The sequence below is a fragment of the Dendrobates tinctorius genome, unplaced genomic scaffold, assembly GCF_039654945.1.
Source record: "Dendrobates tinctorius isolate UK_male_01 unplaced genomic scaffold, ASM3965494v1 ptg000104l, whole genome shotgun sequence".
Classification (NCBI taxonomy): Eukaryota; Metazoa; Chordata; class Amphibia; order Anura; family Dendrobatidae; genus Dendrobates; species Dendrobates tinctorius.
This window is the reverse complement of record NW_027361772.1, coordinates 1,833,211-1,958,581: the sequence shown is the minus strand read 5'-3', so window position 1 is coordinate 1,958,581 and position 125,371 is coordinate 1,833,211. Positions and strand designations below refer to the sequence as shown.

The 125,371-nt window shown below is 43.3% G+C and overlaps 1 protein-coding gene across 4 annotated transcripts; it reads right to left on the bottom strand.

Annotated features, from left to right (window-relative positions):
* Window positions 1-13,402: 13,402 nt before the first annotated feature.
* On the bottom strand, window positions 13,403-101,708 carry LOC141100253 (zinc metalloproteinase-disintegrin-like MTP4). Of its 4 annotated transcripts, none has more exons than XM_073588582.1 (25): window positions 101,589-101,708; window positions 94,854-94,936; window positions 77,627-77,703; window positions 76,937-77,015; window positions 76,288-76,364; window positions 75,240-75,420; window positions 74,151-74,213; window positions 73,978-74,049; window positions 72,764-72,933; window positions 53,732-53,816; window positions 51,534-51,661; window positions 49,560-49,737; window positions 46,751-46,840; window positions 44,385-44,580; window positions 44,102-44,162; window positions 43,873-44,020; window positions 38,730-38,810; window positions 37,984-38,059; window positions 36,846-36,954; window positions 36,125-36,221; window positions 35,717-35,776; window positions 19,106-19,165; window positions 16,946-17,008; window positions 14,627-14,689; window positions 13,403-13,640 (listed from the first exon to the last, which is right to left on the bottom strand). In XM_073588582.1, the coding sequence occupies exons 1-25, from the start codon at window positions 101,638-101,640 to the stop codon at window positions 13,614-13,616; spliced, it is 2,376 nt and encodes a 791-aa protein (XP_073444683.1). In that variant the 5' UTR covers window positions 101,641-101,708; the 3' UTR covers window positions 13,403-13,613. The 4 variants fall into 4 exon arrangements, with proteins under 4 accessions (XP_073444683.1, XP_073444684.1, XP_073444681.1 ...); XM_073588583.1 differs by having other exon boundaries at window positions 36,846-36,951; XM_073588580.1 differs by lacking the exons at window positions 94,854-94,936; window positions 101,589-101,708 and adding an exon at window positions 85,491-85,689.
* Window positions 101,709-125,371: the final 23,663 nt, after the last annotated feature.

The window sequence follows — 125,371 nt, the reverse complement described above, 5'->3', positions numbered from 1 at the left end:
AACATGCTGCGTTTTTAATCGCTAAGCGTTTCCGCAGCGGTAAAAAACGCACCATTGGCACAACATGTGCATTTTTCATTAAAAATCAATTGGATGCTTTTCTTAAGCGTTTCTGAAGCAGAATCGCTTGTCAAAAAGCGCTGCGGAAACGCTTAAAAAACGCTACGTGGGCACACAGCCTTACACTTGTTTATATCATATTATTTGCACCTATTTTTGTCTTTTTCACATTCTATATTTTATATTTCATATATACATCACATATTTTCATATTTACATATTATTATTATTATTATAGCGTCATTTATTCCATGGCGCTTTACATGTTAGGAGGGGTATACATAATACATACAAGTACAGTAATCTTAAACAATACAAGTCACGAGTCACAACTGGTACAGGAGGAGAGAGGACCCTGCCCGCGAGGGCTCACAATCTACAAGGGATGGGTGAGGATACAGTAGGTGAGGGTAGAGCTGGTCGTGCAGCGGTTTGATGGATCGGTGGTTACTGCAGGTTGTAGGCTTGTCGGAAGAGGAAGATCTTTAGGTTCATTTTGAAGGTTTCCATGGTAGGTGAGAGTCTAATATATTGTTTTAGAGAGTTCCAGAGTAGGGGGGATGCGTGGGAGAAGTCTTGTATGCGATTGTGGGAAGAGGAGATAAGATGGGAGTACAGAAGGAGATCTTGTGAGCATCGGAGGTTTCGTGCAGGTAAGTACCGGGACACGAGGTCACAGATGTATGGGGGACTCAGGTTGTGGATGGCTTTGTATGTCATGGTTAGGGTTTTGAACTGGAGTCTTTGGGTAATGGGGAGCCAGTGCAGGGATTGACAGAGGGGAGAGGCCGGGGAATAGCGGGGGGACAGGTGGATTAGTCGGGCAGCAGAGTTCAGAATAGATTGAAGGGGTGCGAGAATGTTACAGGGGAGGCCACAGAACAGGAGATTGCAATAGTCAAGGCGGGAGATGATGAGGGCATGGACTAGGGTTTTTGCAGATTCCTTCACTTACACTTAATCCATATATATATATATATATATATATATATAATTAAAAAAAAAAATCTTTAATAATTTTCCTTTTTTTCTCATTCACATGTCACCCTTTTTTTAGCTTCTTATATACTGTATATATTAACCATATTGCTATACCAGTTCTTTATATGTTGATAATGGTCATTATATATCTTATATATCTTAAATCTGTTGCCCATCTCTCTGCCCTATCTAAATATGGCTGCCAGGATGTTTGTGCGCTTGATGTGTTTCCGCTGTCACCACGCCCTCTAGTGACATTGCCGCGAGGCCCGCCGTGGGAGCGTCATCGCTGTGGCAGCGCATCAAGTGCCATTTTATATCCGGTTATATTTTCAGGTATACTTACGACTCCCATAGCAACCCATCTAGTGTCGGTTAGGACACACCTGGGTACATTTATTTCTATTGGTCCATGGCTAATTACTGCCCTATGTAAATCTCATCTGAGCCCCTCTTTCGATCACTCCCTGACAAAGCAACATGTGAAACGTGCGTTGGAGTGGGGGCCAGCGGTGACTACACGCACAGCATGAATCCTGGTTAGTATATGAATCTATTTATCCACATATATGGAGTTTTTTGCAGCCAATGGTTGTATTAAGAGCACTTTACATTAGAAAAAATCCTTTTATATGCACTGCACTCTATTTTGTATATATTATATTCTTTTTTTCCATTTTTATAGTTTTTGACTGCAAACTTGTGAATATAAATATTTTCTTAATCTACATACTCGTGGATCATGTTAGCAAAAAATGTGTGTGATGACCCGCTTCCCTTGTTTTTTTTAAGAACAATTTTATATTGTTTGTCTCTTTATGTATTGTCTTCTTGGTTTTAGCATGTCATCTTTGGTGTTTCTAATAAAATGATGTTTATTGATGTATACTAATTATACAATTGTCAAGATTTTTTTGTTCATGTGGTTTTTTCATTGGCTCAGTAGTGCTTTTTTGTCCACATGAACCAATTATAGTATGATATTATTATTAGGTTAAAAATTACTCCTATATCTTTGGTTTAAGGAAATTAGATTATTCTGGCATGACTTGTTTGCTACAAACCCATGCTGACTCTGGTTAATCACTTCATTCTTATCCAGGTACTGACATACATGCTGTTTAATAATTTGTTCAAAGATCTTTCCTGGTATAGAAAATAAGGCACACTGGTGTGATAAAACACTCCGGGATCGGCTTTGCTGGGGTCAAAGGTCACGTGCGTTCAGCATGAAACTCAGGCGCAGAGCTGGGATTCGGGTGTAACTGACCCTGGGTCAGGTTTATTAAAGGTGAAAGCAATGCAAAAAGGAAATAAAACATAAAACAAATCCTTGCCTGTCCGGCACTAACTAAACAATGGACAACCTAACTACCAACTGGCGGGCTTCTCCCGTCCTGCCAAACCACAGTTGCAGTGGGCACTGCTTTCACTCACGTGTCTCTCACACAGACAGGCTCTCTGTGTTCCCAGGCTGAGACACTCACACAACCACCTGGCATCCTTTTATATCCACCTCCCATTATTCATTAGCAAGAAGGTGCGATACTAACCAGACTAGGCCACATAGGAAAGGTATCTGGGTGAGCTATACCTGCCCTCATCCACTATTCCCACATGATTCTCACATATCCCCCCCCCCTCTGCTCAGACCACTCCGGTCGAACAATGACACCCGCCAAACAGTGCACTCGGGACAGGGCATCTGCATTCCCCATCTGTACCCCTGGGCGGTGCTCCACCGTAAAAGTGTAGGCCTGCAGTGCAAGGAACCACCGGGTCACCCGGCTATTCCGTTCCTTGTTCAAGTGCATCCACTTGAGAGGGGCATGGTCAGTGATCAGCCTGAACTTTCGGCCCACCAGGTAATATTTGAGGGCCTCTAGAGCCCACTTAATGGCGAGGCACTCTTTTTCTACGACTGCATACCTTTGCTCGTGTTTATTCAGCTTCCTGCTGAGATAGAGGACTGGGTGTTCCACTCCGTCCCTCACTTGTGAGAGTATTGCCCCGATACCAGTATCAGAGGCATCCGTTTGTACCACAAACTCGCTGCGGAAGTCCAGAGTCACCAGTACGGGCTGAGAGCAAAGTGCCCGTTTTAGGCTATGGAAGGCTTCTTCAGCCGCTAAACTCCATTTAATCATGACAGAGTCTTTCCCTTTTGTAAGATCTGTCAGGGGGGTAGCGATGGCTGCAAAATTGAGTATGAACCGGCGATAATAGCCGGCGATCCCCAGGAAGGCTTGCACCTGCTTCTTGTTGACAGGTTGTGGCCAGTCGTGAACCGCCTGAATCTTATCAACCTGGGGTTTAACAACACCCCTCCCAATTACATACCCCAAATACCGGGCTTCTTCTAGCCCGATGTGACATTTCTTGGGGTTCGCGGTTAAACTGCCTCCCACAGGTCGTCAATCACAGCTTGTACTTTCTGGAGAGGAGTCTCCCAGTCCAAACTGTAAATGACAGTGTCGTCCAAATAGGCCGAAGCGTACTGCCTATGTGGCCTCAGGACTCGATCCATCAGTCTCTGGAAGGTCGCCGGTGCTCCGTGCAGTCCAAACGGCATATACACATAATGAAATAGACCTTCTGGGGTAGCAAATGCCGTCTTTTCTCTGGCAGCCTCCGCCAGAGGGATCTGCCAATACCCCTTTGTTAGGTCTAGAGTCGTAATATACCGGGCTTTTCCTAACCGATCTATTAACTCGTCGACCCGGGGCATATGGTATAGGCATCAAATTTTGAGACCGCATTCAGTTTCCTGAAGTCATTGCAGAACCGGATGGTGCCGTCCGGTTTAGGAATTAGCACAATCGGGCTGGACCAAGCACTGTGCGATTCCTCAATGACGCCTAACTCTAACATTGCCTTCACTTCTCGGGAAACGGCTTCACGGCACGCTTCCGGGATTCTGTAGGGCTTTACGTGAACTGTGACACCAGGTTCCGTTACAATGTCATGTTTCATTAGCGTAGTCTGCCCAGGTTTTTCTGAGAAAAACTTTTGGTTGTAAAGTAGAAACTGTCTGACCTCAGTCTTTTGCCGCTCCGAGAGAGTCTCTGCCACCCGTACCTCCGGTACGGTATGCGAGCAGACGGGACGGGCCAGCTCCGCTGACAAGGCAGACCGATCTGTCCAGGGTTTTATCAGATTTACATGATAAATCTGTTCAGGTTTCCGTTTACCTGCCTGGTATACTTTGTAGTTTACTTCACCAACTCTTTCCTTAATCTCAAAGGGGCCCTGCCACTTTGCCAGGAACTTACTGTCCACCGTGGGGACCAGGATCAACACCCTATCTCCGGGTGCAAACGTACGGATCTTGGCGCCCCTATCATAGATTCGTTTTTGGGCTCCTTGAGCCTGTATCATGTGTTCTTTGACGATAGGCATAACAGCCGCAATACGGTCCTGCATTTGTGTGACGTGATCTATCACTGTTTTAAACGGAGTGACCTGACCCTCCCAGGTTTCTTTTGCAACGTCTAACAGTCCGCGAGGACGTCGGACATACAATAACTCGAAAGGCGAGAATCCCGTGGAATATGCATGCCTGGCCAAACAAAACAGTGTAATATCCTTTCGGTGGTTTTCTGGACTCCCAGGTGACCTCCCATCACATGTCCGTGGGCCAGGTCCAGCACCTGCCGCCGGTAGGGTTTTGGCACGACTAATAGTTGCACCGTATCTTCCCCCTTTTTCTCTATCTGATAGAGTAAATCATTCTCCAGAACCATGTAAGGATATGCCAGCCTAGAGCCAGGTTCTACGGGTACCCCATTTATCACTTTCACATTTGTCCTAGCCTGAGAAAGGGTAGGATCCTTTATTTGCTCGCTTTGGAAGTCATCTTTCTGAACTTCTAAATCCGGCATACGGGGAGGTGGACGGCTGTCGGCCTCCTCCTCTTCCCCGGTCTCCTCCGTATCCCCCGCCATGACTGAAAACGGGAACTGCAGGTCATTTCCCGCAGACTCTTCCCCCGAGTCTTTCGGGGAGACCTCTTCCAGGGGTTCGGGACCCACACGCGCCCTGGGAGAAGAATCATGTACACTATTACCCGAGGGCATCAACTGATTCTCCCACAATTGCCAGAAGTGGGGAAAATCCCGGCCCAGGATAACATCATGCAATAACGTCGGGACGAGTCCCACTTTATGTTGCACAGACCCATAGGAAGTGACCCATAGGAAGTAGTAATGCATATGACCGTGGTGAGGTACGAACAGGTGTCTCCATGCACACACGTTACAGAAAATTTGTCTGATGGTCCAGTCGGGGCTGACACCAGACTGGCCTTCACCACGGTCACCACACTTCCCGAGTCTAACAATGCCACCACATTTTTGCCATCAACAGTTAAATCACACAAGTGTTTTTCCACATCCTTTTGACCGGCATTCACACTCACTACCCGTGCAACCATAGACATGCTGTTTTTAGAGTCTGTGAGGTCGCACTGCATGGGTTCAGTAGTGACCGGACAGTTCGCAGCAATATGTCCCATCTCTTGGCAGTGGAAACACCTACCGGGCCCCTTGCTTAGACCATAGTTCGTTACTCTCGGCCTCGCAGTGCGGGCAGTCCCGTTTTCCTCCCCCACTGTCTTAGGGATTTTTCCATCTCCCCTACTCCATGGAACAGTCTTACCGGTTCCATGTGGAGATGATGAAGAACGAGGTGGGGTAGCGTCGTCTCGGAGTCCTTCCGCCACGGAGTAACGTTCAACCAGATCCACCAGTTGATCTGCCGTCGTAGGATTTCCATGGCTTACCCACTTCCTCAGGGCTGGCGGTAGAGCTCTCAGGTACTTGTCCATGACGACTCTCTGGATTATCTCTGGCGCTGTCAACACCTCGGGTTGTAGCCACTTCTTCGTCACGTAGATCAGGTCGAACATCTGTGACCGCGGGGGTTTATCCGGCTGATAAGTCCATTGATGCACTCTCTGTGCACGGACAGCGGTCGTCACTCCCAGCCGGGCCAAGATCTCGGCTTTCAATTTGTCAAAGTCCTGCGCAGCTTCAGGTTCCAAGTCATAATACGCCTTTTGGGCCTCACCGGAAAGAAACGGGGCAATCAGGCCGGCCCATCGTGCCTTTGGCCATTTTTCTTGCACCGCCGTCCGTTCAAACGTGTCACAGGTATGCCTCGACGTCATCTTCAGTCGTCATCTTCTGCCAGTACCGACTCATGTGAATTACTCTCGACTCTGCTTCCAGGTTAACCTCAGGTAAGCTTGCCAGGCGCTGCGCCACTTGCTGGAGAAGCGAGCGATCGGTAGTTGTCATGTCCACCAACTCCTTCAGCTGGGCCATCATCACCCGATTAGCTTCTTGCTGGACGGCGGTGGACTGTACCAGCGCTTTCACCACGTCCTCCATGCTCATGCTTGCAACGTGATGCCCGCATTCTCCACCACAATGTGATAAAACACTCCGGGATCGGCTTTGCTAGGGTCAAAGGTCACGTGCGTTCAGCATGAAACTCAGGCGCAGAGCTGGGATTCGGGTGTAACTGACCCTGGGTCAGGTTTATTAAAGGTGAAAGCAATGCAAAAAGGAAATAAAACATAAAACAAATCCTTGCCTGTCCGGCACTAACTAAACAATGGACAACCTAACTACCAACTGGCGGGCTTCTCCCGTCCTGCCAAACCACAGTTGCAGTGGGCACTGCTTTCACTCACGTGTCTCTCTCACACAGACAGGCTCTCTGTGTTCCCAGGCTGAGACACTCACACAACAACCTGGCATCCTTTTATATCCACCTCCCATTATTCATTAGCAAGCAGGTGCGATACTAACCAGACTAGGCCACATAGGAAAGGTATCTGGGTGAGCTATACCTGCCCTCATCCACTATTCCCACATGATTCTCACACTGGCCTATACAGTCATATGTAAAAGTTTGGGCACCCCTATTAATGTTAACCTTTTTTCTTTATAACAATTTTGGTTTTTGCAACAGCTATTTCAGTTTCATATATCTAATAACTGATGGACTCAGTTATATTTCTGGATTCAAATGAGGTTTATTGTACTAACAGAAAATGTGCAATCTGCATTTAAACAAAATTTGACCAATGCAAAAGTATGGGCACCCTTATTATTTTCTTGATTTGAACACTCCTAACTACTTTTTACTGACTTCTTGAAGCACTAAATTGGTTTTGTAACCTCATTGAGCTTTGAACTTCATAGCCAGGTGTATCAAATCATGAGAAAAGGTATTTAAGGTGGCCACTTGCAAGTAGTTCTCCTATTTGATTCTCCTATGAAGAGTGGCATCATGGGCTCCTCAAAACAACTCTCAAATGATCTGAAAACAAAGATTATTCAACATAGCTTTTCAGGGGAAGGATACAAAAAGTTGTCTCAGAGATTTAACCTGTCAGTTTCCACTGTGAGGAACATAGTAAGGAAATGGAAGAACACAGGTACAGTTCTTGTTAAGCCCAAAAGTGGCAGGCCAAGAAAAATATCAGAAAGGCAGAGAAGAAGAATGGTGAGAACAGTCAAGGACAATCCACAGACCACCTCCAAAGACCTGCAGCATCATCTTGCTGCAGATGGTGTCACTGGGCATCGGTCAACAATACAGCGCACTTTGCACAAGGAGAAGCTGTATGGGAGAGTGATGCGAAAGAAGCCGTTTCTGCAAGCACACCACAAACAGAGTCGCCTGAGGTATGCAAAAGCACATTTGGACAAGCCAGTTACATTTTGGAAGAAGGTCCTGTGGACTGATGAAACAAAGATTGAGTTGTTTGGTCATACAAAAAGGCGTTATGCATGGAGGCTAAAAAACACAGCATTCCAAGAAAAACACTTGCTATCCACAGTAAAATATGGTGGAGGTTCCATCATGCTTTGGGGCTGTGTGGCCAATGCCGGCACCGGGAATCTTGTTAAAGTTGAGGGTCGCATGGATTCAACTCAGTATCAGCAGATTCTTGACAATAATGTGCAAGAATCAGTGACGAAGTTGAAGTTACGCAGGGGATGGATAATTCAGCAAGACAATGATCCAAAACACCGCTCCAAATCTACTCAGGCATTCATGCAGTGGAACAATTACAATGTTCTGGAATGGCCATCCCAGTCCCCAGACCTGAATATCATTGAACATCTGTGGTATGATTTGAAGCGGGCTGTGCATGCTCGGCGACCATCAAACTTAACTGAACTGGAATTGTTTTGTAAACAGGAATGGTCACAAATACCTTCATCCAGGATCCAGGAACTCATTAATAGCTACAGGAAGCGACTAGAGGCTGTTATTTTTGCAAAAGGAGGATCTACGAAATATTAATGTCATTTTTATGTTGAGGTGCCCATACTTTTGCACCGGTCAAATGTTATTAAAATGCAGATTGCCCATTTTCTGTTAGTACAATAAACCTCATTTGAATCCAGAAATATAACTGAGTCCATCAGTTATTAGATATATGAAACTAAAATAGCTGTTGCAAAAACTAAAATTGTTATAAAGAAAAAAGGTTAACATTAATAGGGGTGCCAAACTTTTACATATGACTGTAATTCCATTACTCCATCTTCTTTCCTTTTATGAATAAATCATTATTCTTCTTTATGAATAACTGATCCTGAGTCATGTTTAGCAGCGCAGTAAATCCACAAAAAGCTCCTTTAATCTGAATACTTTTTTGAATATATGGACAACATTTGCCCTTCTCCAATCTAGTGGGACTTCTCCAGGATATTTAAGAATATGACTAGTGGTTCTGCAATTTTCTCTGCTATCTCTTTCAGCACCTTAGGATGTATGCAAATTGTTTGTTCAGAGAGGAAGAGGTCTAGAACTCTAGTGCCATCTATAGGAAGTAGCAATCCTAGAAGTCAATGTTGACCCTTTAATGAGCCTTGTCACATGACTTAGGATAAAAGTCAAAACCAGAATCTCAATTTGCAGACACTGTGTTTCGGGGTACTGCCCCTTGTCAGTGCAAAGTGTGAGATCCAGTTTGGCTGTGTGAGAGGCGTTTGACTGGTAATCAAGGGGTAATGTTTCTCCTTGCGGAGTGTCATGTTGAGCATGCCGAGATGTAATCCATCTCAGCATGCTTACCATGTCACTCTTCGCAAGGAGAAACATTACCCCTTGAGTACCTTAGGGTGTAATTTATCTGTACCAGGAAATTTAAAATATTTTAGATTAGATAAGTGTTCCCTCACCAACTCTCTGTTTATAGATAGTATGAATTCTTTTTTTCCTTCGATAACACAGTGAAGATCAATTGATGTTACAATTGCTTTCTTAGAGAACAAATATGCAAAATAGGAATTTAAAAGTTCCGCCTTCTCAATATCATTTGTGACCACTTCACCCTTTTCATCCTGTAAAAATACTATAACATCTTTGCATTTTCTTTTGCTGTTGACATACCCCCAAAATTCTTTTTTACGCTTTTGGTCTCCCTTGCAAGCCTCACTTCATTACTGGCTTTACCTCTTCTAACACTTGCCCTGCATTCCCTGTAAGCAGCACTATATTCTTCTTTAGAAATGCCCTACTCTTTCCATTTAATATATATTTAATTTTAAACAAGTGTTTTTAAGTTCTGTATTCATCCATCCTGATCTCTTTAAATGCTTCCAATTCTTCCTTCTTTCCGGGATTATTACCGATTGTGCAGTAAGAATTTAATGTAGCAAAATCTCCCATCCTTCTTGAACATTTCTGTTCTTTAGAACATCCAGCCATTTGACCTTTCCTACCCTCTGTCTGAGTCCATTAAAATATGCCTGTCTGAATCCTCGCTGGTCTTCCACCTCTTGTAACCGAAATTCGAGGATACCATGTTATCTGCCTCCTAAATTCCCAGCCACCTTTACTTCCTCAACCTTATACTACCTGTTGGTAAGAATTAGGTCCAAAATTGCAGATCCTCTTGTTCTCTCTTCTACATTTTGAAAGATACAGTTGTCAGCAAGAGAAGTTAATGGACCCATTACATTTGCCTGAGAGATTCCCAACAAATATCTGTATAGTTAAAATCTCCCATGATCACTATGTCATACTTTTTTTGAACAGAGACATCTGATGTAAAAAGAGTTCATCCATATTTTCAGTATGCCCACTTGGCCTGTAGTAAACACCTACAATATTGTTCTTTCTATTCTTCTCTCCTTGTATTCTTACCCAAACAGTTTCTGCAGAGCTACTATTCTCTGAAGCTTGGATCTCTGTGAAGATATACGTTTTCCTAACATACAATGCAACACCTCCTCCTTTCTTGTTAATCCTGTTTCTAATAAATAAGCTGTAACCTTCAAGGTTTGTATTCCAATCATGTGTATCACCCGACCAAGTTTCAGTAATGTCTATGACATCATTTCTCTCTTCCTGTGTTAACAGCTCTAATTCTTCTTGTTTGTTTCCGATACTCTGTGCATTTGTATAGACACATTTTAGTTTGTAGTCGTTTTCTCTTGATCCTCAATTTTCATTCAGAATTTGTTGTTTTTGCTCTTTATTTCCAATGCTAATAGCAGGGTTCTTAAAAGAATTAATTAGCTGTATATATTTTCCTGGCCGCATATTTCCCATCCCATATTGCTCTAGTTTAAAGCTCTCCTGATGAGTGTAGTAAGGCGTCCACCAAATACGGATTTTCCTGTTTTCGTAAGATGCAACCCATCTCTAGCAAGGAGTCCATCACACAGGTAATTCACTCCATGGTCAAGAAACCCAAAACGTTGCTCACGGCACCATCAATGTAGCCAGTTGTTCACCTGTAATATCCTGTTCAATCTCCTTGGTCCATATACATCCACTGGGAGGATGGATGAGAAGACGACCTGTGCTCCCAGTTCCTTCACTTTCCGGCCTAGGTCTTCAAAATCTGTTCACATAGTTTCCAGGTCCTTTTTTGTTGCGTTATTTGTTCCTATGTGTATTAGTAGCCATGGGTGGTTGTCTGTAGCACTGAAGAGTCTTGGTTCTCAGCATCTACTTATGCGGATAACCTATCCTAATGTGATTGCTCTCCTGGGGGGATAGCTTACATTTATATGAGTAGATAGGATCTTGATCTAATTAAAACTGCCACTGACTGATGGATGGAGTGCTCAGAGGGCCTATGCATATAAATAATAAAAGACTGACCGGCACTTCGAAACAGAACACTGGTCTGACCAGGTGCATTCTAAAGGCCCCGTTACACATAACAATGTCCTAGCGATCCCATCAACGATCTGACATGATGGGATCGCTGGGACATCATTAGGCTGATCGCTGGTGAGCTGTCACAAGACAGCTCCTCCAGCTATCAGGACCAGCGACGCTGGTATCTAATGTAAACATCGGGTATCCAGGAGCCGCAGCTCCTGGATACCCACTGTTTACCCTGGAAACCGGCGTACACGGTAAACATCGGGTATCTAAGAGCCGTGCGGCTCCTGGATACCCGACGTTTACATTAGAAACCAGCGTCGCTGATCGCTGGTCTCTCGCTGCCACACGCAGCGACGCGCGCTGGCCAGCGGGAGACCAGCGATCGAAAAATGGCCCAGGCCGATCGAGCCCGATCAGCAATAACCGGCAGGGGGGCCGGTCGCTGATCCCCGTCACACACAGCAATCTCGCTGGCGAGATTGCTGTGGTGTCACAAAATCAGCGATCTCGCTAGTGAGATCGCTGTGTGACGGGGCCTTAAGAGCAGCCATCTCCATACATAACTAACCAATAAAGTTGCACTCTGTATTTTTTTTTTTAAAGTTAAAGCATGTAAACATGAAATATATGAAATTAGAATTGCATTACTGCTCTAGAAAATAGGATTTAGATACAGCTAGATAGGTGCCTCTAATCAAAACCTGCAGAGCTAGATTTTAACCCTATCCTTCCTGGCTTTCCTACAACACGCACACACACCTTAACATTGAAATTACAACACCAAGAAAAAAAAAAGTCACGGATTTCTGGAAATCACGGGATGGATATTATTGATTTGTAATTGATAAAAAAGGGTAACATTTTCAAAACATCTTGATTTATTCAGGATCAAATATGAGCGCCATGTGCAGAAAGACACGCACTTACACACCTTGGCTTGTTGCTGAAAAGCTTGCCTTTGACTGAGTCCTTGGATGGGTGTATGCCAGTCTTTGCTGGGCCAGCTTACCTTCGCTGATATTTCTGATGGGCCCCGTTTTTGCATCAATTAACTATGATGACCGATGGGATCCACACTATTAAATATGTCTATTAAAATCCCTTAAAGGGAATCCATCAACATATTTTTGCTGTGTAATCTGGGAGCACTGAATACAGTGATATGTCACTTACCGGGCTGTGTTCTGCTGTTTCAATACAATCAGTGTTTTATCAGTAGCAGATTATCACTGTAGGACAAACTGCCTCCTAGTCTGATCCTGCCTCACCACTGATTAGCAAACTTCTGTCAATATATATTGTACACAAAATGCTGCCATCAGTGGTGTGAGTGGGTTATACACAGCTCAGCATTCAGAGCTCTGCTAAATCTAGGTGGCCAGATGGCTGGGCAAAAGCCATCCTCACAAAATAATCTTCTGTTAATTAAATAGACATATACCAATTTATTATATGTACAGTATATGTCTATGATACATTAATACTCAATCTTATTCTAATCCATTTGTCACTCCTTTTTGCATAGTTGGACCATTAATAAGATTTTATGAGATTATTTATTGTGAACTTTTTGATTATTTTGGATACCCCTGTCAAACATTTCTGGTTGTTGGCGATTTATGAGGTCATATTTTGATTGCTTTTCAGTATTTTTCTCCCAAATGATCACAGTTTGGTCAGAAGTAGATCCAGTGAAGTAGGGCCTGCAAACCTTCAAACAGCTCGCCGATTAAAATGAGGCTGTCCAGACCCGTCAGGGTGAGGGGCGAAGTATGGATTTGTCACCGGCAACTTGAAGATGATAAGAGATGATGTCCATTAGTATAAGGCCTTGGACAGATTTCTGTCCGGTCTACTCAATGCTATAGAAAGGGCACTATTCCTCCTCATGGGTGAGGGGTCAGAGCTTGGTGTAGGCTCACACCCAGCACCGGTGGCGGTAATGGAAGATCCTTGCCCCTGCCAGTTGGGTGTCACTATATATGAGAACCTAACGGATCTACTAGGACATGCTCATGGCGACTGCCATGACACATTGGCATGAGAAGTGTCCTTTCTTCTAATACTTTGGCAAAACATATGACAAAGTATACATGATTTCCCATATTATGGTAATTAATGGTGTCAGTCCCCCACTTTATCCTCAATGATTTGTCTATCTCATTTATTGCTGCTCCCACCCAGCCGGACATGTCTTGCAGTTTCACCACCAGGCTGCTAGAATATTATTTATTAATAAATATATTACACGTAAGAAATGGTGACAATAGTGATATAATCCCAGAATACAGATCTATAAATAATAACGAGAACAAAGCATATCGTACATGTGCATCAGGATATTAGTAACCCTTCTCTCCAGTAGAGGACTCGGAATTGTATAAAAAATGGTTGTCGCCAATGTCTTCCATCTAGGAGCGGCCGTGTTATCTTCTGTAGTTGGGTTTACCAGCCTGAAACAGAATCAGTAAAGTCACGACACTTGTGGGGATTATGTGACGGTCAAGTAACTGAACATGAAATGATAAAATCTAGCTGTCTACTTGTATATTAATCTAAGCGATATTTATCCATCCAATACCAATAAATTTACATATTTGTCTATCTAATGTGTGTCTAACTAAAGAACACAGCAGCCTCTGTAAGCGCTAAGATTTATGCAAACATTGAATATAGGACATTTGGTCTGTATTACTAATATATATAGAATATACCTAAAAAAATGAAGCCTCTTACAAATTGGCCAATTCATGAGAACCTACAAGGCGTACCTTTGTTTGATGGGAACTTAAACTTAATATTTATCAAACATGACTCTCCCGAGCTAAAAATCTAAAAATGTAAACGAGATCTAGGATCCAGAAGTAATTAAAAACATCCATAGGACGATGGGAAGAGCTCAGCCAAATATGGAGGCTGTCACCACTTCCAATACTACAAAAAAAAAAATCTCCCAACACAATAAAGCAAGTGTGAACAGGTGCAAGCTGCTGTGACTGCATGCTACACAAAGAAAAGCATACAGCAGCACTCTGTGAGCTCTAGCATGTATGCAAATCATCTATCTATACATCTAATATCTATCTAAGGCCGGGATCACACTACTGTGTGTGATGCGAGGAACTCGCGCGAGTCTCTCGCATCAACACCCGGCGCTGCCGCCGGCACTCAGGACCAGAGCTGCGGCTGCATAGAAATACATGCAGCAGCTCCGGTCCTGAGTGCCGATGGTAGCGCCGGGTGTTGATGCGAGAGACTCGTGCGAGTTTCCTGCATCACACATGGTAGTGTGATCCCGGCCTTATATTGATGAAATGTCTGTTTTATTCATGATTATTAGCCATTATTAATTATAACATAAGTCATATTAACAGTCATATCATCTAGATTATATCATTTCAGAAAGTAAAGCATGTCAGCACATAAGAGTACACTGTACCTGTGGTGGTACTGGGGGATACATTGGTCTATAAGGAGGTGTAGATACTGGTTGTGGAAATGCCTAAAATAAAACAAAAACGCAATAAAAATCAGAACAAGGCTAATGTTGGTAGCCTTCCCATGTTGTTTTTCTAACCAAATCAATCTGTGTCTATCTATAGTACCATGACAATTTATTGGGGGTTTTTTTGTTTGATTTTTTTTTCTTTGCATTTATGCCATATCTCCACTCCTCAACAATGAAATTGCAACATCAAGAAGAAAAAGTCATAGAATTACAGAAATCGCAGGATGGATAGACCCATTAAAAAAGTTGTCCACTACTTTTACATTGTAGAGGCCGCCGCAGGTTACTACACATCCGTCTCCTATACAAATCAATAGTGCAGTAAAAAGCCCCGGCATCTACAAGTAGACGACTAGCTCCACAAGTAAGCACTTCCTGCCCGGTTACAGCAGCTGATCGGCAGGATTGCCGGGTGCTGGACCACAGCCGATCACTCATTGATGACCTATCTTAAAGATAGGCCAACAGTAGGCAACCTCTTTAATGATTTCCAAATTATGAAAAAAATGAAAAAATAATATTTCAAATCATGTTGATTTATTCAGTATGGAGTATGAGCGCCAGGCACAGAAATCCCAGCTATTTCGTCCTTGGCTGCTATCAATGAGGTTATTAATGGTTGTTTGAAGAATGTTCTGCCACAACCTGAATGCACTTGGGAAAATCATCAAGATCTGTTGCTGGCAGCTCCCTTTGCAATTGCCGACCAATGTTGTCCCAAATGTGCTCGATGAGAGTCAAGTCCAGAGACACTGCAGGCCATGGTAATATGTTTAGACCATGCAAGCTGCTCACAATAGCACGAGCAACATGTGGCATTGTCGTGTTGAAAAATGACTCCTGTCGCCCTTTGATTTAGATGTGATACATTGTATGTCCATGTAACCCATGTAATGCCAAAGTGTTAGTGTATCTGGACTAAAGGCCAGAGGGATCCGGCTACTGCACATTATGCCAATCCATATTATGTCCTCAAAGAAAAAAGGAAGCACACTGCAGCGCCATAGCATACAAACATGAAATATGAAAAACGAATTGCATTACTGCATAAGAAATATGAAAAATTGAGAAAGCTTAGCGCATAAAATGGCCAATTTGTGTGTACCGGGAAGCCACGTTAAGGTGTTTCTCATTTTCCAGGACCCTAACCTAATGCCAATCCTCACTTAGACTAAAGTCTTCATCTGAATGGGAACCTATGTAAATCCTCTCCTTAGAATGAAATCTATATCTCTGTGGAGGGGTGGTGGCCCTGTGTCAGAACGTTAATGAATACGGTCAGCTTTTTTAAATTCATATTATGTCATCCTTCCCGGTAGTGAGGCCGGTGTGACGTTCCCTCATAAAAGCCTCTCCATGAGTTGCCCATGTGGTGTCCAGAGCAAAACTGGTGATTATTGTGTCTAAGACAAAAGCAGAACTAATCACTGAAGAGGGTAGACCTACATTCCAGCCTCCATTGCCATCTTGCTCTGCACCATAATAGTCTTTGGGAGCAGCGGACAGTAGAACTCCTGTAGCATTAGGTCTGCTCAGCCCAATGTCATGCAAACACCTTCTAGTGGCGTAATACGTCATAACTTATGGTAGCCAGACATCTAGTCTTCCTTCCAGGTACACCAACAGCTCAGTGTTACTTTAATTTGGTCGTGGACCCAGTGGTATGACCACTTCTCTAAAGTGTTCCAGGAGCCATTTTTCGATACGACAACATCATACTACATGTTTTTCGTGCTACTTTGAGCAGTCTGTGTGGCCTAAATGCGCTACCATGGCCCGCTGCGTTTCTGGACTTGTTTGTCATCGAGCACAACTGGATTATTATTAGTCGGCAATAGCAGAGTGAGCTGCCAGCAGCGGATCTTGATGATTTGTTGTACAATTGCATTCGGTGTGGCAGAGCATTCTTCTCACAACCAGTAGTAACCTCATTAACAGCAGCCAAGGCTGTAAATGTGGGGATTTCTGTACGTGGTTCTCATAGGCAACAATGAATAAATTAATAGGTTTTATACTATTTTGCTTCCATTTTTTCATCATTTGTTTCCATTAACATGTATATCCATCCGATAATTTTCATAACTCCACAACTTTGCCTTCCTGGTGTTACAATTTCAATGTAGAGTGTATTTATTCATAATTATTACCCATTAATATTTGCAATGTAATTAATATTACTAATACTATAGTATCTACATTACATCTTTTCAGAAAAGTGAAGCATGTCAGTAAATGAGGGTACACTGTTACCTGTGGTGGTCTTGGGGGATACATTGGTTGTTGAGGCGCGGCAGCCGCTGGCGGTGGATATGCCTAAAATGAAACAAAAACACATCTCTAGCTCATGACGATGTCATAGTTGAGGAGCACACATTTTTTATGGAGCTCCAAGTTTTGCATGTGTATTTTTTTTATTCTCCAACTACTCATACCTCTTTAAAAAGAACATAGCGCCCCCGACTGTAGATTTGTAAATTATAAAACAGTTTTGTTGATAGTTGACAATGATAGGAAAATATAACTATACTATAACTCCCAACTGTAGCAGATTAACTGGGACATTCCTAGATTTTGAAGGTCTTCTGCTGTCTTGGGAGGCCGATGTCACACCCCTGTATATAGTGCATCGATGTCCTCAGAGCACAGATACAGTTAAATACATTGGTGGAACAGGGAGATGTCAGCTGTCTGCTCCCCCATTATTCACTCTCTGCGCCGTCTGAGACTTGGTTCAGCAGATGCGACAACCATGTGTATTGTTCTGCCAATTCTGTGCAGCTAGATATTTTAAGTGCTGTTCCAGCTATCGCCAGTAGTTGTCATAAGTTGCCCTTCGCCTTTTCATTTATGTGTTTGGAATTTTCTGTTCTCCGAATGGTTAACTGTTCAGAACCGCCCCTTCTTCTTGCCTTGATCAACAACATGTAACCATTTTCCAGCCATCTTCTGAGCAGCCCACATGTGTTTAGCTCAGCTCTTTGCAAAACCATTGCTTATAACAAGCAGATTCTGGTAAGATAATGTAATTATTATGTTATGCATCTCTGTTAGCTGGCCATAATGCATTCCTCATGATGTTTGCAATGCATGTTCAGCTCCTGTAATGCTAGTACACTGCATGATAGTTATGCATCCTCCGTTCAGTGAGTGTAAAGCTGGCAGCCATTAGTTGTTAGATATTTCTTTCCCTTTTGCTGCTGTGTATGTTATATTGCTCAGCTCTTATATAATGCATGATAACAGCATCCTGTATCATTGATACTGTTGTGATAATACCTTGTATTGCTGTATATTACCTACCAGTACTGACATGCTGAATTATATCTGTCTTTTATAGTTTTTACCTGAATCATCCACATTGTGTTCAACAGTCTCTGATATCGTCTACAACTTTGTACAACAACTCCTGATCTCATCTACTACTGTGTTCTACTATACCATCTGTTATCATCTCCCATTGTTGTCCATATCATCCCAATAAATAATAGACTTAAGCACCCATACAGTCTTGTTTCTGGGAGTGGATGAAAGGTTAAGCCGTATTTTGGAACCCACATGTATGTAGGGGGAAGATTGTGGGGGCACTATACTAGGTGTCAGTGTGGTCCCTTGGAGCATCATACTGTCAAGACCCCATAATATGCTGAAGGTCACCTTGGAGCATCATATTGTGTATGGGCAGGTACCATGTCTGTGCGAGAGAAATGTGAAGTATCATACTGTTGGGGAATGTACTGTGAGGGCATCTTACTGTGTTTGTGGGGGGTATTATTATATGTGTCGGCGTCGGAATGACTTTTGGGGGCATCATAAGGTGTAGGGGAACTGTGGGGGCAACTGTGTGCGTGAAAGCACTTTGAGGACATCATATCGTTTGCGAGTAGGCAATGTGGGGTATTATGCTGTGCGGGGAATGCACCGTGAGGGCAACATATTGTGTTTGGGGGCATTTATGTTTGCATCATAGTATGTTTGTTGAGGGCGCTGTGGGGCATAAGGTGGGGACATTTTTATGGATTAATGCCCTGTGGGGGAATTTTTGGAGGCATATTATTGTGTGAAGGGGCATTCTGGGGGTCGTTATACTGAATGGAGCACAAAGACTGGGCAAGGTTAGGGGTCTGGTTTAGCATAAAATATATACTGCTTCACTAGTTGCCATAAATGTCCCTTTTACTCTATTCCAAAGTTGTGAGGCGTGGAAAACTTGACATTAAAGTATTGCTGTATGTGTGTAGAGATTTTAACATGTAGAAATGTAGGTGCTCCCACAATATCTGCCCTAAATATCACGTATCAGTCTCTATCAGTGGTAAATGCTAAATAAGTTCAGTTCATGTTCTGAGTCAGCAGTCTCCAATATACTGAAAGCTGTGGGTGTAAGTGTACTATTTCCTGCCTTATACTTACATTCGGGAACTGTGGTTTGTGAGCCTGGGCAGGGGGGTGCGGAGGTGCCGCATGTGACATCTGTGCGGACATAAAATAGTAAAGCAGTAAGTTATCAGTTTGTATAAGAAAAAGTTTGTAGTCATCAATTTTCTGTAGTATCAAAATAATTAGAGTCTTACAACTCCCACAATTTAAGCAAAAGGTTAGAGAATATCACACTGCGACCCTACACAAAGTGAATATAGTGCCCAGATAAATAGTGTCATAAAACATAAAGATAAATAGTATCATATAACATCCAGATAAATAGTGTCATGTACAGTGGGTAAAGTAAGTATTGGACACGCCACCAATTTTGTAAATAAATATATTTGTAAAGATGCTCTTGATATGAAATCATCACTATATGTTTTTAACAACCCATCCAATCCACACAGGCAAATAAATCAAATAATAGATGTCCATAAATTAAGTTATGTGCAATAATGAGAAATGACACCGGGAAAAAGTATTGAACACGACTTCAAGTCGCTTCCTGTTTGGGGAAACTAGTCGCATGCATTGCTCAGGTGTAATTTTAGCCAATTCTTCTACACAAACACTCTTCAAATCCTGAAGGTTTCATGGACTCCCATGGAACCACACCTATTGCAACATTTTTACATATGAAAAATCATGTCCAATTTGTATTTTGTTTTCTTTTTTTTGTATTGTTCCAATACACCCAAAGGAAATAAAAGTGTGTATAACAAAACTTGAGTAATTGCAATAATTTTCTTTGAGAAATACTTCCTTTTCTGGAACAATTTCAAGGGTGCCAATACTTTCTGCCATGATTTGGCAATTGAACATGCATTGCTCAGGTGTGGTTTTGACCCATTTTTCCACACAAACAGTCTTCAAATCCTGGAGGGTACGTGGGCTCCTTCTATGAACTCTGAGATTTAGTTTCTTCCATAAATGTTCTATTGGATTCAGGACAAGTGATTGGCTGGGCCGTTCTAACAGCTTTATTTTTTTTCTCTGAAACCAATTGACAGTTTCCATGGCTGTATGTTTGGGTCAGGATCATTGTCTTGATGAAATGTCCACCCTTGTTTCATCTTCATCATCCTGGTAGATGGCATCAGATTATTTCAAGAATGGTTTTTGTACATTTGTCCGTCCATCTTTCCTTCAATTACAATATGTGAAGTTTGCCTGTGCCATATGCTGAAAAACAGCCCCACACCATGATGTTCCCACCTCCATATTTTACTGTTGGCATATTGTTTTTGGGATGATATGCAGTGCATTTTTGCCTAAAAACATGGTGTGTGTTATGGCATCCAAAAGGATAAATTTTGTTTTATCTGACCAAACTATATTATACCAGTACTTCACAGTCTTGTCTAAATGTTGCAAACCAAACTTTAAACACGCTAGGACAAGCTTTTCATTCAGCAAAGGAGTCTTGCGTGGTTAGCGTGCATATAGGCCATGGAGGTTGAGTGCATTACTTATAGTTTTCCTTGAGTCAATTGTACCTGGTCATTCCAGGTCTTTCTGTAGCTCTTCATAGGTGGTCCTTGGCTTGTGGACAACTGTTATGATACTTCACTGACTGAAATCTTTCGTGGAGCACCTAGTCATGGTTCATGATGAAACTATGTTCGTTCCACTCCTGGATTATGGCCCCAACAGTGCTCACTGGAAGTTTTAGCAGTATAAAAATTCTTCTGAAACCAATGCCATCAGTATGTTTTGCATCAATAAGGTTGCAAAGGTCTTGAGACAGCTGACTGCTTTTACCCATTATGAGATGTTTCTTATGTGGCACTTTGATAATGAGACACCTTTTTATAGGTCATCAGTCGAACCAGCTGATATCATTTTCATTGAGTGGCAGGATTGCTTTCTAATTACTGATAAATTTTAGCTGTTGTCATGACTTTTCATGGCTTTTTGCACCTATTTCTTCATATGTTCAATACTTTTTCCTGTGTCATTTCTCATTATTACACATATCTTAATTTATAGACATCTATGGTTTGATTTCTTTGCCTGTGGTGATTGGATGGGTTGTTATTTGTTACGGACATCTGGTGAGAATTTCATATCAATAGCACCTTTAGAAATACATGTACTTAGAAGATTGGTGACGTCTTCAATACTTATTTCACACGCTGTATCATATAGCATCCAAATATATAGTGTCTAGTGATGAGAGAACAGGCTTGGATAACGTCTTAACATAGCATGCTTGGGTGTTATACTATCATCTGAGAGTGCTCATATATTACATTTGAATCCCCATAGCTGCATGATTTGCAATTGTTAAACAGCCTCAACACATGTCGTGATTGCCTGTTTGTTAGGGAATCCCCACATTTGTTAAGAATGTGTAATAGCCGCAAATCATGCAGCTACAGGGACTCAAGCACAATATACAGTGGGTATGGAAAGTATTCAGACCCCTTTAAATTTTTCACTCTTTGTTTCATTGCAGCCTTTTGGTAAATTCAAAAAAGTTCATTTTTTCTCATTAATGTACACTCTGCACCCCATCTTAACTGAAAAAAACCCAGAAATGGTCATAAGTATTCAGACCCTTTGCTCAGTATTGAGTAGAAGCACCCTTTTGAGCTAGTACAGCCATGAGTCTTCTTGGGAATGATGCAACAAGTTTTTCACACCTGGATTTGGGGATCCTCTGCCATTCGTCCTTGCAGATCATCTCCAGTTCTGTGAGGTTGGATGGTGAACGTTGGTGGACAGCCATTTTTAGGTCTCTCCAGAGATGCTCAATTGGGTTTAGGTCACGGCTCTGGCTGGGCCAGTCAAGAATGATCACAGAGTTGTTCTGAAGCCACTCCTTTGTTATTTTAGCTGTGTGCTTAGGGTCATTGTCTTGTTGGAAGGTGACCCTTTGGCCAAGTCTGAGGTCCAGAGCATTCTGGAAGAGGTTTTCATCCAGCATATCTCTGTACTTGGCCGTATTCATGTTTCCTTCAGTTGCAACCAGTCGTCCTGTCCCTGCAGCTGAAAAACATCCCCATAGCATGATGCTGCCACCACCATGTTTCACTGTTGGGATTGTATTGGGCAGGTAATGAGCAGTGCCTGGTTTTCTCTACACATACCGCTTAGAATTATAAGTAAAGTTGTATCTTCATCTCATCAGACCAGAGAATCTTATTTCTCATAGTCTGGGAGTCCTTCATGTGTTTTTTAGCCAACTCTGTGCAGGATATCATATGTCTTGCACTGAGGAGAGGCTTCCGTCTGGCCACTCTGCCATAAAGGCCCGACTGCTGGAGGGCTGCAGTGATAGTTAATTTGTGGAACTTTCTCCCATCTCCCTACTGCATCTGTGGAGCTCAGCCACAGTGATCTTGGGGTTCTTCTTTACCTCTCTCACCAAGGCTCTTCTCCCACGATTGCTCAGTTTGTCTGGACGGCTAGGTCTAGGAAGACTTCTGGTGGTCCCAAACTTCATCCATTTAAGGATTATGGAGGCCACTGTGCTCTTAGGAACCTTGAGCACTGCAGAAATTCGTTTGTAACCTTGGCCAGATCTGTGCCTTGCCACAATTCTGTCTCTGAGCTCCTTGGCCAGTTCCTTTGACCTCATTATTCTCTTATATAGACAGGTGTGTGCCTTTACAAATCAAGTCCTATCAGTTTAATTAATCACAGCCAGAATCCAATGAAGGAGTAGAACCATCTCAAGGAGTATCACAAGGAAATGGATAGCATGGGACTTACAGTGCCGGCAAAAAATATCTTTACACTTGAGCATCAAAAAAAAACTTTACATATAAAATCCACATCATAATTTCACTTTTTAAAAGTGTACACAATGGGGGAGATAATAAAAAACTGTCTAATATTAAAGCTGGCTTTGTTGCAAATATCAACCAAACAACGCTCAGTTTTCACTTCTCTGGTAAAGCGAAAGCTGCAATCTAATTGGTTGTTATGTGCAGCTCAGCCAGTTTTGCTATTAGGCAGTCTTTTATTATCTCCCTCAGTTTTTTATTATCTCCCACAATGGGTCGAAAGAAGCTTAAAATGGAAGAGAAATCCTGTGCCTTGGCTCTGCTTGAGAAGGGGGATTTGGTGATTGCTGTAGCTAGAGATCTGGGAGTGTCAAGAGAAGCAATTTATCAACTGAAGCGGTCGGCAGCATCATTGCCTCCTGGGATGGTACCGCAGAGGAAGTCAGGCTCTGGCGCACCTAAGAAGACTTCACCAAGGACTGATAAGCTTCTGAGGCGTGAAGTGATGTCACATCCTTCTATAACTGCTGTTGAACTAAAAAACAAGTACCCAAGTACCCTATGCTCCACCAGAACATCACAACTAGGACAATTTGTCAACGCCTGCAGAAGGACCTGGGTCTACCAAGTTGCCGTGCCGCAAAGAAGCCCCTGCTCACAGCAGCAATGAAGAAGAAAAGGCTTGCCTTGTGTAAGAAATATCAAGATTGGACATCTGAAGAGTAGAAGAAAGTGATGTGTAGTGATGAGAGCACTTTCAGGCTGGTCAGGGGAGGCTCAAAGGTTGTGCGTCGTCCGAGTACCGTGTCACGGTATGACCCAAAATATACAGTTAAACACCCTGACAGTGTGATGGTGTGGGGTGCATTCAGTGGAAGCATGGGCAGGGCAGGTTTGTACTTCCTTCCCAAGAATGTAACTATGAAAGCAAGCAATTATATTACTGTTTTGGAAGAACACATGCTTACTTTTTGGGTCATACATCAGTGTGATTACTTTATGCATGATGGAGCCCCTGTCCACAAAGCCAAGGCCGTGAGAAAGTTTCTCAGTGACCATAACATTAACATTTTAGAGTGGCCAGGTAATTCCCCTGACCTTAACCCCATAGAAAATGCCTGGAATTTAATGAAAAACAAGGTTCAAGAGACACAACCCAGCAACATCAACAATCTAAAGGAGGTGCTGAAGACACTGTGGGTAAACATGGACTCCACATACTTAGCCAGCCTTGCTGAATCCATGCCTAAACGACTGTAGATGGTGATAAAATGTAAGGGTGACATGACAAAATACTAATTGTAATAACATATCCACAATAAAACACTTGAATATTAAGATTTTGTGGTTTCATTGAACTTGCAAAGATTTTTTTTGCCGGCACTGTAAATATGAATGTCTAAGCAAAGGGTCTGAATACTTATGACCATGTGATATTTCAGTTTTTTCTTTTTTAATAAATTTGTAAAAATTTCTACATTTCTGTTTTTTTCAGTGATGCTGAGGTGCACAGTGTTCATTAGTGAGAGATAAAAATTAACTTTTTTGAATTTACCAAATGGCTCTACGCTTTGTCCTGCACTATCCTTTTTTGTACTATGCTCTAGGCTGTCCCTAAATAAACTTTGCCTTGTGTTTTCCCTTCCTGCACTGTGCCATGCACAGTCCCTCCTTATATTATGCCCTGGACTTCTCTCCCTATACTATACCCTACTCTATCCCTCTCTGCACAATATGTTGTGCTATGCTGGGATAGGCAATTCATTATCCCGAGGGGCCACATGAGACAGCGTGACTGCTATGGAGGGCTGAACCTATAGGATGAAATTAATATATATCTATTATAACATATTGCATCACTTAATATTGAGCAGAATTAAGTATGCTGACATCCCCCTATATACCGTATGAATCCATACACAGACCCCCGACAAAACGTATGAGTCCACACACATCCCTCTATATACAGTATTAACATATGAGCCCCCACATAGCCTCCTGTATACAATATGAGCTCCCACATAGCCTCCTGTATACAATATGAGCCCCCACATAGCCTCCTGTATACAATATGAGCCCCCACATAGCTTCCTATATACAATATGAGCCACCACATAGTCCCGGTATACAGTATGAGCCACCACATAGCCTTCTATATACAGTATACACTTAGCCTCATATATACAGTATGAACCCTCTATATACAGTATAAGCCCCACATAACCTTTCTATATACAGCATGAGCCCCACATAGCCTCCCATAGCATGAGCCCCACATAGCCTCTTTATGTACATTATGAACCCCTGCATAGCCTCATATATACATACAAAAACCCAAACACATAAAAAAGCAATAACACCACATACTCACCTAGCTCCTGCTCCCCTGGCGCTCTGCTCTCCAATGCACTAACTCTCTGGAATGCACGGCTGATGCGATAAAATGACATCAGCGTGAGTGTTGTCTCACACACTGATTGGTGAAAGATGGAGGTAGTGACAAGGTGTACGGAGCGGAGCTGCGTGTGTACTAGGTGTACGGACCGGAGCCGCGTGTGTTCGAGGTGTACAGAGCGGAGCTGCATGTTTACGAGGTGAATAGAACGGAGCCGCATGTGTACGGAGCGGAGATGTGCGTGCATTTTGGCAAGGGGGAGTCATTTGAAAGTTCGCACCGGGGCCCATAATTTTGTAGTTACGCCACTGGGAAAGAGGGAGGCATATCTAAAGAAGAATATAATGCTGTCTGCATAACCTGCAGGGCACGAATCAGATTATCTAATGCCGACAATTAATTAAGGCTTGCAAGAGACATCAAAAGCAATAAAAAAGGAGTTTGGGGTTATATCAAAAGTAACAAAAATCAATTTAAATGCTCAAGGGTCTCAAGAAAAAATCATATAACATACCCTAAAACTAATACTTTATTGATAAAAGACCCAACAGGGTCACACCACAAGTGAACACAAAAAACAAGACAAAAAAGTGTCCAAAAAAATACAAAAAACATAAAATTGTGGGGAATATCCTAGGAGTCCCTGTTATTTCCTGTTATCACCTTCCTGACCGCGGAGGTTGGCACCCTAGGGGGAACGTTGTGGCGCCCCCGCTCAACGGTGGCTGTCCCTAAGGGCCCTATTGTGCCCTGGCACCACTAATGAAGTCCCTTCCCCGATACTAAGGGAACCCCTGTCAGATAACAGAGACAATCCTACGATGAGGGGGACCCTAAAACCCACAAAAAATTGCACATATAATAGAACACATCAATGAGTAGGCATTTGGGGAAACAGTACTATCCCGACTCATGGCTCAGACATATAGATATAAAATGAACAGACACAATACATCATGACTCATCAGCAGCAAACAATGTGTGTCAATCCACCTAATTGTAGCAGCATGTGTTTAGATTCACAGATGTGTATATATAATCCAAGATACCACATCCTCATGTATAAAAATCACGTTTTGTAAACATAGCCAAGGTACAGAAAGCACATTGAGCCCATATCCACAACATTAGTTCACAGATCCCATCACACTGTCAAGCAGCAGATAAAACATCTCATCGGTGGAAAGCTCAAATAAAGAAAATGGGATACTCATCGTATACGCCAACACCGCCCCATAGCCTAGATACGCCTCAACGCGTTTCACCCCTTTGGGATCATCAGGAGGCTCGATAGCAACCTTACTAGTGTCCACATCAGGACACTAGTAAGGTTGCTATCGAGCCTCCTGATGATCCCAAAGGGGTGAAACGCGTTGAGGCGTATCTAGGCTATGGGGCGGTGTTGGAGTATACGATGAGTATCCCATTTTCTTTATTTGAGCTTTCCACCGATGAGATGTTTTATCTGCTGCTTGACAGTGTGATGGGATCTGTGAACTAATGTTGTGGATATGGGCTCAATGTGCTTTCTGTACCTTGGCTATATTTACAAAACGTGATTTTTATACATGAGGATGTGGTATCTTGGATTATATATACACATCTGTGAATCTAAACACATGCTGCTACAATTAGGTGGATTGACACACATTGTTTGCTGCTGATGAGTCATGATGTATTGTGTCTGTTCATTTTATATCTATATGTCTGAGCCATGAGTCGGGATAGTACTGTTTCCCCAAATGCCTACTCATTGATGTGTTCTATTATATGTGCAATTTTTTGTGGGTTTTAGGGTCCCCCTCATCGTAGGATTGTCTCTGTTATCTGACAGGGGTTCCCTTAGTATCGGGGAAGAGACTTCATTAGTGGTGCCAGGGCACAATAGGGCCCTTAGGGACAGCCACCGTTGAGCGGGGGCGCCACAACGTTCCCCCTAGGGTGCCAACCTCCGCGGTCAGGAAGGTGATAACAGGAAATAACAGGGACTCCTAGGATATTCCCCACAATTTTATGTTTTTTGTATTTTTTTGGACACTTTTTTGTCTTGTTTTTTGTGTTCACTTGTGGTGTGACCCTGTTGGGTCTTTTATCAATAAAGTATTAGTTTTAGGGTATGTTATATGATTTTTATTTATATCAAAAGTAAAAGAAAAGGTCAAAGATGCTAGGATTTTTACAGGATGAAAATTATGAAATGGAGAGAAAGGATGTTGAGAAGGCTGAACTTTTGCATCTGTTTTCTCTCAGAAAGGAAAAGTAACATCAACTGTTCTGTCCTATTAAAGGAAATGAAGAATCCAGGCTATCTATAAACAGAAAGATAGTGAGGGAACACTTAGCTAACATAAATAAATTCAAGTCTCCAGGTCCAGATGAATTACACCCCAGAGTACTGAAGGAGATAGCAGAATACATTTTTGAACCACTCTCCATAATCTTTGAAAATTCATGGAAAACAGGAGAAGTCCCAGAAGAGACTGGAGAGGGGCAAATGTTGTTCCTATCTTCAAAAAGGGGAAGAAGGTGGACCCAGGGAACTATAGGTGGGTGAGTCTGACTTCTATACCAGGAAAGATCTTTGAACAAATTATTAAACAACATGTATGTAAGTACCTGGAAAAAAGGAAGTGATTAACCAGAGTCAGCATGGATTTGTAACTTATAAGTCATGTCAGACAAACTTAATTTCCTTCTATGACAGAATCACTGACTGGGTACATCAGGGAAATGCTGTAGATATAGTATATCTTGACTTCAGCAAAGCATTTGACAAAGTATCCCACACCATCCTTATTGAAAAAATGACTAAGTATGGAACGGACAAGGAAACTGTTAGGTGGATTCATAACTGGCTTAGTGATAGGACCCAAAGATTGGTCGTAAATGGCAGCACATCCAGTTAGAAGAATGTGTCAAGTGGGGTACCTTAGGGCTATGTCACAGGCCCCTTATTGTTCAACATCTTTATCAATGATTTCAACATCTTTATCAATGATTTGTATGAAGAAATTGAGGGTAAACTGATTAAATTTGCTGCTGACACAAAACTAGGAGAGTAGGTATTGGTGTGCACTCAAGGTCACTGCAGAAGCGAGGTGCTGGTAGAACAGACCATGGTGGTCCCTGAAATAAGTAGCAAAAATTCACCGCACAGTCTAATGGAATAATTTGCCACCATCATGATGATGATGGTTGCAAATTATTCCATTAGAGTGTGCGCGGTGAATTTTTGCTACTTACAAAACTAGGAGGGATAGCTAATACTAGAGAAGAGAATGAGAGGATTCAGAAAGATATAAATAAACTGGAGCAGTGGGCAGCAACTAACAGAATGGTTTTTAACAGGGAAAAATGCAAAGTACTACATCTGGGCAAAAAATTAAAAAAAGCATATTCAGAATGGGAGGAATAGGGCTAAGCAACAGCACATGTGAAAAAGACTTGAGTATACTAATAGATCACAGACTGAACATGAGTCAACAGTGTGATGCAGCAGCAAAAAAGGCAAATGCAATTCTAGGATGTATTAACAGAAGCATACAGTCTAGATCACGTGAAGTCATTATTGCCCTCTACTCCTCTTTGGTCAAACCTCATCTGGAATACTGTGTCCAGTTTTGTGCACCACATTTTAAAATAGACAAACAAACTGGAGCAAGTTCAGAGAAGAGCGACCAGAATGGTGACCGGTCTGCAAACCCTGTCTTATGAGGAAAGGTTGCAGGATTTGGGAATGTTTAGCTTGCAAAAAAGAAGACTGAGAGGAGACTTAATAGCTGTCTACAAATATCTCAAACGCTGTCACATCGTAGAAGGATCATCTTTATCCTCATTTGGATATGGAAACACAAAAAGCAATGGGATGAAACTGAATGGGAGGAGACACAGATTAGATATTAGAAAAAAACTTTTTGACAGTTAGGGTGATCAATGAGTGGAACAGGCTGCCACGAGAAGTGGTGAGTTCTCCTCCAATGGAAGTCTTCAGACGGCTGGACAGACATCTGTCAGGTATGATTTAGTGAATCCTGCTTTGAGCAGGAGGTTGGACCAGATGACCCAGGAGGTCCCTTCCAACTCTACCATTCTATGATTCTATGATATGTCTATATGTATGTATGTGCTCTGTGCATGCATGTGTCTGTATGTATGTGCTCTGCATACATGTATATGTAAGTGCGCTGTTTATACTGTACATATATGTGTGTGTATGTGCTTGGTCTATACAGTGGCGTGTAAAAGTTGAAGATGAAAAGAACTCTATAAGGCCTAAAGTTAAAGATGACACATTTCCTTTGTATTTTAGGCAAAAAAAAAAAATATCTTTTACGTTTTAAAAATGACAAGAATGAAAATGGACCAATGCAAAAGTTTGGGCACCCTGCATGGGTAGTACCTAGTAGCACCTGTGGTGCTCCTGAGGGTTCAGTTGCCACAGAGGTACTGCATCTCCTCCTGAGGTGTGGTGCCCCACCATTCAGTTAAGGTGGAGACACCTGACCACACTCCAACACCTGCACCCCACACCACAAAGTAGTGTAGCAAAGCACCTTTGGTGGCTCCCTGCTTGGAACACGAAGAGTGCTGGGAGGTGGGTGGAGCATAGTCTGCACCAAAAGATTGGGAAGAGTTTAGGATTTAGTGAATCTGACGAGGTCAGGAGAGAGAAGATCCCCGGAGAGGGATGGACGAGGGAAGTGCTGCAGCGGACCTCAGTGACCTGGGTCTGCTGGCACAGGAAAGAGACATTGATGGAAAGCCTGACTCTTTATAAGAAAGATAGATTTGAATGGAACGTAAGGAGAAGAGGAGGACTGAGGATTAGGGTTAGAGCAGAACCCTTCCCAAGTTCACAACGCAAGGCCGGGGTACGGTCCCCGAGGTTCTATGGATACTAATGGTCCTGCAGCAGACACCGGAGGAATAGAAGTTGTCACCACTTTATTCCCACACAAGACTTGGGGGCACAGCAGCAACGTGAGTGAGCCGGGACTTAGTAGCAAGGAGTCTCCGAAGCAGGCTACAGCTGTCTGCCGTACAAGTGTAGGGTCGGTGGGCCGAGCTGGGGGGGTGGTCCCTCTTCTTACCGCGCAGAGACGAAACAGAGTCAAGATGGAGGCAGATTCAGGGTGCAACAGGTCCAAGCTTTATTCTCTGGCCGTCCACTTGACAGCCTCCACAGTATACACTTCCAAGCAATACACTTTCCCTTGTCGGCCCTCCGTTTCCAGAGCCGCTTCTCACGCCGTACTTTATACTAGGAACGTGTCTGCACACACCGTCCCCTCCTCACTCGTCGACGCTCCTGACAGGTCCGTCACTGTGGCCGCCTTAGGCCCGTAAACCAACAGCGCTTCCACTGATCAGTCGTCGTGTCAAATACAGTGTCTCACACCCAGTGCCTCGTCCCTTCTGCGGTTCTTCCTATCAGGACCACCCCCTGACGTTCTCTCTCCTCAGTCCCCTGGTTTGGATTCTCCTCACAGCGCACAGACTGTCGCAGTCCTCCTGTCACTGGAGCTCCCCCTGGGGACTGGAACCTTCTGGAACCCTCCTTCAGTATTTATAGCTCTCCCGGTCCCGTCACTGTAACCCCGCCCCCATGACCAACGGTTTCTAAAGCCCTAAGCTGTTGTCAAGTCCTTTGCTCACACTCCTCCCTGCCATCTAATGGTCAACCCAAGGTACTGCACGTCCACTACACTTTCCTAGCTGTTTCCCCACTGTACACCTACCTACACTGTGCAAACCTTTCCTTCTTCACTCTGACTAGTCCGTCTGTCCGGTCACCTTCCCTACACTCCCCCTTCCTTTGTCCATTGTTGTCCTCGACAATCGTCATCCCTGCCTTCGTCGTTCTGAAGCTACACCTACACTCCGTTGTCGGGCCAGCTGTAGGGCCAAACCCACTACCTGCGGGGGGCCAAACCATACTGGGAGCACCATGCTCTGAGCAGCCTACTGCTACTCACCAGCCCGCACGCCACATGACAACGTCTTTCAAATTGGGCTAGGTGCACCCATATTCTCTCTATGGCGTGTACCTTCCCCTACTCTCCCCTACTGTCACCTTCCACTATTCGGTACGCCATGATCGAGGTCTCTTACCTTCTAGATCATTACCAGCGCCCGCCTTCCTCCTTCAGGGGTGTCCGTGGTGTTGGGGACCTGACCTAGGACGGCTGTCTCTCTCACGTCTTCCAACTCATTTTCCATTCTTTCAATTACATGTCATGGTCGGCGTCCCGGTCTCCCAGACCTCCTCAACTCTTAGATCCCTACCGGATCTCACACTTTCCTTTGGTCCCGCAGACCTTCCCTTACCCGGACCTGTTGCATTTTACTTTGGCATATTATACATTAACAAATTTATAATAGCACAAGTTCCCATTTTTATATTTTTTTTTTTTTCGTTTTCTTTTGCTCATTTCAAAAACCCACATATAACAACATAACATTGCATGTCTTCTTTCTCCCCCCTTCCTTGGACCTGAACACTCCTCCACTTCTCCATATCCCCGTTCTGTCAAGTTTCAAATCAGCAAATAACATCCTGTAAGAGGAACATACTAAAAATAAACTCAGCACATCAAACATTTTTTTTTTTTAAAACTAGAACTGTTCTCCAGAACCTGCACTACAGTGCACCGAACTCTCGACAGTCTACTTCACTACGCAGTGGCTAGTAGTGAGGGACCCCACAGCCGTGGAGCCCCCGGGGATACTGAGGGTGTCCATTCAAGTCGTCTTCTTTTCCATGACGGCCTCTCCTTGAGTGTGGAGCAGGTTCCACACTTCCTGCTCCCGGGCCTTCTTCTTCCTGATCACCTCCGCTACCCACACGGAGGGAACAGCACGGGCCCTGGAGTCCGGTGGGCGGGACTCCGCTGAAAAAGACCGCAAGACAGAAACAGCCGAAGATTTCTGTGGCCCAGCAGCCGCTGGGGTCAGGTGGCAAATGGGGACAACCGGGTCCTCGGGGGCTGGAATCACAGGGCCCGCTAAGTCGGTCGCAGCCGACTCCAGCAGCGGCATAACCGCGGCCTCAGGACAGGCCGCATCCACTACTTCCAACGGAGCCGGAGTAACGGCCGATTTCAACGATGCAGCTGCTATTGGCAGGGAAAGCGCAGCAGCGTCTTCTTTGGGTGAGCTCTGCACTGGTGACTCCGGGCGGGGTAGTTCGGGGACATGAGCGGGGGCCTCGCTCAGCTCCGCATACACCACGGGGCCCGTGGTAACTAGGCCTTCCGGTGCGTAGGGGGCCGCGTGCTGCAGCAGAATGGTGGGGGCCGCTTGCGGAGGCACTGGTAGGGCCGGGGGTACTCTCACCTTCCCCGGCGCTGCGGCCTCCGTCCCATCATCACGCGGTTTCCCCCGCAGCCTCCGTTCCTTGCTCCACTGTCCTGCGGGCCTTCCCTCCGGACTCGGGGGCTCCGCTGAGAAGTCCTCTGCTGGTATTGGTGGCGGCGGTTCTCGCTGACTCTGCTCAGGCTCCCCTCCCCGGCTCAGCATCCCGCTGCCTGCCCGTGGTTCTGAAGATGACTTCTGGTGCAGCTCCATCTCTCGCCGCTATTGCCACTCTAGTCGGCTGATGCCCCGACACCCGCAGCGTCTCATACCGTCCGTTGGGCAGCACTCGAATGACGTCAGACAGCCACAGCCAAATTTTTCTTCTGTGCCACTCCTCCTGCTGGGTGGGGCGTTGGCAGACCTTTCCACCCATCTGCCAGGGTCCAGTACATGGGAGCGTCGGCCTCCGGGCACATACTGCTGTCCACGGGGGTACGTTGGAGGGGACCCCAGTCCATTCAACACGACTGCAAACACCCGGACCTCTCCCCTGCGCTGTAGTAATGCCGCCATCTTGCGCAGCACCTGATGCTGCCCCGGATCTTCTGTCAGCACCACGGAGTCACCACAGCGCTCCCAATTTGTAATCCACAGGTAAGCCAATTGTAATCCACAGGTATTTGTTATCCAAGCAGCACAGTCCATGTCCTTCTCCATCCTTTAAGGCAGGCCTGCCGCAGAAGATGATGTATTAGCGGCGGCGATCCTGCCGACTACGCCAAATGTAGGGTCGGTGGGCCGAGCTGGGGGGGTGGTCCCTCTTCTTACCGCGCAGAGACGAAACAGAGACAAGATGGAGGCAGATTCAGGGTGCAACAGGTCCAAGCTTTATTCTCTGGCCGTCCACTTGACAGCCTCCACAGTATACCGCACTTCCAAGCAATACACTTTCCCTTGTCGGCCCTCCGTTTCCAGAGCCGTTTCTCACGCCGTACTTTATACTAGGAACGTGTCTACACACACCGTCCCCTCCTCACTCGTCGACGCTCCTGACAGGTCCGTCACTGTGGCCGCCTTAGGCCCGTAAACCAACAGCGCTTCCACTGATCAGTCGTCGTGTCAAATACAGTGTCTCACACCCAGTGCCTTGTCCCTTCTGCGGTTCTTCCTATCAGGACCACCCCCTGACGTTCTCTCTCCTCAGTCCCCTGGTTTGGATTCTCCTCACAGCGCACAGACTGTCGCAGTCCTCCTGTCACTGGAGCTCCCCCTGGGGACTGGAACCTTCTGGAACCCTCCCTCAGTATTTATAGCTCTCCCAGTCCCGTCACTGTAACCCCGCCCCCCATGACCAACGGTTTCTAAAGCCCTAAGCTGTTGTCAAGTCCTTTGCTCACACTCCTCCCTGCCATCTAATGGTCAACCCAAGGTACTGCACGTCCACTACACTTTCCTAGCTGTTTCCCCACTGTACACCTACCTACACTGTGCAAACCTTTCCTTCTTCACTCTGACTAATCCGTCCGTCCGGTCACCTTCCCTACACAAGTAGAGTTCATAGGAACATCTGACAGGAGGAACTCCAGTGTAACTCAGTACTGAGAGTACTTCACTATAGGTGCAAAAGGGAGACGTTCAGAAAAGGCACATATGTTGGTGGAGTGTTGGAATGGAGTCCTTCATCTTGCCTGGAAGTTGGCTGAGCTCCTGACCCAGAGGACACGGCACGGATGCGGGCACCTGTATGCTCAACAAACTGTGAGTAAAGCTTTGGAGCTACATGCCCTGGTGTCCTCCGCTTATTCCTGCTCCAATACCCTCAGCACTGCTACATCTCTGTGCCTGACACTGCACCATCTACGTCTCTCCCCTATCTCTTCACCTACACTGCCCTGGGACTACAGCCCTACCTGTGGAGGGCTATAACATCATTGCTGCACTACACCATCTGTCCTAGAGGATCTGTCTGCAGCGTCGGCTTATCACCTTTCTTGCCGAACACCACAGGTGGCGTCACGTATCATTCAATGAACATTTCTGCTATTTACAATGGGCGCCCAGGGCCACGGACCGGGTCATAGCTGCCGTGACAACAACCCCACTCATGGAGATCCGCGGGCCCGGTACCGAGTACCCCGCTGCCCTGGGTGTGAGGGCGACCCACACCCCCATTTGCAAGTATCACAGCTTTTAAATGCTTTCTCAGGAGCACATCGGGTGGTATAAACTGTAGAAATGCTGCTGATAACATAATGCTGTTGGGGATAGACTGACTACTAGTGATCGTTCTGTGCCCATCATTCTTCGGCAGTCTGGGTAAATAGGCCAGTATACAAGCCGTAATGACTTCAATATTGTCGTTTGCGCTCATTTAATGGTCTGTACTCAGGTCATGTGAATGCAACAGTCTAAAACTGTCACTGGCTCTGCGCTGTCCCTCCCTGCAGGATGCCCTGTACTGTTCCTTCCTGCACTGTGTCCTGTACTGTTCCTTCCTGCACTGTGTCCAGAGCTGTCCCTCTTTACACTATTTCTTATTCTGTCCCTCCCTGCAGTATGTCCTGGGGTGTCCCTCCCTGCACTGTGTCCTGTGCGGTCTCTGCCTGCACTGTGTCCAGATCTGTTCTTTCTTACACTATTTAATACTCTGTCCTTCCCTGCAGTATGTCCTGCGCTGTCCTTCCCTGCATTGTGTCAACAGTATTCCTTCCTTACACTATGCCATGTTCTGTCCCTATTTGCACTATGTCTTGCGTTGTCCTTCCCTGCTCCGTGTTCTGCGCTGTCCTTCCCTGCATTATGTCAATAGTATTCCTTCCTTATACTATGCCATGCTCTGTCCCTCGCTGCAGTATGTCCTGCGCTGTCCTTCCCTGCATTATGTCGATAGTATTCCTTCCTTACACTATGCCATGCTCTGTCCCTCCTTGCACTGTGTCTTGTGTTGTTCCCCCTTGTTCTGTCTCCTGCGCTTTCCCTCCCTTCACTATGTCCTGCAATGTTCCTTGTGCTATGCCCCAGTGCACATATGGTTGAGATTATCTTTCTTCACTTATGGGATATTTCAGCAGTGGATTTTTCCAGTAGCTAAACTAACGTTTGATGCAATACGTAGATTTTTCTAAAATGAATATTCCATATATCACTGCGGAAAGGTAAGGAGATTAACAATGATACCTGAGGCATCTGAGACTGAGCAGGTGTCTGTGGTGGATACATCGGTCTTCCAGGATATTGCTGCAAATGAAGAAAATGTAACGTCACATTATATAAGAACTTGAAAAGAGCATTCAATCTAATGAAACCTTGGATTACAATACAATGCCAGGATGGATTGAGAGGCATTAAAGCTCATGCGCTGGTTACCACTATAGTGATGGTACACTAGCTCTGGGACCATAAATTGTATTTGAGGAACTTTAGTTTTTAATGGTCCTGTATTTCCTCTTACTAAAACAAGTGGGTACTAACCGGATGTCCAAGTGGCCTCTTAGAGATTGTCTTATTTCACTGAAAAAGTACCACTACTATGTTAAAAACGTGCTAATGGGAAACAAACAAATATGATCCGGTTGATCATCTTACTTTTGGATTGTGAGGATAGGTATCTGGTTGCCGAGGAGGACGATTTTGGATTCCAAACGTGGGGTTGGTCACACCTGAATTGGTTCCAGCAGACCTCCTGAGAATAGAGAGGAGTGAGATGTGTCATGGTCAATAACTACACAGTCCTTTCCAGATCAGGTTATCTTGATATCCCGAATCATTAATACCAACTACCTCCTTCCATAATGAACTACAATGTTCTACGCGCATTTAGAAGATGCATTTGCGAAATAGGCAAAATCTAGAGTCCTCTTTACCTTCTACCAACCACTCAGTGATATCACAAAGACGTCCATCGACCATCTAAGGGGTCTCTTGGCTCAGAGAGGTGAACCATTTGCACATAGGGATATCTTTAACCACTCTAACTAATGGGGAGATCTTGGTGGTCCTGCCCGATAAAGCATTTTTTCTAGAACATAATTTAAAGGAAAGGATCCTAATGACAGAAACTAGATGCAGTGGAGCCTATAGACATAGTGGACTACACATATTGACATCCTGCTAAACTTTTCGTATTGAAATCAAATGATATATGATTCCAGAAGAGGTTAGGAAGCCAGACGAATGACCCGCAACTGGTGCCAACAGCTAATATATTACTGACGTGTCTCTTTATTACGGATCTGATCTTATTTAGATTATTTTGATCCCTCAAATTCTCATTTTTTTCCATTTTACCCCCACTGCTGCTTCATACCTCTGCGTCTTCCTCTTACATCTCTTATACACCACAAGAACCACAACAACCAATGCGAGGACCACAATAACGATGATGACACCAAGGGCAATGTAGCCGGCATTGCCTACTAGGAAAGTGGGAAAACAGAGTTAAGAAATGGACAGCATAAAAAATTCTATTTTAAGACCCAATAATCCGCAACCCAATATAAAGGGAACCTAAGAGGAGATTCATGTTGTCCGAACCACAGGCTGCATCAAACAGAGAACAGCTCCATTATTGCCGCTGAATTAAATAGAAATCACAATAACCCTAGTGTGCGAAGGGATAATAAATCTATAGTCAATCACTGTTTCAGAAAAAGCATACTTTGAAAAGCCAGTCGTGGACTATGCATCTTGGATGACTTAGTCTACGAAATCCAAGGCAACTTTTCCCAGTTCCAATCCCCTAGACCAACAGGTGTGTACCTATATGTGTGTATAAGGAGAAGCCTGTCAATCATAGGGTCCGGGGCCGGAAGAAGCCTTGAACTTAAGAGAACTAGCGTTTTTTGCGCCATCTTTGCTGTCGATGACTTTGCATCATATTCAAAGCCTGAAGAGGTTAAAAGAATCTGAAAAACCTGAACATATGATCAGTAAGTCACTTTGACATTGCAGTACATATGTTCCTTCTTTTTGGCTTTTATTCAATGATTTTTCAGGGCGGTCTCGGATTGGACCCTCTTGAAAAAGACATCAAGTACACAAATTTTTAGACTGGTTATCTAATCCTGGCCGGCTTTTCATAGCAAGTTTTCTCTGAAATGCTGCAGCATTTACGAGTAAAACATACACGGCTGCAATAATAGAGCAGACTCTGATACATGCTGCCTGAACCACGGGCAGCATGTACTGTATCAGGCCCGGGCTGTATGAGCTCATCCCGGTATGTGTGACTCTGAAATGCTGTGGTGTTTCAGAGAAAAACATTCTCTGGGCTAGTCTCCATCATATCTCTGCCCCCACCAGATGTTAAAGTATGTTTTTCTCTGACACCACAGAACAAGGGGCCCATAGACTGTTCCCCCGTCATCACAGGGTCCCCCTGTTTTCTATGTCCGCCTCTGCACACAATTCTGCATTTTATGTATAGTTATAGATTGTGTACTGACCATTGTCAACTCTGGTGTCACAATAAGGGGGTACCCAGCCTTCCTTACAATAACATTTCGCGTTCTGGTCACAGAGCTGTAAGAGAAGGAAAGTAGGAAATTCCTAATTTTATTGAGATCGGGATTATGCCAGCACCAAGCAAACATGGGCAGATACCATAGACCACTGGGCTCTTCTATGATGTACACAGGCAGCCCACTGGTGGTCTCTTACCTAAGGTGCCACAATCATTGCAATCATCATATAGCACTGTGTACTTACAATTGCTTATTTTGCATTTCTACCCAGATATCATTCCCCTCTTCACCTCCTGACCCAGTTGCTCCCTTCCTCCACCCCCTGCCAGCGACTTTTGCAGTGACTCATACAGAGAAAATTGACCTGCTTTTTCTACATAGAGCTTAGAAGGATTCAGCTCGTTAGTTATTAATCACGTGATGTCATAGACCTAATGGAAAACAGAAGAATTAGCAGGATAGAAAGACAAAATGAGCAATTGTAAGTACACAGTGCTGTATAATATGATGACTGCAATATATTAAGAGGATAAAAAACTTTGATGGGAGGAGGAGGAGGAAGAGGAGGGATTTATGGATTATGGGATAACCAGTCAAATGGCGGCCAAATGAAAAACAAAACTAATAATGCTATCAATTTTTTATAATTTATATTACAGTGATGCGTTCAGTTCCTACACAACTGGGTGAGGTTGGCATAAGAACAAGTGGGTACAACTAGAACTCACCGAATTTTCACCGCACCCGGCATCACATTCTGCAGCCTTCAAGGATGATGGTATCTCAGAGCATCTCCCATTTATACATACCTGGAAAAATGTCAATTTATTCAGTGTTGAAGGAGAAAAAAAAAATCATCCGAACAAAATAAAGGACTTGCTATTTCTACACATTTTACCTGCATATCTACATGGGATCTCAAGTACTTGATGAAGTTATACACATGAAATATTTGTGTTTCTCTACCTTAAGGCTGAGTTCACACGTGGCTTTTTTTCGCGTTTCCGCGGCGGTTTTAACCGCGCGATTTTGCCGCGAAAACGCGAAAAATAAGCATCCCATGCATTCCTATGGGATTCCGCAATGCTGTGCTAATGCTGCGGTTTTTACCGCGGCGGAATCGCTTTGCGGTAAAAACCGCAGCATGCTCATTAATTTGCGGAATCCCGGCGATCTCGCACCCATAGGAATGCATTGTTCCGCTTACCTCCCGCATGTGGCTGTGCACACCATGCGGAAAGTAAGCAGAACAATTGCGGATGGTACCCACGGTCCGGAGGAGAGGAGACTGTCCTCCGGGCTTTGGGTACCATATCCCTGTAAAAAATAGAATTTAAAATAAAAAATATTTTATATTCTTACCTTCCGGCGTCCCGCGCAGCATTCCCGCCTCTCTCCACGCATCCGTTCCCAGTAATCCTTTGCGAAAATGCCCGCGATGACGTCCGTTCTCGCGGGATCGCGAAGTCTCGCGGTCATTCGCGCGACGTCATCGCGAATTACCGCGAGAACAGACGTCATCGCGGGCATTTTCGCAAAGGATTACTGGGAACGGATGCGCGGGACGTCGGAGGGTAAGAATAAAACCATTTTTTATTTTTTTTTACATTCTATCTTTTACTACTGATGCCGCATAGGCAGCCTCAGTAGTAAAAAGTTGGTCACACTCGTCAAACACTATGTTTGACGAGTGTGACCAACCTGTCAATCAGTTCTCCAAGTGATGCTCCAGATCGCTTGGAGAACGCTAGTATTTTGCAAGCTAAATACGCTTGCAAAATGCTAGTTTTTCCGCGGGAAAATCGCGGGAATTTAAAATGCGATTTTCCCGCAGAATGGAATTCCGGAATTCTCGCGGTAATTTCCGCGAGAGTTCCGGTATGTGTGCACTTAGCCTAAGGGGTTTCTCCAAGAAATGTGATAAACAAAGACATTAAACCTTCATTTAGAAAAAAGGTGCTTTATCTACTGCATTCTGTTGGGATTCAAAGATGGCAGCTCCCATCAATCACACCCTGTCCTAGATTTCAGGACAGGCTGCAGGAAGCACAAGAAGGAGGACATTGTCAGGGCAGTGTCGGGTCAGGCATCGTGAATGCTCAGTCCTCTGTTCACTGAACCTGACAGAAAATGGAGGAGTGGAGCCCGTCCTGAAATTCTTTTCTTTTAAATAAAATGTTCTACCTATTGTCTTTTCATCAGCAATGCTGGTCACCTATGCAATATACAGGTGTGTGAAAAAGTGTTTGCCCCCTTACTGATTTCCTATTCTTTTCTACGTTTGTCACAATTAAATGTTTCAGATCACTAAACAAATTTAAATATTAGACAAAGACACAAGTAATCTCAAAGTGCAATTTTTAAATGAAGGTCTTTATTATTAAGGTAAAAAGAAATCCAAACATACAGCACCCTGTGTGAACAAGTGATTGACCCTAAACCTAATAACTGATTGGGCCGCCCTTAGCAGCAACAACTGCAATCAAGTGTTTGCAATAACTGGCAATGAGTCTTTGATAACTCTCTGGAGGTATTTTGGCCCATTAATTTTTTATCAGAATTGTTATAATTCAGCCACATTGGAATATTTCCGAGCATGAATCACCTTTTTAAGGTCATGCCACAGCATATGAATCAGATTAAGGTCAAGACGTTGACTAGGCCACTCCAAAGTGTAAATTTTGTTTTTCTTAAGCCATTCAGAAGTGGACTTGCTCGCATGTTTTGGATGATGTTTTCTGGCAAAACTGAGATGAGCCTTTAAGATCTTATTGTTCAGCAGTGGTTTTTGTCTTGGAACTCTGCCATGCAGGCCATTTTTGCTCAGTCTCTTTCTTATGGTGGAGTCATGAACACTTACCTTAACTCAAGCAAGTGAGGCCTGCAGTTCTTTGGATGTTATTATGGGGTCTTTTGTGACCTCTTGGAAAAGTTGTTGCTCTTTGGGTAATTTTGGATGGCCGGTTACTCCTGGGAAGGTTCACCACTGTTTGATGTTTTAGCCATTTCAGGATAATGGCTCTCACTGTTGTTCCCTGGAGTCTCAAAGCTTTAGAAATGGCTTCATAACCTTTTCCAGACTGATAGATCTCAATTACTTTGTTTCTCATTTGTTCCAGAATCTCTTTGAATTGTGGCATGATGTCTAGCTTTTGATGAACGTTTGGTCTACTTCACTTTTGTCAGGCAGGTCCTGTTTCAGTGATTACTTGATTGAGAACATGTCTGGCAGTAATTAGGCCTGGATGTGACTAGGCAATTTGAACATTTGAACTCTGCTTCCTAATGAAGTGATGAACCACAGTTAATACGTTTTAAAGGTTGGAGAAACACTTTTTCCCACAGGGCCCTGTAGGTTTGGATTTCTTTTTCCCTTAATAATAAAGACCTTCATTTAAAAACTGCATTTTGTGATTACTTGTGTTATCTTTGCCTAATATTTACATTTGTTTGGTGATCTGAAACACTTAAGTGTGACAAACATGCAAAAGAAACAGCCATCAGAGATGGAGCCACAAGAACAGATGAACACAGATGCGGTATACTGCTATTGAAGCTATATTGTTATCATGTCTCCTGAATTGTAGATATGGCATAGCTTTTTGTCCCATATTGTTGGCATAATTAATAGTTTTTACTATGGGAGATACACAAACAGTGTACTGCAGCTTGACTGTTTTCATATCCCCACTTCTTGTGGATGGGAACTAGAAATTATGGCAAGGAGGGCAGATTTAGGAACAATCCTTTATAGAAAAATTACAGTATAAAAATGGTTATTTTATGCCTAATAAACACCAACTCAGTATAAGTTGGCCACATAAAAGCAGCTAGCAGCTTTCAACTGCCTATGAATTTTTGGGAGTTTTTTTATATAAAATTTCATCCAAAGACACCTTGTTTTTCATCCAAAGACCCCATTGCAGAAGTGATGATTACGGAGGTCACCATGCAGAATGGGAAAAGGATACAGTTTTGGGCATCGGTGCTCAGGAAGGATATAATGGAACTAGAGTGAGTACAAAGGAGGGCAACAAAATTAATAAAGGGGATGGGGGAGCTACAATACCCCGAGAGATTAGCAAAATTAGGATTATTTAGTCTAGAAAAAAGACGACTGAGGGGCGATCTAATAACCATGTATAAGTATATAAGGGGACAATACAAATATCTCTCCGAGGATCTGTTTATACCAAGGAAGGTGACGGTCACAAGGGGGCATTCTCTGCGTCTGGAGGAGAAAAGGTTTCTCCACCAACATAGAAGAGGATTCTTTACTGTTAGGGCAGTGAGAATCTGGAATTCCTTGCCTGAGGAGGTGGTGATGGCAAACTCAGTCGAAGGGTTCAAGAGAGGCCTGGATGTCTTCCTGGAGCGTAACAATATTGTATCTTACAGTTATTAGGTTCTTTAGAAGGACGTAGCTATGGGGATTTATTCTGACAGCATTTTATAGGCTGAACCGGATGGACTAATGTCTTTTTTCGGCCTTACTAATTATGTTACTATGTTACTATGATACAGACTAGATGGAAAGGAGACAGCTGCAGAAAGACCTCACCTCTATGTTATTCCTTGCCATAACATGGCACCATATGGAGTTCCATTCAGTGGCACACAGAGTCTACAGCTCCATTGTATTGAGACATGTTCAACCTCCTGCACATGGTAATGCTGTGTTGTGCAGAAGTGAGATGCATTTTTCCTGCATTTACACAGGTCGATCCCAATTAGATCAACATTATTCGGTCTATAATAGCTCAGTAGATTATCCCGTGTGCATAGTCCAGGGGTAGATATACTGTTGGTGCAACTTGCGCAGGGGCCAAAGAGGTAAGGGCCCTTTTACCTTTAAAGTAGGTGGAATTGTACAGTATGATGAGCTATTGGACTTAAAAGGGCCCGTATACTGTTCTTGCACAGGGGCCATCTTCTGTCCATGTCTGCCACTCGCGTAGGCTGTCATTGTTCTCGGTAGCACAAGTCACGTTAACACAGAACAATGGTCTGCCCACTGAGAATAGGTACAAAATGTAATTTCACCTGACGAACAAGCATTTAGCTTACCTGTCGGTTTAGACTGCATGGTTATTGTTATTGTTCGAGATAGTCGTTTAGGGTAGATGGACCTTTAAAGGAACCTGTCAGTAGGACTGTGCACAGTAACCTACAGACAGTGTCAGATCGGCGCTGTTATACTGATTAAAATGATACCTTGGTTGATGAAATCCGTCTTGTGGTTGTTGTTTAATCTATATTGTCAGTTTTGAGTTAATGATATGCCCGTGCTCCGAGGAGGCCTGTGGGGGGTCCTCATGTGGTGCTCTGATTAGGTATTCATGTATATGGCTTCTGACAGGTCACTGATTTCTCACTGACATGCCCCATATTTTCTGCTCAGAGCACGAGCATATCATTAACTCAAAACTGAAAATAAAGATTAAACAACAACCACAAGACGGATTTCATCAACCAAGGTATCATTGTAATCAGTATATCGGCGTCAACCTGACACTGTCTGTAGGATACGGTGCACAATCCTGCTGACAGGTTCCCTTTAACATGTGGCTGTGTTACAATAAATAGGACAAAGTTGCAATACTTTGCACAGCTGCAATAAAAATACAGCATTGTGTAGGAGAAGCCAAGTCTTTTTCAAACAGCTGATTTGTGAGGGTTCCAAGAGTCAGGACCCCACTATTAATATTGGTGCAGTATCCCAAAAATAAGCCATCAAGTTTAAAAACTTGGATGATCCCTTTACCAAAGTATCTAAACAGGAACCTTGGATGTATGTATTACAAATGGATCCCAGCGCTGACCACATTCCGATATTTCATAGCTTGGGGTATGGGAACCTAGAACACGTACTTTCTTATCATCACATTTTGTTCCGATCTCCACGAATACTTCCGGTCGCAGAGTTTTACATCCTGAATAACTGCAGTAACCAGTTCTAACAATAGGTTGACTCTGACCTCCAGAACAGAGGAGAACTCCACATTGCGCTCTCCTGGAACTGTAGAGATATAAGCGATCAGACATGATACAGCCTACATCAAGATTTATCACGTCCTTACAATCCGCAGGTAATACCTACCTCAGCGGATTACAGTAATTTTCGATACTTCGATAGCAGGAATTGTCTGCGGCCTTGGACCCTAGTATAGACAAACGTTTTAAAGATTTCTAAAAGGCAAAATGAAAAAAATCTAGGAAATGTGACAAAAACACAGACACCCAATATTTATCTACACTACCATAATCTAATGTATGGGAATCACAGGACACATAGAAAAAAATTCTTGCCCCACTTCCCGTTGGGAATATGTACTTTTCTCTACAAATCCGGGGGACAGACCGTTGTGAGGTCGCTGCTTTACCTGCTCCCCAGTAGGTTTCACACTGACTCCTTAGCGTGGGGCATTTCCCATTGTAGCAATAACCCTCGTTATTATCGCACAGAGATCCATCGATTCGCCAGCGATCAGAGGGACATGTGGCAGATTTCCCATCACACATATCGGTCAAATCACATTCACCGTTTGACGGTCTGCACACAGTGCCCGCTGACTTCAGCTGTAAGAAGAAAAATAATAATTTAGAAAAAAATGTGATAATATTCTTGCACACATGATGTGGAGGTGCCCAGTTATTTTATCCTTTTGGCAGGAGGTAATGTTATTATTGTCCTCTCTGGTTTATATCCCCATTCCCTTGGATCCATTAATTTGTATAGTTGGTGTTCTAGAAGAAGAAACATGGAGACATTACAACATTTTCCTGTGTGAAGCCCTTTTTTGTCAAGGAAGCTAGTGGCCATGCGTTAGATGGGTGGCTCCATGTGGCCAGTGATGTAAGCAAATCTGCCATGTGTACGATGATGTGACCAATGACATAATAGTCACATGGTCAGTGATGCCTAAGGTGGAGAAAGATCTCGTCCCTCCCTTTTCTTATGTGCATGCTATTGGTCGATGGGCAGGGCCATCTATAGATGGCATCTGACCACTTCCACCCTTCATATGATGTTCCTTCATCTGTCACATGTATATTAACTTATTGACATTACCAATGGTCTCTGGTTACCATGAAATGCAAAATGTAAACAGTCTGGATATGCAGTTTATCATCACCCCTTGATGAAGCTAGGTGCGAAACGCGCGTCGGGTGCGGTTTCTTCATTGACTGGTGAGAACTCCCTTATGCCACTGTGCATATTTACATACCCACTTATGAGTATGTTACTTATATCTTTTTAATTTCATGATACCTCATCTCTACTCACTGAGCTCTTTACACGAATACATCCCATGCTATTTATTATACACTGGTATCATCTGTAATATTGGGATTACTTTTTATGTATTACACTATTGTGTGTACTTCTGCTTTTACTTAATTGTATCTAGTGTATTTATTTTCCTTCAAGCCTGAGTCATGCTGTCTATATTACTTCTATACTCAGCTTTGATTATCTTGTGCCTTACATTTTTTTAATTAATTTTTTTCTTTAAAATTCAACTTTCACCCATATTTCTCTGGGCCTTTCACTTATTCTTTATAGGTTTTTCTTTTTTTTTTGGTTGATTTATGGCTTGAGAAAAGCGCAACATGAGCCGTAATGTCGCTGTGATGGGCTATTAAAACTTAGCACCTTTAAACCCTCAATCTGAACGGTGTGCTGCCTCCATTTTTCTCTGGATCTTACATACATTTACTTTTTGTGTGCTGCTATATACATATATATATATATATATATATATATATATATATATATATATTCTGCTTAAAAAAACAGTATGCAAAAGAAACGTCCACAAACTTTGTAATATTTTGTTAATGTCTCATATTTCATTGTATACAAGTTTTGTAATTGGAGCAAAGAAACACCATGCTGTTTATGACTATATGCAACAATGTGATCCCATTATATAATAATCTGTTAATAAGACAAATAACAAAAAAGATAATTCTAATATTCACACCACATTTAATTGTTTCTTTTCGCCATTGTAATTGACAACCCAAATTTAAAGAAGAAATGTTTAGTATATGATGTGTGGCCCTATTATTAAGTTGCCTCATAATCTGTCAATCAAACATGTGATACTACATCTCTCCTGTAGAGGCCGCTGCAAGGAAAGTTGAACCCTCAGCGATCAACTCATTGCAGATTCTATTAAAAAAAGTGATTGTTTTTGGGAGACAACGGAATCTTTCACTAGGTTTTTGCTACCCCATATGATAGCATCAAGGGATAGAGACCCCAATTCCAGTGATATATCACTTAGTGGACTGTTTGCTGCTGCAGTTTTGACTGCCCACACCTCTGATTGGCAGCTTTCTGTGTGCACTGTGCATAGGCATAAAGCTGCCAATCAGTGGTGGTGGCGGGATTGGACTACATGCCAGCAGCTTTATTAGTCCTCTAATGATAATCTCCTGCTGATAAAACAGTAATTGAATGAAAAATACACTGAGCAGCCCAGTAAGTGACACTTCACTGGAATGAGGGTCTCTGTCTCTACGTTATACTGCTTTCAGATTAGGAAGGAAAAGCCTCGTGACAGATTCCCTTTAAGCACCTTATAGCCATTGTAGTAAAGTGTGTATCTAGTGCACTTTAGTTTTATGGTACTTCAAGTTCTGATTTTTCACACAAGAAAAAAATTCTAAATATCTGTAGGATGCAGACCTAAATGCAGGTAATGCAATGAATATTAAATACCTCTGATATATAACCCACCTGACAGTTTGAGCAGCATTCACCTTCTGAACATTGGGCTCTTTCTTTCAGTTTGCATGTGTTGGCGTCACAGCACTTGTCAGTACATTCCTGCAATGTCGAGGGGGTAAATGGTTACCACTGTGCCCAAAATATCTACTGAATATAGGTCTCACGGCTAACAGCTGTGGGGTTCATGCAGATCCCTCCACTGTTACCATTTTGTCACAGGTGACACCGGAGAAATCACACAGATCCCACTGCTGCCACTAGTTTGTCAAGAGAATACAACTCAGCTACCTCCAATCATCAGGACAATTACACAATAGCCTGACCAATGATGGACAAGAACTTCTGACTCCAACGTGTGGAATATGTGTATATACACACGTACGGTAGGTGCCAGCTCTGCAATAACAAAAGAACTATTAGCTGCCACCACCGTTTGTACAGGCCGATTGGACACCCATTACAGTTCGCATTTTGGCTTCAGGGGTGCGGTTTACAGAACAAAAGGAACAGAGCTATTAAATTTATATATTTAATCCAGAAGGATAGGTAATGTTTATAAAAAAAAATATGCAAAGATGATGCAAAATGGGAAAAAAACAATATGATATATACAATTGCATAAAATAAAAAGGAATAACGAAAAGGAATGACTAAACCTGGTCACGGAAATGGCTCAGAACTTAGCGGAGGGAAGCACTCCGATTGGGAAAATGGACAGAACCACAGAGAACTGTGTCTTCCAAAGACTGACAAATGAGCCAGACCCAAATACTGCTTTTTATTAGCTCAAAGTTAGGCTCACACACCTCCCCTCAATGAGCTCATATGGGGGCGGTTTCTGGGATGTCCTGGGTATATTAGAATGTTATTAGATCCCCAATTTACAAGATATCTTCGTCCCTGAAGGTTTCCAATTAGAAGATATAGACATCATATTTCTTATCATGATTTTACTGTTACATGGAGATCAAACATGGTCTGGTTCACATCATCTATCAGACCATTATTACGTTACAGGGCTTCTAGTGACCCCACGGTGATATGAGTGAATGCGTCATGTCCGTCACCTCACATCAACGCCAAGCCAAAAATCTACATCCCATAAATATCAGACTGATACAAACTGTTTAGCTGCAATTTTTCAGTTTTTCTTTGTAGAGAACAAGAGTTATTTCTGAAGGTGTTAGATTTTCCAGTTCTCTGCCACCTGAGTATTCAAATCTCAGTCTGGGTGGCTGTTTCCTACAACAGACCTCTGTGGTAACTATCTGGACACTGCAGTAAATCTCTGCTTCAAAGCGAGGTTGAAGCTCTTCCTTTGTTTCTAATTTACTAATTTCCCTTGTTATAATGCGTTTCTTTCTCCCTTCCCCAAATGTTCAAAAGGAGTTTGAAGTATCAGCTCTTTTTCCCTTCCCTTCATATAGAAATGCCTTATGGATTTAAATTTTCCTCTATGACAATAGGTATGAGATGACCATAACTTTAAAAAGAATCTGCCATGACATACATGGAGTCCAATCTGTGGACAGCACGGTATAGAGAAGGACAAGCTGAGCAGTATAATATATAGGTTTGTTGGAAAAGGTTCAGTATAACATGTATTTTATTCCTTGAACTCCCTGGTGTTTGTATTTATGAGTCCAGTGGTCGGGTCTACTAGTGACTGACAGCTATCTCTGCATTCACGGTCATACAGGGAAGACTGTCAATCACTAGTAGGAACGCCCACTGGACTCATTAATGGGAATCTGTTAGGTGATTATTTTAGTAAAATACTTATGTATCCTGAAATAGGGCAGCCCTTTAGAATATTATTGTTTTTTGCTGTACCTCTGCCGTTTTTTTACTGTAAGCTCCGGACAATACATAGTCAAGCACCGGCTAATCAAGAGTATGTAAGTCAAAAGTAAATATGCACCACTACCCCCGCCCATAATCCCGACCACCCCTCTGCCCCGGTGTCATTGATAGTGAAAATCTTGCGACTGTGAGATGCCTTCCTAGGTCTCCGCATGTAGGGTTTAATTTATTCCTATACTATCATTTACTGTCATCACTGATGTCAGCGCAGAGGGGTGGTAGGCATTATGGACAGGGTAGGGGTGCTTATTTACTTAACTAGTGCTTCAGAGATATCCTAATGATGAAACCGCGTCTGTGGTGCCTATACACAGTCCTTTGGTCACGGTGTGGCCAGTCCTGTGTCCGTTGTCCTGAATTAGAGGGGTTGTCCAGGACTAATTTTTTTGTTACTATGGGTCTAAAAACTAACAGGCAGGTAGATGCTAACAGAGGCAACTACCTGCCGGTGATTCATTTGCTACATATCAACAGAGCAGCTCTTCCCCTTCCGGGCAGCTCTATCGACAAGATGTGATGTGAATTTCAACGTCATGCTGATTGACTGCCGGATTCCCGCAGTTAGGCAGCAGGGAGCCGGCTTTCAATCACCATGACCTGAGCGGTCACGCAGCTTTATCAGAGCAGAGCAGAAGAGAAGTAGCGGCTCTGTCGACGTGACATCAACGAAAGCTGCAAAAGTGGTCTGTGACCTCTCTGTGCCGGCAGAGATCAGCACTGGGCACGACAGGCAGGTAAGTAGCAACGACCTGCCTGTTAGTTGCTAGGCCCAAAGTAAAAAAAAATTAAATAGTCTTAATCGCTTTAACTTCAGACAATTGCTATGTTTTCCCCCACTAATAATAAGGCTATGCTTTGGTACCTAATTCCCTATTCAAATAGATGTGAAACTAAGTCACATGGTCAAACTTAGAACCAGGGGTGCAGAAAAAGAGACTTAAAGATTAACTCATACCTCAACGGAGCCGCAGTCACATTCTTCACCTTTTTCTGTGAATTTATTGCCGCACACAGGTGTAGTGAGGATGTTGTCCTTGTTTGGCTTGTCCTTCATACACACAGGCATACGATCCAGGATAAATTTCTGATATTGTTGTCGGCTGCAGGAGCTGAAGGTCCTCGGGGTATCATAACTGTATGGAGAGGGTGAGAAGGGAGATATTTTCCACCCTCAGGTGTCTAGATACTTTGTGGAGCCCCGGACGCTCCCCGCAGGGCACACTCAATACAGTGTTATTATTGTAGTTGGTAAAAAAGAACAAAGCCAGCTTCTTAGGCGAGGAGCTCAGAGCTCGCACGTGGTTTGCTATATAAAGCTTATAAGCAATGGATCCTGCCAGCGTCAGCGTCATCCAAAAAAGTAGAAATAGATAAAGAAAATTCTAAAGTGACTATATTTGAGTGATGTTTCGACCTAGCGCCAGCAGCAGGAGGCCAGGCAAGGCGCAGGAGCGCCGCCAGTAAAGCGATGTAAAGCCATATTTCTCTCATCTTGGGGACTATAGAGCGATGTATTGAATAAGACCTGGGGCAGGTTGAAACGTCGCTCAAATATAGTCTCTTTAGAATTTTCTTTATCTATTTCTACTTTTTTTGGATGACGCTGGCAGGATCCATTGCTTATAGGCTTTATATAGCAAACAACGTGCAAGCTCTGAGCTCCTCAAATATAGTCGCTTTAGAATTTTCTCCTGCGCTTTACCTATTTCTACTTTTTTGTTCCCACGAATTGTAAATAAAAATTTTTTGGCATCTCCACAAGTGTGCGGTGAATTTTCATTGAATGGACTAAGGGTCATTTGGCCAGTTACACCAGCACCTCACCATACGACAGAGTGCAGGCCAGTACCTTTACTACTGCACTGTGCATAGGCAGAAATCTGCCAATCAGTGGGGGGTATACAGAGCTCATAACTGTGAAGGTTTACATGGCAGCAGGTTTACTAGGGATAATATCCTGCTGATAAAACTTATTTTACCAAAAGTACAGAAAGCATCCCAGTAAATGATACATCAATGGAATAACGATCTCTGTTTCTACATAATGCTACTCTCAGATGCTATGCTGGAATGTTAGGGTCCTGTTGATTTAGGGAACTATTATTTTTCCAGTGCCTCGTAGCATTAGAGGATAGTTTGGTACTCAAATTGGCTAGTCTAACCAGAATCTACGAACACTATCCTCATATACTTCCGGTGCTCTTCCCACTCCCATCTCTTCACGTAAGGGCTGACTCTCATTTTCGTATATAGTGTGCTGTCCAACTATATTCTCTGAGCTTGTAACTATTACAAGAACTTAGGAATAATATTTTTATTCTTTTATTATGATGGTTGTGTAGTGTTTTCTGCCATCGATATGTTCTCATGTGTTGCAGCTGTAATTCCCATAATGCCTCTCTCACTCTGTAAATCTTCCTATCTTGTTTCTTCACATCCTTTCTTCTGGTCAGTGCCATCTCGGCAGAAGCATGCATCAGAGCTCCAGTGAGGATTCTCTATACTCCAACCTCCATCTGCTACCTCATCCCCATCCCTTTACCTTCTTCCCTAGACATCTCAACCTCATGATTTGTCAAGGTACTGTCAGTAAACTACCTAAAAGTTCATCAACTGCACCTTTTTCCTAGATCATCCACATAGGTTAGGTTAGGGAGGAGAGGATAGCGAGTAACCTATCTACCACTGCTTGTTCAGATATCCATAGTCACATCCTTCAGACACATCTCACCTACATACATCGCTGGCAGAAAATATAGATCCTTCTTTCTGTTTTTGTCATTCTCCTCCCAACACCATCCCTCATCTTTGCAAGCTCTTCCAGCAATCTTAGAATCTATCCCCCCTGAATTTGTTGTAATCAATTTGAAAACAATCAATAAATGAATACGAAATAAAGGCATCGATTTATTCACTTCCATTCTCCCACCTTAGAGACGGAGCCATGATACAAGATGAGGCTTCACAGTAGCATCCATCATCATGAGGCATTCCCAAATTGTGCCCCAATTCATGAGCAAGAGTAGCAGCAACCGGAATATAGTCAGCACTGTGGTCCTGAGAATGTAAAATGAGAAATGATTGATATTCACATTTACTAAAACACCACTCAGCCATAATTAGAGTAAATGGTGTTATTTTAGTATTGAGTATTGCAGTTGTTGCCAACTTTAGCATTACCACCGTTACCATTGTACAACATAGATATCACTTTCCCTTCTCATTTGACAAAGAAGGAAAAAAACCTTCAAACACCACTGGACACCAGGGAACATAGTATTCCCTTGAACCCAGTGGCAGGCAAGATAACTTCATTGGACACCAAGGATATAGCCATGGAATGGGACTTTTTTTTTTCACCAATTATACAAATTATGGAAGTTCCAATAAGTGATATACAGATTTTGAGACCTTTTTTGTTCCAATTGTAATAGTTGTAATAGTTTTACGGTATACTGTATATAGGTGGTGTAGGATTCACTATTGAAATTATATATACTGTATATATGTCATTTCAATACGTGAATTTGACACCACGATTGGCTGACTGACAGAATCTACTGTACATGAAGGCTTAATTTTCTGTGCCATTCCCAAAGTGTGCCTGGTCACCCCATGTGTGAGTGTAGATCTTTACAGATGATGGTAATTTCCTTTTACATTTACATTTTTGAAGGACGAGATGCTATTTTTTAATACCATCATTTTGTAATATGTCATTTATTGATTCATTTTTACAATTGTTTTGCTGGGTTAAGAGAAAGTGTAAAACAACAATTGCTATTTTTGCTGTTTTTTATTTTGCCATAGTGGCACAGATAACTAATTAATAACTTTATTCAACTGATTGTTGTGATTATGATGAATGATGTAAAAATGCATTAAATAATGGGATAATATTGAAAAAAAAGAATTAGTCTTTGCAAGACTTTATTTAATTACATTTTTTAATTAAATAAATCTTTTCGCTTTTTTTTACTTTTTTTTTGCTTCCCTATCCGGGGCAAGGTACTGATAGGCTGACAGAGAGAGCCCGTTTTATCTGTTAAACATGTTAAAGGGAACCTGTCACCATGAAAGTGCAGTCCAATCTGCATGCATCTTGTTATTGTAGCTTGATATAAAGTTTTATGAGAAAAGATTCAGTATAACTTGTGCTTTAATCATTTAATCCTCTGCTCTGAGACTTTCAGTCCAGTGGGCGTTCCTATCAGTGACTGACAGCTACCACTGTATGCACACTTATGCAAAGAAAGCTGTCAGTCACTGATAGGACCGCCCACTGGACAAAAAAACAAAACACCTTATCTCTTATTCATATAAATGAGACATAAGATACAGTACCTGACAGTGGACGGGGCTCTGCAGAGCCCTATCTAAATTGAGAGGAGGTTGGGCATGCACACATCCACTCCATTCATTATCTTTGGGACAAAAGCCCAGCGCTGTACTTGACTAACTCCAGCAGTCCATTTCGCAAAGAATGAAGCAGAGGTGTGCTTCCATGACCTCCGATCCAGTCAGAAGGGCCTCTTTAGAGCTCCATTCTTGGGATCACTGGGGAACATAGCCAGTAGACCCCTAGGGATTAGAAAGTATAGGCCTTTAAAAAAAAATTTAACATATTCTCATTTAAAGGGAATCTGTCACCAAGTTTTTGCTACCTCATCTGAGAGCAGCATAATGTAGAAAAAGAGACTCTGATTCCAGCGATATATCACTTAGTTTCCTGGGTGCAGCAGTTGTGACACAGAGTTTTTAGATGTAGCATACAGCAGAGCTGAGAAAGCTGCCCCCGCCCACACCAGGCTCTGTATATACATTGTTTATAAACAGTAAGCTGCTTATCCCAGGAAGGGGCATGGTTGGCCAACATCTCAATCACTGCTGTCGCTGCTGTAGTCCGGGCAATGATAATCATGTGATAAAACCTTTGCTGTAAGTAAACAATAGCAAACAGCTAGATAAATGACATATCATTACACATCACTGAAATTTGTGGTTTAACCCCTACCACATGCTGTTCTCAAATGACATAGTAAAAACCTACTGATAGATTCCCTTTAAATGCATTCTGACTGTATACAGGGCATCTAAATTGTAATAATAATATACAGTGTGTCCTACCTGAACAATGCCTGCAGAATTGGCATTATTACAAAGTGTGCCGATCCACGCAAGTCCCACAGTGGAACCATCAAAATCGATGTTCCTGAGGGAATAAATTAATAGATGTTACAAATGACTTAAAAAAGGAAAAACAAAAAAAGGAATAACTTGGTGTCTGAAAAACAATTTACAACGCACAATCTATATAAATTAGGAGGCGCTTTACAAATCTTGCTTTCATTTATTTTTAGAACAAAATGATATTGCCTTCTCTGCTCATCTCATAATCATTTCTGCTGCTATCTTACATTTTGCCAACTTTTTGAGATGCCTTTCCAGAAACACATTAATCCATTAATCTTGCTGAGCTGCTTAAAGAGGACTTGTCACTTGCTATAAAAAATTGAGTTAAGTACCTTGTAAAAATCCATGAGCCCCGTTGATTCTGCCTCTCTTTTTCGTTTTGCAATGGGTCACTCTATTGCAGAGATATTCACATGTAGCTTTTGGAGCGCAACGTGTGAAATCTCTGCTTGCAAACCAACAGGGTGCTTCTTCATCGTCCTCTCTGGGGGTGTTTCCTTCCACACCTCTCTCCCAGAAGCCAATCACAGACTGACAGCTGATCTGCCAAGTTGTGATTGGCAACATCTGAGAAGAAGGATTGAAGGTGCACACCCAAAAGATGAATGTGAAGAACCGCCCAGTTTATCTACGAGATATTCACATATTGCGCGCCAAAAGCAACAAATGTGAATGTCTCTGCAATGAAGCATCGTAGCCTAAAATGGAGAAAAAGCCGTAAAATCAATGGAGCTTGGAGGTTTGTTTGATTTTTTTGTTTTTTCTTCTTAAGGCATTTAACTAAATTTTTTAAGCAAGTGACATGTTCTTTCAAAAATGTCCTCAATAGCTACTCCCATTATGCTACACCAACCACCTACGCCTCTTCCACACCCGCTGACTGTGCATTTAAACGGTGAGCTCCATCATTACAAAGTGGATACTGGCCTTGCACATTTAAAAATTACAGAGAACGCTGCTTTTCCAAAGGTTTTAGAGATTTTGCCTGCACCCAGGAATATTGTCAACTGTTGTAACCTTCATTTAGTTGGGTCACTATTAGTAGGGTGGGGTTCGTGGGATCCTAGTTTTCATATCGAAAAATAAACATGTATTAAAGAAGAGTTTTTACAACATATAACATCTTAGCTAAACGGTAATATGATTTTTTTCTTACTAATGAACAAAATGTAAAGATCTACTAATTTACTTTTTATTTTACTCATTTATATAGCGCCATTAATTCCACAGCGCTCTATAGACATTATCGGCACTGTCCCGATGGGGCTCACACTCTAGATTCCCTATCAGTGTGTTTTTGGAATGTGGGAGGAAAGGGGAGGAAACCCACGCAAAGATTGGGAGAACATATAAACTCCTTGCAGATGTTGTCCTTGGTGGGATTTGAACCCAGGACCCCAGCGCTGCAAGGCTGCAGTGCTAAACACTGAGCTACCATACCGCTGTGAAAAAAATGTAACTTTTTTGGCACAAAAATCACATATCTTCTTGTGCTCATTGCACATAAATTTCTTGCAATGATCACGTTTGGTTTGGGCTTTTTGGTCACTAGATCTCACACACAAATGATATCGACCTTTGACATGACTTTGGCTACTTCCAGTACAAGAAGGCTCTGGGTAATCATTGAGTTTTTTGTTCAGGAGACGTGGCAAGGTGGAAATTTCTGCTATCATACGTTTATAAACTCTTTCGAGTTCCGTTGACTAAAGTTTCAGAAGTTCTCTTCTCTTTTTCTGGATTTGGCAATTATGTAAATTCTTGCAAGGAGTTTGTATGTTCTCCTCGTGTTTGCTGGGTTTCCTCTCGGTTCTCCGGTTTCCTCCCACATTCCAAAGACAAAATAATAGGGAATTTAGATTGTGAACCCTATCAGGGACAGAAATGATAATGTCTGTAAAGCGCTGTGGAATTAATGGCGCTATATAAAAATAAAACCAGGGGAAGAGTCTTGAGGAGATCATTTGCATATTCCCAGTGCCTTCTGGGATAAGTGAAGAGTCTCCGCGAGCTCAACGATCACTGGGTTTTGGCCGTTGCAGCTGCAAAGAGGAAATCGGAAAAACCGGGGCTCATCTTTCATCGTTTTTAAGAAATCTCAAGATGGAAGAGGCCAGGAGCCATTTGGTGAGCTGCATTTCTTGCTACATGTTCACAGATTTACCAGTGGAAAAGCCAAACTTCACATGCCACAAATGCAAGCTTGTGTCCCTGTTGGAGGAAAAGTTGCAAAATCTCGAAGAGAGGTTAGCTACGTTGAAGATCATTAAGGAAGGTGAAGAGTTCTTGGACAGAGCAGAATTATCTCTTCATGTTACAGAAAGAGAAGAAATTCGAAGTGCACCTGAAGAAACAGAGGAATGGAGACATGTGACCCAGAGAAGCAGGAGGATCAAGAGGCAGTCAGCACCCATACTGCTCAGGAACCAGTACCAGGCTCTCACGCAGGAAAACGATGAAGAAATGCATCAGGATAAGACTTTGCCAACAAACAGCAACCTTGTACGCCCTCAGAGTCCTCCTGGATGGAGAAAGAAAAATGTTGTGAAGAAGAAACGGAGAGTGGTGGTCATGGGGGATTCCCTGCTGAGAGGAACAGAGGCCGCTATCTGCAGACCGGATATAACTACAAGAGAAATGTGCTGTCTTCCAGGTGCAAAAATTAAAGATGTGTCTGACAGGATATCAGGACTCTTCAGACCTACAGATGACCCATTCCTGCTACTACATGTGGGGACAAATGACACTGCAAGAAACGACCTGGAAATCATCTGCAGAGACTTTGAAGACTTAGGCAAGAAAGTGAAAGAACTGGGAGCGCAGGTGGTCTTCTCTTCCATCCTCCCAGTGGATGGCCATGGAACAAGGAGGTGGAATAAGATTCTGCAGGTGAACAACTGGCTACGTCGATGGTGCCGTCAGCAACGATTTGGATTTCTGGATCACGGAGTGAACTACTTATACGATGGACTACTTGCTAGAGATGGGGTGCACCTTACGAAGACTGGAAAGCATGTATTTGGAAGTCGCCTTGCTACACTTGTAAGGAGAGCTTTAAACTAGAACAACATGGGAAGGGAAGCAAAAGACCAGAAAAAGCCATACACCTGACAAATGCTATTGAGAACTCTGCTATTAGAAGTGGAAAGGAAGAACAAAGACGAAAGAATCTAATTAATAAAAATATTGGAGAAAGAGAAACCAATCACAAACTAAAATGTTTCTATACTAATGCACAAAGCATGGGCAACAAACAAGGAGAATTGGAACTACTAACACAGGAACAGAAATATGATGTAATTGGAATCACTGAAACTTGGTGGGACAATACACATGATTGGAATACAAGACTAGAAGGATACAACTTATTTGCAAGAAACAGACTTGATAAACGAGGAGGGGGTGTCGCATTGTATGTTCGAAACGCGTATATCTGCACAGAGATTGAAGCTTCAGAGACTGGGAGTTCTGTGGAAACTGTTTGGGTAAGAATACAAGGACAGAACAATGGAAAGGACACCATTGTAGGCATTTACTACAGGCCACCTGTGCAAGCCGAAGATATAGATGAACTCTTTATGCATCAGATGGCCAAGTTCTCCAAAAAATATGACATAGTTGTCATGGGAGATTTCAACTATCCAGACATTTGTTGGGAATCTCTCTCAGGCAAAACTAACAGGTCAAGGAAATTCTTATCCTCTCTTGCTGACAACTTTATCTTCCAAAAGGTAAGGGAGAAAACAAGGGGAACTGCTACCTTGGATCTAATCCTTATAAACAGGGAGGAAATGGTTGAGGAGGTAAAAGTGGCTGGGACCCTAGGAGGTAGCGACCATGCTATTTTAGAATTTTGGATTACTAGAGGTGGAAGACCTGTGAAGACTCAGACGTCAAGGTTAGATTTCAGAAAGGCAGATTTTAAGGGATTCAGAAAGAGAATTGGAGGGATCCAATGGCTGGATATCCTTAAAGACAAAAATGTCCAGGAAGGATGGGAAATCTTGAAAAATGAAATTCTCAAAGCACAGTTGTTAACAATTCCGAAAAGAGGGAAGAATAGGAAGCATTTAAGGAAACCAGGATGGATGAACACAAAACTTAAGCACATGCTAAAAAGGAAGAAAAAAATGTTTATAAAATGGAAAGAGGGAGGCATATCTAAAGAAGAATATAATGCTGTCTGCAGAACTTGCAGGGCACAAATCAGATTATCTAAAGCTGAAAATGAACTAAGGCTTGCAAGAGATGTCAAAAGCAATAATAAAGGATTTTGGGGATATGTCAAAAGTAAAAGAAAAGTCAAAGATGCTATAGGATTTTTACAGGATGAAAATGATGAAATGGTAAGACAGGATGTTGAGAAGGCTGAACTTTTAAATTCCTATTTTGCATCTGTTTTCTCTCAGAAAGGAAATGCAACATCAACTGTTATTCACTGTCCTATTAAGGGAATAGAAGAATCCAGGATATCTATAAACAGAAAGATAGTGAGGAAACACTTAGCTAACCTAAATGAATTCAAGTCTCCAGGTCCAGATGAATTACACCCCAGAGTACTGAAGGAGATAGCAGAAGAAATTTTTGAACCCCTCTCCATAATCTTTGAAAATTCTTGGAGAACAGGAGAAGTGCCAGAAGACTGGAGAAGAGCAAATGTTGTTCCTATCTTCAAAAAGGGGAAGAAGGTGGACCCAGGCAACTATAGGCCGGTGAGTCTGACTTCTATACCAGGAAAGATCTTTGAACAAATTATTAAACAACATGTATGTCAATACCTGGATAAGAATGAAGTGATTAAACAGAGTCAGCATGGGTTTCTAACTAATAAGTCATGTCAGACTAACTTAATTTCCTTCTATGACGGTATCACTGATTGGGTGGATCAAGGAAATGCTGTAGATATAGTATATCTTGACTTCAGCAAAGCATTTGACAAAGTCTCTCATACAATCCTTATTGAAAAAATGACTAAGTATGGAATGGACAAGGCAACTGTTAGGTGGATTCATAACTGGCTTAGTGATCGGACCCAAAGAGTGGTCGTAAATGGCTGCACATCCAGTTGGAAGAATGTCTCAAGTGGGGTACCACAGGGCTCTGTCCTGGGCCCTGTATTGTTCAACATCTTTATCAACGATTTAGATGAAGGAATTGAGGGTAAACTGATTAAATTTGCTGATGACACAAAGCTAGGAGGGATAGCTAATACTAGAGAAGAGAGAGAGAGGATTCAAAAAGATTTAAATAAACTGGAGAAGTGGGCAGCAACTAACAGAATGGTTTTTAACAGGGAGAAATGCAAAGTACTACATCTGGGCAATAAAAATGAAAAAAGCATATATAGAATGGGAGGAATAGGGCTAAGTGACAGCACATGTGAAAAAGACTTGGGTATACTAATAGATCACAGACTGAATATGAGTCAACAGTGTGATGCAGCAGCAAAAAAGGCAAATGCAATTCTAGGATGTATTAACAGAAGCATACAGTCTAGATCACGTGAAGTCATTATTTCCCTCTACTCCTCTTTGGTCAGACCTCATCTGGAATATTGTGTCCAGTTTTGGGCACCACATTTTAAAAAAAGACATCAACAAACTGGAGCAAGTTCAGAAAAGAGCGACCAGAATGGTGACCGGTCTGCAAACCCTGTCTTATGAGGAAAGGTTGCAGGATTTGGGAATGTTTAGTTTGCAAAAGAGAAGACTGAGAGGAGACTTAATTGCTGTCTACAAATATCTAAAGGGCTGTCACATTGTAGAAGGATCAACTTTATTCTCATTTGCACAAGGAAAGACTAGAAGCAATGGGATGAAACTGAATGGGAGGAGACACAGATTAGATATTAGAAAAAACTTTTTGACAGTTAGAGTGATCAATGAGTGGAACAGGCTGCCACGAGAAGTGGTGAGTTCTCCTTCAATGGAAGTCTTCAAACAGAGGCTGGACAGACATCTGACTGGGATGATTTAGCGAATCCTGCTTTGAGCAGGGGGTTGGACCAGATGGCCCAGGAGGTCCCTTCCAACTCTACGATTCTATGATCTAAAGATTATTATTATTAATTTGGTTACCATAGAACAGTCCATTTTGGTTGCTCACGTGACAGCTAAACAGAGATTAGCTTTGTAGTCATATGTCTGACAGTATTGAGATGATAAGCTGTTGACTGTTTCCAAGGGCAACCAAATGATTTTTGAAAGCAGCATTATGTACTCTGATGTGCAAAAGGATAACATGTTTTGCGCTTTTGACTTTCAGGCTCCATATCTCACCATCCACCACAGCTTCAAACATGAGACAACCATCATTTTATAGACAATCATCTTGGCTATCTCATGCACAAATTTGACTTGCATTTGCAGATTCTTGTCATGTCACTGCATTGTTACTGTTTTGCTCCTAAAAATCTAAAAAAAATTTTTATTATTTTGCTAGTATTTTGTAAATCGACCTTTGGCTTTAACATTGCCTGAATCCTTCTGAGCATGCTCTCGATCAGATTCAAGCATGTCTGGTCGACTCACTTGGGTATGTATACAACTTTTTCTTCAACTCTACCAACAAGTGTTCGATTGGGTTGAGGTCTGGGGACTGTGGGGGACAATCCAGCACCAATCTCAATGTATGATTCGGTTATTGCTCTGTTGGAACACAATGTCGTCCTTTTCATACCCATAGTACTCGAATGTACAAAGTAAGTCGTCTTGTAGGATACTCACAAATAGATCCTGGTCAAGTATCCAATGCCTTTGAAAAAGAAAAAAGGTCCAGCTTTGCAAATTCAAGTCCAATTTATTGTTAAAAACAAGTCCAAAACAGAGCAAAAAATGGTGTGTTCACATGAGTAACAAGTAGTAGATTACGCGTTTCGAACAATAGCTTGTTCTCTCTCAAAACTACTTCCCTTGGGTGTTACTGCAATATATACTCTTTACACCCAGTAAATTACAAACACATGGTGTGAAGGGAGAAAAAAAAAAAAAAAAAAAGGGGAGAGGGAAACATGTGTGAGATATAAAAAATAACATTACAAAGTAAAACACATTTTTTGTGAAAAGAGGGGGGAGCCAAAAAAGAAAAAAAAAAAGAAAAAATAAATTTTTTTTAAAAGTTTTTTTGTGTATATATATATATATATATATATATATATATACACACACAATTATAATAACATCAATAATGAAACATAATTTCTCTTCTGGCATTCAATCCATTTGGAAAGCATGTATTTAGATAGAAAATCCAATATGCTTCGCGTGTTAGAAGACGTTTTTTCAGATCTCCACCTCTTATATGTGGTGTTATTCTCTCAATGCCCATGACACGAAAAAATTCAGTACTTCTTTGGTGTTCATTAATGAAGTGTCTGGATGCAGATGAGATGGAGCGATTAATACTGGAAGGAGATGTCAGTTATATGTTCAGATATGCGAGTCTTGAGCATGCGAGCTGTGCAGCCCACATATCTCAAGTTGCATTTGGAGCAAACAATCACATATACTACATTTTTACTATTGCAATTAATATATTGTTTTATTTTATGTTCATTACACTTAGTACCATCAAAAAAGGAATGAACATTATTAGAATGTGCACATGTTCTGCATCTGGATGTACCGCAGCGGTAAAACCCGCAGCAGTGTAGCCATGTCCGAGATCCAGTTTTAGAGCTAAAAAAGCTAGGAGACACTATGTCTGATAAGGTGTTGGCTTTTTTTAGCAACCACTCTGCAGCCGTTAGATAAAATGCTAGACAAAACCTCATCTTCAAACAGAATAGGTAGATGTTTCAAGAAGAGTGCTTTAATGGTGTTAAACTGAGAACTATATTGGATAGAGCAAACCATCTTATCTGGATTTTTATCATTATTATATACCTTTGGCAATAACAAATCATGTCTTTTTTTCTTTTGTACAATTTTCTTTGCTCTATCAAGACACCAATTAGAGTAACCCCTCTTGCTCAGCTTGTTGCAGCATGACTCAATTTCTCCTTTCAGGGCATTGTCATCACTGCAATTTCTAGTGATTCTAGTGAGCTCCCCCACTGGTATAGATTTAATAGTGTGCCCGGGATGGCTACTAGATGCATGTAAAATGGTGTTACCAGAAAGTGGCTTGCAGAATGTAGCAGTGCTGATGACAGCACCTGCAATACCTTTTAGTTTAAGATCCAGAAACGAAATTATATGTGGATCCGTCATAAATGTAAATTTGAGATTGAAATCATTAAAGTTGAAATATTCTATTAGTTCTGGTATGGCAGATACATCACCACTCCAAATAAGGAGTGTATCATCAATGAATCTGCCATACCAAAAAATACTAGACAAAAATGGATTATTGTCAGAATACAAAATTACCTCCTCCCAGTGCGACATAACAAGATTAGCCACCGATGGCGAATGTTTGCCGCCCATTGATACTCCTCTGCATTGTAGAAAAAAATCTCCATCAAAAAAAGAAATAATTGTGAAGCATTAGGAAATAAATAACCTGCATGATATAATCACACAATTCATTAGTATAGTTACTATATTTATGCAGGTGAAATTCCAATGCTCTGATTGCAACATCTTGAGGAATAGAGGTGTAAAGAGCAGTAACGTCACAGCTAATCCACTGAAAATCACTATTCCAAACTACATTAGAAAATTGATGCAATATGGCTTTTGAGTCCCTCAGGAACCCCGGCACTCGTGTAACCAGAGGCTGTAGCAAAGAATCTACCCACTGGCTGAGGTGTTCCGTGAGAGACCCAATGCCTGAAACAATTGGGCGCATAGGGGGTGGTGATATATTTTTATGAACCTTAGGAAGCCCATAGATTGTAGGAATAGTTGGAGAATCAATTTTTAAAAAATCTACCTGAGCCTTTGTCAGAACACCCAATGCTGCCCCCTCTTCAATTAGTTTGAAAATTTTTCTTTGAAAATCCTTTGTAGGATCATGAGGCAATTTTCTATATGTAGAACTGTCCCTCAGTAGAACATTCATTTGGTCTCTATATTGCGCAGTGTCCATGATCACAATCAAGCCGCCCTTGTCTGCACTTTTGACTGTTATTTCAGTAGTTTTCTTAATTTCATCAATAGCTTTTCGTTGTTTGTAGCTCAAGTTGTTATTTTGTTGTTGAATTTTAATTGAAGCATCCAATTTTCTAAGTTCACGCTCCATAATGCTCTGAAACTTATCCATGCATTCTGCTCTGGATTGGATGGGATAAAAACTCGGATTTTTTATGCATAAATTTTCTGCTTGAAAAACATCCTTAGACACAATGTTAGTAGAGTCTAGTTCATTCAAATTTTTCAATGCCATTTGCTCAGAAAAATTAAGACCATTGTATTCATTTTGTGCAGGGATTTTCATAGCAATAGAGTCAGATTCGTGTGCAAAAAAATGCTTTTTAACGGTTAGATTTCGTACAAATTTATTTATGTCCAAAAGTGTATTAAAAAGGTTGAAATGTTGATCTGGTGCAAAACTTAATCCCAATGTCAATACCTGAAGTTGTTCCGTTGTAAGATTGTAGCCAGAGATGTTTAAAATATTAGAAAAATCATTTTGAGAGGTTGAAGCTATTTTTTGTTGTTGCGGGTTGTCATCCGTGTATTTATTGCGGTGCTTCCGGCCCCCCCGCCTTTTGCGTTTTTTGAAAAATACCTTTTAGGTTTTCTATAGTAAGAATTGTTGTTACTCATGCCATTCATGCTGGTGTCACTCTGAATATCATTTGAGCTAATATCAGTGGATTCCACATCTGAGGAGCTAAAGGAAACCCGTCGTTCAGGTGTGTTAGAAAAAACATAGCTGCGTTTTAAAATTGACCTGGGAGTTTTTTGAGGTTTCTGCCATCTTCCCCATTCATAAACTTGATTCATCTGATAATCATCCAAGTCACGCTGGAACTTATTCCGCTTACGTTTTATAATAATTTCTTCCAACTTGGAGATAGATTTTTTTATGTTGGCAAGTTCTTCCTCAAACTTAGCATTATTATTCAACTCCAACTATGACTTAATTTGGTCAATTTCAGTTTGAAAATCCTTTAGCTTGGTGGACTCATATTTCATGATTAATTGCATGAGCTGTATAGAGCAATTGCTGAGAATCAGATTCCATTCTTTGACAAAGTCTTGGGAGTACACAGTAGTTGGAACCTTTTTTATGCGTAAACCCCTTGGAATCATATTTTTATGGACATAGTTCTCAAGGGTTGTATAGTCCCACCATACTTTGGTTTCATTAATCATTGTTTTCTCTAACTTGCTAATATCTGTCACAAATGGATCAGATTCCAAGCAACCTGCAAATGTGGATCCATCTGAAATAAATAATTGAGCCGCTTTGCGCACTCTTTCTGGACTTGTATTCATTATGATTTATTCAAAAAATAGGACTTTAACACATACACAATGCCTTGTAGCTATTAATTATTATAGAGCATTCCTTAAAAATATAGCTATTGGTGTGCACGGCCAAAAAACTGTAAACATTCAAAAAGAGAAAAAAAAGCCAGCTCACCTGAAGGCATGTGTAGTGGATAGCCCGGACCACGTGCAGTCTTCACGCAGTAACCAAGGAAAAAGAAAAAAGGTCCAGCTTTGCAAATTCAAGTCCAATTTATTGTTAAAAACAAGTCCAAAACAGAGCAAAAAATGGTGTGTTCACATGAGTAACAAGTAGTAGATTACGCGTTTCGAACAATAGCTTGTTCTTTCTCAAAACTACTTCCCTTGGGTGTTACTGCAATATATATATAAAAAAAAAAAAAAAAAGGGGAGAGGGAAACATGTGTGAGATATAAAAAATAACATTACAAAGTAAAACACATTTTTTGTGAAAAGAGGGGGGAGCCAAAAAAGAAAACAAAAAAAAATAAAAAAAAAACAATTTTTTTTAAAAGTTTTTTTGTGTGTATATATATATATATATATATATATATATATATATATATATACAATTATAATAACATCAATAATGAAACATAATTTCTCTTCTGGCATTCAATCCATTTGGAAAGCATGTATTTAGATAGAAAATCCAATATGCTTCGCGTGTTAGAAGACGTTTTTTCAGATCTCCACCTCTTATATGTGGTGTTATTCTCTCAATGCCCATGACACGAAAAAATTCAGTACTTCTTTGGTGTTCATTAATGAAGTGTCTGGATGCAGATGAGATGGAGCGATTAATACTGGAAGGAGATGTCAGTTATATGTTCAGATATGCGAGTCATTTATGACGGATCCACATGTAATTTCGTTTCTGGATCTTAAACTAAAAGGTATTGCAGGTGCTGTCATCAGCACTGCTACATTCTGCAAGCCACTTTCTGGTAACACCATTTTACATGCATCTAGTAGCCATCCCGGGCACACTATTAAATCTATACCAGTGGGGGAGCTCACTAGAATCACTAGAAATTGCAGTGATGACAATGCCCTGAAAGGAGAAATTGAGTCATGCTGCAACAAGCTGAGCAAGAGGGGTTACTCTAATTGGTGTCTTGATAGAGCAAAGAAAATTGTACAAAAGAAAAAAAGACATGATTTGTTATTGCCAAAGGTATATAATAATGATAAAAATCCAGATAAGATGGTTTGCTCTATCCAATATAGTTCTCAGTTTAACACCATTAACCCCTTCACTACCAAGGGTGGTTTGCACGTTAACTACCGGGCCAATTTTTACAATTCTGACCACTGTACCTTTATGAGGTCATAACTCTGGAACGCTTTCATGGATCCTGGTGATTCTGACATTGTTTTCTCGTGACATATTGTACTTCATGTTCGTGGTAAAATTGCATTCAAATAACTTGCGTTTATTTGTGAAAAAAACGGAAATTTGGCGAAAATTTTGAAAATTTCGCAATTTTCCAACTTTGAATTTTTATGCCCTTAAATCACAGCGATACGGCACACAAAAAACTTAATACATAACATTTCCCACATGTTTACTTTACATCAGCACAATTTTGCAACCAAAATTTTTTTTTGCTAGGAAGTTATAAGGGTTAAAATTTGACCAGCGATTTCTCATTTTTGCAACACCATTTTATTTTTAGGGACCACTTCACATTTGAAGCCACTTTGAGGGGTCTATATGATAGAAAATACCCAAAAGTGACACCATTCTAAAAACTGCACCCCTCAAGGTGCTTAAAACCACATTCAAGAAGTTTATTAACCCTTTAGGTGCGTCACAGGAATTTTTTGAATATTAAAAAAAAATGAACATTTAACTTTTTTTTCACAAAAAAAATACTTCAGGTTCAATTTTCTTTATTTTACCAAGGGTAACAGGAGAAATTGGACTGCAAAAGTTATTGTGCAATTTGTCCTGACTACGCTGATACCTGATATGTGGGGGGGAACCACTGTTTCGGCGCATGGCAGAGCTCAGAATGGAAGGAGCGCCGTTTGACTTTTTCAATGCAAAATTGGCTGGAATTCAGATCGGACGCCATGTCACGTTTGGCGAGCCCCTGATGTACCTAAACAGTGGAAACCCCCCCAAGTGACCCCATTTTGGAAACTAGACCCCCCAAGGAACTTATCTAGATATGTGGTGAGAACTTTGAACCCACAAGGGCTTCACAGAAGTTTATAACGTACAGCGGTACAATTAAAAAATCATATTTTTTCCACAAAAATGATCTTTTCACCCACAATTTTTATTTTTCCAAGGGTAACAGGACCCTAAAAGTTTTTGTGCAATTTGTCCTGAGTACGCTGATACCCCATATGTGGGTGTAAATGACTATTTGGGCGCATAGCAGAGCTCGGAAGGGAAGCAGCGCCATTTGACGTTTTTGGCTAGAATTGAGATCGGACACCATGTCGCGATTGGAAAACCCCTGATGTACCAAAACAGTGGAAACCCCCCACAAATGACACCATTTTGGAATCTAGACCCCCCAAGGAACTTATCTAGATGTGTGGTGAGAACTTTGAACCCCCAAGGGCTTCACAGAAGTTTATAACGTACAGCAGTACAATTAAAAAATCATATTTTTTCCACAAAAATGATCTTTTCACCCTCAATTCTTATTTTTCCAAAAGTAACAGGACCCTAAAAGATATTGTGCAATTTATCCTGAGTACGCTGATACCCCACATGTGGGTGTAAACCACTATTTGGGCGTATGGCAGAGCTCGGAAGGGAAGCAGCGCCATTTGACGTTTTTGGCTGGAATTGAGATCGGACACCATGTCGCATTAGGAAAGCCCCTGATGTACCAAAACAGTAGAAACCCCCCACAAATGACACCATTTTGGAAACTAGACCCCCCAAGGAACTTATCTAGATGTGTGGTGAGCACTTTGAACCCCCCAGTGCTTCACTGAAGTTTATAACGTCCGGGCGTGAAAATAAAAAAATCGTATTTTTTCCACAAACATGATCTTTTAGTCCCCATTTTTTTATTTTCCCAAGGGTAACAGGAGAAATTGGACCCCAAAAGTTGTTGTCCAATTTGTCCTGAGTACGCTGATACCTCATATGTGGGAGAAAACTACTGTATGGGCACACGTCGGGGCTCGGAAGGGAAGTAGTGACGTTTTGGAATGCAGACTTTGATGGAATGGTCTGCGGGTGTCATGTTGCGTTTGGAGAGCCCCTGATGTACCTAAACAGTGGAAACCCCCCACAAGTGACCCCATTTTGGAAACTAGACCCCCTAATGAACTTATCTAGATGTGTGGTGAGCACTTTGAACCCCCCCAGTGCTTCACAGAAGTTTATAACGACCGGGCGTGAAAATAAAAAAATCGTATTTTTTCCACAAACATGATCTTTTAGTCCCCATTTTTTTATTTTCCCAAGGGTAACAGGAGAAATTGGACCCCAAAAGTTGTTGTCCAATTTGTCCTGAGTACGCTGATACCTCATATGTGGGAGAAAACTACTGTATGGGCACACGTCGGGGCTCGGAAGGGAAGTAGTGACGTTTTGGAATGCAGACTTTGATGGAATGGTCTGCGGGTGTCATGTTGCGTTTGGAGAGCCCCTGATGTACCTAAACAGTGGAAACCCCCCACAAGTGACCCCATTTTGGAAACTAGACCCCCTAATGAACTTATCTAGATGTGTGGTGAGCACTTTGAACCCCCCCAGTGCTTCACAGAAGTTTATAACGACCGGGCGTGAAAATAAAAAAATCGTATTTTTTCCACAAACATGATCTTTTACTCCCCATTTTTTTATTTTCCCAAGGGTAACAGGAGAAATTGGACCCCAAAAGTTGTTGTCCAATTTGTCCTGAGTACGCTGATACCTCATATGTGGGAGAAAACTACTGTATGGGCACACGTCGGGGCTCGGAAGGGAAGTAGTGACGTTTTGGAATGCAGACTTTGATGGATTGGTATGCGGGTGTCATGTGCGTTTGGAGAGCCCCTGATGTACCTAAACTATTGAAACTCCCCACAAGTGACCCCATTTTGGAAACTAGACCCCCCACGGAGCTTATCTAGATGTGTGGAGAGCACTTTGAACCCCCAAGTGCTTCACAGAAGTTTATAACGCCTGGGCGTGAAAATAAAAAAAACATTTTTTTCCGCAAAATTATATTTTTGCCCCCAGTTTTTTATTTTCCTAAGGGTAACAGGAGAAATTGGACCCCAAAAGTTGTTTTGTAATTTGTCCTGAGTAGGCTGATACCCTACATGTGGGGGTAAAACACTGTTTGGGCACATGGCAGAGCTTGGAAGGGAAGGAGCACCATTTGACTTTTTCAACGCAGAATTGGCTGGAATTGAGATCAGACGCCATGTTGCCTTTGGAGAGCACCTGATGTGCCCAAACAGTGGAAACCCCCAATTATAACTCCAACCCTAACCTCAACACACCCCTAACCCTAATCTGAGCCCTAGCCCTAACCCTATCCCTAACCCTAGCCCTAACCCTAGCCCTAACCCTAACCCTAGCCCTAACCCTAACCCTAGCCTTAACCCTAGCCCTAGCCCTAACCCTAGCCCTAACCCTAGCCCTAACCCTACCCTAACCCTAACCCTAGCGGGAAAATGGAAATAAATACATTTTCTTTTAGTTTTATTATTTTTCTCTAACTAAGGGGGTGATAACGGGGGGTTTGATTTACGATTTATGGTGGTTTTTATGTTTGGCGGCTGTCACACGCTAAAAGACGCTTTTTATTGTAAAAATAGTTTTTGCATCACCACATATTGTGAGCTATAATTTTTCCATATTTTGACCCACCGAGTCATGTGAGGTCTTATTTTTTGCGGGACGAGTTGACGTTTTTATTGGTACCATTTTCGGGCACGTGACATTTTTTGATCGCTTTTTATTCCGATTTTTGGGATGCAGAATGAACAAAAACCAGCTTTTCATGAATTTCTTTTGGGGGGGTGCGTTTACACCGTTCCGCGTGCGGTAAAATTGATAACGCGTTTTTATTCTTCGGGTCAGTACGGTTACAGCGATACCTCATTTAGGTCGTTTTTTTATGTTTTGTCGGTTTTTTGCAATGAAAACAATTTTATATAAAAAATAATTATTTTTGTATCGCTTTATTCTGCGAGCTATAACTTTTTTATTTTTTTGCGGATGATGCTGTATGGTGGCTCGTTTTTTGCGGGACAAGATGACGTTTTCAGCGGTACCATGGATATTTATATGCGTCTTTTTGATCGCGCGTTATTGCACTTTTTGTTCGGTGGTATGATAATAAATCATTATTTTTTGCTTCGTTTTTTATTTTTATTTTTTAAGGGGTTCGCTAAAGGGGTTAACTAATGGGACAGTTTTATAGGGCAGGTCATAACGGACGCGGCGATACCAAATATGTGTACTTTTATTGTTTTGTTTTTTTTTATTTTCAAAAAATGGATTTATTGGGGAATATTTTTTTTTTTTTAACTAATTTATTTAGCGATTTTTTTTAAATTATTTTTAACACTTTTTTTTTTTTTTTTTACTTTATTACCTTGTCCCAGGTGGGACATCACTGTCCTGTGACAGATCGCTGATCTGTCACATCACAGATCACTGTGACAGATCAGCGATCTGTCACAGGCACTGCTGCAGACTTCCTCATGCCTGCGCTTTGCAGGCACTGAGGAAGCCAGCTTCCTCAGGCCCCCGAAGGCCCCCGTCGCCATCTTGGATTCGGGGGCCTGGAGGAAGGGAGTCCCCCGCAGCAGCGCTGCACATTGCGCTGCCGTGGGGGGCTCAGGGAAGCACGGAGGGAGCCCCCTCCCTGCCGATGCTTCCCTTTAACCCCCGGTACACCGCGATCGCGTTTGATCGCGGTGTGCAAGGGGTTAACGTGTCGGGGGCGGTCCGTGACCGCCCCTGACACATTGTGCCGGGTGTCAGCTATGATAATTAGCTGACACTCGGCCGCGATCAGCGGCGCTCACCACGTGGGCGCCGCTGATCGCGATGACGTAATATTCCGTCCATGGTAATTAGGTCCATGGTCACATGGACGGAATATTACGTCAATTGTAGGTAAGGGGTTAAAGCACTCTTCTTGAAACATCTACCTATTCTGTTTGAAGATGAGGTCTTGTCTAGCATTTTATCTAACGGCTGCAGAGTGGTTGCTAAAAAAGCCAACACCTTATCAGACATAGTGTCTCCTAGCTTTTTTAGCTCTAAAACTGGATCTCGGACATGGCTACACTGCTGCGGGTTTTACCGCTGCGGTACATCCAGATGCAGAACATGTGCACATTCTAATAATGTTCATTCCTTTTTTGATGGTACTAAGTGTAATGAACATAAAATAAAACAATATATTAATTGCAATAGTAAAAATGTAGTATATGTGATTGTTTGCTCCAAATGTAGCTTGAGATATGTGAGCTGCACATCTCGCATGCTCAAGACTCGCCTATCTGAACATATAACTGACATCTTATCTCCTTCCAGTATTAATCGCTCCATCTCATCTGCATCCAGACACTTCATTAATGAACACCAAAGAAGTACTGAATTTTTTCGTGTCATGGGCATTGAGAGAATAACACCACATATAAGAGGTGGAGATCTGAAAAAACGTCTTCTAACACGCGAAGCATATTGGATTTTCTATCTAAATACATGCTTTCCAAATGGATTGAATGCCAGAAGAGAAATTATGTTTCATTATTGATGTTATTATAATTGTATTTATATATATATATATATATATATATATATATATATATATATATATATATACACAAAAAAAACTTTTAAAAAAATTGTTTTTTTTTTATTTTTTTTTGTTTTCTTTTTTGGCTCCCCCCTCTTTTCACAAAAAATGTGTTTTACTTTGTAATGTTATTTTTTATATCTCACACATGTTTCCCTCTCCCCTTTTTTTTTTTTTTTTTTTTTTTTCTCCCTTCACACCATGTGTTTGTAATTTACTGGGTGTAAAGAGTATATATTGCAGTAACACCCAAGGGAAGTAGTTTTGAGAAAGAACAAGCTATTGTTCGAAACGCGTAATCTACTACTTGTTACTCATGTGAACACACCATTTTTTGCTCTGTTTTGGACTTGTTTTTAACAATAAATTGGACTTGAATTTGCAAAGCTGGACCTTTTTTCTTTTTCCTTGGTTACTGCGTGAAGACTGCACATGGTCCGGGCTATCCACTACACATGCCTTCAGGTGAGCTGGCTTTTTTTTCTCTTTTTGAATGTATCCAATGCCTTTGGCTGTGAGACAACCCCATATCATCAGGCTTGCTTCATCGAGCTTGACAGTTCCTTCAATTTCTCGATCCGTTAGCTCCTTTTTGTACTTTTTTGAAAATGCATGCCGACTCTTCCTGTGATGATATTGAAGACGAGGCTTCATGACATTTTTGCCGGCCATCATTCCAGACTTGTGTAACGTGTGTCGCACGGTCCTTCCATAGACATCTGTGATCTCATTATTACAAAGCATACGAGCCACCTCCACTGAAGTGTTTGTCGCGCCAGAACTGATAGACCTTGTGATGGAGTCAACTTGTTGACTTGTTGCCTGGATGTCCACCTACTGAATGGATGGACTTCATTTAGTATTCTTACCGCTGTCATGGCACTCACATGATGCAGTTTGGCCGCTAACGATGAGCCGGATGATGCTGTTTGTCTTTTCTTGGGAGATCGCCTTCATGGCTGCTCCTAGATTCGAACCAGTGATATTTTGCTTGGGAATTGACCTAATAACACACTGAGCTATTACAGAATGTGAGTACAGGTTGTATTTTGTAGTGTACGGGATGAAAACGATTTTTCCACCACCAGGAGAAAAACTGTAACACTGCAGGGACATGACAACGATTCTGCATAACTAGTCACATGCTAAATAGCTGCAAGTCAAAATTATGTATGAGATAGTCAAGATGATTGTCTATAAAATGATGGTAGTCTCACGATCAAAGCAGCAGTGGATGGTGAGATATGGAGTCTGAAAGTCAAAAGGTCAAAGAATTTTTACCATTTTGCTTATTAGTGTGTATGAATTGAGATTACAACATGTATTAAAAAAAGGGAATTACACAGTTAAATATTACCTTACACCTAATATGGGCATCATTTATCAGACATCAGATGCGTGATTTCAGCCATATATGTTTAACTCTGAAATGCCGTGGCGTTTCAGAGAAAAATCAGCTGGGACTGAGCTACACAAAAGACTAGTCGGACTGGTGCATCACCAGCGACTTCTCACCATCTGCTGCCACTGACTGACAGGTCTCTCCCTGTGTATGCACGCCGGGAGAGACCTGTCACTTCAGGGCAGCGGGTGGTGAGCAGCTACCAGGAACTCACTTGTATAGCTTGGTCCCCGGTGGCCTTTAAAGTATGTTTTTCTCTAAAATGCCGCAAAGTTCCAGAGTGTCACATACATGGCTGAAATTCCACAGCCAGTTCCTGATGCATGCTGCCTGTGCCACATATCATTCTCACGTATTATTTAGATAATTTTTGGCAAAAACTTACGTTAGGAGCTGAGCATTGTCATTTGGTGTTCCAGGCAATAACTCTGTGTTCCTCCACTCAGAGAAGCGATTCAGGGTGGTGCCAGAGGAGGAGACCACCTCAATCTTATCTTTAGAGTTCCAAATTTCCAATCCAGTTAAGGCCACAAAAACATTTAGGGGTTTATATGCCTATTAATTAAAAGTACATGTTGAATAGACACATCCATGTCTTTTTTAATGCAACCATCTACTTTTTTTTTTTAATTAATCCGTTTAAGATATTATCATCCATTTGCATCATTAAAAAAAGTATAAGTTTTTAGTAAGTGAATAAAGGACCTGATTCATTACTGCCCCTGTGTCTGTTACTTGTCTACTTTTTTATGTTTTTCACCTGTTTTTCATTTATGCCTAATTTGTCTTTCATTTTTCGGTTTTTATTAAAGTGTACTTTAGATGTGTACAATTGTTTTAGTTCGCCACTGTGGGTGAAGTTTGGAGTTTCCAAGTGTTTTTAGCTGATTCAACATTTGCGATATTTAGAAAAATTGCAAAATATGTTGCAGATGTACTCCAGCCCCACTTTCTGGAGCGATATTATGGACGCCAAATATTTTGTCATAAATTTTCAGAAACATGCAACTTTTTGTGCTAAAAAGTCGCAAAAAAGGTTAAATAAAAAATAGACCATTTTTAAAAATTCATGAACCGAATTCGGCTTAAACGAAGGCAACAGATTCCATAAGACAATAAAAAAAAGAAAAATGACTTTAAAAAAAAGCAAATAATGAATCGCGAAAATAGTTTTTCCTTAAATATTTTTGAACGACAGGTTGCGTTTTCATGGGAGGTTCAAGAGGGTGCGGAAATTTTTGCTCCTAGAATTTTTTTTTCTGATATGTTAAATGTATGGCAAAAATATTCCTCCATGCTTACTTTTCCAATGACTTCAAAAAGGAAAAAAAATTCCATATATATGAAGGATTGTATTTTTTTCACGACACGACTGTGTCCTTTGTGGACCATCAGTGAATATATATCTACCATCTATTCTGTTGACTGGAAAAGTGATGTGTATATTTAGTGGGAAAACCTTTTTAACTTTTGCTTTAACCACACTCCCATAGAACTGCTATACAAATAAAGAAAAAAAAACCCACAATTTTGGGTGGCCGCTTCATTGACGTTTTATACTGAGAGATCTATTTACGGTATGTTATGGCATGAACTCACCTGGTTGACAAAATTAATAATGCCAAATATCCTCTGCCTCACATCATCTGCTCTGCGGTTAAATCTAATGTACTGAACGTAAGAAGATAATTAATAACATGCGTCACAGAAACCACCATGATGTAGAGTCCATAGCAGACTGTATGTTACATATGTACTATATATATTCTTACCATAGAATTATCTGCCACTATATACATTTGGATATACTTTCTTGCATTTAGGAATTCTTTTTTCTGTGACGATAAAGCAAAAGAACTTCAAAGCCATATAATAGATGGCGTTATGCCATAACTAGACTTTCCTTCAACCGGGGCAGAGCTCAGGTTGGCTGCCATAAGTCTAAATAAAAAACACACTGAGAGGATGATTCATGCGATTCATGAGGAATGCAGTTGTGGCAAGCCAATCTTAATGAAATCTTTGCTGGAGTATGAAGCACCAAATCCAATAAGAGGCACGCGCCAGTTAATTAATTTGGTGCACCTTCTCAATTCTGTGTTCCTCACCCGATTTGCTAGTGCAGTCAGGGACAGGAATAGTGTTTCTAAGAAAAGCCGACACTTTTAATTAATTGGACCGACGAGCGTAGTCATGCCTTGCCCCGCCCTGGTCGCTCCCGAGCTCTGCCTATTTTGGGGTAGTTGCTTCAATCTGACGTGAAAATTTGAAAAGTCACAAGATTGTTGTGCAATTAAGCATTGCGCAAAAATGCTCTGACTTTTTAAAGCGTTTTACACCAGTTTTCTGGCTTAGATGAATTGACCGCTGAGTGAATTGTTGATGCACTTATTTGGTACCTAAGACTCAGGACACACATCTCGGTAGAACGCCCTAGCTACACGCCTGTGTTACGAGGTAAATAAGAAATCACCAGTATTAGAATTATAGCTGGTGGCCTTATGTCAGATTTTGCAGAAAGGCCCAGGTACCTCAAGTTAGACTTCTACTCATTATGTTTCCTTCAGTAGATGCCTAAATATTGAAGTTGCCTAACCAAGAACTGTTCTTTTTTTGGCAAAGTTGGCATAAATGGTTTATAAAAGCAGAGAATCACATGTGCAGGAAAGAAAACTTGGAATGACTGGAGTTATGCTCTTTGAGAAATGCAACAATGGAGTGGTGGGTTGCATTAAAAATATTTTTAGCATATGGGATTAATGGCTTGGTAACCTAAAAGTAGCAGGTGGTGTGCCCTGGGTGACCACATACGTTGTCCACCCCTATGGCCCAAGATTGATAGGTAGACCGATGTTTCTCACCTCTTGATTGCTAGTTGAGAAGTCTATCTTGGTCATTATTGTCTCATTGATATTTTTGTCATCCACACCACAAGTCTTTGGGGTCTCCTGGGCTTGATACTCATAAACAGCATGAGCCCCAGTTTCTGACATCTTCAGAGGCTGAATAAGAAATTTATTTTCTCGTGTTGTAATGATGCCACTAAAAGAAAATAGTACAATATTTTGGAAGTCATTTTACTTCTCCAAAAATCAGTTATTTGACCCCTGATATTAAAGAAATCTCCGTTTTGGACAATCCCTATTCTACAAGATAAATGGAGCATAACATGGTATCCATTCAAATCAATAGGTCTAGAGCGAGAGTCACGCTTTGTAACCTTTCTGTACTTTGGCCAAGAGATTGAGATTCTGAACAGGGTGGTCAACTAGACTATTTATTTTTGCTGGACAGCTTGTAAAAAAAATTGTGGCGACAGACAATCTTTTTTACAAACACATTGGAAACCCAGTATAAATCATTATGGTTAAAGTAATACCTGTCTACAGACCATTATTCTGTTATGAAGACATCAGCTTCATTCACTGTGAAATGATGATAATTACAGTCAAAATAATTTGTAGAACTTTCTTTAGCTTCAAAATAATCTTGGACGCCTTAAACTTTTTGTCCGGATGGGATAAAAAAGTACCCTATTTTTACAGACTATCCTGAAATTTCTGGACTGTTGGCAACCGAGAACATAACATAAGGCCCCCTTACACATTAGAATAAAGTAAGCTGAGCCTGACGTTATCAGAGGAATACGCTGTCTAGTGTGTACAGGGTCCTCCCGTACCGACTCTCACCAGACAGATAATGTTGGAGGGGATAATGGACGGTAGCATACTGTACATTTTAATGTCATATGTGTTCAGCCAGGTTTAGAACTCCATAACAGGGTGAGTTTCCCAGATTTGACAATCCTTAGTCTTATCACGGACGATGCCTTAGACTATTACTCTAGCAAGGATTGTGATTTGTAGACTTGCTATAGAATATTGTACTACTCTATAGATATTATCTCACCTCAATCCATTGCATGTGCTCAGGCTGACCTGGGAACCGCTGTCATTCTTCACATATCCTTGATATAGACAGTGATCCTACAAGAGGCGAATGCATATAATTATAGAGAAAACTCGTTGTTACCTGCGAATATCACCAAGATCAGATCTTATGTGTACGCCCTTCCCAATTTATGGCAGATCTGCTTCGATTTCAATATTCCCAATCTGAAAATTTGCTAATAACTGTGGCACCAATATATTAAGATTGGTGTTTCGTACTCCAATTTTACTGAGGGGCGTGCAGGAATAAGATGTGCCAAATTCATTAAGAGGCGTATGAAGCTTTATGAATATGTGACATGAAAGCAGTGGCGTGCACCCCTGGCTCAGTGACTGAAGTCACATTTTTGGCATAATACACGCTGCCACTTTCCATAAATTTGATGGGTGGGTGTAGCCATATCCTGTCCTATCTGGCTCCATCCCAGCTCTGCCCATTTTAGTAGATCTGCATGAAAATGCCAAAAGTCACAAACATTTTTAGGCTATCCTAACTGTTTTATACCATTTTTCCCAGATTTTTGATAAAAGAATGACCCAAACATGGGGAAGCTTGGGTTAAAGGGTGATAATTTCTGAGACCCTCCTACTGATATGTCAGACCTTACCTTAATCATAGGACTGGTGGTAACTGGGGAACCATCTTCCAGGTAATGAGTCTCTGTGTAATTTTCAGATATTAGGTCTCTGTGAGAACAGGAAATGTATTAGAAAATAATGCACAGTAACGCGACGTGATCAATTATAACGGGTCACCTACACATATTATGTTCTTCATCTCATACAATGGGCTGCATTTTGGAGAGTGGAGTATGGTTAGATATAATATAAAGAACCGGGAGGCAATGCGACTATTACCTACCTCCAATCCCCCCCTATATCTGCACCTCTGGAAAAATAATTTGCATCATAGAACTGTAAATGTCCTCTAGGTCTTGATAGGTAAGGGGTATCAGAATAATACACTAAAAGGCCAGATTTATGAAAAATAAAATTAGAAAAATATATTTAGAATTGGACCAGATGTCCCAAGTTCACTACAGGGTCTAATGCTGGAGGATAAATTTGATGCTTCTTTAAATCCTTTTATACTAACTTTTTGCTTACTTTTGATAATTTTTTGGCTTTAAAATTTTAGTTCAATTTTACAAAACTGAAGCCACACCATTTTTCAGCAAAATTCACCCCCATGTTCCCACTAGATGTGAAAAGTCTACCCTTAAAAAAAATGTGGCTCCCTATATGTGAATATTGGCTACACATGAATCGGCAATTGAGGACATACAACGGACACTCACTCAGTTTTTTCTAGATGAAGAACCATTGGTTTTCCATTCACTTCTATCCTGTATTGAACCAGGTCTGGATATTCACTCTGGTAGGAAAAAAGGGAACATTCCAGTACTTGCTACAAAAAGCCATGGCGGTAGGTAAATTGTTGAAGAAAACATTAAGGAGAACCCCTGTCAGCTGATTCATGCTGGCGGTGGCCCAAACATCAGGAGGCATGAATCATATTTTGGCTCCATGATTGCAGTCAAATATTTTTTTCTCTGACATGCTCCCCTATTTCAGATAAGTTATAGTTAGAAGTTCCAGTTGGAACCATGGCCAGAGATCAGACAAGTCCAGCGCCGCCAATGGTTGCATTACCCTGTCTTTTTTGTCTTTTTTTTGTACCAAAAATATCAATGATAAACGTGTCCAGTGCTTTTTTTATACCTTCATTCATTATTCTAAATAATGTGTAATATCTATTATTTTTAGAACACAGATAAAATATAACGTAATGCTGTGTATAATCAATGACAATGTTTAAAATGTCCTGTAGGTGAAGAAGAGGTTAATCTACACAAAAAGTTGTAACCTGTAGCCATTTCCCGTAAACTTTTTCTACTGTCTTGAATTAAATCTGTATAATACCTCAGAAGTGAAATCTTAAACAACAAAAGTTTCTGTGGCCACAGTCACAAATAAGGAACCATCGTGCTACTTATCCCACCCGCTATTGGCCAGGGTCCATCTAAATCGTGAGCCATTGCAAACCAAGAAAACCTCACAGTATGCATAGAAAGGGACAGGAAAGAAAAAAGCCAGAGTTACATTAGAACGACAAGAAGATAGAAAAGAGAAAAGAGGAGGTAAAAGAGCGGGAGGGTAATAAGAGGCAAAAATTGGGGAGGCTGGTCCTGTTCAGAACCCTAATCTATAAGAAGAATGCGGAGTAGCTCAGTTAGCGACTCTTATTCCAGAGGACCCAGCAAGTCAGTGCTGAATATCACACATGCATCACACAGTATTAAAGGGTTTTTACCAAGTTTTATAAGTTATTCTCTACCCATGGGTCCAACCCCTGGGGAACCTAGCCAGTTGCAAAAAACGGGGTTGGAGCATACAATGAGTATTCGCACCTATGCTCCATTCATTCTCTATTGGACTGCCGGCGATATCCAAACAGTGTTGGATAGTGTACTCCGAGTAAAGGAATAAAGTTTACTCTACGCATAAATACAATCAAACTGAGCAGCAGGCCACATCCAGCCCTTTGGTTGTTCCTATCTAGCTCACGGACCCTGACAGCAAGAGGGCTGGAAACAGTGCCGTGTGAGCTAAGGGAGCCCAAATGGGACCCTGATTCCCTCACCTAGCGTTTCAATCACAACAATGGTAGAATAGTACATTGTCAGATCCCTGTTCCACCATTCAGCCTGTGTGTCTGAGTCTCAGCACACTAGGCAACATACATCATGCCTGCCATGTGGCGCCTCAGTCTACACATAGTACAGTCCAAAGCAGGGCTCTGATAGAGCAGGCATCAGGGAGTAGTATTTGTGGGGGGTTTTTGTTCATTGCTAGTCAGTACCTTTTGGTGGGGGAAACTGTGGGGCCATCATAATTTCTGTCTGGCTATATGGACATAATATTATGTTGAGGGCTGTGGTGACCCACCATACTATGTATTGGTGTGGGGAAGGTGACTTGACGGACAGACGTGACTGGTAGTAGGAGGGGACGGTTTGTGCACTAGAGACGGAGATTGACAGGATAGAAGGGTGACAGCTGGGAAAGGTGGATAAGAGAGTGCAGTACCTAGAAATGACCACAAGATGGCAGGGGGAGTAGCTTAGGACTTAACATCAGCTTAAAGCTTGAGAAATGCTTAGTCATGGGGGGCGGGGAGATAGGAACCCAGGAGGGGAATTCCCAGTGAGAGAGGGGATAAATAGAACAGGGTAGGGTTCCAGGCAGGCTAGTCCCGGGAGGAGCTTGGTAGAAGACGGTGAAGAGAGAAGAGCTCGACTAGTGGACGGACAGCAAAGAAACAGTCAGGGGGGTGGCCCTGACCCAGCGGACCGCAGGACAGACGAGGCCCCGGGGGTACCGATTGGACGACGACCTCGGGCAGGTGAAGCGCTGGTGGTAGATTGGTCTAGGACAGCCCCAGCGAAAGATCTGCGAGGAATATTACTTTGACTGGAGCAAAGGTGCAGGTACCCGGGCCTGGAGACAGAGAACTGTAAAGAGGTTGCGGTGCGTGGTTGTGGTCGTCAGGAGGACGACGAATAAATCCGGAACTGTTACTATTGAAATCTGTCTCCGTCTCGTCCTTGCATCGCCTGGTGTCTGTGTCATCCGGACAGGGTAAGCAGTGGTCCACCCCCCAATTTGGCCCACCACCACATTGGAAACATCAAACTGTGTATAACGGATCTTTTGGGTCTATCACACTGTGTAGAGGGCTGTGGGGTCCATTATAGGGAGTTGGGTGGTTGTTGGGATCATGTTACTCTGTGTGGGAGACTATGAGGGACATAATACTGTGTTGGGGGGGCTATCGGAATCATACTACTGTATACCGTTTGAAACTATGGGGCCATCATTCTGTATTCTGTATCTGTGGGGTTTATCATACTGTGTGGTGACCTATGGGGACATCATGCTGTCTTGGGGGGAGCTTTTGATCAAGGTACAAGGGCTGAGTAACTGGAGCAGTATGATTTATTGCTTTTTATAAACTTTATAAATAGCAGTAACATATGGTTTTTAATAGCTATTACAGATAAGAATACATTACAATAAACCCACCTTCAATTCTTCTCAATATTAAGCAATATCATTTAATACTAATATAAAATATTAATATTGAGTAGAATTAATTTCATCCTAATTTTTTGGCCCTTCACAACAATCCCGTTCTCTCAGAAAAATTAGTTGTCCACCCCTACGGTAAGACAATAAGCTTCCCCTAGTGGTACCTGTAGAAATGTTAGAATGTTATCTTATATTGATGGGATTTAGAGGTCTGAAATAGAAAAAAGTTTCTGAATTTAATCAGTAAAATATTATGGATACTAATAGGAGTGTTTGAACATGAATTTTCTGGAAACTTAGGCTAGTTTCACACTTGCGCCGTTTTGCGCAGCGTTACGAGCGCTCATGAAACGCATGCAAAACACGCTTGCAAACGCTTGTAAATGCTGCGATTTTTCGTTGCATCATCGTGCGCATCACGACAAAAAACGCAGCGTTTGTATGCGTTTTCAAGTGTTTTTCCATGCGTTTGCGTTTTTTATATGGGTAGTCTAGGTGTCACAGGAGGAAAATCCTTGAAAAATTCTTGCAACAGACTCCACCAATGGGACATCAGTGGGCGTGTGTTATGGGAATTCTTTATATAGACCCTGTTTACAGCTGAATTCTTCACATTTGCTTGCATTTTCCTTTGTGAAACATGGATCTGCGCTGGAAGAGTTTTCACTTCAACTTTGATCTGGACATCTGGATGGCTCAGGCTTATGCAGTTGCTTGCCATCAACAAAGGGAGAGAGAGAGACAGCGACGACGGCAGCGGCGGCGTTTGTGGATGCATCCTATTATTGAACTCCGGGAGAGCCGTGGAGCGTACCATACCCTCTACAGCGAGCTCCAGGCAAACCCAGAGAAATTTACTGATTACACCCGGATGTCCCAACAAAGCTTCAGGAATTTGCTTGGTCGTGTCCAAGAAGCCATCCGGAGACAGGACACACAGCTCCGTCATGCGATTCCTCCTGAGCAACGGCTCCTGGTCACATTACGGTACATAGTATTGCAAAACCAATGCCTGCATAATTTTCTTTTTTGTAGAATCATAGAATCGTAGAGTTGGAAGGGACCTCCTGGGCCATCTGGTCCAACCCCCTGCTCAAAGCAGGATTCGCTAAATCATCCCAGACAGATGTCTGTCCAGCCTCTGTTTGAAGACTTCCATTGGAGGAGAACTCACCACTTCTCGTGGCAGCCTGTTCCATTGTGACATGTACTATTCCATATCTGGCAGAATTATTGTTCTGCCATGTAGTAAACAAAAGGCTGCAGATTTATTTTTATGCCATGTATTTTTTTTAATTTTTTTTTGTGTTTTAAAAATCCATATACATAAATATTAATTTTTGCTCTTTCTCGGTTTCTCAGATTCCTGGCTACTGGAGAGAGCCTCTCTTCACTCCACTTCCAGTACCGGATTGGAATATCCACCTTGTCTGGAATTGTTGCGGACACCTGCCGAGCTTTGTGGAACGTTCTCTGTCCTGAATTTATGCCCCTGCCCACTGCCGAAAAGTGTTATGGAAATAGCAGAAAAATTCTGGACAGTCTGCAATTTTCCCAACTGTTTGGGAGCGGTTGATAGGAAACACATCCGGATTATCAAACCAAAAAGAACTGGATCTGAGTACTGTAACTACAAAAAGTACTTTTCTACAGTACTCATGGCCATTTCGGATGCAGACTGTATGTTTGTTGCAGTGGACATTGGGGCATTTGGCCGTGGGAATGACTCTCAGGCTTTTAAGAACTCGGACATGGGCCGGAGGTTGTATGGCAACCAGTTCAATTTCCCCATGCTACGGCCTCTTCCCAACACCGAAGGTCCGCCACAGCCATTTGTAATGGTTGGGATGAGGCATTCCAGATGTGCCAAAACCTGCTCAAACCCTACTCCAGCCGGGACTTGGACGACACCAAAAAAAATTTTCATTACATTGTGCCTTTGGTATACTTGTCTGCAGATGGCGCATTCTCGGCACAGCCATTAATCTGAAACTGGAAACAGTGGATGAAGTGGTGAAGGCCTGTGTGGCTTTACATAATTTTGTGATGGCTAGAGAGCACCCGAACTTTGAACTCGATGATGCATCTCCTAACCCATTGCCTGACTTTACTCAGCACCCTCAGCAGATCATCCGTTGAAGTTGGCCAAATGAGGGACCAATTTGCGGCCTACTTCAACTGAGATGTAGGATGGGTGGAATGGCAAGATCAAATAGTGTAAAAATGTTTTCTTGTGTGTATGTTAATAAAAAAAACTGTTTTGATACCTGTACCGAGTGCACTCTGTCTTTTTACACTCCAATACAATAATCAACTGGCCAGGTGTACCAGTGAATTCATGATGCTGGGTTTTGTGCATCATGAATTTACTAGTACTCCTGACCAGGTGACTATACATACACACACACAAGTTGTATGACCTTTATCATCTCTACAGTTTGTGTTCAATTTGCAGCGACGGTGGAGATAATACAACTAATATTTGTGTCACATGGCCTGATGTTACAAATAGTGATTTGGGGATGCACTAGCATCCGTCACTCTTTATGACACATGACCCTGTGACTATAAATATTATTTGTAGTATCATCACTGTGGCTTAAGTTTGAACACAGACTGTAGACATAAAGTTTATACAACTTCTACAATACCCAGGCCTGGTGTCATGCTGAAGTGAGGACGCACAAACGCATCCTGAATTCAGAAAGTTATCACACATGGGCAGGAGAATACACATATGAGTTACCGTATATACTCGTGTCTAAGTCGTGATTTTCAGCCCATTTTTTGGGGCTGAAAGTCCCCCTCTCGACTTATACACGAGTCATATACCGGGGGGATCGGCGGGGGAGGGGGAGCTGGGGTGTCAGATCATACTCACCCTTCTCTGCAGCTCCCCTGCTTGTTACATGTTGTCGGCGCTGCTCTCTTCCTGCTTCAGCTGTCAAATGGTACCCGCTCAATAAATATGCGCATATTTAATGAGAGGGTGCCATGTGACCGCTGAACCAGGAAGAGAGCAGTGCCGACAACATGGAACAAGCAGAGGAGCTGCAGAGACAAGCGCCAGGACCTGGTGAGTATGAAGGGGGGGTTGGGAGGCATATTCACCTGTCCCTGCGCTCTGCTGTCTTGCGTCCTCTGCAGTGACATTCAGGTCAGAGAGCGCTATCGCTCTCTGCCTGCACAGTCACTGCAGAGCGCAACGCTGATGAGCAGGGGGCAGCGCCTGAGGTGAGCATACAGGTTTTTGTTTTTTTTTGTAAGGGAGGCAGCGGCAGCAGCAACATGATGGGGCCACTCACTGTGCAAATAACTGGGGCCACTCACTATGCAAATAACTGGGGCCACTCACTGTGCAGAAAAGCTGGGGCCACTCACTGTGCATCATAACTGGGGCCACTCACTGTGCAGAAAAGCTGGGGCCACTCACTGTGCATCATAACTGGGGCCACTCACTGTGCAGAAAAGCTGCGGCCACTCACTGTGTATCATAACTGGGGCCACTCACTGTGCATCATAACTGGGGCCACTCACTGTGCATCATAACTGGGGCCACTCACTGTGCATCATAACTGGGGCCACTCACTGTGCATCATAACTGGGGCCACATACTGTGCATCATAACTGGGGCCACTCACTGTGCATCATAACTGGGGCCACACACTGTGCATCATAACTGGGGCCACTCACTGTGCATCATAACTGGGGCCACTCACTGTGCATCATAACTGGAGACACATACTGTGCATCATAACTGGGGCCACATACTGTGCATCATAACTGGGGCCACATACTGTGCATCATAACTGGGGCCACATACTGTGCATCATAATTGGGGCCACTCACTGTGCATCATAACTGCGGCCACATACTGTGCATCATAACTGGGGCCACATACTATGCAGATAACTGAGGCAACTCACTGTGCACCCTCGACTTATACGCGAGTCAATACATTTTTCCCAGTTTTTTTTAGGTAAAATTAGGGGGGTCGACTTATACACGGGTCGACTTATACACGAGTATATACGGTAAACTGCAGCATCGCTATAATCTGCTTGAAATATAAGCAGACTGAAGCGACGCTGCAGGTTAAAACTCATGTGTATTCACCTGCCCAGGTGTGATAGTTATGATACTATTAGGGATGGCGGAACGCACTAAATATAAATAATAGGAAGTGCATTCGCCGCCAGGGGTCCACCGTGCAGTAGGTTTAACAACCGCTGCTGAGTAATGGCAGACTCGCTATATGGTGGTATACTGCGCTCGGGTTAAACGTCACCCGAGGAGCGCAGAGCGGACTCTGTTAGACTCACAGAGGCGCTTTAGTATAAATAAAGCCTAAACGCTGCGCCTGTTAGCTTCACAGGTCTCAGCTGGCTTGCACACACAGTATATCGTCACAGGACATGGCCCAAGGCAGAGGTCGTGTCCGTCTTGACCTATCATGCGTGCGGCGTCATTACCGTGGACACCGGTAAGTGCTGCTAACTGCAGCGCGGCGGTAACTACTGCCGCTGTTCGGCAGTGCCGTGAGGCATAACACTATCGGACGCTAGTGTAGCGGTGCGGTATGCACTGTGGCATATGGTTTGCCACTGACTGGCGCTGACTATAACTCTAATTCCCTAACCACATACGTAATATCAGAAGGAAGGGGTTTCAAATGAGTCAGTCACCAGAATCATACATCCGTCACCATTCACACATAGCAAGTATAGTCTATACTAGCGCATGGCCGAACGGTCATGCGCGCTTTTTATAGCCATGTGGGACCTTCCAGATCTCCAAGATGGACGAATGAGATCAGGAGCAGGACCTGGGCACATGACTCCCGATCTCCAATGGGAGATCGCCTCGTGAGCATGCCCAGTAGGAGCACAGAGGAACTTAGTCTCTGGAGCGGTCTGCTGCGAAGTAATCTTCTCTGCAGTAAATAGACAGCAGGAGACCGCAGGATGTGAGGCTCTGGATTCCTGCAGAGCAGACGCAGAGACCAGACGCCTAACATTACCCCCCCTCCTGCCGCTGGCGGGAAGTGCCCGCATAACCAGTGGCAGAGACCTGGGACAGGGGAACACCTGATTGACCAGCTGTCCGTGTTGCTGATTTGCAAGTTGCTTCCTGGCTGTCGGATGGCTGGGACGGGTCCGAGGTCGTCCGATGAAGGACCGCTCCAGGGACAGGTTGCAGGGTGCTGCTCCAGGTGCTGTGGAAAGAAAAGAAAAACATTACTATCATGCATTTACAAGACGCATCAGCTGTGGAACAGAAAGGCACAGATGATTAAAAAAAAAATATATATACTGTATAATACTTATGCTCTGGTGGCAAGGACCGGTCTTAGGAACACCAACTCGCGATGATAGCGGTACTTTGTTCTGGTCCTTGCCGCTGAACCACTGCAAACCTGTCCCTCAGCACGAACATCAGTGTTGAAGCGGTCCTTCATCGTGCGCCAACGTGTGCGGACTTTGTTCACTGTTGGAAAAACAAAGAAAAAACATTATACAATGCACTGATGGCAACATCTGTATCATCACACACACCTGAGTGAACTTGGCAAACAGTCAATGCGGCATCACAAAAGAATTCAATAGACAATGCAGTCACTGTTGATCCTGAGGACACTGTTGTGTTTCCTGCTAGAATATATCTACTAGCAGGAAACACAACAGTATCATCATGAACAACAGTCAAAGCAGGATCAATACAGCAATACAAAACACAGTGCAGTCACTTTTGATCCTGAGGACACTGTTGCGTTTCCTGCTAGAATATATCTAGCAGGAAACACAACAGTATCATCAGGAACAAGAGTCAATGTGGCATCACAGAGCATGGAAATACTTACTAAACGCCTTTTTGGAAGTTGGAGAGTCACTGTCCCAGCCATCCATCAACGCTGCGGCCACCTCATTCCAGAGCTGCCGGGTCACCACAGTGTCCTTGTAATGCTGGTCACTGCTGTCCCACAACGGGACTCGCTCCTGGACCAGGCAGATCAGGTGCTCATTGTCCAAGTAAATGTCTTCATCCCGTTGTGGAACCTAGAAAAAAAAAACATTATAATCTTGGAAAGTTTGGATAATGAAAAAGATAGAAAAAGAAACAGAAAAGAAGAAAGATAGAAAGAGAAAAAATAAATTAAAAAAAGGGACATTCAAAGACTGTATACTTACAATCCGTCTCCTCGCCGGGACTTGGCTAGGCTGCTCCCGCTGTTCCGCCTCACTTGCCGGGTCCGATGATGAGGTCTGTAAAGAACACAAATTACTACACATTTGTAGAGGCAGCTATACTTACCCAAAGGCAGCAAGATCATCATGCTCTGCTTGGGCCAGTTCTTGCTGGGATGGAGAATATTCCGATCCAGAAGACATGCTGGAATTTAAACAAAAAAAAACATTAGTACATAATAAATTTGAAAGGACAGGCAGACATGTAGAAGAATACTCACATTTTGGCTGCTGCAGCTTGGATCCAAAGTTGGAAGGCTCTTTTCTGTTCAAGGCTGTCTTATCTCTTCAAGGCTGTCTGTAGAGTAAGTGGTCTGCCACTGCAGACACCTTCTTTTATGTACACTCCTCCCAAACAATGCTGCTTGTGTAGGGGGTGGTTTAAACCAGTGTCTAGACATTGTTTACTCTAAAATCATGTGCGCACAAAAAGCGCTGACGTGCGCACGACCATGCGCACGCCAGGGACCACATAAACTATAATGTTATTTTTTTTCGCTTTCCGTGCGCACACGTGCGCATGCTATTTTTTTACAAGGTTGGGCCGAACAAAAAATGCAACATGTAGCGTCTGGGCGCACACCTGGAAAATGCACAGCGCACGAAAACGCTGATGAACACGTGCAAGAGCTAGACACTGCACCTGCCATTTCAAAGATAGGGGACCATTGTGCATGTAACCGATAGCGCACGATGCGCTGCGCGATAAAACGCTAGTGTGAAACCAGCCTTACAGCGATATATTCCTACAGTAGAAATGATCTCCCTATAAAAAGCCCTCCTCAGCCTTCTAAATATTGCCTAGTATTACTGCCCACAGTTGTACTATTTAATTTTGAATGAATAAACGCACATCTGACAGGAATTATGTGGACTATTTTGATACGACTGACATAGTAATAGTTAATAATATTAATAGTTAATACAAAGAACTCCATGCAAAAACACTTTTCCTTAGTAACTTCCCTATTAATTTACTTGCAAAATATTACCACACTAAAGAACACACAGTATGTGCAGATAAACATCACCAAAAAGGATGTACGTTTCACAATTAACCACACAAGAGTCACAAATACGGAACAAACCACAACTATTGAAATATCCTGTGAATTCAAGATACTGTACCATAGGCAAAGAGTGAGACAATCTGTGCAGTGTATATAGCTATGATATACTGTGTACACTAATCAACGCTGAAATTGCAATACCAAGAAGGAAAAGTTGCATAATTATATAAAGCACAGGACAGACATGTTAATCACATGCAAATAAAGACAAAATGGAAATTATTTAAAAACATTTATTCAGTATTGATTGTGAACCTCAAAAGAACATCATTCAAGCTGGAAATTGAACCTCAAGCCTAGTCTCAAATCTCTGGAAGACTACGACAGGTTTTTTTCAAGAATTTCCATGCATTTACTGCCATCCATCTTCGTTCAATCCTGATAAGCTTCCCAGTCTCTGAAATGCATCCCATCAGAATGATGCTGCCATCACCATGCTTCACTGTGGGTATAGTGTTCATAGCGTGCTGGGTACTGATGGGTTCTCTATACACTTAGACTCTGATTTATCAAAGTATTTAGTACAGAAAACTGCCATAAAACTATTTGAAAAGTTGAAAAATGTAAGTGCAATGTGTAGTTGCACAAGAAATATGTGACTTTTGGTGTTTTCAAGCAAATTTGAGACACCTATTCATAAATGGGCAAAGATAAGGATGAGTTGGGGAAAACAGTGCTTGTCTAGGCCTTGACTTGAGTAATATTTCTGGACAGTTGCACGGAAGCACACGCTACTGATAAGATGTGCTGAATTAATTAGGTGGTCTGTGCCTCTTAATGATTTAAGCTCATCTTATTCCTGCACTCCCCTCATTAAGACTGGAGTACAACACGCCAGTATTAACTAATCAACACACTAGTGTTTCATTTGATGGGCAAAAAGTTCGGTTTTAGTGTCATCTTAGTAGAGAAATGTCTTCCTTCTTTTTGAGGTTTCTGCCACATGCTGTTTATCCAACTCCAAATCTATTTTCTTATGGCTTTCTTTAAAGCACCATTCCAGTATCTATTTTTATTTCAGTGCTGCAGTGGTGAGACTAATGTACCGTAACTAATTTGCCCCTAGTAATATAATTAACAGCTGCTGTCTTCAGCTCTTCCCAGTGCCAATCCGGTCAAGCTTTGCAATCTTGTCACCACAACCTCCTACTTACCGTAAGTCACAACTAACGGGCAGAAGCTCTAAATGTAAGTCTGAGAGCCTCATTCTGGGTCTCATAGACTTACATTGAGTTGTGACTTCATGATGAGTCAGCAAACACTGGAGCAACCCAGCAGGTCACAACCTGCAGAAGATTATCGAAGTGGCACCTGTCACGTGGACCCGTCCTGTGTGACGCGACCCGCAGGCCGGTAACTGAAGCAACAAGACGCGGCACGTGAAGCTGTCCTGTGTGACATGGCCCGCAGGCCGGTAACTGTAAACAACAAGACAAGGGGGAGGGAAAACAGTTACAACGGTTTGCCCTGCGATAGGGAAAGGGGATGTGGAGACCTCCTGCACTCCCCTGAGTCACTGTCCCTAATGCTCCTAACATTCCCTATGCCGGTTCCGCACTGGGCGCCGCTCAGGATACCTGTCGCCCTAGCACACCCTACACCTATCCCTTGTTAGGGAGCTGGGTGGAGCAGGCACTGGCCACACCGCTGTACTAATACAAATGAAGGGAAAACACAAACAGGGGAACACCACTTAGCTTTACTCTGTGCACTTGCTCCTGGCAACAGAGTCCACCACCAGAATGCAGCTCTCCTCCTGAAACGCTGCCACCAAGCTCCGTCAGAGCTACAAGGAAATCCCCTATGACTTCTTCCACACCAGGGCTAAGACAATGGTGCAAGGAACGTTCTCCAGCTCCTTCCTCCACCAAGGATGGTTGAAATGAATACTATCACCAATGCTGATTGCCACACCTGTGACTCTTTTATAGCAGAGCCAGCAATCACACCTGAATAATAAATGTGCACTTAACTACAGAAACAGTGCAATGATGCTCACCACCACCGGGGGCAAACTTAGAACAAACGACACCACAGTGCAATAATCCAAATGGCCACTGGGGGCAAAAACCTCTCCAAGCACAGCTTGAGAAAAAAAAAGGTTACCTGTGCTTTTATCTGTCCTGATCCCGCATGGATCATGACAGTACCCTCCCCTTAATGAGGGGCCTCTGGCCCCTCAAGACCGCTCCCCATCAGGGAACCACCTACAGCGGGGACGCCCAGAGTTCACCCCAGCAACTACCTGCACGTCAGGTTGATGACAAACGAGCCCGCTGGTATTGGCAACGTTTCTGGAGGCACCACACATCTCCGAAGCGCTAACCTGGGGAACGAGTTGTGTGTGTGAATGTTTGGTATAAGCTGGTAACACTCCACAACACACTTCCACTGGATGTTTTTTGGTGGCCACCCATACACGCTCGTTCACACACAGGTCCGGACCTGAACGTTTATTGTCACTCTTTCGTTTGTCACCATTTGGAGAACTCTTTCTGGGATTGACAACAGAGGCATCCCCCTGTGTCACCACACTCACACCCCTGCACTTCACCAAGGGGTAGACCACCCTCCAACCCCTACCACCACGAGGTTTGCGCCTCCCAGGGTTGGCCAATGGCGAGGGTTGAGACTTGCCCCTACTCTCCTGCAGCACATCTGCTGCTCTCAACGGAGAGGAAGGGGTCCGTTGAAGAGAGAAGGCAGAGACAGTAGTTCCCAGGCAGCAGCCCTCACACGACTGCCCCCTGCTGACCACTTCACTTGCCCGCCAATCTATCACCTCCGGTACGCCGCCAGCCAACACCTCTGCTGACATAGTACCTTGGGAGGGCAAAATGGAGGAAATGTATACTCCCTGGTCGCCTCCCTTGTGACTTCTCAGATGGCACAGATAATTGGGCGCGCAATGGGCAAGCCTTCAAGACATGACCAGTCTGCCCACAGTAAAAACATGCCAACACCACTCCCCGAACCGTAGGCAGCTCCGTACACAAACTAGCTCCTCCTACTTGCATAGGTTCGTTTGGAGACTTGGCATAAACTGTGCAGGCTCTCATAAAATGGCCAGGCTTCCCACAGGAAAAGCATACCCCCCCACCACGACGAGCCGCAGACACGCCCTTTTTTGAATCAACAACACCGGGCTGTCTGGGTTCCTCCGTCCGCACTGGTGGGTCATCCTTCCTAGCGAGGACATCAGGGGGCACTTTTTGTATATGTCTTTCCCTGAGGCGTCTATCCACCCGGATGGCAAGGGACATGGCGGCCTCCAGCGACCTGGGGGTGGCGTACTGCACCAGAGTATCCTGCAACTTTGGAGACAAACCCTGCACAAATTGACACCTAAGTGCAGGGTCATTCCACTGAGTGTTAGTGGCCCACCTCCTAAACTCTGAGCAGTGCTCCTCAGCAACCCGGGCTCCCTGTTTACACCTACGGATCCGAGATTCCGCCAGGGCGACGCCATCAGGATCCCCATACACAAGCGCCAAAGCCGCAAAAAACTCATCCACGGACACCAATAATGGAGAATCCTCCAGTAGGGAGAAGGCCCAGGATTGGGGATCCCCTTTAAGAAGGGACATAATGATTCCCACCCGTTGCTCTTCACTCCCTGATGAACGAGGGCGCAGCATGAAATATAATTTGCAGGCTTGTTGGAACATCAAGAATTGATCTCTCCCTCCAGAAAATCTGTCAGGGAGGGATATCTTGGGTTCTGGCTGAGCCTGTTCCTGAACCAAGCCCCCAGAGCCCACCAACAGCCGAAGCTGCCGCACCAACCCTCCGCACAGCCCACTAATCTCATTAGTAAGGATCTGCAGCATTTGGGCAAAGGGCTGAACTGGGTCCATGGCTCAGCAGAAAAAAAGTTGTCGGTTGGTGATAATGTCACGTGGACCCGTCCTGTGTGACGCGACCCGCAGGCCGGTAACTATAAACAACAAGACGCGGCATATGCTACAGTCCTGTGTGACACGGCCCACAGGCCGGTAACTGTAAACAACAAGACAAGGGGGAGGGAAAACAGTTACAATGGTGGGCCCTGCGATAGGGAAAGGGGATGTGGACACCTCCTGCACTCCCCTGAGTCAGTGTCCCTAACGTTCCTAACGTTCCCTATGCCGGTTCCGCACCGGGCGCCGCTCAGGATACCTGTCGCCCTAGCACACCCTACACCTATCCCTTGCTTGGGAGCTGGGTGGCGCAGGCACTGGTCCCACCACTGTACTAATACACATGAAGGGAAAACACAAACAGGGGAACACCACTTAGCTTTACTCTGTGCACTTGCTCCTGGCAACAGAATCCACCAGCAGAATGCAGCTCTCCTCCTGAAACACTGCCACCAAGCTCTGTCAGAGCTACAAGGAAATCCCCTATGACTCCTTCCACACGAGGGCTAAGACAGTGCTGCAAGGAACGTTCTCCAGCTCCTTCCTCCACCAAGGATGGTTGAAATGAACACTATCATCAAGACTGATTGCCACACCTGTGACTCTTTTATAGCAGAGCCAGCAATCACACCTGAATAATAAATGTGCACTTAACTAAAGAAACAGAGTGCAATGACGCTCACCACCACCGGGGGCAAACTTAGAACAAACAACACCACAGTGCAATAATCTAAATGGCCACCGGGGGCAAAAACCTCTCCAAGCACAGCTTAAGAAAAAAAAAAGGTTACCTGTGCTTTTATCTGTCCTGATCCCGCATGGATCATGACAGCACCAATAAAAGATGAAGACGACGACTGGTAAGTATACTACCAGAGGCAAAGAACTTAGTGTGCACATATCCCAAAAGCTCTGCAAAAGACTAAGGCCCAGATTTATTAAGATGCTCCTGATTTATGATGGTGTGTACACCTCTCCACCATCTGTAGCGTATGATGAGTGATGTGCGAATCCACGCCCATTTTAGTGGAGTTGGGAGAAACTGGTGTGAAGACGCCAAAAGCTGCAAGATTTTTACACAACTCCTTGTTGCGCTAAAATGTAACAACTTTTCAAAGCTTTTACCCAACTTTTTTGGGTGGAAATGCTTTGATAAGTCTTGGCTTCAGTGTGCACACCCCCTTAGAGGTTTCATAGCAAAGGGAGTGAATATATATTATATGCGCTCACAACCTTTATGTTTTTAGTTTTTTACTTTTTAAATAAGACATTTTTCAGTCCATTAGAACAGATTGGACTATGTCATCAGGTCCATTAAAAGAAATCTAAACTTAAAATTCATTTTATTCCCGGTTGTGACTAATGCAACTAAAGAGGAAAAACATCAAGTATACCATTGTACATTACTGCAGACAAATCAAAGTAGCAATCAAAGTAGCAGATGATGTGTCCTTTGTGACCACATAAGTTCTACTCCCCTACAGCCCATGATAGATAGTTAGATAGATAGAGAGATATATGTGATAGATAAATATATAGATACAGTTGCGCTCAAAAGTTTACATACCCCAGCAGAATTTTTTCTTTCTTGGCCTTTTTTAAGAGAATATGAATGATAACACCAACATTTTTTCTCCACTCATGGTTAGTGGTTGGGTGAAGCCATTTATTGTCAAACTACTGTGTTTTTTCTTTTTAAATTATAATGACAACCCAAAACATTCCCTGTGTATTGCCCCCTCTTAACATCAATGACAGCATGAAGTCTTTCATAGTAGTTGTAGATGAGGTTCTTTTTTTTCCTCAGATGGTAAAGCTGTCCACTCTTCTTGGCAAAAAGCCTCCAGTTCCTTTAAATTCCTGGGCTGTCTAGCATGAACTGCGCGCTTGAGATCTCCCCAGAGTGACTCAATGATATTGAGGTCTGGAGACTGAGATGGCCACTCCAGAACCTTCACTTTGTTCTGCTGTAGCCAATGACAGGTCGACTTAACCTTGTGTTTTGGATCGTTGTCATGTTGGAATGTCCAAGTACGTCCCATGCGTAGCAGTATTTGCTGATAACGTGCTGCATTCAACTTTCCTTCAACTTTGACCAAGTTTCCTGTGCCTTTGTAGTTCACACATCCCCAAAACATCAGCGATCCACTTCCATGCTTTACAGTAGGAATAGTGTTCCTTTCATCATAGGCATTGTTGACCTCTTTCCAAATGTAACATTTATGGTTGTGGCCAAAAAGTTCAATTTTGGTCTCATCACTCCAAATTACTTTGTTCCAGAAATTTTGAGGCTTGTCTCTGTGCTGTTTTGCATACTGTAGGTGAGATACTTTGTAGCATTTGAGATACTTTGTAGCATTTGGGCAGTAATGGCTTTCTTCTGGCAACTCGGCCTTGCAGTCCATTTTTCTTCAAGTGCCTCCTTATCGTGCGTCTTGAAACAGCCACACCGCTTGTTTTCAGAGAGTCCAGTATTTCAGCTGAAGATTTTTGTGGGTTTTTCTTTGCATCCCAAACATTTTTCCTGGCAGTTGTGGACGACATTTTTCTTGGTCTAACTGACCGTGGTTTTGTTTTTACAGAGCCCCTGATTTTCCATTTGCTAATCACAGTTTGAACACTGCTGACTGGCATTATCAATTCCTTGGATATCATTTTGTATTCCTTTCCTGTTTTATACAGTTCAACTACCTTTTCTCATAGATCCGCTGACAATTCTTTTGCTTTCTCCATGACTCACAATCCAGAAACGTCAGTGGCTGGATGAAAGATGCAAGAGTCTGTCTGGATCCCAGAAACTCACTCAGGTTTTATGCACACACACTGATTACAAGCAAACAGGTCACAGGTGAGGATGTTACCTTTAGTAGCCAGTCAAAGCCATTTGTGGCAGCTTCTGTGGCAGCTTCTGTGGATGTTATCAGGCCAAAATCACCAAAGTATATAAACTTTTGATCAGGGTCATTTGGATGTTTTGGGTTGTCATTGTGATTGAAAAAGAGAAAACACAGTAGTTTGACAATAAATGGCTTCACCCAACCACTAAATATGAGTGGAGAAAAAGGTTTGGTGCTATCATTCATTTTCTCTGAAAAAAGGCCAAGAAAGCAAAAATTCTGCCGAGGTATGTAAACTTTTGAGCACAACTGTAGATAGATACATAGATAGCTCGAAACTATATTCACTGAAATATTTCCTAAACACGTGAGAGTACTGTACCTGTATGTCTCTCTTGTAATGTGCATGTAGTTTCCGAGGGAAGACCACCTCATATTTCTGCCCGTCTGGAACTTCACTAAAGCCTGCAAGAAATGACCATGGAATTATTGATATCATTCGATCAGAATATACACGGATTCTATGGTTTTAGGTAACTAACATGTAATTATTTTGAAATATAACTTTCTTTTACTTCATTACCATTTTCAAGACGTCTGGGACAAAAAATCTTCAAGTTTCAGCCAATCAGAAAACAAAACATTATCATGGTATAATGACACGTAATGCACCAATCTTATAATTTCCAAGATCTCCACTTTTTGATAGGAAAAAAACTTAACTATGGTGTTAATGAAAGAAAACAATTTTCTTTACATCTAGTGCTGAGGATACAGGGCAAAAAAGTGTAGAGCAGCACGAAGATCATAATAAGGCATCGTGGATTTACATCCATTTGTCATCAATGTGTTCGCATTGCGACTAGAGTCCAGCTGGGATTCGCAGGTCACAACTTTACTTACTTAGACTTAATCTATGTTCATAGGCATTTTTTGGGCAGGGTAGGGAGAAGTCGCAACTTTACATGTCACTTGACAGCCAGTCACAAACAATGACTGAAATATTTAGGGCTGCTCGACTTGTCTGAGAATTATTGTGTATTTTCTTTAAAAGTTAATTTTTGCCATGTTGTTTGGCTTTATGTTGATCCCCATGTATTTGCGCACCTATAGCCCTGGTATTATAAAGATGTACATGGCGATGCTACTAGACCCGGCTGCCACTGTCAATAAACAAAAGTAAGCCCAGCTTCATTGTGACCAGCTTGCAGAAAGAGGTGCTGAGGTCAGACATGTTGATGGTGAAGTTTGTGGTGCTGACGTTGCGTTAAGTTAGTTTTTGAAAGAGGCCATTTGAAGTTTTAAGTAAAAGAGTTTGGTGCAAGCAATGAAGCCTGCTAAGATTCGGTAAGTAACTTAGGCTTGAGCACAGCCATAATGTCATGTGAGAGTGCATTGTAGGCAGAATGATGGAGAATCAGATATGGTGGTCCAGTGGAGCTACTGTAAAACTATTGGCCAGAACTGATTCACTGTTGAGACTCTGTAGTCCAAAGTGCACCAATTGTCGCTGGGAAAGTTGATGGTATCAGCAAAGTCGTTACTGGGTCAGAGTGAGCGGCAGAAATGCAAGCCCAGAATTAGAAAGTGATTATAGGATAGTGAGAGCCTAGAGAGGACTATTGAGAGGACTGTCCATTCACGTCTGGTGCATATAAGCTGGTGTGGTCAATAGGAACAGTGATAAGCCAATTGGGTTCTTGGACGATAAGCCAAATGGTAAAGATGAATCCCTGTAAAGTAAACTTGACTGTATGTGAAGTTACTGCAGTTATGGTACTTGTGAAGGATGACACCGGAGAGATCACGCAGAATCCCACTGCAGCCATCACATGTGATGAACCCGCACCTCCCCACCCTGCCTGACGTCACTGTTACGACGGAGGGATCACGCAGTACAGTCTCCTCACTTGCACTAACGTGACGTTCAGCACCCCCTGGAGACACGCAAGGTCAGCTTGGCACAGTTTTACACAGATATTTCCTGTCCACACAGGCCCAGGGAGGGAGAGGATGTGGCCCACACAGTTGTTTGACGTGGCACCACACTCACTCACAACCCTGACAGGCTTAGATCCCCCTTTCACTAGCACCAATGAAACAGAGCGCTTCTAGCATGGTAGGACTGCCACCAGTTCCTCATTAGATATAAGCCAGGTCCATTAACAGGATTATATAGGGCCAGAAACCAGCCCCGGTAGCATGGAAAGTTAAAACCGAGAACACGGACGTGTGGATTTGTGAATCGAGGTAAAAGAGCAGACTAAGGTTAAATTATATATTTATTCGCCTTAAGGGCACACTAGACAATACCATCAACTACTTAACCCTTTAGCATCCAATGATGGACAGAGTCCGTCATTGGACACCTCCCCCTGTTTGGTGAGGGCTCCGGCGATCAGCCCGCACCTTTTCCGGCACATGACAGCAGATCTGTACAGCTGACATATGCTCGGAACAGCCGCGGGTGGAATTGCGATTCACCCTCGGCTGTTAACATGTTAGATGCCGCTGTTAAACTCGGACCATCCCTCTGGGGTCAGGGGCTGAGCTGCACTCACCCACAGAAACGTAGGCCGCGAGCGACCCAGATACGTTGGATCCTTCCGCAGGGACACCTGTGCTGTCCACTGGTAGATAGAGCTCCAGCTCATTCTCTGTTTCCGGCAACGGTTCCTTCAGGGCGGATCCCAGTTCCAGTCTCCGCTGAACTAAAAGCAAAGGTTCCGGTCTCCAGGGTTCCCCTGCCTGACGTCATGCCAATGGTTCCGCCTCCAAAGAACGTTGATACGATGGCTCCACTGATTGTTCCTGCTTCAGAGGATGTCGGAGCACCGACTCCACACTCAAGGGCTCCGGTCCTCGGGACGCTTCAATTACTTCCCACTGTCTGGCGGGCCGGGTTCTTCCTTCTAGGCCCCACCCATTTCCAGGTGGGGACGCCTCCTACATCTCAACCCATTTGCTGGAATTTTGTAGGGGAGGGCGAGGCAGTCTTTTCTTCATCCGCACACATCACCCAGCAGGGGCGGACCCTAGGAGGACAGCAGGAGGATTTTGGTGCCTTTTTAGAGCGGCTACGCACACGAAGGGTGAGGTTCTTGTTGTTGTCTTCTTCTTCATTGCCATTTCCTGCCAATTCCACAGCCGCCATCTTAGTCACAATAATGGTGTCAGACTTTCTCACATAATAAGTTAAGTCCAACTTGGTAGTCAAGTCCGGTGTTGTCACAGAATCTTTAGCAGTCAAATCCAGTGTTTCATCAATGTTCACAAAATCTTCTTTCAATTCTCTAAACACAGCAACCACTTGCTCCTTTTCCTTGTCATCTTTCAGGGGGACAGCAGTTGCATACACAACATCTTTAACTCTTTTCTTCGCGGGTTCTCCACATTGCGTGGTAGTCGCATCCTGCTGACTACGCCAAATGTAAGGGTCGGCCAGGACTGTAGTCGTGGCCATGGATGCTAAAGCATCGGTGTCCAGACCTTCCCTCAGAGAAAAGTAGTCCAATATTCAGCATATCAGTATCTCCAGATTTGGGTCCCTCTGGGCACTTCCCAAGCAGCGATAGCCCCTCTCTTAGCTGACTCCCAGTAACTGAGACACAGTCCATGGTAACTTGAATGATTTCTTTACTGACAACTTCACACAACATATCCACAGTTGGCACATCATTTATAACACATCCTTCTTCACATGCTTCCTCAGCTTTATCATACTTTGCTGGCACTTTCACACGGCACGTACCCGGAACGGACCACCTTAGACTTCTTCCCAGCTTCCTCCTGGCCGTACTTTGCCAAGATGACAATTCCTTCTGTCTATTTCGCCCCAGACTTGAGATCAACAGTCACTTGGATTAGTTGCCTCTGGAAAAGCATCCAACCCATCTGTACTGCTCCCTGTGAAGCTACAGCATCCTTCTGTTCCTCACTCCCTGTTTCTGGTTGCTTCTCAGCCCATCCGACTCTGGTCCTAAGAGTGTCCGCCCAGGCAATGAGTTGCCACATCTTATCTGCTGTTCTGGCTCACTGTACTAATGTCCAATAGCTGTGGATAACTGGGACTTTCACTACTTAATGTTGCATGGTTGTCGAGCCGTCCTGGGCCTATAGCCCATATGGACACTTCGGGCGCCCTGGACCCGTCTGAACTAACTTCCTTCTAGCCTAGCCTTAGCTCCCGGCAGCCCCTCCTACACTTAACCTTATCTTGCTAAGAAGAACTCTATGTTCTAAAGTGACCCCCTCTAGTGTCCAACGGATGTACTACACTTTCCCTATCTAAAATATAGTATTGTACAACGGAACACAACACATTTACAGGAAATGGTAACACATATAAAAGTGTGGCAATACCATCGATTCTGGGTGGTAATACATGACGACATGTAGCAGTACCACCGGATTACTATAAATACACGGTAGCAGCAATTACCTTACAACATAAAACATTAATAACTACTAAGGGAGGCAGAGCAAGGAAGTAGTATTATTTCACCCCCTTACACCTAATCCAAACCGACAATTGAGCACTCCACTAAGAGTCAGCCATTCAATGCCTGAATTCTTTGTAGTACTCGTCTGCATTACTACCTTAACTTAACACAACCTTTCTGTCCACCATAGCAATCCAGCCATGCCCATCATATAGGAGGCCAAGAACTGCATAAAAGAAGCCCACACAAAATGGTACAGGGGAATCTGAAGACAGGGAGAATATCCACAATTAAGGGGCCCCATAAGACCGAGAAATTATAAGTCCAAATCTTGGATATTTCTTTGCATTCTAATTATATAAACATTAGATTTTTTTGCAGACTACCCTTAAAGGTTACCTTATTTGAATAATTTCAATAATTTCACAAATCAATAGAGCAAATGAAACTAAGCAACTTTGTAAAATATCTTATCAGAGATATCAGATTTTTTTCATGAGTAAAATCAGAATTCAGGGAAGGCAGACAGATTTTCCCATCCATTGCTGAGATAGGAGATGACAGTTGGTGCTTTTAAAATTCTATTCTATGAAGAGGGAAGGAGCTAAAGGCAGACGCAGACATTCAGCTGCAAGTTCTGACACCACAATTACACTGTACTAACTGTCCTCTCATATCTCTGTAGCGTGGTGTGGGGTAGAAGCCGTGGGTGAGGCACTTGACTGTGGTGCACCGGCACGCTACATGAAAGTGGAGATCCTGGCTGGGTATGTGGACTTTTGCTGTGAGGGCCTTACACTCATGCAGGCCGCATGTAACCGGTTTGCCGGGACCAGATATTTCCCAGTTCAATGAGGGAGACCACTATTCAAAAATAAACTCTTTACTGAACGGCAGCTTGATAAGAATTATATACAAGAGATATCGGGCACAAAGTATTGTGAAAGTTTTCTTTACAACTTGTAGCATTTTCCACACAGTTTCCTTTCTCAGTAGCTTGCTCCAGAGCTCTTTATGTCCACTGTTTTGCCCTACTTCACCACAACCGAGCTTTACCACAACAATTCTGATCAACAAGTGTCATCTACTTGCTCGGCAGTTCCACGTCCTCTTTCCCCCTCAGCTTGCCAGTACGGCCGGTAAAGCTGACACTCTGGAACTAGCACCAGGGACACTCTACTCTTCTCACATACTCAGTCTTGTTTAGGCCTATTACCTTCCAGTTTTATAAGCTCAGGGTGTCGTGACTAGACATCCTCTCTTAGAACCTGTTTCCGGAGAATCGCTCTGTCTCCTAGTCCCTTGTAATCTGGAGCTCGCTATCTCTTCTCTTTGGTATCCACTCACTTAGGGTCACCCCAGAATGCGACAATGCTCATCTTGGACCGTTTGAGCCACTCTCCTTGCACTCCAGGCCCTATTTGATTCCCTGACAGGAAATTATCCCTTTCCCTGCAACTTGGCCACTTCGGGCTAGTCCCAAATATTAACTCTAACTTTTTCCTACAGTCAAATGACACATTATTAACTCATTACACTATTCACATTATACTAGATACTTCACATCACATCACAATAACATAATTGGTGTCTTCAGGAAAGGGAATGCTACAACAGCAGTCTACCTCCTTACGTCTCACTAATGTAAAAATCTGTATTCACTGAAGACAGATTTTACCTGTGAATTGAGAATTTTGAAAATGAAAGATCAGTCCAGGTGGATAAAGAAGCAGATTTCTCTGATATTATATATATATATTATATGTTATAGTACAAAATTTCTTATTTTCACATGTATTATTGATTTATGAAAAAATAAAATGAAGATCATTTTTTTCAACCTAAAGATGTTGAATGGGCAAAGGCCAGTTAGGCTTTACTCACCCACTTCAGGAGGTCCAGCGCTGCTTCTTCGCTATTGCCCCAGTGAGAGGCTGAAGAGGTTACGTCACATCTACAGTGCATGTGGCCCTTCGCAGTCAAACACTAGCCCAGCAGTGATGCCCATCTATGGTGTATATATAGCTGCACATATAGGCAGAGTGTTTAGTGTATTCCTCAGTGGTTAATTGAGACGAGTCATCATGAGACAACTACTCAAACTCCAAACCCGAGTGCTGAAGACTATTCCTCCCTTTTCTATGAAAAAAGTGAATGGCCATTTCCGTAGCACTGAGATTTTTCCGATATATCAGACAGTTAATAGATAAAAGTCATGAAATGAAAAGCACAAATATAAAAGGGACTGCCCAGGGAATGCACAGGGCCGCAAACATTTTGGGACAGCGGGTCGGTAACCTCCTCCCCTCGTAGACTACAGAGTCCGGTTCCAACTACAAGCGTTGCTTCCTCTACATTTACCCCTGTGGCCACTCCAGAAAAGGTAGGCACCAGTGGAATATCTGGACATAACAGAAAATGTTACTTAGATTGGTTAATAAGAGAAGACTAAAACTCAAACACAGTCACTCCTAGAAATAAAGTGAAACCAGTCATCGTGATGGTAGCGTGAAAAGAGGAAGGCACCTGAGCACTCACTTCTATAATCAGAAAACCAGAAGAATAAACAGCTTCCGTTTCCAAAAATAAAAAGAATCATAAAAATCCAAACTGAGCACCTAGTGGACAAATCTTATGAACCTTGTTAGGACACTTGTTTCCTTGTAAGGACTTACCGCGACTCTGACTGATCAGCAGCACAAGCCCGGCCAGTGCCACTCCCAACATCGTTTCTATGCTGTCGGGACTCGCGGCTCAGAGGAACTAATGGCAGAGGAAGTGTGTGCAAGTCTTTAAATTCTGCATGCACAAGTGGATTTCTCAATAATGCTGTGTCTATTGAGAACGTGTCAAATTTACTTCCCAAATACCATATTAGGAGTGTTGTCAATTGTGACTGTTATCTCCTTTGCTCCTATAAACAGTAATTTTGGGGAAATTTTTCACCGTAGGTATGTGTAACATAACCGCAGACACCCTTATTTTTGTAGACTTGAACAGAAATATAGTAGCAGTCAATACCGAAGAAATGTGCTTATTACATTCAAACATAGAGACAAGTAAACTGCAAGGCAGGCACCCCTCCCATCGACCAGTGCCGTTTCACGTAAACACACGCTTCTTCAAGGCCCCCAAAGGGACAAGTTTTTGTTTTTTTTTGCAAACTGTTAATCTTAAAATGTTCGAATTTGCGTGAAACTGTGACTTTCAGGATCAATCCACTCTTTTCTATTCCTGGAAAAAAAGTTGGTGTGATTTCTGAAAACTTCACCCAAAATTGGACCTTTTGGGGTGGATCTGGAGGGCTGGTGTATGCCAAGAGGGGCTGGGACTGAACATCCCCAAAATTGTGGTCTACAATGCTGTTGTTTTTTGTGGCCCACATGAGGCACCAGGACCACGGTGAAACTGCTACCGCTGCATCCCCTATAACTACAGTTTTCGACATGTGAGTGCACACTGACAATGCTATGACAAGATTGCTTTACACAGTACTATGTGTGGTGCATGCATGTTAGCAAACTGCTGGTGACATAGGTCATGCGCTACATATCTGGGGGTCATAAGACACTCAAATTAAGAGATCTATAGAGCAGAGAGTAAGTAATAATCCTCGCCATTACTAATTGATTTGTATCTGTAATAAATTGGAATAATCTGCAATACCAGACACATCCATAGACAAAAATGGCGCTGCTTCTTATTCTGATCAACACAGCAAGTTTTTCCGGGATATGAATCATCTTTGCAAAAATCTACAGAACTCAATTCCGTAACAGGATTTATCCGGCACATAGTTGGGCAAGAAGTTTTGTACTTGTTGTTACATTTCATTGGAGAAGAATGATGACATTTCCTTTTTTTGATGATGCACAGTATAAAACTAAGGCACAGTCATACATCAAATCAAAAAGGTAATAGGAAAGATTGTTGCAGCAGAGGATAATTAAAATAAGACACTTGACCACCCAACACTGGTAATTGTCCAAGTCGGTTTTAATAAATATTTGTTCCTGCAGAAAATATGTGAATAAATTACTGTTACAATAGGGTGTATCCCTACACAGTCTCCACACTGATAAGACAGTACATGACAGTAGATCTGCCAATCATTATCCACTACATTCTTGTATATTAAAAAGACCCATGGGTGTTATTAAAATATGCTGCTCACCTATGGGATCACCGCCGCTCCGCCACATCACTGCCTGTCTCTACGTAGCCTTTTCTGCCAGGGAACATCACTTGACCACTGTAACCAATCGATGACTACTGATCACCTGCATCATTCACATTCTGGAGGAATGTGATGCTTCAGCCAATCATTTGATGTCTCCAGAAGGGGGCTGGAGGTGAGCGCAGCTTAGTGGAGGCCCCCGTGACTGCGCTGGGACAGGTAGGGTTTTTGGACAGGGTGGGCTTGGTTTGGATTGGTGGAGGCAGGATAGGGGAGGAGTGGTTACGGGTAAAAGGGAAAAAGTGCGGGAAAAACCGCATTCTGGCACAGGAAGACACCGGGAGCAGACCCACCCTCCCTTTTTTCTCGAGCCCCCCCCCCCCTTTTTTTGTTTTTTTTTGTTTTTTGTGCTGGGTCGGGGAGTTAAGTTGGATTACAGTGGGGGGGCCGGGACAACGGGGTCTTGGTAATTTTTAGTGTGGAAGTTGATTCATCACAGTGGCAAGGTTGGCGGGGGTGGGGTTCTTGGAGTTCCTTAAAAAGAAATTGTAGGTAAAATTCCGGACCGTTAAATTGTGTGGGTGATCTGGTATTTGGTTATGGGCTCTGGACGGGGTTTTACCCCGGGAGCTGTTTGGTGGTTGGCCTTCCCGGAATGGGATTTATGATGCCCTCGAGCTGGTAGTGTACGGCTGAGGGTAACGTGGCGGTTGAAGTTCTCGTTGGACATTTTGCCAAATATTAAGCCAGATCTTTTATGGGCTCCAAGAACCCTCCCCTTCATGTCATTTAATATGGCATATTTAACCCCTTCACCCCCCAAGGGTGGTTTGCACGTTCATGACCGGGCCAATTTTTACAATTCTGACCACTGTACCTTTATGAGGTCATAACTCTGGAACGCTTCCATGGATCCCGGTGATTCTGACATTGTTTTCTCGTGACATATTGTACTTCATGTTAGTGGTAAAATTTCATTCAAATAACTTGCATTTATTTGTGAGAAAAACAGAAATTTGGCGAAAATTTTGAAAATTTCGCAATTTTCCAACTTTGAATTTTTATGCCCTTAAATCACAGAGATACGGCACACAAAAAACTTGATAACTAACATTTCCAACATGTTTACTTTACATCAGCACAATTTTGGAACCAAAATTTTTTTTTGTTAGGAAGTTATAAGGGTTAAAAGTTGACCAGCGATTTCTCATTTTTACAACACCATTTTATTTTTAGGACCACATCACATTTGAAGCCACTTTGAGGGGTCTATATGATAGAAAATACCCAAAAGTGACACCATTCTAAAAACTGAACCCCTTAAGGTGCTCAAAACCACATTCAAGAAGTTTATTAACCCTTTAAGTGCATCACAGGATTTTTTTTTAATATTTAAAAAAAATGAACATCTAACTTTTTTTCACAAAAAAAATACTTCAGGTTTGATTTTTTTTATTTTACCAAGGGTAACAGGAGAAATTGGACTGCAAAAGTTATTGTGCAATTTGTCCTGAGTACGCTGATACCTGATTTGTGGGGGGGAACAACTGTTTCGGCGCATGGCAGAGCTCAGAATGGAAAGAGCGCCGTTTGACTTTTTCAATGCAAAATTGGCTGGAATTCAGATCGGACGCCATGTCACGTTTGGAGAGTCCCTGATGTACCTAAACAGTGGAAACCCCCTACAAGTGACCCCATTTTGGAAACTAGACCCCCCAAGGAACTTAGCTAGATATGTGGTGAGAACTTTGAACCCACAAAGGCTTTACAGAAGTTTATAACGTACAGCGGTACAATTAAAAAAATCATATTTTTTCCACAAAAATGATCTTTTCACCCTCAATTCTTATTTTTCCAAGGGTAACAGGACCCTAAAAGTTATTGTGCAATTTGTCCTGAGTACGCAGATACCCCACATGTGGGGGTAAACCACTATTTGGGCGCATGGCAGAGCTCGGAAGGGAAGCAGCGCCATTTGACGTTTTTGGCTGGAATTGAGATCGGACACCATGTCGCGATTGGAAAACCCCTGATGTACCAAAACAGTGGAAACCCCCCACAAATGACACCATTTTGGAAACTAGACCCCCTAAGGAACTTATCTAGATGTGTGGTGAGCACTTTGAACCCCCCAGTGCTTCACAGAAGTTTATAACGCCCGGGCGTGAAAATAAAAAATTCGTATTTTTTCCACAAACATGATCTTTTAGTCACCATTAGTGTTGAGCATTCCGATACCGCAAGTATCGGGTATCAGCCGATACTTGCTGTATCGGAATTCCGATACCGACTTCCGATATTTTTTCAATATCGGAAGTCGGCATCGGAATCGGAAGTTCAAGGTTGATTGACAGCCTGACGTCATCATGATGCGCGGTGTGTGCGCATCATGATGCGCCGTCATTTCGGGCCTTCCGGGGGTCTCTGCCGGCCTGCCGGGGGGCTGTGCCGGCCTGCCGGGGGGCTGTGTGGACTGCCCGGGGTCTGTACCGGCCTGCCGGGGGGCTGTGCCGGCCTGCCGGTGGTCTGTGCACCCTGTGGGGGTCTGTACCGGCCTGCCGGGGGGCTGTGCCGGCCTGCCGGTGGTCTGTGCACCCTGTGGGGGTCTGTACCGGCCTGCCGGGGGGCTGTGCCGGCCTGCCGGTGGTCTGTGCACCCTGTGGGGGTCTGTGCCGGCCTGCCGGGGGGCTGTGCTGATGTCCGGGGGTCTGTGCAAGCATCGTCCGATGGGACTACAAGTCCCATCTGGCGATGCCTGCTACATGACAGTGATTGACACATTAGCCAATGATGGGACAGTAGTAGTCCCATCATCCGGCTAATGTGTTAAATGTTAAAAAAAAAAAAAAATACTACATACATACTACATGCATGCTACATACATACTACATGCTACATACATACTACATACATACTACATATATACTACATGCATGCTACATACATACTACATATATACTACATACATACTGCATGCTACATACATACTACATACATACTACATACATACTACATACATACTACATACATACATGCTACATACATACTACATATATACTACATGCATGCTACATACATACTACATACATACTACATGCTACATACTACATACATACTACATACATACTACATACATGCTACATACATGCTACATACATACTACATATATACTACATGCATGCTACATACATACTGCATGCTACATACATACTACATGCATGCTACATACATACTACATGCTACATACATACTACATACATACTACATACATACCACATACATACTACATACATACTACATACATACTACATACATACTACATATATACTACATGCATGCTACATACATACTACATACATACTACATACATACTACATGCTACATACATACTACATATATACTACATGCATGCTACATACATACTGCATGCTACATACATACTACATACATACTACATGCTACATACATACCACATATATACTACATACATACTACATACAATACATTCATACAATACATACATAGACATACAGTACATATAACATAGAGTAACATACTTACCAATACTTGTCACATTGTTCCCCGAAGCCATTGTCATCTACGGAATAAATATTAACATAACAAACCACAAAAATACTCACCCACGATCCGAAGCAGTCCACGAGTGTGTCCCACGACGATCTTGGGTAGAGAACTGCAGCATCAGCATCGGAAATTCCCACGCAGCAATGGCATAAAGTGAGACTAGGGACTTTTTTTTTTTTTAAGTGGCGGAGGAATACAGTGCGGAAGGATACCTACCTTCCGTCATTGGATTCCTGCAGCCCGTAGAGAACGGCAGCAACAGCTGATGCTGCAGTTCTCTACCCAAGATCGTCGTGGGACACACTCGTGGACTGCTTCGGATCGTGGGTGAGTATTTTTGTGGTTTGTTATGTTAATATTTATTCCGTAGACGACAATGGCTTCGGGGAACAATGTGACAAGTATTGGTAAGTATGTTACTCTATGTTATATGTACTGTATGTCTATGTATGTATTGTATGAATGTATTGTATGTAGTATGTATGTAGTATATATGTGGTATGTATGTAGCATGTAGTATGTATGTAGTATGTATGTAGCATGCATGTAGCATGCAGTATGTATGTAGCATGCATGTAGTATATATGTAGTATGTATGTAGCATGTAGTATGTATGTAGTATGTATGTAGCATGTAGCATGCATGTAGTATGTATGTAGTATATATGTGGTATGTATGTAGCATGTAGTATGTATGTAGCATGCATGTAGTATATATGTAGTATGTATGTAGCATGTAGTATGTATGTAGTATGTATGTAGTATGTATGTGGTATGTATGTAGCATGTAGCATGCATGTAGTATGTATGTAGTATATATGTGGTATGTATGTAGCATGTAGTATGTATGTAGCATGCATGTAGTATATATATAGTATGTATGTAGCATATATGTAGTATGTATGTAGCATGTAGTATGTATGTATGTAGTATGTATGTAGTATGTATGTAGCATGTAGTATGTATGTAGCATGCATGTAGTATATATGTAGTATGCATGTAGCATGCAGTATGTATGTAGCATGCATGTAGTATATATGTAGTATGTATGTAGCATATATGTAGTATGTATGTAGTATGTATGTAGCATGCATGTAGTATATATGTAGTATGTATGTAGCATATATGTAGTATGTATGTAGCATGTAGTATATATGTAGTATGCATGTTGCATGCATGTAGTATATATGTAGTATGCATGTTGCATGCATGTAGTATATATGTAGTATGTATGTTGCATGTAGTATATATGTAGTATGTATGTTGCATGTAGTATATATGTAGTATGAATGTAGCATGTATGTAGTATGTAGTATGAATGTAGCATGTAATTTTTTTTTTTTTTGTACATTCAACACATTAGCCGGATGATGGGACTACTAGTGTCCCATCATTGGCTAATGTGTCAATCACTGTCATGGTAGCAGGCATCGCCCGATGGGACTTGTAGTCCCATCGGACGATGCCTGCACAGACCCCCGAAGCCTGCACAGCCCACCGGAGCCTGCACAGCCCCCCTGGCAGGCCGGCACAGCCCCCCGGCAGGCCGGCACAGCCCACCGGAGCCTGCACAGCCCCCCTGGCAGGCCGGCACAGCCCCCCGGCAGGCCGGCACAGACCACCGGAGCCTGCACAGACCCCCTGGCAGGCCGGCACAGCCCCCCGAAAGGCCCATACAGACCCCAGAGAGGCTGTACAAGGGAAAAACAGGATTTTTCTTATTCCGATACCGGAAGTCCCATAGACTTGAATGGGACTTCCGGTATCGGAATCGGCGATACCGATACTTTTTTTTAATATCGGCCGATCCATTCCGATCCGATACTTTGAAGTATCGGACGGTATCGCTCAACTCTAGTCACCATTTTTTTTATTTTCCCAAGGGTAACAGGAGAAGTTGGACCCCAAAATTTGTTGTCCAATTTGTCCCGAGTATGCTGATACCCCATATGTGGGAGAAAACTACTGTATGGGCACACGTCGGGGCTCGGAAGGGAAGCAGTGACGTTTTGGAATGCAGACATTGATGGAATGGTCTGCGGGTGTCATGTTGCCTTTGGAGAGCCCCTAATGTACCTAAACAGTGGAAACCCCCCACAAATGACCCCATTTTGAAAACTAGACCCCCCAAGGAACTTATCTAGATGTGAGGTGAGCACTTTGAACCCCCAAGGGCTTCACAGAAGTTTATAATGCCCGGGCATGAAAATAAAAAAATCGTATTTTTTCCACAAACATGATAAATTAGTCCCCAATTTTTTCATTTTCCAAGGGTAACAGGAGAAATTGGACCCTAAAAGTTGTTGTCCAATTTGTCATGAGTACGCTGACACCCCATATGTGTGAGAAAACTGCTGTATGGACACACGTCGGGGCTCGGAAGGGAAGCAGTGACGTTTTGGAATGCAGACTTTGATGGAATGGTCTGCGGGTGTCATGTACGTTTGGAGAGCCCCTGATGTACCTAAACTATTGAAACTCCCCACAAGTGACCCCATTTTGGACACTAGTCCCCCCACGGAACTTATCTAGATGTGTGGTGAGCACTTTGAACCCCCAAGTGCTTCACAGAAGTATATAACGCTCGGACGTGAAAATAAAAAAATCATTTTTTTCCACAAAAATGATATTTTTGCCCCCAATTTTTATTTTCCTAAGGGTAACAGGAGAAATTGGACCCCAAAAATTGTTTTGCAAATTGTCCTGAGTAGGCTGATACCCTACATGTGGGGGTAAAACACTGTTTGGGCGCATGGCAGAGCTTGGAAAGGAAGGAGCACCATTTGACTTTTTCAACTCAGAATTGGCTGGAATTGAGATCAGACGCCATGTTGCATTTGGAGAGCCCCTGATGTGCCCAAACAGTGAAAACCCCCAATTCTAACTCCAACCCGAACCCCAACACACCCCTAACCCTAATCTCAGCCCTAACCCTAACCCTAGCCCTAACCCTAGCCCTAGGAAATAAATACATTTTTTTTATTTTATTATTTTTCCCTAACTAAGGGGGTGATAACGGGGGGTTTGATTTACTATTTATGGCGGTTTTTATGTTTGGCAGCTGTCGCACGCTAAAAGACGCTTTTTATTGTAAAAATAGTTTTTGCATCACCACATATTGAGAGCTATAATTTTTCCGTATTTTGACCCACAGAGTCATGTGAGGTCTTATTTTTTGCGGGACGAGTTGACGTTTTTACTGGTACCATTTTCGGGCACATGACATTTTTTGATCGCTTTTTATTCCGATTTTTGGGACGCAGAATGAACAAAAACCAGCGTTTCATGAATTTCTTTTGGGGGAGTGCGTTAACACCGTTCCGCGTGCGGTAAAATTGATAAAGCAGTTTTATTCTTCGGGTCAGTACGGTTACAGCGATACCTCATTTAGGTCGTTTTTTTATGTTTTGTCGGTTTTATGCAATGAAAACTATTTCATATAAAAAATAATTATTTTTGCATTGCTTTATTCTGCGAGCTATAACTTTTTTATTTTTTTGCTGATGATGCTGTGTGGCAGCTCGTTTTTTGCGGAACAAGATTGCGTTTTCAGCGGTACCATGGATATTTATATGCATCTTTTTGATCGCGCGTTATTACACTTTTTGTTTGGCGGTATGATAATAAATCATCTTTTGCTTCGTTTTTTATTTTTATTTTTTAAGGGGTTCGCTAAAGGGGTTAACTAATAGGACAGTTTTATAGGGCGGGTCATTATGGACGCGGCGATACCTAATATGTGTACTTTTATTGTTTTGGGTTTTTTTTAATTCCAAAAAATGGATTTATTTGGGGGGAATATTTTTTTTTTTTTTCTAATTTATTTGGCGATTTTTTTAAAATTATATTAACACTTTTTTTATTTTTTTTTAACTTTATTAAATAGTCCCAGGTGGGACATCACTGACCTGTGACAGATCGCTGATCTGTCACATCACAGATCACTGTGACAGATCAGCGATCTGTCACAGGCAGTGCCGAAGGCTTCCTCATGCCTGCGCTTTGCAGGCACTGAGGAAGCCAGCTTCCTGCAGGCCCCCGGAGGCCCCAGTCGCCATCTTGGATTCGGGGGCCTGCAGGAAAGGAGCCCCCCGCAGCAGCGCTGCACATTGCGCTGCCGTGGGGGGCTCAGGGAAGCACGGAGGGAGCCCCCTCCCTGCTGATGCTTCCCTTTAACACCTGGTACACCGCGATCATGTTTGATCGAGGTATGCAAGGGGTTAACGTGTCGGGGGCGGTCCGTGACCGCCCCTGACACATTGTGCCGGGTGTCGGCTGTGATAATCAGCTGACACCCGGCCGCGATCAGCGGCGCTCACCACGTGGGCGCCGCTGATCGCGGTAGACGTACTATCCCGTCCATGGGCATAGGGGCCCAGGTCCCATGGACGGGATAGTGCGTCTGATGTCAGGAAGGGGTTAATATTTATTGTTAAACAATGTTTATGTTTTGTTTGTTAATAAACTGGCCGCTGTGGCCATAATTATCCAAAGAATATAATGTGTGGTGTTGTTAATTTTATAGAAGGGGTTTGCTTGGCTACCAGCACGGGTGGGGCGTAACGGCAGTTTCAGGTAAGAAAACCCATATTGGCCGTACGCTGTCATGCCATGAGGGGATATGTGGAAATAGGCTGGGGACACTGACAGTGGTGTGGCAAAGCGACACTGGTCCAGTAGGTGAGAATATTTTCTTTGTTGCTTCAACCCCATAAACCCATTTTTAATGTAAACATTTTGTAGACAACCCTTATAAATAGGGCCCTTTCATTTGATCAGTGAAATTTCACAGAAATGAATGAGTGACAGTCCTCAGGTGAGTTTGGGTACCTTATTTTGCCCTATATCTATTGACTGCAGCTCCACCTGTACTCAGCTGATTGAGGCCATGATGTTGGGCAAGGGGCACATTTAGAAATTGATTTCCTGATGAATGACCAGGTCAAAGTGGCCACTTTTTCTCTTATTTTACTACTGCTGCTTCTCTGTGCATTCCATGCTTTACTCCCTTGGTAAAGACCATAAAGATTAGCATACTGGGTGCACTGAATAAAAAAAGCCCCCATATGTCTGGACTCGAAAGGAGGATTTTTTATACTTCAGAGGAGCAGTGGGAATAAAATACTGACCATGTTTGAGCTGGTAACTGGTCCGGCTTAGCGTATTTGAAACCCACATCATCATCTGGACATGGGCTAGGTGTGTTAGAATGAGAGGGCCAAAGCAAGGGGGGCCCCATAATATTGACACCAGTTTGTATCGTGTAGTGCAGTGGTCCCCAACCTTTCTGACCTTGAGAGCCACATTCAGCTCTGAGACAGGATAGAAAGCCACATTCATTTCTGGGCAGTAACCTGGGAGGCAGAGGGTGCGGTCGCCCCAGGTGTCCTGCTCCGAGGGGTCCATTTAACTGTATCAGTGTGCAGTGCACTGATACAGTTAAACTGTGAGGCACAGCAGGGAGAAATGATCTCCATGCACTGCCGCTATGGGGCCCGTGAGCCAGGGGCGGTGCCAGCGCTGACACAGGGGCCCCCAGCAAGTTCAAATGTATCGGCATCTGCCGAGTGTCGATACAGTTGAAAGCAATGGTGGAGAAGGGAGGATCAGCTGCCACCAATCATTCTCCATCAGCGTCTGACGTCTCAATGCGATGACATCACTACACTGAGATGTGCAATGCTTCAGAAAGACAAGCTGGCGCTGATGAGACTGGACCAGCAGAGGAACGAGGAGAAGTGAGTATTGTATTTTATTGTTTTTTAGAACACTGTGTGGTCATAAAACTGTATTGAGGATGATTGGGGGATGCATTGTACTGGGAGGACCATGGGGGATTGCATTATACTGTGTGGACCATGGGGGGATGCATTATACTGTAAGGACCATGGGGGGATGCTTTATACTGTGTGGACTATGGGGGGTGCTTTATACTGTGTGGACCTTGGGGGGATTCATTATACTGTAAGGAACATGGGGGATTCATTATACTGTAAGGAACATGGGGGGGATGCTTTTATACTTTGTGGACTATGGGGGGTGCTTTATACTGGGTGGACCATGGGGGGTGCTTTATACTGTGTGGACCATGGGGGGTGCATTATACTGTAAGGACCTGTCACGCTGGGTGAGGAAGAAGCAAGATACACAACAACGGGTAGAGGGAGGAGAAGCCAAACACTAGGGAAGGAGGAAGTGGAGACCCCTGGCAGATCTAACAACACCCTGTCTGCCCTAAATGTCCCTAAATAAGTTCCGTACCTATTGTCGAGCAGGAACCTAATTCTTGCCTGATCCTAGTGTAAGGAGACAGAGAAATATTGTTGCTCATTGTATGTAAATATGTTATTTTGTGGTACTGGTACACTTCTAGTGTATTACCACTGTTTACGCAATTGGTACTGCTACATCTTAAATGTATTACCATTAATGTTATATGCTGATTGCTTTGCGCAATAAAAGTATAGGGCAAGTGTAATGCGGGGAATGGCCACTAGATGGGTGCATCCTTGCGCACACTAGTTGTAGTCAGTAGATAGGTATAGTGTAGGAGGTAAGTAAATAGTTAAGCACATAGGAGGGCTGCCGGGCAGAAAGAGAGAAGTTTGTAGGAAGTTAAGTCAGACGGGTCCAGGGTGCCCTAGGGTACACATGGGCTATAGGCCCAGACAGCTTGGCAGCCACGCAAAGTTCAAGCGCTAAAGCCCACGTCACCTATGGCCACTGTGTGTCATAGCAGTGGGCCAGTGCAGGAATGGAAAGATGTGGCGACTTATCTCCTGGGCTGATGCTTTTAGGGCAGGAATCGGTTGGACTGATGATATGAAGAAAGTTGGAGCTTTGACGAGATTGATACAGAGCAGCCCGGGTGCTTTACCAGAGGCAACCAAACCTGGTGGCTGATGATTTCGAGTCTGGGGCTAAACAGGCATTAGGAATTGTCATCATTGCGAGGTTAGGCCAGGAAGGAATTGGAGAGCAGTCTAGGACTGTCCTGTCCGGGCATGTACTGCACAGAAGCAACAGCCAGAAAGGGAAAGATGAGGAAACCAGTAAAATGTCACAATGTACCAACTGTGGATGTAACGTGTGAAGTACTCAGTAAAGAAAGTGTTAAAGTTAACTTGGAATGTGTCTCCTTTGCTGGGGTTCACCCGAAAGAGGAACCGGTGTCGACTGGGAAGTGCCCAGAGGAAGCTGAATCTGGAGATACAGGTATTCTGGAGAGGAGTACAGTTTTCTGAAGGGGAAAGAACTGGACATAGATATTGTGGTTATTCAGGTCATGACTACAGTCCTGTCCCTCCCTTACACTAGCAATAGGTCCTGTGTAGGGAGGGGATGGGACAGCACTAGTCAACCCCCACTACAACTAATGACAGAGAGGGTGGACAAATGAAGGGATACACTTAGCTTGAGAAGACCACCAAGATATCACGCCAGCAATCCTCCAAGAGTACTCCAAGAAGACACTAGCCGACTGCTAGTACTTCCAACCAGACAGAGGGAAATTGAGCTATCAGCACCTTGCTGAAGAGACTGAAGGTATTTAAACCTCCAGCAAGGATGTGTTAATTAACAGAAGAAGGTGGAGGTAACTGTTGGGTCCTAGAGAGAGAAGAATATCACACCATAACAGAGATGCAAAAATCAAGAAGGTGCTTGTAGAGCTAATCGCAATGACCTTCTACAGACCAGGATGAATGTCTGTCACACCTGACACACCTGTGACATTATCCCCCCTTTTTACGAGTGGCCTCCGAACACTCAGGACCCGGTGTAACAGGCCAGATTTACCCCGCGCCCAGAATATAACCGGGGTTAAAGTGGCCTAGGCCAGATTATACCCCTCCAGGTCAGAATATACCCCAGCTGCTGTAGATCATATTTTTCACGCTTTTGAGAACCATCAAAAACGGGGCCCCAGGCAGCACACGGGGCACCAGACAGCACACGGGGGGGCAGAGACAGCAAACGGGGCCCCAGGCAGCGCACAGGGCCCAAGGCAGCACACAGGGGCAGAGACAGCGAAAGGGGTCCCAGGCAGCACACCGGAAATCAGGCAGTGCACAGGACCCTAGGCAGCACACAGGGGCCCCAGGCAGAGCACAGGGGCCCCTGGAAGCGCACAGGGTCCCAGGCTGCACACGGGGGACCCAGGCAGCCCACAGGGTCTGAGGAAAAGCACAGGGGCCACAGGCAGCACACAGGGGCTCCAGGTGCTGCACAGGGGCCACGGGCAGCATACAGGGCCCCAGGCAGTGCACAGGGGCTCCTGGCACCATACAGGGCCCCCGGCAGTACTCAGGGGCCCCTGGCAGTGCACAGCACACAGGGGCCCAGGCAGCGCACAGGGCCCCAGGCAGCACAAAGTGGCCCCTGGCAGCATACTGGCAGCGCACAGGGCCCCAGACATTGCACAGGGGCCCCAGATGTCGCACACGGCCCCAGACATTGGACATTGCACAGGATTGAGTGATATACTCAAGAATGGGGCTCCAGACATCGCACAGGGGGTCCCAGACAGCACACAGGGGGGCAGAGACAGCACTGTCTCTTCCCCCTTGTGTGCTGTCTCTGCCCCCTGTGTGCTGCCTGGGGCCCTGTGCGCTGCCTGGGCCCCCGTGTGCTGCCTGGGGCCCCTGTGTGCTGCCGGTGGCCCCTGTGTGCTGCCTGGGGCCCGTGTGCTCTTCCTGGGGCCCGTGCACTGCCTGGGGCTCCTGTGCGCTGTCTGGCACCAATGTGTGCTGCCTGGGGTCCTCTGCGCTCCAAGGGCCCCTATGTGCTGCCTGGGGCCCTGCATGCTGCCTGGGGCCCCTGTGTGCTGCCTGGGGCCCCTGTGTGCTGCCTGGGGCCCCTGCGTGCTGCCTGGGGCCCCTGTGTGCTCTACCTGGGGCCCTGTGCGCTGCCTGGGGACCCGTGTGCTGACTGGGGCCCCTGTGCGCTGCCTGGGGCCACTGTGTGCTGCCCTGTGCACTGCTTGCGGTCCCTGTGCACTGCTTGGGGCCCCTGTTCTCTGCATGGGGCCCTGTGTGCTGCCTGCGGACCCGTGTGCTGCCTATGGCTCTGCGTGCTGCCTGGGACCCGTATGCTGACAGGGGCCCCTATGCGCTGCCTGGGGCCACTGTGTGCTTCCCTCTGCACTGCTTGGGGCCCCTGTGCTCTGCATAGGGCCCTGTGCGCTGTCTGGGGCCACTGTGTGCTGCCTGGGGTCCTGTGTGCTGCCTGGGGTCCTGTGCGCCGCCTGGGGTCCCTGCGTGTTGCCTGTGGCCCTGTGTGCTGCCTGGGGCTCTGTATGTGGCCTCTGTGCTGCACCTGGGGCCCCTGTGTGCTGCCTCTGGCCCCTGTGTGCTGCCTGGCGCTCCTGTGCTCTTCCTGGGGCCCTGTGCCCTGCCTGGGGACCCGTGTGCTGCCTGGGGCCACTATGTGCTGCCTGGGGCCCTTTGCGCTGCCAGGGGCCCTGTCTGCTGCCTGGGGCCCTGTGTGCTGCCTGGGGCCCTGTATGCTGCCTGGGGCCCCCATGTGCTGCCTAGGGTCCCCGCGTGCTGCCTGGGGCCTCTGTGTGCTAATAGAAATAGAAAGAAATAGCCAGCTCACCAGAGATCAAGCGCAGAAACTCGGAGCTCCGTGCGGACCAACGTCATAGACCATAGAAGGAAAGTTCTGCTCCAGCTGCTATTAAAATCTTCTTTAATGAAAAACCATTAAAACATACAATGGTGAAGACTCTCCATGTAACCATACCACAACAGAGATAACAGGCTACGCGTTTCGACCAGACGGTCTTTGTCAAAGCCATGTTTGAAATTTGCCTTAGATTAGACATATATATGTAGCTTAACGAATAAAACATCATATAAAAATCACATGATCACATGAGCCAATCCAATTGGACACATGTAATTAAATACAACATCGATATAGAAGAATAAAAAAAAAAAAAAGGGGAAATTCAACAATGTAGCACCGTGTTCCCACTGTATGGTTTATGGTGCGTTTTGGTATGAATGATATTTCTGCCATACCAGATTTTATAAAATATATTAATTCTAATAACTATAATATCAAATTAAACATGGCTTTGACAAAGACCGTCTGGTCGAAACGCGTAGCCTGTTATCTCTGTTGTGGTGTGGTTACATGGAGAGTCTTCACCATTGTATGTTTTAATGGTTTTTCATTAAAGAAGATTTTAATAGCAGCTGGAGCAGATCTTTCCTTCTATGGCCTCTGTGTGCTGCCTGGGGCCTTGTGCGCTGCCTGGCTTCCTGAGTGCTGCCTTGGACCCCTGTGCTCTGACTGGGGCCCTGTGCACTGCCTGGGGTTCCCGTGTGCTGCCTGGGGCCCTGTGCGCTGCCTGGTGCCCCGTGTGCTTCCTGGGGCCCCGTTCGCTGTCTCTGCTCCTGTGTGCTGCCTTGGGCTCTGTGCGCTGCCTGGGTCCCCCGTGGCTGCCCCCATTCGCTGTCTCTGCTCCCCCCCCGTGTGCTGCCTGGGGCCCCATTTTTGATGGTTCTCAAAAGCGTGAAAAATCTTATCTACAACAGCTGGGGTATATTTTGACCTGGATGGGGTTTAATATGGCCTAGGGCACATTAACCCCGGGTATATTCTGGGCAGGGGGTTAGTCTGGCCTGTTACACTGGGTTCTCAGGATGAGAGGCATTGAACGAACAAACTAGTCTAGGGGCATTCACCTCTGATGCTGAAACCCACATCCTCTCCTCTGGACAATAACCCTCCAGTGCACCAAGTACTGCACAGAATGACAATGAAGACAAGAATCAACAATCCTTGAAATCTGGAACTCCAAATTACCATCAACAATGATTGTGGGCGCAGCAGGGAGAGAAATCAAGAGGTTCAACATACCTCTTGAGCACAGTCCTGTGGAACACATTGTGAATTTTAAGAGCCTGGGGTAATCTCAAAACCCCTCCTCCACTAAAAGTACAAAACTGTGGATGGAACCCGTATGCACCGAAGAACAATGACCTGTTGTTTCTTGGCGATGATTATTATTAGCAAACTGTGCCAATGGTAAGTAAGATGCCCAGTCCTCCTAGTTTTCAGAGACAAAACATCTGAGGTAAGTCTCCAAATTATGATTACTGCGCTCAGTCTGCCCATTCGATTGTGGATGGAAAGCAGAGGAAAATGACAGCCGTAAACCCAGTCGAGTACAGAAAGCTTTCCGGAACTTATAACTAAATTGGGTTCCCCTATCTAACATCACTTCGAAGGGAACCCCGTGAAGCTTCACGATCTTATTAGCAAAAACCTGAGCAAGAGTCTTGACATTTGGAAGTGCGAGTAATGCGATGAAATGCCCCATTTTACTGAACCTATCCACAACCACCAGAACCACAGTCTTGCCTGCCAATACCTGTAGGTCAGTAATAAAATCAATTGACAAATGTGTCCATGTTCTGCTAAGAATGGGCAGTGGAAGAGGACCTGACGGACAATTATGCGATATTTTAGAATGCGAGCAAACACTGCAAGTAGACGCCTGTTCAATTACATCCCGATGCAGTCCTAGCCACCAAAACAACGAGAAGGGAGGTCCGCAGTTGCCTTACTACCTTGACGACCAGCAAGTACAGAGTTATGATGTTCCCTAACTAGTTTTACGACGCAAATCAAATAACCTACCCAAAGGGCAGGAGGCAGGGGTGTCCCCTGAGCCCTCAACACCTCACCCTCCAGGTCAGAGTATAAAGCCGAAATAACTACCCCCTTCAGCGAAATTGGGGCAGAGTCCTCATGGTCACCACCACCAGGGAAGCTCCGGGACAAAGCATCCACCTTGGTGTTTTTAACTCCTGGACGGACCAAAAGAGCGGGAATAGTTGAGTCAGTCAGTCAGTCTTTCATTCAGTGAGTGAGTGAAGATATAGAATGACAGAGTGTGAGACAGAGAAGATCCCCGGGAGAGGGATGGAAGAGGGAAGTGCTGCAGCAGGCCACAGTGATCTGGGTCTGCTGGCACAGGAAAGAGACAGAGGAAGGAAGCTTGATTCTCCATTGGAAAGAAGGATTAGCACGGAACATGAGGAGAATAAGAGAACAAGGACCAGGGTTAGAGGAGAACCCTTTTCAAGTTCTAAGCGCAAGGCCGGGGTCCGGTCCCCGAGGTTGTACGGATACTAATGGTCCTGCAGCAGACACCAGATGAATAGAAGTAGTGACCACTTTATTCCCACACAAGAATTGGGGGCACAACAGCAACATATTAGTGAGCCGGGACTTAATAGCAAGGAGTCCCCGAAGCAGGCTACAGCTGTCTACCGTACAAGTAGATTTCATGGGAACATCTGTCAGGAGGAACTCCAGTGTAACTCAGTACTAGGAGTACTTTACTCAATGGCGCTATAAGAGGAGACTTTCAGAAAAGGCACATATGTTGGCGGAGTGTTGGAAGGGAGTATTCCATCTGGCCTGGAAGTTGACTGAGTCCCTGACCCGGAGGACACGGCACGGAAGCAGGCACCTGTTTGCACAACAGACTGTGAGTAAAGCTTTGGAACTACATGCCCTGGTGTCCTCCACTTATTCCTGCGCCAACCTGCCCAGCACCGCTACATCCCTCGCGCCTGACACTACACCATCTCAGTGTCACTTCACCTACACTGCCCTGGGACTACAGCCCTGCCTGTGGAGGGCTATAACATCACTGCTGATGAGGATCTGTCTGCTTACATCTCTATTGCCGAATACCACAGGTGGCGTCACGAATCACTTATAAACTTTCATTACCATCAGCACACTGAAACAACCTCTTTTACAATGGGTGCCCAGGGCCACGGGCCGGGTCCCAGCTGCCGTGACATCTCCCATTGAAGCTCATCGGGCCCGGTACCGAGTACCCCACAGCCCTGGGTGTGAGGGCGACCCAATACCATATGTATCTACCAGTCTAATTAGCAATCAGTGCATAATGGCAGTCCAAGCCACAAGTGACTATGGTTTAATACATACCAAATGCATATAGCTCAGTCAAAGCTGGCATGTGTAAATGCCACAGTGGCAGGTGAAGGTAGCATCCGGCAAAAAATACTGATGCTGACAAGACACAAGTAAGCCTAATTGCAATATGTCCCAAACAGTAAAGATAAATGCTAACATACATATATGGCACAGTGGTAAATTAGCAAATAGGCCACTACAGGCAGCATCCAGCTAAGTGGTACGAGTACTGACATAGCAAACATACGCCTATACAAACGCCACCTATCCCACATCAGCCATAACTATTAGAGTAGAAAAAAGTGCAGAGTGCATATAAGAATTATACAACCTTGTGAGGCGAGGGTCCCCGACGCGCATTTCTCTCTAGCTTTGTCTCAGGGGGTCTCCCTCTTACCAAACTCTCCCCTCTCCAATCTGTCCTGAATGCTGCAACTAGGATCATATTCCTCACCAATCGTTATACCGATGCCTCTACCTTGTGCCAGTCCTTACACTGGTTACCCGTCCACTCCAGAATTCAGTATAAACTTATTACCCTCACCCACAAAGCACTCCCACCCTATATCTCCTCCCTCGTTTCAGTCTACCACCCTACCCGTGCCCTCCGTTCTGCTAATGACCAGAGGTCTCAATAATCAGAACCTCCCACTCTCGTCTCCAAGAGTTTTCACGTGCTGCACCAATTCTTTGGAATGCACTACCCAAGTTAATACGATTAATCCCCAATCCCCACAGTTTAAAGCGTGCCCTAAAAACGCATTTGTTCAGACTGGCCTATCGCCTCAACGCATTAACCTAAATATCCTTGTGTGGCTCATTCAAAATTTTTTCCATAACCAGGTTCCTCACATCATGTTCTCACATGCTTTATGCATTTAATAGCCCTCTGTGTCTGTACTGTTACATATTTAGATTGTTAACTGGTTCATGCAGCAACAGGAACACCCGATTCGTACACTATGGCTGGTCCAAACAATAAAAGCAATTGTTACCATCCACCTTTCGTGTCTCCCCTTTTCCTCATAGATTGTAAGCTTGCGAGCAGGGCCCTCATTCCTATTGGTATCTGTTTTGATCTATGTGTTAATTGCTATGCTGTAATATCTATTGTCTGTAGAAGTCCCCTCTATAATGTAAAGTGCTGCAGAATATGTTGGCACTATAGAAATAAAATTATTATTATTAATAAAGACACCAAAATGGATTTCCAATAGTGGTGGTGAGATTTTGTCTCTTTCTATTTTTTCTGACTATTGCGCTAACTCTTCTTTCTCTAAAGGAAACCTGTCAGCAGATTTTGCTATATAATCTGACAGGAGCATGATGTAGAGATGGAGACTCTAATTCCAGCGATGTGTCACTTAGTTTACTGGGTGCAGTAATTGTGATACAATCACAGTTTTCTCTGTTGCAGGTCTAGTAGAGCTCTGAATGCTGAGCTGTGTATAACCCCGCCCACACCACTGATTGGCAGCTTTCTGTGCTACTAAACAGTGGTAGCGGTGAAGTAGGACCAAAACGCATGAGACACCTAGTCTTGTAGTGATAATCTCCTGCTGATAAAACACTGAGTTTATTGAAACAGTAAAACACAAACCAGTTAGTGATACATCACTGGAATTAGGGTCTCTGTCCCTACATTATGTTGCTTTCAAATTAAATAGCAAAACCTGCTGACATATTCACATAATGAGGTCCTTTAACCCCTTTTACGACATTGGACATACTATCCCGTCCATGTGCCCTCGGCCTTAATGACCATGGATGGGATAGTACGTCATACGCTATCAGCCACGCTCACAGGGGGAGCACGGCTGTTTGCAGCCAGGTGTCAGCTGATTCTCACAGCTGACGCCTGGCACTAAGTGCCAGGAGCGGCAGCCCCTCTGCCTTTGGGTCGGAGACCACGCGGCATGATGCGGGGTCCCGATCGCTCCCTTGGTAACCCGATGTCGTCATGACGACATTCAGGTTACCAGAGCTCTGAGACTTCCTGTCATGTGCAGTGCATGTCAGGAAGTCTCTGAAGTCAGTGTATTGAAGCTGCAGCGCTACCAGCTTCTATGGCATTCATATCTGCATGCCATATAAGCGATCAGGCTGCACAAAATGAATGTCCTATAGTGGGACACAGTGTAAAACATAGAATGAAATTAAAAAAAAAAAAAATAATTGTACAGATATTTAAAAAATAATAAAAAAAATCAATATGTATGCTATTATTAAATCAATATTTGGATTTAAAAAATTCTAAACAATAAAAGTACACATATTTGGTATCGCCACGTCCATAATGACCCGACCTATAAAACTGTCCCAATATTTAACCCCTGTAATGAACACTATTGAAAAAAAGGCAAAAAAATGCTTTATCATCATACCGCCGAACAAAAAGTGGAATAACATGCGATCAAAAAGACAGATATAAATAACTATGGCACTGCTAAAAATGTCATCTTGTCCCACAAAAAACAAGCCCCAATATAGCTCTATCCCCGGAAAAATAAAAAAGTTATAGCTCGCAGAATAAAGCCATGCAAAAATAATTATTTGTTATATAAATTAGTTTTTATTGTATAAAAGCGCCAAAACATAAAAAATGATATAAATGAGGTATTGCTGACATTGTACTGATCCGAAGAATAAAACTGCTTTATCAATTTTACCACATGCGGAACGGTATAAACGCCGCCCCCCCAAAAAAGAAATTCATGAATTGCTGGTTTTTGTTCATTCTTCCTCCCAAAAATCGGAATAAAAAAGTGATCAAAAAATGTCACGTGCCCGAAAATGGTACCAATAAAAACGTCAACTTGTCCCACAAAAAACAAGACCTCACATGACTCTGTGGGCCAAAAAATGGAAAAATTATATCTTTCAAAATGTGGTGATACAAGAACTATTTTTTGCAATAAAAAGCGTCTTTTAGCGTGTGACAGCAGCCAAACATAAAACCCGCTATAAATAGTAAATCAAACCCCCCTTTATCACCCGCTCAGTTAGGGAAAAATAACTAAATAAAAAAAGTATTTATTTCCATTTTCCCGTAAGGGTTAGGGTTAGGGATAGGGTTAGGATTGGGGCTAAAGTTAGGGTTAGGGTTGGGGCTAAAGATAGGGTGAGGGTTGGGGCTAAAGTTAGGATTAGGGTTAGGGTTGGGATTAGGGTTAGGGTTGAGATTAGGGTTAGGGTTGGGATTAGGGTAAGGGGTTTCCACTGTTTAGGCACATCAGGGGCTCTCCAAATGTGACATGCGTCTGATCTCCATTCCAGCCAATTCTGGTTTGAAAAAGTCAAACGGTGCTCCTTCTCTTCCAAGCTCTGCTATGCGCCCAGACAGTGATTTACCCCCACATATGGGGTATCAGCATACAGTGCCTTGCGAAAGTATTCAGCCCCCTGGAACTTTTCAACCTTTTCCCACATATCGTGCTTCAAACATAAAGATACCAAATGTAAATTTTTGGTGAAGAATCAACAACAAGTGGGACACAATTGTGAAGTTGAATGAAATTTATTGGTTATTTTAAATTTTTGTGGAAATTCAAAAACTGAAAAGTGGGGCATGCAATATTATTCGGCCCCTTTACTTTCAGTGCAGCAAACTCACTCCAGAAGTTCATTATGGATCTCTGAATGATCCAATGTTGTCCTAAATGACTAATGATGATAAATATAATCCACCTGTGTGTAATCAAGTCTCCATATAAATGCATCTGCTCTGTGATAGTCTCAGGGTTCTGTTTGATGCACAGAGAGCAACATGAAGACCAAGGAACACAACAGGCAGGTCCGTGATACTTTTGTGGAGAAGTTTAAAGCCAGATTTGGATACAAAATGATTTCCAAAACTTTAAACATTCCAAGGAGCACTGTGCAAGTGATCATATTGAAATGGAAGGAATATCATACCACTGCAAATCTACCAAGACCCGGCCGTCCCTCTAAACTTTCATCTCAAACAAGGAGAAGACTGATCAGAGATGCAGCCAAGAGGCCCATGATCACTCTAGATGAACTGCAGAGATCTACAGCTGAGGTGGGACAGTCTGTCCCTAGGACAACAATCAGTCGTACACTTCACAAATCTGGCCTTTATGGAAGAGTGGCAAGAAGAAAGCCATTTCTCAAAGATATCCATAAAAAGTGTAGTTTAATGTTTGCAACAAGCCACCTGGGAGACACAACAAACATGTGGAAGAAGGTGCTCTGGTCAGATGAAAACAAAATCGAACTTTTTAGCAACAGTGCCAAACGATACGTTTGGCGTAAAGGCAACACAGCTCATCACCCTGAACCCACCATCCCCACTGTCAAACATGGTGGTGGCAGCATCATGGTTTGGGCCTGCTAATCCTTCAGCAGGGACAGGGAAGATGGTTAAAATTGATGGGAAGATGGATGGAGCCAAATACAGGACCATTCTTGAAGAAAATCTGTTGGAGTCTGCAAAAGACCTGAGACTGGGACGGAGATTTGTCTTCCAACAAGACTATGATCCCAAACGTAAAGCAAAATCTACAATGGAATGGTTCACAAATAAACGTATCCAGGTGTTAGAATGGCCAAGTCAAAGTTCAGACCTGAATCCATTCGAGAATCTGTGGAAAGAGCTGAAAACTGCTGTTAACAAACGATCTCCATCAAAACTCACTGAGCTCAAGCTGTTTGCCAAGGAAGAATGGGCAAGAATTTCAGTCTCTCGATGTACAAAACTGATAGAGACATAACCCCAAGCGACTTGCAGCTGTAATCGCAGCAAAAGGTGGTGCAACAAAGTATTAAGTTAAAGGGGCCGAATAATATTGCACGCCCCACTTTTCAGTTTTTGAACTTCCACAAAAATTTAAAATAACCAATAAATTTGTTCAACTTCACAATTGTGTCCCAATTGTTGTTGATTCTTCACCAAAAATTTACATTTGGTATCTTCATGTTTGAAGCATGATATGTGGAAAAAGGTTAAAAAAGTTCCAGGGGGCCGAATACTTTCTCAAGGCACTGTACTCAGGACAAATTGCACAACAACTTTTAGGGTCCAATTTATCCTGTTACCCTTGGGAAAATAAAAAATTGGGGGCAAAAAGATCATTTTTGTGAAAAAAACAAGATTTTTTATTTTTACGGCTCTACATTATAAAATTCTATGAAGCACTTGGGGGTTCAAAGTGCTCACCACACAGTTAGATAACTTCCTTGGGGGTATACTTTTCGAAATGGTGTCACTTGTGGGGAGTTTCTACTGTTTAGGCACATCAGGGGCTCTCCAAACACGACATGGCATCCGCTCTCAATTCCAGTCAATTTTGCATTGAAAAGTCAAACGGCGCTCCTTCCCTTCCAAGCTCTGCCGTGCGCCCAAACACTGGTTTACCTGCATATATGGGGTATCAGCGTACTCAGGACAAATTGTACAACAACTTTTGGGGTCCAATTTCACCTGTTAACCTTGGTAAAATAAAACAAATTGGATCTGAATTAATTTTTTTCTGAAAAAAAAGATAAATGTTCATTTTTTTTAATCATTCAAAAAATTCCTGTGAAGCACCTGAAGGGTTAATGAACTTCTTGAATGTGGTTTTGAGCACCTTGCGGGGTGCAGGTTTTAGAATGGTATCACTTTTGGGTATTTTCTAACATATAGACCCCTCAAAGTGACTTCAAATGTGATGTGGTCCCTAAAAAAAGATGGTGTTGTAAAAATGAGAAATCGCTGGTCAACTTTTAA

What these genes read in the sequence shown, in the direction of transcription:
- LOC141100253 (XM_073588580.1), bottom strand. Translation starts at nt 85,667, where the DNA reads ATGATAGTAATGTTTTTCTTTTCTTTCCACAGCACCTGGAGCAGCACC. An exon ending in TCTCAACTAGCAATCAAGAG is followed by an intron (nt 74,214 to 75,239) that starts GTGAGAAACATC and finishes TTATCGTCACAG; the next exon opens with AAAAAAGAATTCCTAAATGC. An exon ending in CCGGGTGCGGTGAAAATTCG is followed by an intron (nt 38,060 to 38,729) that starts GTGAGTTCTAGT and finishes CTTCTCTTACAG; the next exon opens with CTCTGTGACCAGAACGCGAA.